Source organism: Nelumbo lutea, chromosome 8 (assembly GCF_056320005.1).
Source record: "Nelumbo lutea isolate HS-2025 chromosome 8, American lotus-T2T, whole genome shotgun sequence".
NCBI lineage: Eukaryota > Viridiplantae > Streptophyta > Magnoliopsida > Proteales > Nelumbonaceae > Nelumbo > Nelumbo lutea.
In genome coordinates, this window is record NC_142691.1 from 15,820,121 (window position 1) to 15,930,158 (window position 110,038).

Below are 110,038 nucleotides of genomic sequence, written 5' to 3' on the forward strand. Positions count from 1 at the left end.
TCAGGGAGAAAACACAGATTTTTTCCCAAGGCATTGAAGACGCTAAGAAGAAGGTCATTAAAGACTACATTGCCTCTCCGCGTTTTGACGATCCGATGGTGGATTCTTACAGAAGGGGGTTCAAACTGAGCAGGTGGATGATCCGGAACACATACCCTGACCTCGATGTTAGTGCCACATCCACTTTGCGTATAACTCAGGAGATGACCATCGGGTGTTGTTGAAGTGCCTTCTAATGGCGAAGAAGTAGCTCGGACCATGTAAAGATATATATATATATATTTATTTATTTATTTATTTATTTATTTATTTATTTAAGTCCCTTCTGATGGCCAATGTACTCTTGTTTCTTGCAACGGAATAGATAATATTTTTGCCCATGTTCCTTTTCCCCGAACTGATTCTTTGTCGAACTGAATATGCCACTTTCTGGTCCGGGTTATTATACTTCCGCGATTTGTTTTGCCGCGAAGGCTTTTTGCAGCGAACTGATTTTTTACCGAGCTGATAATATGCCCGACTTCTTTGCTTGTTTACGCCGAGGTTCTTCTTGGCTCTGCATCATGGCCCATAGGACCTGATTTCGTCCACTTCGCTTGGCGGTTTATAGGTAGTATCGCCTTAAGTTCACGATGTTCCACGCTCGAGGTACTTGTTTGCCTTCCAAGGTTTCGAGTTTGTATGCCCCGCCGAGCGCTCTCTTTACTTTATAGGGCCCTTCCCAGTTTGATCCAAGTTTGCCCACGCCGGGTTCGAGAACCATAATCTTACGAAGGACCAGGTCGCCGACTCGGAAGCTTCGTTGCTTTACTCTGGCATTGTAGTAGCGAGCTACCTGCTGCTGGTATGCCGCTGTCCGGATGTGCGCGAGGTCCCTTACCTCGTCCAATAGGTCAAGGTTGGTACGTAACTCATCTCCGTTTGTCCGATCGTCGTATGTTTCTAGTCGCAATGTTGGTACTTCGATTTCCGTCGGGATTACTGCTTCAATGCCGTAGGTGAGGTTGAAGGGGGTTTCTCCCGTGGCGGTTTTTTCTGTAGTTCGGTGAGCCCACAAGACACTTGGTAGCTCTTCGGCCCACAATCCCTTAGCTCGATCCAGACGTGCTTTCAGTCCGCGCAGGATGGCTCTGTTAATTACTTTCGTCTGACCATTTGCTTGCGGGTGCGCAATTGATGTGAAGTTTTGCCGAATCCCCATGTTCTGGCACCACTCTTGGAACTTGATATCCTCGACCTGCTTGCCGTTGTTGGAAATTAGTACCCGAGGTAACCCGAAGCGACATACTATGTTTTTCCAAAAGAAATTCTGTATGTTTCGGACCGTAACAGTTGCCAGAGGTTCAGCTTCTATCCACTTCGTAAAGTAATCTACTGCAACAACTAGGAATTTTCTTCCACCTGTTGCTGGTGGGAATGGCCCCAGGAGGTTGATGCCCCATTGTGCAAAGGGCCACGGGCTGGCAAGGTATTTGAGATCGGAGGTAGGTTGATGGTGGATATTGGCGTGCTTCTGACACTTGTCGCATTTTCTGACGAGCTCGACAGCTTCTGCCTTCATCGTTGGTCAGTAGTATCCTTGTCGAAGTGCTTTTTGGGCGAGTGCTCTGCCCCCCAAGTGTCCGCCGCACAGGCCTTCATGAGTGTCGTGGAGTACGAACTCAGCTTCGGTGGGTCGCAGGCAACGCAAGTAGGGGAGCGTGTAGGACCGTCGGTATAACCGTTCGTCTATTATGACGTATTTGGCTGCCTGGCGCTGCACCCTCTTGGCCGCATTGCGTTCTGCAGGGAGGGTTCCGTCTATCAAGAAGCTCACGAGTGGGTTGATCCAGCTTGGCTCTGCTTCCAGGACGGGAGCGACCTCCTATGCCCCCCCCCCCCCCCCGAGAATACTAGGCCGAGGTAAGTCCTCTATGTACACGGTTCTCATGTTGTTGTGACTTGTGCTAGCTAACCGGGACAGAGCGACGGCCTCAGTGTTCTCTGACCTCGGGATTTGCCTGATGAAGTGCGATTGGAAGTTGAGCAGGGCCTCTTTTACTTTCGCCAAATATGCGATCATGGAGAGCTCGCGTGCTTCATACCTTTCGCGCTAGGTCCAGCCCAGCTATCAATGCTTCGTACTCCACCTCATTGTTGGATGCCGCGAACTCAAAGCGTAGTGCGTATTCTAGTTTTGTGCCACCCGGGCCGCATAAGACTATTCCAGCCCCGCTGCCTTGATGGTTCGAGGAACCATCCACGTGAAGGATCCATGTCTCCTCATCCCAGTTCGCGTTTCGACTGACCAGGAGAAATGCCACACTGGCTGCTACTTCACGGGGTTCAGAGTCTATTGGCTCGGGAGCTCCAGGTTCGCCCGAACTGGGGACCTCGGGCTCGACCTGTAGGGCTTCGTGGTTGAAAGTGCACTCGGCAATAAAATCTGCCAAAGCTTGAGCCTTAATGGCAGTTCTTGACTTGTGCTGGAGGTCGTACTCGCTGAGTTCGATGGCCCATTTCGTCAGCCGATCGGAAACCTCGGGTTTGAGTAAAACTTGTCTCAGAGGTTTGTCAGTCAGGACGATGACAATGTGAGCCTGGAAGTATGGGCGGAGTTTCCGAGCTGCTGTTACTAGTGCATATGCTAGCTTTTCCTCATCGGATGGGTCCATCCGGATTTGGTTGTAGCCCGAGTAGGCGTCCAGGAAGCTTAGCAACTCATGTCCCAAGGTCACGTCCACTAGGCGGTCAATTATGGGGAGGGGGAAGCAATCTTTCGGGCAAGCTCGGTTCAGGTCGGTGTAGTCGACGCACATGCGCCACTTCCCGTTCGCCTTTTTTACCAGCACCGGGTTGGCCACCCAACTCGGGTAATGGACTTCCCTTATGAAGTTTGCTGCGAGGAGCTTCTCGACCTCCTCGTCGACCGCCCTCCAGCAATCTGGGGCTAAGTTGCATTTCTTCTGTATAACGGGTCTGACTACAGGGTCAGTATTAAGTTTGTGAGTTATCAGGCCGGGGCTAATGCCGGGCATGTCAGCCGCGGACTAGGCAAAAATATCTAAATTTTGAAGTAAAAAACTCACCAGTTCGGTTCGTAGGGGTTCCTCGACGGAAGCTCTGATCTGAAGTGTGCGAGCTGGGTCCGTAGCCGAAGTCGGGATTGTGACCGTTTCCTCTGTGGGCGAAGCTCGTTCCTCACCCTGCTCCGCAGGCCACTCTAGTTCGAGGTTGTCGGCCGCCTTGGTTTTTCCCTTCAGGGCGGCAACATAACACTTGCGGGACTCGAGCTGGTTGCCCCGCGCTACCCCCACACCGAAGTCCGTAGGGAACTTCATGGCTAAATAGTAGGTGGAGACCACCGCCCATAGGATATGCGTGATCAGTCGCCCTATTATGGCATTGTATGGGGAGGGGGTCGTGACCACCAGGAAATCATGGTTGAGTCTGACCGCACAAGGCCATGTGCCGACTTCCACAGGTACTGTTACTTTTCCGAGGGGCCTGACTTCCTCTCCGCTGAAACCCACTAGGGGAGTGTTCGCAGGCCTCAGCTCACTCCTCTGTAACTGTAGCTGGTCAAATGCTGATTTAAAGAGGATGTCCGCTGAGCTGCCCGAATCTACGAGTATGCGTCTGACCTCGAAGTCGCCGATCCTTAGTTTAATGACAAGCATGTCATCATGGGGGTAGTGGACCCCTCGCGCGTCGTCCTCCGTGAAGAAGATTGGTTCTTCGGTCTTTGGTCTCTTTGGGGGGTTCCGTTCCTCGAGGGCCGCTTCGCGAATTGAAGTCTGGGCCGCTGTCGAGGTACACTCTGCTACCACCGAACCTCCCACAATTACATGGATGGTTCCCCGAACTCGCCTCTCTTCCGGAGGCTGTCGCTGCAACGGTTCGGCAGGTCTGCTGTTAGACTCGGGGGCATCTTTTTCATGCTCCCCTTGCCGACCTGCCTTACTGTTATTATTGTTGTGCTGTACAAAGTTTCTCAAGTATCCGCAACGGATGAGCCCCTCTATCTCGTCCCGAAGATTATTACACTGCTCGGTACTATGACCATGGTCTCTATGGAAACTACAATACAAATTCTTATTTCTCTCGTTCGGATTTCCCTTTAGGCGAGGTGGCCACTTCACGTATGGGGCATCCTTGATCGTCATTAAGATCTCGGTCCGCCTTGTGTTTAACGGCGCGTAATCCATCCGAACTGCTAGGGGAGCTCAGAACGACTGGTTCGGCTTCGGCTCTCGGGCTGGGTTTTTCCTGTTGACTGGGTTGGAGGGCTCGCCTTCCCTCTTTCTTTTCTCGTTCCCGCCTTCGGTTTGTTGGTTGATTTCTTCCTCTGTCCTCATGAACTTGTCTGCGAGCTTGAGGAATTTGGCCACGGTTGCGGGCTGGTTAGCTACCATGTGCCATTTGAATTCTTTGTGCGTTACCCCTCTTTTGACCGCCGCGAGCTGCACCGCGGGGTCCAACCGCGGTATCTGCAAGCATGCTTCATTGAATCGCTTGATGTAGCCCCAGATGGATTCTCCTTCCCTTTGGACTACTCCGAAGATGCTTTCCTCTGTTCTGGGGCACCGTTTGCTGGTGACAAAGTGTGCAGTGAAGACCTGCACGAACTAGGCCCAGCACTTTATCGACCCGGGGGCCAGGTTCCTGTACCAAGTGCAGGCTACCCCCCTGAGGGTGGTGGTGAAGGCCACGCACATGCACGATTCGCTAGCCCTGGCGAGGTGCATTTGGGACTACAAAGCGTCAACGTGGTCGTTGGGGTCGAAGGACCCGTCGTACTTGTCCAGAGGTGGGAGCTTGAAATTTCTGGGTAAGGGGACCACCAGGAGTTCTGATGCGAGGGGGGAAGGAACCGAGAGTATCGGGGCAGCTCCTACCTCGTCCGAGCTCGTCTCTTTGCCTCTGAGCTCTGACAAGACATGGGTGGCGGTTCGGCGACTTCGTCGGCGCCTTCGTTGTTGAGTAGGCCTTGTACTGGCACTGCTAGCCTCCGTGTTGCCGAGCTCGATGGGCCCGGAATGCTGGTAGTCTGCCGCCAGGGCACCGAATCGGTTTTCCATGAGCGGGAACTCGGGCTTGGAGCGCCGAGGTGCCGATCTCGCGGGCATGGTTCCCGACCCGCCTGCGAGCTGCGAGGCGAAGATGATTTTTTTCTCTCTTCGGCCTGGGGATGAGGCCTGGCTGTTAGGGGGGTTTTGGGGCCAGGAGGCCTTTCCTTGGTGGGGGCGTCCATCCTGCGGGGAGGCCTTGACCGGCCTCGGAGGAGATGAGGAAGCTCCGGGGGGAACCCGGTGTAACGGCTCCGAAGCTAAAGTTGGAATCCTTCAAAAGCAAGATAAAACCAGATAGCGCAAAGTTTGCATACCATGTTTATTGGGGGCAGGGGGCTCTTATAATCACTTCACACACTCGCTCCGAGGCCCTTGTCAGGTCGGGTATGATTACCCTTGCGTTTGTCAATTCGGCCGTCGTCCTTTCTGCTGGCACAGAACCGTCATTACCTAACCGTCTCTCTAACTGGAGATGGCGATGCCAGTGGCGGTGGCAGGTGGCCGTTTAGAGTGCGGCCGCCCAGCGTCAGATCCCAAATCAGTCAGGTGTGGCGCCCTCGGGTACGGACTTCCTCAGTGTCAGGCATGGTACGACTTGTTTGGTTTTGGTGCCCAGAAGGTGATGCGGAGTGGTGAGCGAGGCGAAGTCTTGAGTTTGGAGGTATCTATAGGGCATGTCAGTTCGGCGAGGTGTATCCCGAACTGTTACAGGCAGGCCAGTTCGGCGAGGTGTATCCTGAACTGTTACAAGGTTGGCCAGTTCGGCGAGGTAAATCCCAAACTGTTACAAGGTTGGCCAGTTCGGCGAGATATATCCCGAACTGAAGGTAGGCCAGTTCGGATTACTTTCTGGTTTTGGGCCAAGGGTGAGTTTCGGGTCCCCAGTAGGGAGTTCGGTCCGCTGGTGTCTCCCCTTGGTGTTCACGCCTTAGGCTTGCTTTTTTGTCGAGCTGTTGTTTTTGCCACGTGTCGCATAACTGTTAAATCGGGCCAAATCTTCCTTCATCACTACCCATTTTATGTGGAAATAATACAATTCTCATTGCCATTTACCTCGGCTCTATTTCGAAGAAGCATAAATCGAAATATGTAGAGCGCAAAATTTCATATTTTATATTATTATATATATATTTTTATTATAAATATTTATATTTCTATTTTTTCCAAACTGATTTCTACAACAAATTAGAAACCACATAATGCAAAGTTTTTTTTACACTAAAAGGGCCATAAGTGCTAACTGAAATATTTTGGTCTGAAAAATTTATGACCATTTTATAGAGGGTAAGGCTGTAAATGGATTGAATCGAAATTCAGTATATATTATATATTATAATATAATTATATAATATGATATTTCGTAACTAATGTATTGGATCGGATTTATCAAATCAGACCGGGGGTATATTTGAATTTGATCCGATTTCCTGATTTGATTTGATTTGTTAGTATTAGAAAGGATATTCGAATCCAGCTTATCGGATTGAATCCGAATTGGAATAGGAACAGATCCAACTTATTTGCAGCCCTAGTGGAGAACACACTTACTGTGACCGTAGTCACAGCAATCACTTGCAACCCATAAAACATGGACAGGTCAGCAATGGAAATAAATTAGAAACATCCTGTAAACTGTTTTTCATTTACATTGCTACGTGGCCCTGTTTCATTGGGCGTTGCAAGGGAGTGTTGTTAACATGACCGCAGCCATACCTTTTTTATTATAAGGCTTAGTTTGGAAGGAGTTATATTTTGTATATATTTACACTGTATATACATATTTGTATTTATACTCTTTCCAAACTCAGCCAAGAGTCATGAGAGCATTATTTCTACTAATTCTAGGCCAACCCAATCAGATGATTGTACACGTGTAATTTGCCCACTTTTGTGGGCCTCCTGCACTGTAGCGGGACGTGCTTGCTTCGCCTGGAACCCCTTAAAAAGGAAGTTCTGCACAGCATGAGGCACAAGTTAGGCCGGGTTGTGGGTAGCACAATTTCTTTAGAAATTTTGAAAAAATAATAAAAATTTTAAATAAATTAACAAGATAAACAATAAATTAAAAAAAATTATATTTATAAAATACATTATTATATATTATTAAATATATATATAAATAATATATTAATATATATGGGCTATGTTAAACCACCATCCAAATCATGCCAGGCCGGCACGCGGGCCGCATTGGGCTAATCCGGCCCGGCCCACTGTACAGCTCTAGGTAAGTTTCACATGTTTCTAATCAGTTTAATGATTCGAGGGTTGGTTCATTGGTGTGTTAGTTGGATTGTCCGAGCATCTGACCGTGAATTGATACCAAATTGAGGAATAAGATATAGTTTATTGCGGGGGGGGGGGGGGGGGGGAGAGGGCTAATAGTAGGGAGCTGGAATTCAGAATTCGATGTATCCAAAACATTCTCTTTCTGGTAGGTTGTGTTGATCTCACGTATTTTATGACAGATGAGACGAATGATAATACCCGATGTCTTGTCAGAATCAAAAAATCATTTAATATATTCATTTCTGCTGTCCCATTCCTGTATCCGAAAAGCGGCAACTACAGACTGAGCTATCACCATTTTTTTTATTTGAGCTTTCTTTACTAGTTTAAGTTATTGGTTAAATAAAGACTAATCAGCTTTTTTTGGTAAGCAAGACTAATCAGCTTAGACAAGGCAACATGTACCGAAGCTGACTTTAGAAAATAAAATGGTCAAGGTTGATCCACCTCTTGCCAATTATTTGAATTAGTTGTTGAAATTAAGAAACAAAATGGATGTTTCTTTGTGGGTTCCAAATCCCAGAGGACCTAACTGATAAAACCATGAAAAGTGCATAATGGGTCTAGAAAAATGGATATGGGCATAGGTAATGAAAAACAATTTGAAGGCCCATAATGTAACCATAGAGGCATAGATATGGAGAGTAAATCAGCCTCTACCAGATTGTCCCCTACAACGCCCTACAACGTCCCACATTACATCTCTGCTGTGTATTGAGAATATCTTCCGATGATGATCATCATCATGGGCCGGGTGGGGGGCTGATTTGAACTCATAGATATGGCACTGAACATAAAGAAGGAAAATATGGCTTAATTTATGGGCAGAAATTCATGGGCCGGTTATAGAATGGAGCGGTTCGTATCCAAAGATCTTTAGCTTGAGCCAAATCCATTCCGCCAAGTTAACTTATTTTTTTAGCTTCATGGAACTACACAAAGGGGTAGCCCATTCCCCATCCCCTTAAACCTCCTTGGTGGCACTAGGATTTGGTCCCAGCTTTTCATTACAACAAGTCACAGATCTTACCAACTGAGCCACCATTAGTTGGTATGCCAAATTAGCATATAAAATCCTAGAATGAAAATTATAGTAATTGAGCAGGAAAAACTGGATATATTAAACATAATGTGAGTTAGAAAAGGTCATTAACCAATGTTGGCCCTAGCTCTTTAGGATTTTGGGAGGAGTGGAATGGATGTGGGCCTTATCTTTGGCATATTTTAGCACAAAGTGGCTTTTCTCAGACTTGAGCCCACTTATATGTTTTCACACTTGACTTGGGATGGTAATTTCCACCCTACCCCATAGATACTCACCCCTATCCTCACTGGAGGGGTTGTTAAAAAACTGGATTTTGGAGCAATGATGGGTTTTAGGGTTTCACGACCCATATGGGTACGAATAAGGTACAATATTAGCCTAAACTCAACCCTCCTGAACCATATATTAAATTTACTAAAATGCCCTCATTGTTTACAATTAAATTACCAATATACTAGGGGATATATGTATGTTTTAAATTGGAAACCCTAAACCTTCCTCACCCAGTAACCCTCACTCTTCACCCAATATCCCTTGTTCTAACCTCAGTAGTTGGCCATTGTTCCTCCACCATTAGACTTTCTTGTCGTATGTTGAAGTTTATTATGTTGGTTTGTGTCTCAAATTTTATGCATTATGAACTTAAGCATTACGTGTTGGACGTTGACTTTGTTGTTGTAGTTTATGTGTTTTATACATGTTTCAATTAAATAATTAAAAATTTTAATGTTTTTCATATTATTTAACTTGTTTATTGCTTATATAATAGGAAATAACTAGAAATTAGAAGTGGTTTCTGGACCTGGCCCATCCACCTTCAAATGTAGAGAGGGTACGGTCAAGGATGATTTGGATTTTGTAAATCCAACCTATTACGGGTTTTGGGGGTTCGGGGAGACAGGAAGACTCTAGAATTTATAAAACCCTCTCCGAATTCACCCCTTTTTCATCCCTACTTAACAATCCAAGATTTTAAAACACAAGGCGCAATATGTTTGTCCAACTTGATACCATATCTGGACTTGGACCAGGATAAATACATTGGATCACCACAAGATATATAAAATGGAAACATATTTCTCCAACTGGATCTTGTCCATGGATCTGTTAGAACACAAGGCCAATAATCTGGAGCCCGCAAGAAGTTTCCTTCAATTAGCAACAAAAATAATTAAAATAAAAATTTACTTGCAAAACTTACTCTTAGGCTTCGTTTGGTTTCATTGACAATAAGAGAGAAACTGAAGGAACATTGATTGTGTTTACTTCCCGAGTCCACATTAGCTAAGACCCCCTTCAGTAAAACTTGCCAATGAATAGACTGTGTAGGGTAAAAAAATGGGCCTTCTTGGCCCTCCAAGAATTCTTGTATAAAGAAGGCTCATTGCACATGACTATCATATGCAGCCAGAAAGAAAACATAGGTTGAAGTACTGATAAATGATTTTGAGGCCCATAATTTAATAATGGATATGGCACTATCAAAGCAGAATGGTGGAACAGAATTCATTTAACCCACCGGCCAATCCCATATGGTTGGTTCAAGGTTTAGTGGATTGAGTTGAATTAACATCTTATGCTTTGATCTTGAAACCCAAACAGTAGATGAACATGTTAAATAAGTTGTGAAACAATTCTCCCATATATCCTGTGGATGTTTTTTAGGTCTGAAAGACTGAAATGGATTCTTTTGTGGTATATTGAGAGGAGTTATAAGATAGAAAAGGTGCGCATACTAAAGTGATGTCTAGAATTGGCAGAGGTAGCCCTTACTTTGGATAAAGTTGTTGTGGAATGGGATGCACTGTTGATCATTGGAGCTCTTTAGGGTTATTGGATCAATGTCTTTATCCTTGCAGTGGATACCATTTTGGCTTATAAAGACTCTCTTTTGGTGGACGTTTCTTTTCACAGCATTTTTTTTTATATAATGTCGATACTTGTCTTGGCTTTAGTGTATACACACACTCTCTCTTTCATATTTCTTTTCCCACGTGTTATTTTATTTATAAAAGCTACATATTGAGATCAGCCAATTACTCATAAAAAATATTAGGATATTGGGATCAATCAAAATGCCAAATGAACCAGACTATATATGCTACAGTATTCGAACCTAGGAATGGCAATTTCTACCTTACCTGATGAATACCCACCTCATTGGAGTATGCTTTTTTGTTTGAAAAATGGATTTTGGAACAGAGATGGATTCTGGAATTTTACAACCCATGTAGGTGCAGTTATGGGTAGGGTACATTATTAGATTAAACCCACCTTCCATCATTATCATCATCCATTCCTTGTCACAACTAAAATACCCCTAGTGGGCTGCTTATAATAGACCTATGGACAATGTATTATGTGTTGAATTTAATATTTTGAGTTTATGTGAAGGACAATTGATAATTTTTGTGTTTTCTACATGTTTCACTTAAATAATTAAAAGTTTTGGTCTGTTCATATTATTTTGATTTTTTATTTATTATACATAATAGGAAATTAGATGTGGGATTTAAACCTGACCCATCCCACCCTAAAATGTGGAGAGTGTAGAACCAGAGAGTCTCTGGTTTTACATTTTCATGTGCCAAGCAGGTTTTCATTCTGAAAATACAATCTGCTATATGATTTGGAGGTTTGGAGAACAAGAGAGGATCTAAAATTTACAAAACTCTCCCCTAACCGGCCCCATTGCTACCCTTAGCACTCCCGACTCCTTGGGTGAAGAATTTTCACTCCTTGAGTTCACAAAGGTACTGATGGTGATGGCCACGTATCCAGCATTATAATATTAAAACTTGATTTCAGGCGGAGTACGTTTGAATGCTTTAATTTGAAGGATGCTTCTGTCTTAAATTTTAAGGATCCAAGATAAGCTCCGATCAGATCAAGCTTTCTACTCAGACATTTCCCCAAGCTCAATACCCACTGGATTGGCCCAACTAGTCTACCGACAGTGATGACATAAAAATCAAGCTCAGCTCATCAGCAGATAATGAACACAGAACAGAGGGAAATTTTCCCGTGAAATCAATTAATAACAACAAAAATCCAGAGTCCAAACCCATCTATTTATTTCTAGCCCTCTCCCTCCCCGTGATCAACCTTTATGAACTTCCTTAAATGACACATCCATGCACCAACGACCAACCCAACATGGCCCCATCTCTCATTAACTTCTCCTATTCTTTCTTTAACGCCTCAATCGTTCAAATATTTGCTTCAACTCAAGCAACCACACCTCTCCCAATCACTCACACAGTCTCTCCCTCTCTCTCTCTCTCTCTCTCTCAGAGTCGAAATGAGGCTCCTTCCCTCACTACCAGCAGCGGTTGTCCTAACCCTCATGTGGGTTCCTCTTGCAATGCCCTTCACGGTGATAATGTCAGATTCCGGCGTTCCATCGGCCCTCGTCGACGCCCCACAGACAGGCTTCTCCATGAACAAGAACGGATCAGCCCGGACCAATCCCCAGGAGCAGCAAGCGGTTTACGAGATCATGAAAGCCACCGGCAACGGATGGGCGACAGAGATTCCCGACGTGTGCCGTGGCAGGTGGCACGGGATCGAGTGCATGCCGGACAAGGATGAAGTGTTCCATGTAGTGTCGCTCTCTTTCGGAGCACTCTCCGACGACACCGCCTTCCCTACCTGCGACCAGACACAGTCCTTCATCTCACCCTCTATTACCAAGCTCCCATACATCAGAAGTCTCTTCTTCTACCGTTGTTTCAGTTATAATCCCCAGCCCATCCCTTCTTTCCTCGGTCAGCTGGGGCCCACCCTCCAGTCTCTGGTGCTTAGGGACAATGGCCACGTGGGGCCCATTCCGGCTGAGTTGGGTAATCTGACCCGCTTGAGGGTCCTCGATCTCCACCGAAACAATCTCAACGGTTCGATACCGGTTTCACTTGGCCGGATCGCCGGTCTAAGGTCGTTGGATTTGAGTGAGAACAGACTAACCGGCCCAATACCTAGCCTGAGCTTCCCCGTTTTGAATGTGTTGGACCTGAGCCAGAATCACCTCATGGGCCCAATCCCTTCTAGCCTTGGAAATTGTCCTTCGCTCATTAAAATGGACATGAGCCGAAACCGCCTCTCCGGCCCAATAACCATATCCATCGGTGCCCTCAAGAGCCTGATTCTCATGGATCTCAGCTACAATCGCTTGTCGGGTCCCCTCCCAATCTCAATCCGGAGCTTAAATTCCCTCCAAGCTTTGATTCTCAAGGGGAATCCAATGGACTCGACGACCATTCCCGGCGATGGGTTCGAGGGGTTGAAGGGTCTAATGATACTGGTTCTATCCGACATGGGTCTGGAGGGACCCATACCCGACGCGCTAGGCCGGTTGCCGAGCTTAAGGGTTGTTCATCTGGACCGGAACAATCTTAACGGTTCAATCCCTCTGAGCTTCCAAGACATGAAGGATCTCAGCGAGCTGAGACTAAACGATAACCGGTTGACCGGACCGGTACCATTCAGCAGAGAAACAGTATGGAGGATGGGGAGGAAGCTGAGGCTTTACAACAATTCGGGTCTCTGCATTGACCCACGAACCGGTATTGAAGTGGGTTCGGACGTTTCATTCCTTTCGGGCATCAGCCTCTGTGAGATGCCCAAATCAACACCGACAAGAACAACTCAGCATCTTACCTCCATTAGTGGAGACACACACAGACCAGTTTGGAGTTCAAATTCAACATCCTCTGCAACTAAGGAAGCCACTTTTCTTCTTCTGCACATAACGACCTTGCTTTTCTCCCTTTCTTTATTGTGAGATGTTGGCCACATGGATTGTCAGATTTTGTAATGTAAATCTTATAAAAACAAAGACTAAAAGAGATGTTCTTCACCATCCCATCAACTCTTTCTACAGTTGTATTTCCCCCAAGAACTTCATACAAACAAGCTCAAATGCCAAATTAAGAGAAGGCATATCCAAACAGCGGAATTCCAATTAAACAGATATATAATTTTATCCCATTCCCATCAACTAAGAGTGTTAATGGACCGGTTTTGGACTAGACCCTGTCCAGTCTAAAATTAATTTAGACAGATTGAATAGACCAAAAAGACAGTGGATTGGACCAATTCGGTCCAAAATATTTATTAGACTGGACTGGACCTGGTCTGTCCATAATAATTTTATATTGAATTTGGTTGGATTAAGCCAATAACCAGTCTATTAATATAATAAGAATATAGGTGTAAATGGACAGGTTTAGATTGAAACCAATCTAAATTAAAATGAATTTAAACAATTTGAATGGTCAAAACATTAAATTAAACCTGTCCAAAATGATCCAAATATTCATTAGATTGAATAGAACCTGATCCATTTATAATGGACTCACATTGGACTGGATCAGATTGGACCAAATCCAGTCCAATCGACAAATACCTGTCCAATTCCAATTCCACAATCTAAGTAAAGATGTGATCGAATTGCCTTCTGCATATACTAGGTCTAGGTGTGAATGGGCCAAAAGATAAAATTCCCACAATCCCGTCATGACTGATGTGAATAAAGAAGAAAAGTGGGCATCTGCTGCCTGCCTTTGAAGTTTTCGATGCTGAGGACTTGGTGGTCGTAATGCTTTCCATGTGTCGAGGTTTCTTGGAAGTTTCTTTGTTGTCTGAGTTCTCCAATGGCAACAAAGGTTCCTTCTCTCTTTTGGTTGAATCTCTTTTCGAAATTCTCAGAACAGGCCCACCCTAGTGGGAGACGCATTCATATTTTGTAGACCCAGAAAGGCAGAAAGTTTATTTGATGTAGCAAACTCTTTATTATCTGCTTTAATTAGTCACATCTCCCTATAGAAGATCAACATTAGCACAGTTAGTTCTAATTTGATATTTTAGTCCTGTCAGCTTCATTTGAAGCAATGGAATTAATCCACCCAAGAACAAAAAAGGAGAAGTATCAACCAGTAATGACAAAAAGGGAGGAAGAGAAGAAAGGAGCAAAAAAAATTTCAGTCCTTTGCAGCCTCGTCTGGATGAATCAGCAATGATCGAGTTGGTATCGACCATTATGGTACAGGGATGTCATATGAGTATACCAGTCAGTCAGTCCTCGTGATGAATGTTACTCTTGACTCCATGCATGTTAGCTTTGGAAAAGATACAAAGGATGAACTGAAAAGTTGGAATAATGGAGAGAGATGCTTTCTTTACCGTAGAAAGGTTTAAAATGAGTTGGGCTAAAGCCTGAAACTCTGAAGACATGATGGGGTTCTTTTATTTTCTTTTAAGAAAAAAAAAATGAATAAAGAAAAGTTTAAGTGGAATAGGTAAAGTGAACTATCAAGGGCCCGTTTGGGAGAGCTTCTATGTTGAACGAACCATTTTGGAGAAAGTACTTAAGATATAGCTTCATTGGAAAGTCGATTTTTTATTCATGTTATAATTAACCCTATTTTCAGTTTTCTTGTTTCTTTTTTACTAAACCATCACTTATCGGCTTTTTGAATTTCTCACATTGAATGAATCACTTTGGACTATTCATATCATATGGTTGAATCATTGACCCAAAGAAAAACGGCTCAACCTTTGAACCGACCAAAATTGTCAAAGAACCATATCTGAATGGCCAATTGAAATAAACTGGCCCGAATAGGTACCATATAAAGGGTGAGGGACAAAATTCTTACATGGGATTATGGGAAAGTAGATTTATTCAACCAAGAAGGCAGAATTCAAATTGCCAAAGCATAATTGATATGGATTTAGTATCATGTGTGTGTATATATGTAGTGGCCGACATGCCACTAAATGTTGGAATTGGAGGAGCCCTTTTTACCAATTAATTTATTTCTTTACACTGATCTCATATGTCAAAACAGGTATTCAGTTAATGCAAGAGAAAAGATCAAGGGGTCAAGTAGTTATTTAACAAAAAACAAAATACATTGATTACTTATTTCTTAACAAAAGAGTAATTAACTAAAACCTATCAGCACTTAATTACTTTTGAATACCTCCAAGGAACCCCTGCCAGATATATATTCCATTAACTGATAAGGAAAAAAAAAATACAAAGTTACTATTCTACCCAGCAGACACTATACGAGTCGGACATGGTTATTTTAATATATTCAAAATATCCTAAATAATAATTGTTATACAAATGAACAAAATACAATGGACCTATATATGTTTGTTAAGCATCAGAACATACCAATGCTAGGTGTTGGTGCGTTAAATGGACAGTCATGCGCGTTCAAAGGGGTGGAAGCAGGATTTTTTCTTGGGGGCCAAAAGTTAATAGATATGAATGGGACAAAAAAGTGGCATAAATGGAAATTATGATAATTTTTAAGGTACTATTAAGTGTGCATGTAATTTGTATGTGGTAATTTTTTTTTATAATGATGATAGTAAATAATATGTGTTCTAAAATTTTTTATATTATTCTTATAATTTTATTTCTATAAAAAATATTGTTGTTTGACATACTTATTTTTGTTTATTATAATAAATATATAATATTAGAGATATGTCCAAATATTTTTTATAATTTTTTTAATCTTTTTTAATGAAAGTTAATACCTTAAATATAAATACCTATTCAAAGTAATTTGAATGAGAAGGAAAATAGTTATTCAAATTATATTTTTGTTCTTACAATTAGGGAGCAACCAAATTCAAAGAGAGAGAGAGAGAGAGATAGCTCCTCTCCACCACCCACGCATGCAAATGAATGTACATCATTGCTTCCTTATTTTTATGAGATGGTTAGCATATGTTAAGGGTATTTTTGTCACATTAAAAACAGATGAAATGACATCAAGTGAGTAAGAGTCATTTTTGTCAATTGAAATTTTCTATTTATGAGACAATAAAAAACCATAACATAAAGGAAGTTATAATCTACACAAAACTTGATGTCAGGAGAAGCTTTAGACATTATGACAATAAAGTTAGGGGAGGTTTCAAATAATTTCTCAAAAAGAATTTTCATAGAGCTAAAATTGATAAATATATATATATATATATATATATATATATATTAAAACCTAAAGAAAAAAAAAATAGAGTATCAGCATTTAGTGGGCCAGGTTCCTTCTAGAAAAGCCTCCATGAGTTTGAAAAAACTCGCTTCATTAAAAAAGCATGGATAAATCATAATTGTTAGTCATAAAGTATGACAACCAATACAAAGCAATGCAAAGAAACCAAAAAGATAATAAAAAAGAAAAAGTTGTACACCAAAACCCTCCATCATTCTCTTTTTGACGAACATGTCCTACAAACTTTTGGGGAATTATTTCTCTCTCTGCTCAGACTGCTCTTACTTATGTAATAAGTAATTTGTACATCATCTCCATTCATGCTCAACCATATATGTGCTCTTCTCTCAACAACTAAACCGAGTCAATGCTTGATGACATACGACCCGATTAACCTCCGCTCCTTTTTATCAGCTTCATACGCTGCACCGACCCGATGAATGTTCTGCCACATCATCATTTCCAACTTGTTAGTGCACACGATGTAAAAGGGCAAAGAAAAACAATGCATTATGCAACCCTACAAGTGCTGTTAATGGATCGGATCGTTCGTGCAAAGCAACCCGATCCATCATTTCATGGTCCCACCTATGATACCGACCTGATCCACTCATCATTTCTTTAGGACCATCCAGAAGAATTGGTTGCTTGGATCGTTATGATCAAGCAATCAAGTCAACTTTAGAAATCAGTGCTTCCACTTCTACTGACTGTCTTGCAGAGTGGCCGGTTCAAACACAGATCGATTAGGGAATCTCTTTTGACCCGACCCGGGAAACCATCTAATTTAACAATTATCGGGTCTCAAGTCTCATAAACTGGTAAACATAGCTACTGCTTACTGGGGTTTCCAAACCCCGATTAAGAAAAAGTCGACCCGGACCCATTCCAACAGTCTGAATTCTGTCACAAAGGCATCTTAGGGGGGACTAGTCATTAAATTTCGCAACCAAAGGTGTACCAAATCAGTACTACAAATTTCTTTTTGAAATGGAAATACGTACTCCCATGGCGCATCTCCCACAAGCAGCCAGTCTCCTTCTCTGTCTTGATAAACCAGTGTGTAACTAGTAGGCTCTGGGCCACTTTTCGCTCCCTGCACACTGCTCTGGTCTGTGTAAACACAAACCCCAAAGTGAATCAAACACCCATTAGACCTTGCTCGCAGAGAAAAGAAGAGAACGTTTACAGAATAACAGATATCCCTACTTACATTTCCCGAACATGCTGATTATTGCACTGGTAAGGGTCTGATAAGAGCTGTAGAGACTGAGATCAATTTTCCTTCCTATAGCCAAACCTTCCATCTTCACCTTGACGTGCTTGGAATTGGGTCCACGGAAAGCGTTCTCGTCTCTATGAATCCGTTCGTCGGCGACTCCTCCACCTTGATGATGATGGTGAAGCTTCTTCCTCCAGGAGTTGATGGGTGGCCACCCCACAATAGAATTTGCCTCCTCTTCAACCCTGTTGATCACCAATCACCATTAACTATTCCTTTTCATCGCCCCATAACGTAAACCAAGGCAACAAGATTAGGAGTATGTATAAGAAGGCTTACTTGTTGTCCAAGAAGCAAGAAGAGCCTCTATCCTGGCCTTTATAATCGTCGTCGTCGTTTGGCTTGTCGTTCCACGACAGCAGAGGCAGTGTTCGAATTTCTGGGTTAGACTTGTCAAAGGTGTCATCGAAGCTACGTTTGTTATTCTGGTTGATTCCGGAACGACCACCGTGGCTCCATATTTCAGTACCCACAAGCTGGTTTGGTCCGTAACCGCCGTAAGAGTATTTCTTTAAGTCGAAGTCGGCGGTGGGATGGTTTGGGAGAGCGAGACCCAGCTGAAGCTCCATATCGACCATTCCACAAATAGAACAAGAGCAACAAACAAGGATTACAGAAATAGATAAAATAACAAGAAGAGAACAAAGAGGAGAGATTGGTTTAAGAAATTGGAGTCCTGGATCCTAGTCTGGGATTTTTATAAGGAGAGAGAGAGAGAGAGAGAGAGAGAAGTTTGGTAAGGAGGAGGGAGGGAAACGGGACATACCGACAAGAGGGTTAAGAGAGGCGGGACTGTGCGGTCCTGCACAGTGCGTATCCCTCGCTACCTGTCCGTATCACTGCTCGACTTTTTGCCGACCCCGCTGCGATGCTGTCTCCGTGCTCATCGCTTTCGGAGCCGACAACGTCCTTTTCTAGTTTTTAGTTCCAGCACTTAAAAAACTCACTTAGACTTTTTCTTTGGCAGTCTCTCTGGTCATACCACCCACCTAGACCAGAGGTCCAGAAGCAGGAGGAGAGCTCCATGTATTTTCACTTTTAAAAACCATGGTATTTTGTACAAGGCTTTTAACGGACCATCCGTTTTGAAGTTTGGGTCAACCATCAGTGTTTCAGCTTAGCTTAGTGGGGCCCGCGGTAGGGTCCTCTGAGTCAGAGCCCAGAGGTGGACGACTGTGGACACTGGCTGTGGCACCCAAGAATAGGATTTCTTTTGCTTCCATTTGATTAGAACTTAGAATCGAAGCGTGGCGTGGGGTTTGTTAAAATTGAAGTTTCATTTCTAAAACGTAGAAAAGTTTCCTGTTTTTTATTTTCTAGATACTATATCCAAATACCAAATTTGCTTTTCTAATTTTTAGAGCCCATGTAATCATAGTTTTGAAAACCCGATCGGATCGGACCGGACAGTAGGACCAGTTGACCTGAGTCAGGCAGCGGTTGAATTGTCAATTCAGAGAATAATTTTTGGCTTTTTTTTGTTTTAATTATTATTTTTTAATTTTTATTTCTTTTTAATTAGAATAATCCATCCCTTCGAATCAAACAGAGGCTATTTAACTTGAAAACTGGTGGGCAAAACAATTCTATGTTCAATCCGATTTTGAAAACTTTTGCATGTAATAATATTAAAATGTAAAGGTATTTCGATCATTATAAATTAATGCCAACTCTCATCAAATTAAACATATTTATCACTTTTTTTATTAAAAGTTAATGGAAAGGGGATACAAACTTTGAAAAGCAAAACATTTGGAATATCAGCCCCGTTTAAACATTATCAAACACTACTCTGGCTGATTCATCGTGATGAGCTCCACTACCAACACCATTAGCCTTGATTAACGGTGACTAATTATAGCACTTAACTATTAACGTTGAAAGGTTGTCGTACCCGATTTTTACCATTAATTTCTTTATAATGGTACAAACAGCAATCAATAACTCAAATTATAATGTTCAATTTCCCATTTGCTTATTAATTCTTTTTTTTGTTGACACGTGTGAAACGAAAACAAAAATCATTAATAATAATAATAATAATAATAATAATAATATAGGAAATATAAAATAAAAGTATTACTAAAATATAATAAAATTTTTACTAGCATAACAAAAATAAAAAAAAAGTACTTAAAATTTTTTATCATTTTTAATTATTTTCTTAATATTTTAGTATAAAATTTTTATTCATATACTATTTATTATTATAATAGTTAATTATTATTATTTCAGTAATGACAAAATTAATTAGTAAATCAATTAATATTAATTTTATATTTTATTAATATTAGAATATTGATTATCATATTGAAATATTTTATTAATTACATTAATAAAATATGGTCAATCATTGTGAAATGGATGAATGAGAGTTATTGAAAGGTGTCTTACATTAAAGAGATGAGTCACAAAGCATTAAAGCTGTATTTGATGAATTGATGAGAATGGTCAATTTCATGTGAATCTTATGTGAACATATGATATTTGCTATTTTACTACTAATAGCTCTCAACCTTTGAGTGAGGGAGAGAAATAAATAATCAATAAGAGATAAAAAGAGGGGATTCGGGTGTGAAGAGAGGGGATGGTGATTGGTGGATGGTGGTGGCTGGTGGGAGACAAGACCCAAGGAGTGTGCAAATATAACCAAACAGCGTTCACGTTTGGTAATTGCCTTGTTTGGGATTATTTGGTTGTAAGCAGTATGCCGCGTGTAGTAGTTGCTGAGTCCTCACTTTTCATTAGTATCAAAATAATGACTTGGGTTGTTTCTTTAAGGTCTTGGGAATTTATTTATTCGGTTAAATGCATTTATGTAGGTAAGTGTTTTGTGGATAATATTTATTTGGGTAAATGCATTTATCTATGTTCTTTTATTTTTTAAATTAATAAAATAATAACTGTTTGGCCATAAAAAATCATTATTAAAAGGAGAAATTTTGTCCTATCCAAGTATTAGCAACTTTCTCTTCATGTGAAAAAATAAGTGATACCTAGGGAAAATAAATTTTCCATAAACCTTACATAAATCTGAAAAAATAACATTGGTATTTTGAGAGGGGAAATAAATTTCCCATTGACCAATTTCCCCCCTCCCAAAATCAGAAAAACAAACAAGCCCTAAATGAATCACTTAACCGGTTGGCACTTTGTGAGAGGGCCAAGAATTAATGTAATGGAATTGTAGGAATTTTTAAGTCATATGGAGCCATAGCTCCCTTTGCCACCCCCTGCCTCCACCCATGCGATAGAAACAAAAAGTTGAGGGGAGTTTTCTTGGCTCAGTTTGAAAAGAGTGCAAATGCAAATGCAAATATGTACAGTGCAAATGCATACAAAATAATATAAAATATAAGGTTTTGCACTCTATATATTTGCATTTATACTCCTTCCAAATACCCATGCTGTTATACAACATAAATGCTTTTCTCTTTATTTGTGTTTAAAATCACCACATAAGAAAACAAAATTGAAACATATATATTTTTTTAACTTCCATAATTAAAATAATAAAGTCAGTAGTATATGCATAAAAAAATACAACCCAAAATACAATTTTGAACTATGACTTTTCTTGAGAAGCAAAAACAAGTTGGATTTATTTCCAAAAAAAAAAATCACGTTTTTGAAACCATCAAAACAATGGTTTCTAAAATAAAGCAAATTTTGGAGCATAGATATGATATGATTTATAAAACTTTATATCAATCAGTTAAATGAAAGTATGTTCTTTTAAATCTAAACTTCAATAACCAGCTCTTGGCTTCAGCTTTTGAAACAAAAAACACATGCAACCAAGAACATATATTTTATGTTTGGGTAATTGGTCAATAACCAGCTCTTGGCTTCAATAACCAGCTCTTGACATAGTTGCAAGTAGACCCCCTATGTGAGAATCATCTAACAAGAGGCATAAAAATGTTTAAAACACCCATGTAATTACTTTTGACCAAAATATTTATTTTCCTAATTTCCTTTTCATATTAATCACTACCTTAAATCTTTTCAATCTTATTTATTTATTTTTTAATTGATTTATTTTCCAGATTTGCTCATTATATCAATTGCTTAAAGATAAAAATGCAACTTTAAACTTTTTTTTTTTGTTATTATTCATAAAATCTGTAGTGTTTTTTTCTATAGAAATCAGCTTCAATGGTAATTACATAGATATTTTGGACAATTTTACATATCTTATTAGAGGATCTTAACCGAGGTAATCAAATTGCAACTGTGTGAAAAAGTTCAAAAAAAGTAATTATAATTACTAAACTTCAATGAAAGTTTCAGCAATTTACCCTTTATATTTTATCAGATGATTTTGATTTCAGCAATCACAACAAGAAAAGCAACCCTGGAGGCTAGAAAACCCTGTTCATCCGTTAATACTCGGAATTCCGGATTCAAATTAAACTTCAACTGCTGGATTCATTTCGGACGTGGACTTGGATCCGATAATCAATGCGTAATCGTATCAATGACCCGAATTCAATTCAAATTTAGACAAACCAAACGCGTACGTACAGATTGAATGACGCCTCTTGAGGTACTACGATTCAACACGGGATTCCAACTAAAAGCCATTCCGGGTCGTGGTCACTCAGTACGACTGGTCCCGCCCCGTTGGCCCTATCAATTCCCACTTGATCGAACCCGTCAATGGTGGGTGGATACCCACTCACCCCTACTTTTAGTTGCAGTGAGCCACTGAGCCAGGAGAAGGACCACCCCGGTGTAGAATATATAGATTGCCTCGCCGTCTCTTTCAACGGCCACTCACATCATTCACAAATACTTTCGGTCTCAGTAGAAGTTACCTCCATGATTTAACACTCCCAACCCAAATTCCATCTCCATATGTGTACATAGTTTATTTTCAAAAATATGTTAATTTTTTTAAAATAATATTAATAAAGGGCAAAAATATTGTTTATCATCTTCTTCTAGCCATTTGTTTATCATTGCCACCGTCTGCCGTCGCCCACCGCTGGTCGGAGATAGAGATGGCGGTGGCGGCGTTGATGGTCATTTCTCTGCCCAACGGCGCCACCTTCGCCTATCTCCACCTCTACCTTTGGCAAAGTTGCCAGAAGTGGGTGGAGGCAGGTGGTAGAGGCGAAGATAGATGATGGCGCTAGTGAATAAATGGCAAAAAGAAGATGATGAACAGTATTTTTGCCCTTTATTAATATTATTTTTAAAAAAGTTAATCTATTTTTAAATTTTTCTTTTAATATTATTTTTATTAATATTAATCCCCCAAAATTACCCTTATATGCTATTATCCCAAAGAATTATCAACATTCAACAGTTTCAACATCAAAGCTTAGGGACCTCCACCCACCCACATTTGTCTAGACGGAGTGGTTCCTGTCTCATTAGTGATGTATGGGAATGGACCAGTTCCAGGGTCTTATGTGCACTAGTTGGGGCATAGAGATAGGTTCCCTGGTCAAAAAAGCTATTTATGCTCTCATCACTAAAGGGGTACCTGACCCAAGAATCGTTGGCAAGCCCCATTAAAGAAGGGCCAGTTCGGTGGTGGTTGTGACTAATAATCTCTGTCGGATTAGGGTTCCCCATTTTCATTGAAGATTAAGCAACTAATGAGATTGAAATTGAGACTGAGAAACCCACGCTGCCGTTCCCAGGACACTAACCTAACATCCCACACTCCCCTATTCAATCGAATAAGACTCCTCTAAGGCCTAAGCCATGCCTATGCTCAATGTTTGGAGGCATGCGTGTGTACTGTGTTCGCGTGAATGGTACGTGGGCGAGAGGCGAGGGGGCCGGCCTTGTGCCGTGGCATCTCTCTGTAGGCTGCCTTTTTTCATTCCAGAGGAGGAAGCATCCATCAAACACCTGATCCTGGTGGAGAATCTGTCGACTGGTTAATGATTCGTACCCAGCACCAAGGTGTGGCCGTGTGCCGTGTCGTGTGGGAAACCCTTATTCATACTTCCAACCTGTCAGCCATCTCAATAAAAGAATTCCGATTCAGTTCTCACAAAACCGTGATTATACCGTTCTCACAGTCACTTGCAATTGTGTATTAAGAATATTTAGTACTTGTATGTTTTTATTCAGTAGAGATATTCTTAATATACAGCCGCAAATAGTTATAAGGATGGTGTAATCGCGGTTTTGTGAGAATTGAATCTCTTCTCCTCAATGAAATGGTACACGGATGGATGCTAGCATAACGGAAGGGTCTTATGGTGCCCACACCACTAATAAATTATGAGCTAGCTCTGATCTGTTATCCACACGCCTACCCACAAGACATTACAGCTTTACATGGGAAACATTACAGCTTTAGCAGAAGATGTTCTTGATGTGCAACTGTAGTATCCTGTGGGTAGAGTGTGATAGCAGATCCAGATTGGAATATTATACGCTGTTCGCTTAGGCATTAGACTTGGTAAGTCTCTAAAAACAAGGTTGCTGTGCAAGTGTTGAATATGTTGAAGATAAGGGATCAATTTCCTTCAGAAGTCAGATGGTTAGAGAGAACCGACTGGGGGTAGCTCAGTTAGTATATATGCTGGCAGATTTGTCCTAGCCAAGATGTGGATTCCAATCCTGCTATTATCGTGCGACTTTGGAAAGAAAGTTATGCATATAGATACAAAATAGTGTGATGCTGAGATTTTCAAAAAAAAATAATAATAATAAATAAATAAATAATGGCCTCTATAGAGGACTTAGGAAAATACCATCTTTAGAATATTATTTGTCTCCACTCAATATATTTAATACAATTCAATAATAATTGAATTTGTGTCACTTTTATTATCATTTATAGATACACTGTTACAGGTATAGAGTAGAACAAACTTTGGAAATATAAAATATAGAGATAAGATCTTAGCTTTATCATCAACTTCATTGGGTTGGTTCTGCTTTACATGGGATTAACTGCATGGGTTACATGGAACATGATCTAACACCCCTCTCAATTGGTGGGTGTACATGGGGCGACTCGCATGCAGCTTGCAACGTAAACGAGAGATTAGGATGCCAAGTGGTTTGGTGAAGACGTCAACCACCACACTTGATCATGACACACAGGATTTCCTAGTCATTCTCTACCCACCCTGAATTGGAATCATACATATAGAAAATTTAGTAGGAAATCTGGGCTCTGATCATGAGTGGAGATATACTTGATATGAACAACACCCTTTTGTTCATGTGCAAAATGATAATCAATTTCGATGTATTTTGTACGTTCATGGAGCGAGACATATGGCCCTAATGTTATCATTCCAGAACATTGGAATAAGACTCTTGTACTCGACCTTAGTACTGAATTGGGACACTGTTGCATATTTTTAGGATGACTAAGAGATTAAGCCGGAGCACATGAAAACACAATATCAACGACCAAGAAACCCAGCCCAATTAGAGTCAGAAAAGATATCCTGGTGTTATTAAGTGATACAAAGACCAAAAGAAATAGAATGTTTTAAGATTTATTTGAGAACATTAAAATATAAAACAAAACCAACCAGCTCCTACCACGTTGGAGGACATGTGTCATATTACCTCCTGATTTTTAGATCTAAACTTTAATCCCTAAATTTTTAAAATTTAATCTTAAATCTTAAACCCTAAAGCCTAAAATTTAAAATCTAAACTCTAAATCCTTAAACCCTAAACCCTTTATCTTAAAATTTAAAATCTAAACTCTAAATCCTAAAACCCTAAAAGTAATGTGCAAAATGATTATGACATGGTAGCCATAGGGCGCTTAACAAGGGCCCAAGTATTTTCAAAACATCATGTTGTAGAATACCCCTTTAGATTCAGATAGGATAGGACGCTTAACAAGGGCCAATTCTCAATGGTAGGCACTTTGCATGAATTAACAGGTTTTATTAACAAGAAAAGCTGGACCTCGCTTTCTAATCAAACCGCATTGGAGCGCACCTACTGTGCCTCTATGTAAGTGAAGATCTAGAAAATGGATCTCCAACATCTTTCGACAAAGTTAGACCAGATGGCATAGGAGATTGAATCGGTTTGGCACCATCCATAGAGGTCTTCTTCACTAAGTCATTAATGTATTTATATGCATTTAAGAAAAAGACTAGATAAGGTTCTAATTGCCTTTATTTAATAAAAAATGAAGTAGGCCTAAGTCTTTGAGTGCAAAAGTAGAGCCAAATAAATTAAAAAAAATGTGTAGCTTAGGAATAAGACCCAATAATTATGATGTCGTCCAGATATAGGAGTTCTAGCAATGGAACACCATTTTTGTGGTAAATAAATATAGAAGAATAAGAGGCACTGAACCCACATCGGAAAAAAGCAAAGCATTCAACTTGACAAACCAAGACTATGGGGCTTGTTTAAATCATATATAAATATAATTGCAGTGTTTTATTAATATATCGCGAAGGTTGAGATATTTAGCCTTCTTCCGAGAATTGCATTTTTAATGTTATTTTTAAAAGAGGTCATTTGTTGAAAATTGTGAGACTTAACAGTCAAAATACTTCCCGCCAGTTATACCCTTTGTCTACTAAACAATCTTTATAATATTGAGTGGTGCCGTCAGTTTTCATTTAGGTTATGTTTGATTTGAAAGAAAAAATAGGGAAAGGGAGGAAAAGTGGACTTGAGTTTGGCCCATTTATAGGAGCGCTAGCAACATTAGCCGTTGGATTTGGGCTATGTGTAGCTAATGTAGCTAGTGGTGTAAATAGTACAAGTGGTAGGAAGCAAAAGACGTATTAAAAGTAGACTTAAATTAAACTAAATAGGATGCATGATTCATCAAAGATGACATGAACAGAAGTATATAGATCTTGACGTCGGTAGCCCTAGTCATTGGCATTACACCCCAAAAAAACACAAGCTGTGGAATGAAACTCCGAGTCTCCAACTTACGAGTTGTTCGAAGGAAAGCAACGACACCCAAAAATTTTAAGAAAACAGTAGTCTGATTGTCAATGAAAAGCTTTACAAAAATTTTGTAGGCCTATGATTTATAAGATATACCGTCCAGTGGAGAAAACATCAGACCAATAACATTTGGGTAGAGATTATAACAAGCTAAAAGAGCAATGCCGGTCTCCACTACATAACAGGATAGGCGATGAAAATGAAGATTGAAGAATGTTTCTTTAGTAAGACAATTGAGACCCCCATTTGATTTGCGGGAACAGGGGTATGGAATCGGTTATTTCAATTTCAACTGTTTGGTTGGGTGAAATCGGAATTTTATTCTTATTTTTAGTGGAATGTCATTCTCCCATTTAAGGGAATAGTCATTCTCTCCCTTTCAATTTCTGTTCCCATTCCTATCTGAACCAAACAGACTATGGGAATAGACCATTCCGATTTCGATTACAACTGTGAACTAAACGGATCCTAAGATTTAAGAGATTGGTATTTATCCTCTCCATCAGACTAAACGGTTTCAATGTGGGCATGCGTAAGATTCCTAATTTGCTTTATGTAGGACCCATTAAATTAAAAATGCTGATTAGCTAAGATGGTTACTCAGCGCCCCTCCAAATATTGAGGTGCGGGATCAATTACTTCTAGGGATGCAAATGGATTGGATTGGATTCGAATCAGGGTATATCCGAATCTCATCCAACACTGTTCATGTTGGATCCGATCTGATTGGATCTGATAGGCCTCGATTTGAATTCGAATCTTATTGGTAACTTGGATCTTAGGATTTGATCTGATCCGACTTGTTTTTTTAATTAATAAATTATTAAAAGAAAATTAAATATACCAATTTAAATAAAGAACAAAAAAATAATTATTTTCATCATATGTATTCATATTTTTATAAAAAAATAAATAATATAACAAGTTTATGAAAATACAATATACATAATATATTTATAAATAAATAAATAACATATAGATCCGATCCATGTTGTCAATATTATAAACAGTTTAACTAGATTGAAAAAATAAATGAAGCGACATCTGTTAAATCCCAAACCATGTTCTCCCAAAACATCTTCCTATGACAAGTTACAGGGTTTCAAAATTTTAAATTTAAAAAGGAGGCAAAGAAAAAGGACCTCAGCCAAGAAGGCAAAAAAAGACCAAAGGGAGGAGAAGAGAAGACAGAAGAGCCCTTTTTATCTTCCCTGACCCACCAAGTAACCAGACTCTATACCTTTGTTGAATGAATCTCTTCACTCAAAAAACGACTAATCTGGCTAATCGTTGTCAATGTGTATATATGAGTCAAAGACAGCAAATAAATGAGCAACCGGTGCGCGTGACACCTATTCAAGCTGTGATGACGGTCTTTGAGAGAGAACAAAATTTCACTGATTAAGTTGGTTTCATCACTTAGCTGTTAATTTCTTCCATTGTCGTTGGCTTGTTGCTTTCACTCTCGTCTCGCCATCAGAGACATGTATTCCTGTCGGTTTTGATTTATTGAAGGAAAAAAGTAAGTTGAGACTCAGATTCACAAATGACAAAGAAGAAGAAGAAGATCAAGTGGCTTGAATAGGAAATTGAATGGCTGCATTGGTGAGTCTGAATCTCTTGCCCACACAAATTTTGTTCATGTCTATCCTATAATATCGCAGTTATACATGAAGAATATCTCATCCTCTTACATAATATTATGCCCAAGGAAATATTCTCAATTCACGGGAGACAATGTGTTGTGAATAGACATGGGCAGAATTCTCATGGCAGGATATTCAGAGTCGCATTTGGAAGCAGTTAGAATGAGTAAAATAAATAATTTTTTAAAAATATTATTTTAACAGGAAAATAGATAATTTATCATTTTTTTTGCTGAACTCGGAAAGTAAGGCAGAACGGTTGAAAGAAATATTGGGTGGTGCAAGATATTTGTGGAAAATTAGAAGGAATTTCATTTTTCTACAATTGATAACATGTTTTGGGGAAAATGTTTATTTTCCACAACCATCTTGAGTGCAATTAAACACCATAAAATAACAATTTTCAGAATTTTTTTTTTTCATTTTTAATGCAACTATAACCTCATTACAATAAAAAAAAATACTTTAGAAAATAAAATTCATGATACAAGACCCAATAACCTAGTGAATGGCTCGAAGAGATTAGTGGTTCAACCATCCCTCATCGACCCGTTGGCCAATACTAGACTTCTAATCCAACAGGACAGGTCCATGATGGATTGAAAACATTGGTTGGACTAGATCCCAAAATCCTAATCTCATGGATAAATAACAGACTCTTTACTCTTCCACGGGCCAGCCTGCGACAGTAATATTGTTCAATTCTTCCCCTCAAATCCAAGAAAGAAAAAGGATTTTTGGACCATAATCCATTGCATCCTCCTCTTAATCTATTACTAACCCTCCCTATAAACCACATTCATAGTGGGCCGAATTGCCAACATAAAAAGCAGAATTGATCAAGTAGGCCAAACTGTAGGGGCCCATTTCATAAATGGTCAAGATCTCTGAAGGAGGGGATGGCCCAGTAAGGATATCTAGAGGTAGAATCTGCTGAACATGAGACCTAAAAATCTCCGGTTTGGGTGGAGTGATCCCTGCCATTTGAACATTTCAATGGCAGCATCATTTAGAAGTCAGAAATTTAGAACGGGAGGGACATGTGGAGTGGACTTGGGCTGAGGAAGCCCACTTGGATTTCAATGAACCCGACAGACGGAATTCCAATTTCCAAGTCATTGGGTTTGAATTTTATAAATGTCACTTTGCGGCCCACAACTTTCTTCTCCCAATAATAGCCTGTGGCCGCCTCCTCTGACTGTCTGACACTCTCATCGGTGACAATTCGAGACCCTCTTTTTTTTTTCTTTATTCTCTTTTTTTTTTTTTTGTTTTTTTTTTCTTTATTCTGTTTCATAGTGATCGTGGTTCAAATCTTGGAAACATCTTTTCTGTAAGGCTGCGTACAATGTGAATTCATTATAAATGGATTAGCTTCAAATCAATCCAATAAATATTTTGGACCGGTCCAATTCAGTGCTTAAACCATTCAATTTGTTCAAATTTGTTTTGAATTAGATTGGTTTCAATTCAAATTTGATCTATTAATACATATTTTTATCTTATATCAATGGATTAGATATTGGCTTAATCCAACTCAATCTGATATAACTATATTATAAACGGACCAAGTCCAATCCAATCTAGTAAATATTTTGGACCGGATTAGTCTAATCCAATATGTTTTGTTGATCCATCCTGTCTGTCCAAATTGATTTTAGACTGGAGAGGGTCTTACGTAATACTGTCCCTCCCCAGACCCCACATTGACATGATGAACCTTATACATTGGACTGCCTTTTTTTCTATTTAAATCAACAATTTGAAATTTATTTTTTTTAATCCCCCTTTATGTTGAGAATTTGGCAAATTTTCAATGGGCTGAACCGGAGGGCCTGGGCCCGGGCTCAATGGTGTGTAAATTATTCAAACCAGGTATCCTATCCAACTTACACCACTGAATTTTCCACTTATACCCTTAACACTGACTAGACAAACAGAGTACAAGATTGTTTATTTTCAGGATAAATGTTTGAATTAGTTTATATTTTCTACAGGATAACTTGAAAACTAGCATCAATTTATTTTGTAGATATATCAACCTACTCTCTGTCCCACTGGGAAATTCTAAACTCAAAATCCCCTAAACAGTTTATTTGCAGAGTGAAAGCGTGAGTACAGAGCTAAAATTATTGAGATCACATTGACACTCCCACAGAGCGTGCCCAACAGCACATCCAAACCGTTCATTGGTATATGGGAGACGTTTTAAATGCACGCTCTGGGGCGCAGATGTGAATTCAAAATTATTGACCTGACTAACTTTTTTACCCGGTGACAACCTGAGTAATAACTTAAATTATTAGCCTAACCCTTACCCAAGTACTAAAACTGAAAACTTAGGATTGAGGTCCTTAGGTTGAACCGTTGAAGATTTGGATTGGATTAGGGTTAGGATTGAGGTCTCAATCCAATTGCACCCCTAAGCTCAACCACCTACCAGTACATTATAAAGGGAAGGCACCTTCACCTTGAACCTTGATCCTGGTATTGGCTTAATTGTTTGATTGGCCCTAAACATAACCCCAAGAAAAGTGTATGAAATGCTAAGTCCAACTCAAGCCCAAGCCCAACCTTAAATGGGTTGTCGCACCTTATTCTGGCTTGACTCATATGCACCAGATCAAATAGACTACTTCCAGGAAAACCAGCGAGTAGTCACAGAACATGAGTTGTGGTTTATGGGTCCTTGATTCCTTTATTCAAGACTGGGCTGGTTGGTTAAGCCCAAGCCTGGCCTAGGATTTGTCTTTGAGCTGCCCTTTTGATTCTTAATCCTCACCATTGGAGACCGGATCTGCTTCTCATATAGGGCGCCCCATACTGACTTTACAGGCACATCCCACCATGCATTGGGAATATCTCCCATACTTGTATGTTATTATTTATGGGAGATGTTCTCAATGTATGGTGAGATGTGCATGTGAGGCCAGTATGAGGCACCCTGTGTGAGGAGCAGATCCCAATTCTCACCATTGACGTCAAGATCTGTTCTAACTGTTTCCATTATCTGAACCGTAAGTCTTAAAGTAGAGGTATTGATAGGTCAGTTTGATTCGGTTGCAGGTTGTTTGGCCAATCGAGCCGACTTGATTTGATTGAGGAATTGATCATCTAAAACTGATCGACCATTAGTAAAACTGATCAATTCAGTTCTATCAATTTGAATCATTTTATCAATTTGATCAATCAGTTCAAAAGATTTAAATTTAAAATATAAAATATCAATATATTTATAACCAGAACAAATCAATTTTGATTAATTAACACACGGCCAAACAGAAACCAACTAATATAATGCCTAAACCAAAACCGACCAAAGATAGTCAGCTTGGATTGAGTCGAGTCAAATTGGTCGATTTGGAATTAATGAATTGGCAGAATCTGAGGTTCTATAGATGACATGAGGCCTGCAAATCATAATAAAGCCCAACAGAGGGTCTGCCGGTCTGACACGGTTTATAGATTTCCAGGTTCCAACCCCATGCCATGTATCAAACCTTATGATAGTTAGATAATAAACAAACTAGCAAGAATTTGCTATTGCAATTATATATAAAGTAGTTTTTTTCAGCTTTTGGCTTCCCAATTGCCAATGCTCTAACTAGAGTTCTTCTATGGATGCATGTTTAATAAAAGCCAACATAATCAGAGGAGCAGAAAGTCATTTTTTACTCATTCGAAGCAAAGGTCCAAAAAATGCTTTTCCAATCGCAACCCCTAAATGCTAAGTTTGTTTTTCTGGCCCTACACCATTATGTGATTGTGAGGATCCAATGTCCCCATTACGGAAAGAATCTTAACCCTGAAAGCAAAGGTTGGACAAAAAGTTGATCTTATCCAACATCAGACTGCATATGTATGCTTTTTTTGTTTTTAAATAAAGTTGAACGAATTTAAATAAAAATCTTGTTTCCCTTTGAGTTCAAATCAGCCCCCCCCAACGTCCCACACCACATCTCTGCCATGTATTGGGAATATCTCCCGATGATGATTGGTATGTTGTGGGGGGCAGTCTTGTGAGGGGCTGATTCAGTCGCTTTCCCTTCATGTCTAAGAATGCTTAAAGGTTGTCTGCAACTAGTAATGCTGGCCTAGTGGGATGAGACAAGAACACTAAACACCATTATTTCAAGTAGGTTTTTTGAATTACCTTGGTAAAAGTGTGTACTGACTGGGCACTAGACCTATACATGGGCCGAATAGCTTGACAAGCCGGCATGGCCCCCGGACTGGCTTGAACACACATTTGAGCCCGCAGGCTTGACCTCAGGCCTAAAAGCCCGAGCCTGACTATGTTGTGGGCCGGGCTTGGGATTTGTCAAAAAAGCCCAACCCGACCTATAGGTTAAACCAAAAACCCTAGCCCTAAATATCCTAACCCCTCTCTTCTCAGTCATTTCTTTCTCTTATTCTTAGCCACTGAACCTCAGTTCTCTCTTCTCAATTTTCACAGTCACAACCTCACACTCTCAGGTAGACAGAACCGGCGAACACTCACCAATGCAACCAATGAACTCCAATGGACCGACAGTGAGCCCTCTCTCTCTCTCTCTCTCTCTCTCTCTCTCTCTCTCTCTCTCTCTCTCTCTCTCTCTCTCTCTCTTTTTCCTCTTTTCACTTCTCCTCTCTCAGAATCTCAAATGCAAACTTAGGCACCGGCGAGGCGATGAACACAGGCACCGGTTGCAGTGAATAGTCATCGTTTTAAACTCTCAAAACCCTATCCAAGCCTGACTTTTCCCTTCCCTCTCTACTCATGTCTTCTCAAGTGTTTTCTTCTTTGACAAATGGACTAGCAGTTCTCACTTCTCATTCTCAATTCCTTGTTCCCTCTCAATCATTTTTCTTCTTCGGCGATCTCCAACGAACATAGGCTAGCAGCTGCAGCCCTTCTTTTTCTTGTTATTTTCTCTGGTGAACTTAGCATTGGTGACTATGTTTCTGTTAAGTCGGCCTTCGGGCTTGGGCTTGGGCTCAAGTCTAACAAAATCCTGTTTATAAAGAGTAAAAGCCCGGCCCATGAACAAGTCTACTGGGCACCAATCAAGAAGGAATATAATCTAATCTTTCCATTCTACCATCAAAGAATAATTTGTCATATCATATGAGTGTAGTTATAAGCAAAATGACAAGTGTGGAGAAACTGGTAGACCATTAATTGTCTATAAGTGCAAGAGGAAAAATCTGATGGACTGAATTCCAGAGCAAAACTCATCAATGGGTTTGTTTCAATTCAATATCCTTTGCATGTAAAGAAAAGATATCAATGCAAGGAAAAGAAAAGAGAAGTGGAGGTGAATTTTGATTCTATAAAATAGATTAGTATATGAAGTAAAAAGAAATGATTTAAGCATTAATAATTTAGCAGTGAATATAGTTTTAAATAGAACCTATTAATGAAATAGGATTTATGTAATCGACCCTATATAATTGGGATAAGGCATGGATGATAACGATAATAACGATCATATAATCCACAATTCCACACTCTTACTGTAAGCCATTATTCCAGACATGGAGCAATCTTTCCTTGAATAAATAAAGGAGAAAAGCAGACCCATCTTAAAAAAAAAAAAAAAGAAAAATGTGGTATGAGTTCAATAGAAATTGCCTGATATATAATTTCTTTTTTTTCCTAATAAACATCCACTCAATTGAGTACAATATAGAACCCCACATAGAGAATCTCTTGGATTAAGAAGAAAAAAGAAAAAGTATATGGTTACATAGAGAATCTCTTGGATTAATAAGAAAAAGAAAAAGTATATTATATTGGTCGAATTCTTCTAAGCATGGGAGAGGTACTCCATGTGCCCGACCACTCAAAATAATCTAAACCCTTTACAAGGCTAAGTTATCAAATCTAACTGATTTCCCCATGTAAAAGTGAAAGAATTATAAATTAGATGCCATATTAACAACTATGGTTGTCAATGGTCAAGACCTGATCCGATTATCTTAGATTCGGAGGATGTATGTATAGTTGGATCGGATTTGGATTTGATCCCATCCGATTTGATTAAAATTTGAATCCGATTATAATATAATATTTGTTAATTTTAACATATAAATTTATATAATTATATTTAAAATTATAAACATATATTCTACATATTATATTATATGTGAATTTATGTATATAATAAATTTAGTGTGTTATATTTATATTAATTTATTATATATCTAGGTTAAAAAATAAATAAAATTTTTAATATTTCTGATATTTTAGAAAATTTGTAGTGGAGTTAGATTAAATCCGAATCTGATCTGAGTCCATTAGGATTCGAATTCAAATGTATGCTATTAGTAATCAGATTGGATGCGGATTTTGCTGCATCCAGTCCCAGTCTGATCCGATTACAACCCTATTGGCAACATGGTATGATCCCTCCATCAAAAGCAATGTTTTTCAAAACCGGATGGTCAGACAAAAAAAAACCAAGAACCGGTTCCATTTCACCCTAGAACCACCCTTTGACCAAAAACCGTTGATTTGGTCAACGAACAACTAACCCAGACGGTCAAACTGTTCAAACCGTCAATATGGACATCAATTTTTTGGCCATTTTATTTTCAAAATGGGCTATTTGTTCAGTTCGAACGATTGGACAGTTCAACCTGGGAACCGGACCCTGAATAGTTCATTGTCCGGTTCGGTTTTAAAAACCTTGATCAAAAGTATGATTGCTCATTGCTTTTATTCGCTTGTTTGTTTGGCTTGAGCCTCTCCTTGAATATGACAAGTGATTCTAAGTTGAAATAGTTGAATCATAGAAAGCCTCCCTATAATCTCCTTTTCAGACCTTGTTGCAGTGGTTCCATTCAATTCAATATTCAAGGATTCAAACTTTTCCTCAAAGCCATGGCTAGCACTACAAGTGATACTATACTCGAGGAGGTATCAGAGATGGAAAACTGATCCCTATGAAAATAATTAAAATTCCATCATAAACCTTTTGATTTTATGAGACTGAGAATTCATTCAGATGAGTCTAACGATTATCTTCCACTGGCCTTAGAAGCATTAAATTCCTGCATTCAATCCATTAGATTCTCCAAGTGTTTATACTTACCCCATAGCAAAGCAGCTAGTATCTCCGGTCTTGGTCACATGGTTGGATGGAGCTACAAAAAAGTTGCAACAATTAGTGATAAGAAACCTAAGATGACTTGTTTGAGCAAGTTCCCTTACAATAAAAACCTATTAAGGGAACTCAATACCTTTAAGCTTTTAAGTTGAATAGTTTCAGATTTTTTAGATGATATCCGAGCTTGTTTGACCAAATGGTCTAGTATTGGATTTTCATTGCCACCATCGTAATAATTAAATTTCAGTGGAAGATATGGGTGAATCTGTGCTTGTCTATATTTCAAGCCTAATGAGCTTCTTATTGTGAGGTGTGTTAAAAAACAAAAACTATTCAAGGACCTGATCATCTAACTGTTTAAGCTTTTAGATTGATTCAGAGTGTGTTTATTTTTACTTATGACAATTAAACACCATTAGGTTTTACATAAGTCAAATAGTAAAAAAACACCTTACCGTTGGAGTTCACATAAGGCAAATAGTAAAAAATGTTTTACCAATGGATAACTCTCACACAGCCCAAGAAAAACATTTTCTTGATAAACAACTTAACCAAAATAGTCAAAGAAACCAAACACTATCTTAATTGTAAACAAAAATAGTCCAATATCCTCTCTTAAAATCATGACATTCCACTTGGGGTTTTTTTTTTCGAAAGGCTTTTGAGCATTAGAAATTGGGATTTTTCAAAAGGCTTTTGAGCACTAGACAGATATCAGCAATTACCACAGGTACAAGATTTTGTCTTTGGCTCTAGACCAGAATTACAGTAGTATCCAAGAATAAAGCTCACTTATCATCCATCCTCCCTACCCTTGCGTGGCACATGGGGGTTTTGATAGATACAAGAACGAAAAAGAGAGGGAAGATTCATAGAAGCTGTAGAAAGTGGAATATTATTTTGAAATGAGTGTTGGGAAAGTTAAGGAATCATAACCCAAAGCCTAAGCCCATGCTAGCTTAAAAGCCATAGCTTTTCCAAATACACACTTAAAATACTTTGAGTTTATAAGTATGTAACATCACATCCCAAACAAAACTTTTTTCTCACTCTGCTTTTCTTTTGCAGCTTTGGTCATTGTTAGAGCTTCAAAGTTGAAACAAGGTAGGTAGGAAAACTAAAGCAAGAAAATCTTTTTTTTTTTGTTTTTTCCAATTATAATGCATGTGTGCTTTGGGTTATAATCATTCTTCTCCACCTAATCAAGCTTTTAAGCAGCCAAACAGACTACCCAAAAATAAATAAATAAATAATCAAGACTAATCGTTGGAGGACAAAATACAGGTCTCAGTTAGTCTTGATTGATTCCAAGAAAAAAGAAAATCTTCTTCCCAAATCCCAACGCTACAAAATATTGAGAAAATTCCTTATCAGTACCCTGTATTTTGGCTAGAGTGAAAATTTGGCCCCCAAACTTTAAAATGCAACAATTTAGTATCCAAACTTTTAAAATGTGACAATCCAATACATGTCATTAATCGGTCTATTAATCAGCCATTAAGTGGCATTTGAAAAGTCAAAAATGTCCTAAGAATGTCATTTAATTCTCTTTATCAACCATCCAAACATTGACAATAAAATGAACAGTCCCAAATTCTAGATTCTTCTAAACAAACAGTCATCAACTTTTTTGAATAGAAGAGGCTAGGATGGTTGATAAAGAGAATTAGATGACATTTGAATGACATTTTTTACTTTTCAAATGCCACTTAATGGCTGATTAACGGACCGGTTAACGACAGGTACTAGATTGTCACATTTTGAAAGTTCAAGAACTGGAATGTCACATTTTGAAAATTCGAGTATTGGAATTTCACATTTTAAAAGTTTGGGTACTGGATTGTCGCATATTAAAGTTCGGAGACCAATTTATCATTCGAGCCAAAGTACAGGATACTGATCGGGAATTTTTCCTAAAATGTTTGCTTTTTATACTAAATACATGAAAGAGGGACATCCAAATGTTGGAGAACTTTAAAGGAAACAATAAGAAGAAGAACAAGGCTCTAGGGGTCTATCACTTAACTCCTCAAACTATTTTAATTTGTGTTTGATTCTTTCCTGGTCTTTCACCCTTTATTACATAATTCACTCCATTGACATTCCATAAAAGAAAAATGGACAAAATATGTCTATATGCATGCATTGTCACTAACCTCAGTTTTGAAGGAGTACAAATACAAATATATAGAGCATAAATCCATGTATTTTGTATTATTTTTATACATTTGCATTGTACATATTTGTATTGTACTCCTTTCAAACTGAGTATAAATGCAAATATATACAATTTAAATACATACAAATTAATACAAAATACAAGATTTTGCATTCTACATACCTATATTTGTACTCCTTCCCAACTAAGCATATGGTCAAAAATATCACAACATATTTATCATACAATATGTATCAATTTATGAACCCACCAAAACACCAAATATTACGATTTAGGAGGGAGGGCCATTTTTAATCGTTAATACATGTTCACGAGATGGCCTGAATCAAATCTTGAAACCTGAAACAATTTGTAACCATGAGTATCACCCCTTTGAATCGCATGCATGTTAATACTATGAACCATGCTTGTCAGATATTTTAAAAACCATAAAAATGCCATTTTTCTTCATTTGTATGATGATTTTATTTTTTTATTAAAAAATATTTTCAATCATGATTTTCTAAGCAAAGATATAAACCATTTAAGTGGAGCCTCAAAGCCAGCAAATCTTACAGATCCAAATGATGTGCAAATATTTCAACTAATGTAAGCCATGGAAATGGAACTAAATATATGGTCTTTATGTTGTCTTAATATTGGTCAAATAATATTTTCCTTAAATTGATGTACCAAATTCAGGTCACATAACTAATGTACCAAATCACCGAATGATCCATGCAAGTGATGTAGGATTTGGATCAATTTGGGGTCGGCTTATCCAAATTGACTAGGATATACTAAGATTTCTGATGATGGAAGATTTGGCCCAACCTCACAGCTATGCGACACATGGCAAAGGCAACAGCTCGGCACAAAAGCAAGCCTAAGGCGCGAGCACCAAGGGGAGAAACCAGCGGTCAGAACTCCCTACTAGGGGCCCAAACTCACCCTTGGCCCCAAACCAGAAAGTAATCCGAACTGGCATGCATGCAACAGTTCGGGATATACTTCGCCGAATTGGCCTGCCTTGTAACAGTTCGGGACATACTTCGCCGAACTGGCCTGCCTTATAACAGTTCGGGATACACCTCACCGAACTGGCCTGCCTTGTAACAGCTCGGGATACACCTCGCCGAACTGGCCTGTCGTGCAATAGTTTGGGATACACCTCACCGAACTGACCTGCCCTATACATACCTCCGAACTCAAGACTTCGCCTCGCTCACCACTCCACATTGCCCTCAGGGCACCAAAACCAAATAAACCGCACTATGCCTAACACCAAGGAAGTTCGTACCCAAGGGCGGCGTGCCTGACTGACTTAGGATCTGACGCTTGACGGCCGCACTCCAAACGGTCACCTACCACCGCCTCCTGACAGCACCATCTCCAGTTAGAGAGACGGTTCTGACAAAAGGCAGTGACGATTCTATCCCAGTAGAAAGGACGACGCCCGAATTGACAGATGCAAGGGTAATCATACCCGACCTGACAAGGGCCTCAGAGCGAGTGCGCGAAGTGATTATAAAAGGCCCCCTACCCCCAACAAACAAGGTATGTGAACTTTGCGCCATCTGGTCTATACTTTGCCTTTGAGAGATTACTAACTTGAACTTTGGAGTTATCTCACCGGATTCCCCCCGGAGTTCCCTCATCTTTCCTGTTTCAGACTCCCCGTCGCTCCAGCTCAGAGGCAAAATCGTTGATAGCTAAGACTGACCGGATTGCACTCCATCAATTTCAATTGACTCAACTATTCAATTTATGCATGAACTTTTCTAAAAAAAATAAGTTACTATAAATGGTATATCCAAACAAAAAAAAAAAAAAAAACATAAAATCTATCATTAGAACATCCAAATGATGCATCAACTTAATTTTGAAATACGTTAAGGAGACTAGGTTGATTTGGCGCATTATTTGTGTTGTACATTTAGAAGAGTCATCACATGCATTAAAACTTAAGCCATTATATTGTGGGTCAACCTGTGTATATAAATCTCTTATACCTTTCATTATTTCTTTCCAATGTGGGATATTCATTCCATACATTACTCATACGTGAATCCAACAATTTGAGTGATAGAGATTAATTAATTCAATAAATTATAATCATTTGTACTTTCTATGAATTTAAATTTTACTTTAACTCACTCTATTATCTAGCTTGGGCTCTTAAAGTTAATGAGACAACCTCACAATGCATTATTTTGTCTATTAAACATAGTTTCTTTGATGGTCTGGAACAAAATAATGATATTAAAGGGTTGAGCTATGTGTCTTTTATCATTTCATAAAATATTATTCTATGTTTCACAATGTCAATAATTTTTACAATATTTTTATATAATATCCTGGACATATTTTCTATATTTGATGATTGATATCTCCACCGGCACTGACGTTTTATTTAAACTTTGATGAAGATTACTTATTGACATTTCACATTACAACAGGAGCCGAAGAGAAAAGATAACGTTTGGGTATTAAGTATGTTTGTCGGGGAGTGGAAGTGATCAGCTTTTTGTGGTAAACCCAAGAGAGGCCCACATGTATGCCATATCAAACAGAGCATTTTGGACTTAAACCAGTTTTGCTAGGAGATGGGAGGTTCTCAGCTTTTCTGTTAGTCTAAAAGATAGCTATGTGTTTGCCCTACAATTCTCTATGCATGTGGCAAGTTTCTGTACAGGAGCCCCCAACTACATGACAAAAAAGAGAAGCGTGTAAATTAAAACTTTGAAACTGGAGCAGCTATATATTCCACGATGGTGGCTGAAATTAGAGCTTAAGACCTTAAGTAATTGAACAAAGGACACATGGCCAATTTACATTTCTAAGAGAGATGTTGGGCTTGGAGAGTATTTATCTGAATAACTTTATATTGAAAGAAGATATGGAATCATCGTCTCTGAATACAAGGAATAGAGGAAGAAGAAATGAAGAATTAGCAAGAGGAAACCTCTCCTTTGAATCCGAAGGCCTAGTTCAAGTGATGGTTTATACCAACCCAGGAATAAGAATTACTTGAGAGGATAAGGATAGATTAGGGGTTGCTTAGGCTTAGGCTTAGCTATGCATGAAAGCACTACTCTTTGTCACTTGTCCCTTTGTACCCACAATTCCACTAAGGACACCATTATTGAGGAAAAATAAGGAAAGAGGAGTTAGATGATGATACAGGAGACATTACCCAGAAATTTCGGCCACAACCTTGGTCTATGTGACGTATCTGGAGCCAGATTGCAACCCCAGACCCAGAGACCACACAAAACTGAGAATCTGGTGAGAAAGCAGCATCTGATGAACTCAGTACTCTGCAATGCATACAGTTGTGTAGCAGCTACAATCATAAACTCCTGTAGGGATACTATTTTTAACTGTGAACCATAGAAGTGCTCCTTCAATTTACTTGTTTAAATCGTCTGTCTCAAAATCATACTACCATAGACCATAGTCAGTCACCATGAAGTACTACTGTAAAAGCTTTCCTACCCCACATTTGGATCCAACAGTGGATTTGCTTTCTAAGGGAGAGAGAAAAGCTAAAGCGAAAGCAATGTAGGACCCTCACTCCAATCATTTAACATCTCTTTCTCTAATAGGCCATTCCATGCACGAGTGATGAAGACTCGTCTCAGGAAAAACTACCTTCATATATTCACTCCTTTACAAACACAAATAGAGAGAGAGAGAGAGAGAGAGAGAGAGAGAGAGAGAGAGAGAGAGATGGAACGAGAAGGAACTAAGCAAGTGCTTAAGAAAGGTCCATGGAATCCAGAAGAAGATTTGCTCCTTACGAGATACATAGAGACCCATGGAGAGGGGAAGTGGGCGATTGTTTCCAAGAGATCAGGTCATTCTCTTTCTGTTTTACAGTTGATTAATTAATATGCATGTGTAGGCCTGTTTGCAAGTGAACTCAATACAAATTAGCTATCTTCTTTCTGCTTCTACTTTCTCTTGCGCAGGCTTGATGAGGGAAGGGAAGAGCTGCAGACTGAGATGGAAAAACTACCTCAGACCGAATCTCAAACGCGGAGGGATGTCAGAGGAGGAAGAGGACCTTATCATCCGAATGCATAAGCTTCTGGGCAATCGGTCAGTGCTTCTTTCTTATGTCGTTTCTCTTGGGGGAGTGAAGTTCCAGCCAGTTGGGCTGGAATTTCCAAACAGGAATATAATTCATTCATGAAGCAGTCTATCTCTCATGACTTAAACAATAATCTGTCTTTTTGGGGGGTGAAGGTGGTCACTGATTGCAGGTAGGCTCCCTGGTCGAACTGACAATGAAATAAAGAATTACTGGAACACCCATCTCATCAAGAGGTATCCGCAATGCAAAAGAGTGGATCAATCCAACTCAGAGAGGAGACTGCTCTCTCATTCAACCAATGATCGACCCATTTGCAGCGGAACTACTCACAGTACTACAAAGAAATCTGACGACGAAGGTGGTAAAAATCCAACAACTGTCCCCAATGACACCAAGAGTGGCAATCACGACGTAGAATCTCATCATCTCTCAGCGGACCAAGGTACATTCTTCGAGGACGCTTTCCTGCCGCCACTGGACTCTGTTGTTTTGTTCGATTCATTTGGATGTAGCTCTGAGTCATCTTGGACCGAATTTCATTTCTACTTTACGGAGGAAATGTACCCAGTCCTACCATAGTCAGCTTGTTCAGTGATGTAGCTCTCGTAATAATCTACTTCTATTGCAACTGTTATCATCCACTCCACTCTTTTCAGGCTAATTGTAATCATCTATGAACATAGTTATTATGTTAAATGTACCTTCGTGGCTTCACTTTCAATGGAAGTGTTGTTTTTGTTTCTATAATGGAAGCAACTAGGATCCATCATCTGTGTAAACAAGATCAATGACTCTGGATTCTGTCAAAGTATACATTCAAACTTTAGACGACAGATACTGTGTACGTGCAACCATGAAGCAGACATGCCAGGGCACTAATTTATGGCGACCACACACTTAATGATACCGACCCTGTTGTCCGCACATAACCTGATCATGTACGTATGACGAGTGACGACCGGCCAATGTCCCATGATTCCCACCCTGTTCTTCTCAAAACCATCACTAACTTTTGTTATATCTGAAAACAATGAAGCTCAAGCGTTGATGAAAAAGTTTATTACAGGAAGTAGGAAGAAAGATCGATTCTAACCATGTTTTACGCCTGTCCAAGTTCAAGAGCTATTATCATATGGGCAGCATCTACTACTGCACTTTTCTCTCGAGGAGGACCTGAAGACTATGCACAACATATCATGGCCTAGGGCGGATATGATGGCTACAGGGAAAGATTTCTGAACCCATGAGAAGATTTCTGAATCCTTATCATAAGTCATCTAACAAAGGCTCCAAGAATCAGATAGTCGGCAGTAGATAGAGGAATTACAGAATAAATGCTGAACCATAAAAAAGATTCCTTTAGAAATTATCAATTATCCTGTGTTTTGTACATTTGTTCTTTTGGTAATTTCTATATAACAAACTGTGAACCTCCAGAGGATAGGATTCTCTTCATTCATCTTGTTGATGATACAGTGAACCAGTATGGGCAATGATGGTGGCGGATTCCCAGGTAGAAGAATTCCAACTGAACCTTTCTCGTCTGAACACATGCACAGGAATTCTGCATCCTTGAGAGTTGAATCACGAACAATCTGGCCACTTAGCACCTTGATGAACTTCAAGAGTCTCAGAGACCATTCAATCACGCATGATCTTTATGCAGTATTTCTTTAGGATCAGAGAATGCCAGGATTAAGGGGGTAAAGGTTGTAGGGTTATGTTACTGACCTATCACACATACAGAAAAAACATAGTGAAACCAAAATGGATATCAAGTAGATTAAAATTTAAGAAACACAATAACTAGCAAAACTATAAAATACTTTAAAATCACACAAAGTGACAATCAGTTTAACAAACCAATTAGCGAACTTGTAAAATTATCCCCTTTTCCATAATCTTGTGAAGACCAAGCTTAAGTAGAAAACCGGGTGGTATAAATGTAACAATGATCTTTTACACATCCAACTCCAACCTGCAAGAATAGGATGCTTGCAAGAGCAGGATACACTCTCCCTGACAATAAGCCAAATTCCTTAAAAGACCTCATATAGAACCACCTGCCTTCATTCTAAATATTCAAACTAGATAGAGGCTCTTGGAAAATGCCCACAATAACAGACTTGAATTCTATAACCTTTCTTAACAGATAAACTCTGCAGATTTCCTCTAATTGCAATGTCAGAATGATATTGAGCTCTTTTCCCTCTTTACCATATAAAACTATAGCAATAGTAAAACCAACAGAAAAATACTAGAGCAATATTAAAAAGTTGTCCACTTGAAAGGAAAGTAAAAACCTTACATAACAACCGACTATATAAAAACATCTGAGAATAATAAAGGCCTAATAATGACTTTGTCCCAATGAATATGAAACAGCTCATAGCCCAACTGCCAATGAAAATAACCCACCAGAAATTCTAAATTGATGTATATAACCTTACTTGCCTTTTCAATTGTAAGAATCCAATGAAAACAAAAGCAATTCAAGAAATCATTGTTTCGAATAAATGTACAATGGGATATATAGCTACTCCACCAGCTGCAACAATCATAGAACACAATCTCATTAAGAATAAAAGGATACATGGAGCCTAACAATAACATGTTCTTCCCAAGAGACAAACTTGTGTATAGCTAATTATACCAAAAATGTCCCATGAAATATAGTAAAGCTTAGGCTACAAGAACCAAGAGATTAAGTAAATGAAACCAAATCATTGTCAATCCGCTGTAGTGGGCACCCAAACTCAAATTCTCTATATTTCTTTTTTTCTTTCTCTTTTTTATAAATGGGACCTGTATACAATACTGTACTGTGAATAGGTATCAATTGATTCATCAATTGTTTTTTTCTTTTTCTTTCTTTTGTGTGTGGTCTTTTTTCCCTATGAAAGATTCCTACAGCAAAGAATGAAAGAAAAAGAAGGCAACTCTGAGTGCCTAACCACCCAAACTCATCTCTGTAACCGTTTCCAGATTCTTCAAGCTCTTGCCTCTCACACTACAGCTCATCATGTACATTATCATCATTATCTCTTCCCTTGTCTGCTTCCATGACTTTTGGCATCATCTACATCATCATCATCATAATCAAATGGGTCATCCATTGTTTCTTCCTCCTCTCTTTTTCTAAAGAAGATCATTTCCAAATGTTGTTACCAGCTATCCAGAGTCTTGGAAGGGGTGGACTCGATACAGATCAAACCTTTGGAATTTTTTGCACAAAGTGGCCATTCTCAGACTCAAACCCATGTTCTCATGCTTCAGCCTGTAGGGCTGCAACTTGGGTGGGCTTGGGTTGAGCATTTCCCTAAATTTTAGTGGGCCCAGCCTTGTAAATTCTTCAAGTTGGGTACTCGACTTGCAATCCTATCAGCCTGAGATTTTACTATTATACCAAGCAATGACACCTCCTTTTCTCTCTTTTTCTCCAGCTCCTAAATACTTCCTTCTCAGCATCCTTGTTTTTGCCCTGTTTCCCTAGCCAGTATCTTTGCAGTATGTGCATCTAAATACTGGTCCTATTTTTTATTTATTTATATACTTGAAATTCTAGATCCAAGGTGATTTGTCTAAGATTCCGTCTTAAGAATACTCTAATCAATAAGCAATTCTTATTTCCCTTGAACAAAGGAATTTGAAGCAATAATCTCTAATGAAAAAATGGAATACAGTATACCAAGGAAAACACGAATGTTTCTACTTACAGAAACTGACAACAAACTGAATGATGAATTCCAGGTTAGAACATAAATGCAATTGACAATAACATATTAAGGCTACAGTTTAGCTCCATATGCTAAACTTTTGAGTTGGAATCAGGATCCACATAGGCTCAAGATGAACCTAAAGTATAAGCATCAACTGCACTCATGTCAGCCTTACTCAAGTCAACTTGTAACATTGGGTCGCATTCAGACCCAAAGGACCTAAGAACTCTAAGCCCATAAAACTCAACATCCAAGGCCCACATCATTAAAAGAAGAAAATAGAAAAGGAAAATGAGAGAAATAACCTTTAAACTTAGTATCTTATTTTTTCGACCTGGAAGTGGGGGTGGATAGAGTGAGGACAGGTTTCAATCCCAAGCCAGTAGAAACTACACCTACCAACTTTACCAAATGCACCAGCTGGCACCTTCTATGGTACATATATTAATTGTACAAAATACTATAGAATAACACCCAGTAAGCTTGATCCAAACAGATTTAGCCCACCCTGGTTCAGTTTAGACTCTTTTATGCAAAATTGACCTAAGGCCAACCTTAGCTCTCAAACTACAAAATTGAGCTCGACCTAGCCAGAAAAACTACCATCACTGAAAGCTTTAGTTTAAATGATATCTATAAAGAAATTATAGCATATGTCCAAGTAAACAAGAAACCATATAAGGAAGCATAGTGTCACCTAAATAAAATATAAGCATAAAAATAGTTGTTTACAGAAAGATTATTCGTCCACAATTATTACAGACCTTTAACAACGCAAAAAGTTAGGAATGCGTGCCATCTTGGACACAATTAAAATTGGGACCAAAATGTTCCACCAGTGCAACAAATCACTAAAACGATTCTGATTCATCCTTCATTATATAATAATATCTGAGACAAGAGGCCACTCATACTCTACAAAACAGGTGAGAGAACAGAATAGTTTATCCTCAACTAAGTAAATAGAAGAGAATGGTCAGAATATATATAGAATAACTGAAACTTTTATTGCATTTGATAAAATCAGCATAGTTTTCCAAACTATGCAATCTTCAAGAGTGGACAATAGAAGAAGGTTCAGAATACAGAATCCTAGGAAATAATATAAGCCTTCATGAACTTCCTTTAACATTCAAGAACAAGACATACTTATAACAGAAATATGTAGCAATGTTTTCAACCTATAGTTGGACCAATCAGCAAATCATCCCCAGTTCATTTGGGGGGCGGGGGAGGTGAAATGTATAAGTCCAGAACATATCACCATGAGTAAGTGATGTAGGACCAGCTCAATTCTAGTCCTTACAGAGTATTGAATGATCTTCTTTAATCAGAAATTTATAATTGTTGATGGCTGTAATGGCTTCTTGAAGGAACAAGAAAGAAAATAGGGAGAGAAAGAAGAGAGAAAATACCCAGAATCACTCACGGGGTGCCTAGAATCACTCTAGAGTATGGGAATCACTCACCATAATTAGCATAAGCTGAAGAAAACTCAACAAACTTAATTGCTCTTTGTGTAAAACGTCCATACATATTTATAGACTCTAAACTGATAATAATCGTAGAAGTCAAACTGTTAGACTCATAATAGTCCTAGGATTCAAACTGTTAAGATTCAATAATCCTAGTAGGACTCAAACTAAGTTGTCATAACCTATTTCAATTCAAAAGAAGACTCAATAACTCTAATCCTACTTATGCAACGACTCTGAAATTTTAAACATAAACAAACTATAAATAGACAATCAAACCCTATTATTGGACCCTACAGAGAAACTGTAAAATGACAAAGATATCCCCAGTGTCCAAAAATACAGAAATACATAAAAATTCACAAAATTCCAATTTTGACTCTTCATCTCCTGCATCAATCAGCAAGACTGGGGATGTCAATAGGTTGAGTAGTGACCTGACCCTATCAGGTGAGAGTCAGATCAACCTTAACCAGGTTTCAGGTTGTGGACCTTGTGGTAGACAGTGGACCAACAGTAAGCCCAAGTGTTTGGCATTGGATCATACAAAATATTTGTACATATAGGCCGGGTTGAGTATAAGTGTACTATATATGCGATAGGCTGGGTTGGGTTCAATGCCCCCTCTTCAATTAGTCAGAACAGATTGGGTTCGTTTTTGGGCTACTTCAGGTTGAGTTCACGTTGAGCAAAACTCATGTCATACCTGACCTGTTGACATTCCCATTCTCATACGTACACCACATAATTTTCAATCAAGGTTGGCTATAATAAGCATAGTCAAATAGTTGATAAGTGCAACATTACTTACAGCAAAAGAGGAGAATTTAGAAGCACCAACAAGGTCTACCATGTAAGCTTAAAAAGCCAACAAGATATTCTGACAAGTAAATACCACTATGACTAAGTAGTTGGCTGACAATAACCAATATTGAAGTTGAAAAATGAGCATGGTAGAAGTATATCGTGTAAAAGTGCCACATTTGTATTATCATCTCCATCATAGAAGGACATAGACCTATCCGTTCTTACCTTGAAACAAAAGAAAACAAAACGTAATGAATTATTTAAAACTTAATACTGGGTTTTTTGGGATTCTTACAAAACATACCAAAAGTTTAAAAAGGGGGGAAAAGAAAGAGGTTAAGGTATTGAAAGGTACCACATCTTTCTCAATTTCCTCTCCCTGAACTTTGTAAACCTTTTTGCATGTGCTAGAGAAATAATCTGAAGAAAGAAAAACCAGCACTATGCCAATTCTAATCTGGAAAACAAAATCCCAGATTTTACAACAACAGATTTTCAGACATAATGAATAATCAAGTCTGACAAAGGTCAAGGTGGACCTCTTACTTTGATGATATAAAGCAGACGAATTTAGGTATATGATTATCCAAACCGACTAGAAATTTCTCAACTTAGAAAGATCAAAGGAAATAACTAAAATACAAAAGATGCAATAGGTGTCAATTCAGCAGTAGATCTGAAAACAGAGACATGGTATCCAAATGATATACTTATACTATTAGGGAGAAAAAAACATGGCAACAACCTATACAAAGCAAAATTTCTTATACATCAACGACAAATAGAAAGATTCAAATATGACCAGAACATTAGACTAGATATCAAATGGTCCAATGTATATTACACAAGGTCAGAGTTACAGAATCCATGAGTTGTTAAAAAGTCACTTTCAAAACTTCTAACACATTAATGCAGTAAGAGGACACATCTGAATCTTTACCTTAATTTAACTACCTTATATCATCAAAATAAGAGTCATAATGACAGAATTATCCTATATGGAGAAAAACATGGTAACAACCTTTACAAATCAAAACTTTTTTTATACAATGATGCTGTAGCAGGAGAAAAATACCTCAAATATAGCCAGAACCTTAAACTAGGTATCAATAGTCCCATGTATATGCCAAGATGTTCACAATTACAGAACCCATGAGTAGTTAACAAATCACTTCCATGAAATTGCAAAATTTCTTATTGCAGTATGCCCAAAAAAATTCTTATTGCATTACTCCCTTGAACTTCAAGAGCAACAGAATACAAATCTCAGGATTTCCACCCAATATGCTTATGAGTTGTACAGAACAAGAAAACAACTATTTTACCAGTGCATGCTGGAGAGCATAGCCACAAGGCGTCCAGCCCTTGTCCCAAAAATTGGTGCCTAAATATAGCACTATTCTAGCACAGTAGCAGTGTAGCACCTACACGTGAACCTCAAATTCGGAATTGGATGGACCTGCTATTTGCTTCTCTAGGCTACTGCGGGACGATTGGTTCTAGGAGCTGTAATGCACTAATACCCTTGTCCGAAAACACCGCCAAAGCTCTACAAAAGTAACGATGGAAAAAGATGGAGCCTGCCACAGTTCGACTACTGCAGGTAGACACGAGTTCAAGGCGAGAGGCCGGTTCCTGCCAATGAAGTCTCGAATGGCGAATCTGCAATTTGGTTGTGGAAAAAGCAGGAGGTTTTGGCATGATTCTTGCCAATGGAATTCCCCAATGGCGAAGACCTCATCGGCGATTTTCATCCTCTCCCTGCTTGTGTTGTGCTGTTGTCCGAGCAAATGAAGGAGACACAGTGAAGTCCTACGCGTCGTTTGGGAGTGATTGGTGAAAAGGCGCTTATTTCAAATGGGCCAAAGACGGGCTAGAATCGCCATAAGCATTTTTTTCAAAAAAGCACTTAAGTTATCAAAGCATAAAAGAAGTGTTTGTTGGCGTAGTCCCAGCGTCAGTTAAGTGCTTTTCATCAATAAATTCATTTAATTAACGGATCAATTTTGGATATACCCCGATCTGATCCACCAAAATCCGATCCAGTAGTTATGAAATATTATATATAACATTATTTATATTATACCATCATCAATTTTTTTTATTATATTAAAATCAAATATCCAATAAAATATTTGAATTCAAATTAGAATTATACTCTTTGAAAACCTGACGAATTTTTATCGGATTTGGATCAATTAAATTTCTTATCGGATCAGATTGGATATACTCTTTTAGGCCTTTACTAAATCCTGATTCATTTACAGCCCTAATCATTTTGCATTTTAAAATAATTCATTTAATTCTGTTGCAAATTCGATCCAGTCTGAAGTATATCGCAATCTGAAGCATGACACAGCTAAAGTTCTATTGATTTTGTACATCATCACAAATAATTCATGATAAATCTTTCCCACTCCCCACATAAAGCTAGAAAATTACAAACACTTGATTGAAAAAAGAAAACTACAAACACTAGCTGTGATACACCATCAGTGGGAGACATGTCGGCAATGTAAAAAACCAATTTGGTTGATTTCTTGGTTTGTTCCTTTTGCTGAGACTTTGCCTTTGTTTTCTTTCTCACAAAATATCTTTGCAGCGGATTTAGGGGTGTCAATGATCAGTTTGGATTAGTCCCTGTTCAAATCAAAATTAATTTGGACGGATTAGACAGACCAATAAGACATATTGAATTGGACCTGTTCAAATTTAATGGTCCAAAGTTGGATTGGATTGGACCTGATCCATTCATAATAAATTTATATTGCATTGAGTTGGATTGAGCCAATATCCGGTCCATTGATAGAAGATAAAAATATAGGTGTCAATAGACTAGGTTTGGATTAGAATTAATCTAAATTAAAACAAATTTGAATGGTCCAAATATTAAATTGGACCAGTCTAAAATAGTTCAAAATATTCATTGGATTGGATTTGACCTAGTCCATTTATAATGGACTCACATTGGACTGGATCAGATTGGACCAAATCCAATCAAGGCACCCTTAAGCGGACTGAACACATTAGACGTGGCCCATGGGACCTTATATCCGAAAGCCCAGTCTGGTCCAATTAATTTGGGCCTCTCCAGCCGACCCACGATGACAAGTGTCCAACTTCTTGTGAGTTTTACTTTGTTGATCGCATTTGACAATCTGTTTGGTTTGTCAGAAAATAAGAAAGAAGCAGAAAGTTCCCAAGAAATTTCACTGATTTATTGATTGGAGTATGAGAATTAAGAGCATATTAAACTAAGTGTTTCCATAGTTTATCTATCTATTTTTGTGATATTTTATTTATCTAATTTTGTATTCATTTGTGATATTTTAGAGCTGTTCACACCCATGTGGTATGCATATAAAGACTAATTGGATTTTATTGGTATTAGTGTAAGAGGATGTGCTATATACACGTGTATAAATATTAACCATATATATGATAAACGATAACTTGATTTAACTTTTATGATCAATGGATACTATTTACACTAGTTCTGTTGAAACAGTTAGATAGTAAATAGTTATTTCATTTAAATTTATGATTGCATAAAGAGACTCTTCAGTATCTAGGTATAAGTAGAGATAGTTTCACAGATGAAAATTGTTTTGCCGACCTTGTATCTCTCCAACCAAATTACTGATGTCTCATCTTATGGTTATTGATCGATACTCTATTATATATTGAAAACGAATTTATTTAAAAATCTTTTTTTTTATTCTATTCTATTGAATGAATTAAATAACATTCTAAAGATAATATCTTCAAATCTTTCATATAGGTAAAACTTCACAAATTGCATTCTATTGTATACAATTTATGAGAGATCATTGGGTGGGTCCACCTCATTTTATCCAAGCCGAGCTTTTCCAAGGGTTGGGCCTGAGTTTTGGGGCTTTACACTGGAATTGGGCCAAAAAGAAAAAACTCAGGTCTCACTTGAACTTGGGTTGGGCTTGGCTAAGGCATCAAATAGCCTAAGTCCAACTTGAGCTTTGTCCAGCCCGAACCTATCCTAGCAAATACATACATGATACATATATACATTTCATTAATATAAAAAAAAAAAGTCTAATATACATACACACAATCATGGATGTATATGTGTACTTCTATCAATGAAATTAATACATATATTCAATCCATTCTACTCCTAGATTGAGTCATAAAACCCTATAAAAGGTGAAGATGGATGTACAAAATATATTCATGAATTATTTCAAATCCAACCACTTACCAAGACTTGACCTAATCCCAACCCAAACTCTATTGGATTAAGCCTGAATTGGCCTTGGACTAAAACTTGGATTTAAAATCAGATTGGGCCAGGCCTGAACCCAAGTTTTATATTTTTTGGTTGAACCTGAATTGACTTTTAACTTGACCCAATCCGGCCAAGTTGCACCCAATTAAAGCGGAATGCATTTAAATTAAGAGTTGATTAAATCGAGTAATTAATTACAGAATGTAAATGTAGGACTGCTCCCGTTTGGTAGTTAAACATAGAATCAAGTGCCTCGATTGACAATTGACACCAAGGGGGCATTCTTGTTTTGGATTTTGAGAGGGGAAAGTTGATCGATGGGATTTTTATTCTCATTGACTAAGAATCCCATGTTTTTTTTCATATTAATGTGGGGATTAGGAAAAAGTTTATTTTCTTGGGGTAAGTGATACCTGATGATGGAGAATTTGGCCTGACCTAGTAAGCAGTAGACACGTGGACTCAACCTAGTGACTAGACGCATGACTTGGCATTCTTGGCCACCTCGGCATGTCAAATCACTCCGAGTACCTTGGCCACCCCTAGAGCTCGGGCATCTTGGGATGATTCGGCTCGCCAAAGTGATGATGTGTGGCGCACATCTAGAAGCCTGCCAGTCGTCCCCGAATACTTTGGGATCACGTTGTCATCCCGCCCAAACCAGATGGACACGATAAGCCTTATCGACTACCTTGTTATCCACATTCTGGAGTGGAACAGACTCTTAGGATTTAGGCCGAAGATCTCGAGAGTGTTTTGTAAAAGTCACGGTAGCTCAACTATAAAAGGGCATTAACCCCCATAGCACAAGGTACATGCGATTACTTGCTCACTAGCTACTTGCATTCAATCTTTTAGTTCGCTATCAAAATACAGTACTAACTTAAGCATCGAAGTGACTTTGCTGAGTTAGCCATCCTGGGTTCTCTGATCCGCTTTCTTATGGTTTGAACCAACTCACTAAGTGACCAACATCCAGGTAACCTTCTAGCTAGGAGCTTTCAGATCGCGCTCCATCAATGCCCATCTCCTAGGTGGGTAAATAACTTTCCCACCTGAGGAAAAAATTGTCAACACATGAATGGGACAAAAATGCCCTTCCAATAATAGATTTTCTCACCTGAGGGAAAGGTTGCTAACACTTGAGTGGGACAAAAATGACCCTTTCAATAATAGATTTTATAGCTAAAATGGTCATTGCCTTTTTTACTTGGGGAATAAAAGAGCATTGGTAAATACACTTACTTGGGTAAGTGTACCCAATGCATTTACCTAGGTAAATAAGTTACGAAAAAGAGAACAGGGCACAAGTGGTGATTCACAGCTAGCTTATTCTAGTAGAGACTTGGGATGGACTCTTGTGGCCACCAAGGTTGGGGTGGGAGAGAGAGAGAGAGAGAGAGAGAGTTCCAAATTCAAGCCATGGTCTTTCCAACCCTAGTTCAATAATTCATAACAAGAAAGATTGAGAAGGATGTCAGTCGAAGAATTAAAATAGGAAGGAAAAAATTGATGAGTGCATCTGGATGTTTATGTGATAGGTGAATATTGGTTAGATTAAAAGGAAAATTATATAAAACAGAGTGTTGGGCAATAAATAAAAATGACCAGAAAATAAATGTGATAGAATGCAAATACTAAGATGGACGAGTGAAAATTTTAGAAAGAATAGGATTAATAATGAAATTATCTACAACAACCTATGAATAACTCCAATAGGTGATAAAATGAAAAAGACAATAGACTAAAATAGTTCAAACAAGTACATAACTGACTACCAATTACATCGGTTAAAATAAGTGATTAGTTACACATAAAAAGGGACTACAAGAACTCGATATATACAAAAGGAGAGAACATTGGTAGAATTGATAAGAACTTATTTATACATTAAGAATTTAATAATATATATGGTTTTAGATATAATGAATTAATAAAATAGAATTAGGGAAGCATATAATTGGGATAAAGCATGGGTGATGATGATATTATGGCTTTCCAACCTGTCTTCCGGGAACCTACCACAAAGAGACACAGTATACGAGAGCAAGCAAGCATATATAATCTTGTAGACTATGTGAATCGTGAGTTTTTGAGGACCACTTGCGTCTGTCTTTTTGGGTGTTTCTCAATTCTCAGGTTCCATTTCAACCACCCCACAGTCTCCACACAGTAGATTCCGGACCACACAAACTCTCTCCACATTTATTCACATAACATCAGAGCCACAAAAGGAGCACCAACTGTGCTCCTTTTGTTCGGTTGTAACCGTCAGTACCCAAACATGCCTCAACGACAAAACAATCAACATCTTTTTTTTCTCTCTCTATTCTTTTTGTCTTCTTCCTCCTTTCCTATCCATTTAGGAGAAAGGGACGAACCTCCATATGTTACAGTTGATAATCCAATCATATATACTGGTCATACCTCACATCACCTTGTGATTCGGGCCGGTCTAACCCTATTATTCCTTGATACCACTAGGTTTTGTTAATATGGGACAACCCGGGTTTTTCCCTAGGTGGACACCAATACCCAGCGAGACAGCTGTCATGGGTCGGGTCGGGTTCGTCATGAGTGGACCAATCCTAAACCAATTATTGATCGGTTTTATAAAATACCCAAAACTAAATCAACTATTTAGTCAGGATATTCGGGTCTCATCCGACTAGACCCGGTTACATACTTTGTTAAATAAATAGTGAACTGTTCACACAATAGCTTCCCGCGTTGTAATGTCAGCCCCACACAGAAGGCCATAAAGTCATGTTTAATGAAAAGGGAAAAATCTATGATACGAGGTACCGAAGAGTTTTGACTTATTAAATTTTGATAAATAATAATGGATTGGCTACTATATTTATGCTTCTAGGTCATTGGTCACAAGTTTTTCACATATTTTATATTTTTTTTATTTCACACTCTAACCCAAAAAGTACGCTTACATGCGCTCATAAATCAACTTTTGGGTGAAGCTATTCCTAAAGTCCGTTTAGGAGGACTTTCAGGTCATAACTTCTTTAATTCAAAGCTGGGTTAAACCTTTGAAGCTATGATTAAAGCTAATATGAAACAGAATTGTGACTGTAACCTGAGTATCTTATTTTTTGATAGATTTCTCCGGGTGCTCAACTAAACTAGCTTATCTGAACTGAATTGAGATTTGCTCATCACAGGCCGTGACTCACATCAACTTCACAGCCACATCTCACCTTGTATTGAGAATATATCTTCATTAATGATAAACACTAGTACAGAAAGACATACCGTGAAATCAGTGTGAGGTGCACTAGTCCACAGAGGTAGCGGTGTCAATGGGCTGATTTTGGATTCAAGATCAATTTGAGTAAACTGGACAGACCAATAAGACATATTAAATTGGACCTACCCGGACTTAATAGTCCAAAGTATTTATTGGATCGGATCAACCTGGTCCATCCATAATAGATTTACATTGGACTGGATTGTATTGAACCAATATCCAATGATTCTGGTCCATTAATAGAAAATAAGAATACATGTGTCAATGGATCATGCTTGTATTAACCAGTTAAGTTAAAACTAATTTGAACAAATTGGACAGTCCAGACGTAGAATTGGACGGTCCAAAATGATCTAGAGTATTCATGGGATTGAATTAGACCTGATCCATCTGTAATGGATTCATATTGGACCAGATCAATTAGATCAAATCCGATCCAATTAACACCCCTGGCCTCAACAACCGGGTCTCACATGCACATAGCTGATTCGCCATGTATCAGGAGGCTGTGGGACAATGATAATGCCCCACACTAATTAATGATTGTGGGCCCCCACGGAGGCGCTGCCTATCAAGTATCAACCGGTCTATAAAAACCCCAACCTGCGTCAATCAAAATTTCAAATTGACACGCTTAATTAATGAAAAGTGAAAACTACCGTTGAACTCCCACCAATACCATCAACGGAATTCTTTTTTATTTTTATTTTCTTACAAAAATATTCCACTTTATCCGAAACGACATAAATTATTATAAAATCCATCCCTTCTAATATCCATATTTATGAAAATATAAAATGATTATTTCACAAAATGGTCCCCCACCTCCACCTCCCAAACAGCACTTTCCCCCCTTTTCAAATTGAAAAAGGCGACACAACACAACACAACACAGAGGGTTGGTTGGTCTGTTGATTTGTTCCTCACGCTTCATTCCATTTCGCGACTACTGAGCTGTCTCTGGCTGCTACTGTTTCAATGTCTTCTCCCCATTCTTCCAAAACCCCGAATGTTTGCGCCGGATTAAGCGTTACGATTCTTGACTGAAGAGTGAAGAATCTTCTTCTGCTTAGCTTCAGACCTGTTGAACTCAGCTCTTACTCTGTGTTTTGCGCAGTAAGGACATGGCTTTTTGCACCAGGTTTTGCTGCGGAAAGACTTGGGATCGGTACGTTTATCGCAACATAAAGTTGTTGACTTCTTGATCTGCTTTTTGTTTTCTTTTTTCATGATTTTTTTTAATTTTTATTTTCTGGTTCGACATGAATGATTGATGTCTTCGAGCTTTGTTCATCTGGTACTTCCTCCGTGTCTTAGTCATCTAATCTAAAGAAGCATAAATGATTGAATAAGGGTGCTTTTTGCTAACTTGCGCTTGGTGTTTAACTGATTTCCTGTGATACATGGATTTCTGATCGTTCGATGCAAAATCATTCTTTTTTGAAGAGAAAAAATGATAAATCGGGGTTCTTTGTCTTGGTTTGCGGAGTCAGCGATGTTTGTAAGTTAGAGAACATACCTGGTTTGTTATGTTTATGTATGGTTGCGTGATGCAGGAAAGAACAGTCGAAGAAACGGCCCGCCTGGAGGGTTTTCTCCTTGAAGGAATTGCATGCTGCTACGAACAATTTTAATTATGATAACAAGCTCGGAGAAGGGGGATTTGGTAGCGTTTATTGGGGACAGCTATGGGATGGTTCTCAAGTAAGGATTTTTCTGTCGATTTTATTTGCATAGGTTACGTTTGATTTCGTATACAATAAAGGAAAGCAAACGATTTCATTGTAAAATTATATTCAAAATGAAAGGAAATTATTTTCCTAATTTTCCAGGTGTTTGCCACTTGGAAAACGAACCTAAATGGTTGAGAAATATATGGATGTCACAAACTAACAAGATTCCGAAATCTTTTTTTCTAATTAAAAAAAAAAAAGATACAAATTTGGAAGGAATATCGTTTTCCTCCAACTACTACTCACTTTTTGGGGATCATTTTTTTTTCCATGGCCATTTTACATGCAAACACATACCAGAAAGTATCATGTTTTGGGAAATCATTCATTTTTCCGTCGTTACACATTTAACCAATTGAAGCCATACTTTAATTACTATATGTCTAGCGGAAATTGAATGATTAAACAAAATCATCTCTTATTACTGAAGGATTGATGATTAAATTGCATTTGGTCAAATTATGACAAAATGTATAGAAGTGTTTGTTTAGTTTTATATTTCTTAACTGGGTTCTATAATAGGAATATCCAGATTTAAAAGTGACTGAAAATGTATTTCTGACAATTCAGAGGAAATCTCCTATGTATGTGCAATGAATTCACTAATAAGAACAAAAAGGGGGGAAATCTGTAGTAAAATCAAAAGTTCCCCTTAGAATGTCTAGGGGCAACACCAAATATAGCCTTGCAACACAGAAACTATATAGGTACAAGCACACATGCTACACCATATAGACTTACAAAAGAGTTCACATGAAACCTATTCCAAGATGGAGGATCCCCCTGGCACTGATCTTTGAGCTCAGTGCTCCTATTGAATATCCATAATTATTCAGTGTTTTATAGCTCAAGTCAAATATAACTGGAAAATGAACCCTTATGATTCATGTGAATTGAGACTCCCAATTCAATGATCCATGTACTAATTGGCTTTAGGAGAATATTGAGGACATAAATGTTCTGTGGTATAGATGATTTACTGAACTTGGGAGAAATATGGAGTATTGTTCTTTCGTCTTTTTCCATAAGACTCCGAATTCAATGATCCATCTTCTCTTTCGTCTTTTTCACTTTCTCTAAGATATGAATCATTTTTTTCATAATTCAAATCCTTAACTTTTCTTCTTTAGGATATATATTAAAGTAGTAAGAAATGATTTAAGAGCCCATCCCATAGTTTAAGAATGGATATGGTACTGAATAGAACAGAATGCCCGAACAGGATTCATGTTGCCTATGAGGACCCATATAGTTGGGATGCAGCTTAGATGATGAGATGATGATACATAATTTTCCTTGGTTTAGTTAAATGAACCACATGAAACCAGCGTACAATTGCCAAATGAAGAACCTGAATTGTGAATTTAGGAGACTTTATCTCTTTCTTTCTTTTGTTGGAAAGGAAGTCAAAGACTCGCTTTGAATTGCTGTGAAAAAGAAGTTCACAAAATCCATAAGCAATCTCCACTATTTACCTTTTTCAAGGATGATATGTCATTTTCTTCTAAGAGCCTTCTGATTCTATTTGGTCTTTGTTGTACGATGTAATTGTTATATTCGTCGATAAAATGTGGGCATCATTCATTATCAATTGAAGTTTAATGAATTTCCAGAAGAAATATGGAGTATTGCTCTTGCTTCCACACTTATATGCAAGTAGTTCCAGTGTCAATTTCTGACATGATGTCTAAAATGGCAAACCCACCAGACATGTACTACAATTTACAAGATTGTATAGGAGCTATCTATTTAATACCAATTTACAATATTAAAGGAATTTGTCTGCTTTTGCATGCATTCCTCCTTTAGCTGAGTCATCTGGATCTCTCTGTTAATTGAGTTCTTTTTAGCCATTGGAACAGAAAGAATTTGGGGGGGAATTGAGTGATATTTGGATATGTGTGTTAATTTCATGTTCACATCATTGTATGGATCATCATACATTTGACTCCTCAGTGTATTACAAAATTTGCCACATAGAGGACAAATTGAGTAACATGAGGAACAGGTTTAGCCTTTCTGGGCTTCCAGCTAGCTAGTGGCTATATCATTGATTTTTTTTTTTCATCAGTGACCTCATTGAAGAATGTGAGTGACCTAAATCCGTTTGATATATATATATATATATACTTAATTCAGTGCTAAGCAACTTGCTATGACAAGTAAATGAAAACAACCGTCAAAATATTAAAAAAAAACATTATGTACTATTAAAGTTAAACAAAATCATGGAACTATTCCTGGTTAAATATAATTTAGAAGATTTTGAAATATCTCCAAAGTCCAAACCAAATGATATTCCAGGTGAGTAGCATTAGCTGCATGGTATATCAGGGTACAGCTGGACCTATAGGTCCCACTTCCCAGAAGTATTCCAAAATTACCTATTTATCCCTTGCATGAGTTCCTTCTGGATTTCATGACCTGCATTAATGGATTTTTGTTTCCACCCATATACCAATGGAAAGGAGCTCAACTAAAGCTGCTCACAAGCTTAAGCGTACCCTTCAAGAAGGGAATCACGAGTTATCATTGTTATTACAAGTGATATCTGATGCTGCACAATCTGGCTGCTCCTAGCTGGTGGTGGCTTAGCTTCCAGTAGACGACAGACGTGGAGAATCTGCATAGAAAGAATCAGAGAACCTGGGGGTGCTTACCCGGTGAGGTCGCTCCGATGCTTAAGTCAGTATGTGCGAGCTGAGAATAATTAGAGAGCAAGAGAGCTAGTAAGCAGTAAAATGCGCGTAGCACCAAGTGGCGCCATCTTTGGGAAGCACTTCAAAAAGCTAGGAGCAGCCAGATTGCGCAGCATCAATATCCATATGATATGCATTTTGACTTTTGAGCCATTGATCCAATGGGTTTAATGTAGCTATTGTTGTCTCAACTAGGACTCCTCAGTCTTCACTAAGCTGTGTAATTACCTAGAAATAATCTAAATGTGCCTTTTGCGTGATAATTGTTGCAGATTGCTGTTAAAAGGTTGAAGGTGTGGAGTGAGAAAGCTGATATGGAATTTTCCGTTGAGGTGGAGATACTGGGAAGAGTCAGGCACAAAAATCTGCTAAGTTTACGTGGTTACTGTGCTGAAGGGCAAGAACATCTTATAGTTTATGATTACATGCCTAACTTGAGTTTATTCTCCCATCTTCATGGACATCACTCGGCAGAATGCCTGCTTGATTGGGAACGAAGGATGAAAATTGCAATAGGATCTGCAGAGGGAATTGCGTAAGTTGAAGTGTTTTCCTTAGTTTCTTTTTGTACTTTCTTTCCTCTCATCCCATAACCTTATCTTTTACTGTATTCAGCTACCTTCATCATCATGCAACACCACATATAATCCATAGTGACATCAAAGCTAGCAATGTGTTGCTAGATTCAGATTTTGAGGCCCAAGTTGCTGATTTTGGTCTTGTGAAGCTCATACCTGATGGAATAACTCATGTCACCACCAAGGTAAAGGGCACCCTTGGCTACCTTGCCCCTGAATATGCCACACTTGAGAAGGCATCAGAAAGCTGTGATGTCTATAGCTTTGGCATACTCTTGCTAGAGCTAGCTAGTGGCAAGAAACCCATAGAGAAACCCAGTGCAATAACAATGCAGATAATCACTGATTGGGCACTGCCATTGGTTTGTGAGAAAAAAATTAGTGAAGTTGCAGATCCCAAGCTGAATGGGAAGTACGTGGAAGAAGAGCTAAAGAGGGTTATTCTTATTGCACTCATCTGTTGTCAGAACAAACCTGAAAAGAGACCCACCATGCTTGAGATAGTGGACCTGCTAAAAGGAGAATCAAAAGAAAAGTTGGCTGATTTAGAGAATGATGAAATGTTCAAGTCAACAAACTCTGGAAGTCATCAAGAGGGATTATCAGCTGCAGAGGGAAGCATAGATTTTATCTTGGAGGAGAAAGATGCCAAAGAAGTGAAAGAAGTTGCAGGCTCTGGGAGTTACCAGGTGCAGGGCAGCTGAATCTCTTATTCCCAGATTTCAGAAATATAGATATAAAAAACAGAAGGGACTGTCAAGTTAAGCGTGAACTGGTATATACAGAAACATCTTTTACTAGGGGGAGGTAGGGGTAGTAGTGGTTGCTTTTCTTAAAGTGCCAGTCTTAGAGCTGCCTGACCATTAGAAACTTGGAAGGTTGGTTTTTGCCTTTTGGGATGAATTTCAAACGTGTGCAGGTTTGCTTGTAATTTGTTTTCTATTTTGTTGCCTAGTAGTGGCTGTGAGACTTGTTGTTGTATTTTGGTTTCTTGGGTGGTTTTCAGATTTTTTCCTACTTGGAGCAGCAAAGGTTGCTCAAGCCACCATTCATCTAAGGTGGTCATAGTGTTTATAGTCAATTATTTTGCAACTTTTTATGTAATTGGAAATTTGGAAGGGGGGATTGAAATTTTGAAGTGGGTTTTGCTATATATTTAATGGATCAAGAAGATTATTGATTGCCAAGTGTTGATGCCCTGAAATGTTTATTACGGATCTAAAAGCATTACAATCTCAACCAATTACCCAATTGTTTTCCACTGGGGCACTACTCTCTACAGTATTCCAGTTTACCTAACAGATGAACTAGGCCAGAGGGAAAAAGAGGTAATGAAGCGGAGGACCAGGAGGTCCGACAAGCCCTTGGCAAGCGTGGCCAAAAGAGTGTCCATGCCCAGTATAAATGCGTTGATTTGACAAACTGACGTATCACAATTTACAAATACTTGTTCGCGTCCCTCGTTTACAACTTCACACACATTCCATATTTTCCATATTAGTGGCTGGTGACCGGTAAGTTGGTGACTACTGGTTTAGTAAACTGCATCGTGTTTTTTCTCCTAGTGCCTTTTGGTAGCAATGGGGACAGTAGCTCCAGACTCGATAGAAATCACCATTTGAACATCATTCCTATACCCCCCCCACCCCCCAAAGATATTACGTGAATAGTGATTGAATGCTAAGGGCCTCTTCCACAGTAATGGCCTTTTGCTGTTACTAGGATGAATTAGAGGCCTTCAAGCAAAAAAGCAACTCATTAACTGGGATGAGATTCACTAGAAACGGCAAAGAGAGCATCGCGATCAAAACTTGTAAATTTGAATCATATAAAGATGGCTTTTAGAATATAATAATATATAGTCAAAGAATACAAAAAAAAAAGGTTGTTAACAAACAAAAACACCGTGCCACTTCATTCCAATTTCCGATGGAGGTTATTTACATCACCATCATCTCTAGTTCTCTACTCACTAATCTAGTCCTAACTGAATGTATCTTCCCGATCTCCTTCAGCTGTCTCGCCCTCCTCTAAGTTACTGAACTCCAGAAAATGTGTAGGCCTGTGATCTTCATGGTAATATTCCCTAGGTGTCCCAAGCTTAACACCATACTTCATGCTCACTGTGTGCTTCACCCCCATGAAGTTGTAATTCCACGGGCCATTATCAGGAATCTGAGAGAGAGCCACCATATGATCAAATCAGTTTTAGCTCCCCCTCAAAAGGCAGAGTAAAAAGGGGGGAAATAATGAACACCACCAAAAGCATAATTTACACAATTGCAGAAAAATAAGCAGACGTTCTTTTTAGTTTTAATTTGTGAAGATTTCGAACAGGACAAATATTTACTATTGATTATTGTAAAGCATAGTTCCAGACTTACCATGTAGAATCCAAGGAAACGATCACTAAGAAGCATCTGGACCTTCTCATAGTGAGTTGGCAGATAGCCATGCGGATTGCTTCCAGTATCCTTGTTGACCCGCCCCCATTCATAACCTGTTGGTGTAAGCTTGTGTGCAGTTAATGAGCAAGAGCCTGGGGTGAAACTGCAAGTGAGGATGAAGCACTTGTCTCCATCCCACTGTTTACTGTTCTCCAGAATCCGAGCATGAGTTGTGAGATCCTGTAAAAGTAGAATGGAGACTCAATCAAGGCCTGATTTTGTAATACAGAACTGGAACAACTACAGCCTGCAGTCTGCACAGCCAGGTAAGAAAGCATGCTTAGTTAAAAACAAATACCTGAGGGGACAACTGTGGAAGCTCGTTTGGTTGTGTATGCATCCATCCCAATGGCTCCAGATCATTTAAGAAATCATGCTCAGGAAGAGAAGATGGAAGATGGACCTGCTGATGAGTCCCCCACTGTGGTGGCATGGCAATACAGCGGATTTCTTTAACCTGAGGATTGTCTGGTGGACTTATACCATATAGGTACCCTGCAATTTGAGTACGCAGATCTGCTATACAGATAAACTTCTTCAAGATGTTTTTTGGCATGATGTATGTGTATCCCGTTTCCTGTTATAAAGTTTCATCCAAGGCCAGTAAGCTCTCCATGTTCAAGCTAAAGAGAAACAATAAAACCAGTAAATAAAATACCTTGATGTCCTCCGAATTCACATAAATATGATTGACTCGGAGATAAAGATTTGTGGCTGAGATTGCTCTCACACGCCAATCAGTTTTGGACCCAAAAGCCTGCTGCTCATATGGACTTGTGGTGGTGACAATAAGTTCATTACCATGCACATTTGTTGTCCTTGTTGTGACAGCTGTAAGCTGGCTTGCTTCTTTTGCCTGCAATTGAAATTCCAGAAGCAACAAATCAGCAAAGCGACCAGCATAGACAATTCTATTCAAGCATAGGAGCTAAATATTACCTGCTTCTCAATCTTTGCTATCTGTTGCCTCTGTTGTGAAGGTGGAGTAATCTCAGCTCCTAGTATTATGTCACGAATTTCAGACTGGGTAAGAGCTGAAGTATTCACATTATTCTTCTTGGCATAATCTGATAGTATAAGATCTCTCAATGCAACCTCAACCTGCATGAAAGAAGATCTTAGCAACAAATAAGTAAGCATGAACAGAGGCACATTTTTACAATACTAGGATACAGGCAGGTATAAATTTGATTACATCTCTCAAATATTTTGAAGTTACCTTCATCCATTGATCATCTGTGAGAGAAGGCCAGATATGGTGTGGTTCAGTGATAATAGATTTGTCGGGCTTCAGTAACATTTTTGCCTTCTCATTGTTTACATGTAGTGCACGCAGAATTAAGATGAGACAAGAGAATGCGGTATACGATGAGATGCTTTTAAGCCAATCATCATAAATGTTGAACAAAACCATTTGCGGCTCTGTGGCCTTCAGAATCAAATCACCAAACTTCTCAATCTTTAAGCATGCTTGGAATGGCAACTGTAGTTCACGAGTCATAATGATTTGTTTTGGCTGCTCTTCAACTGGCAAGGACCGAACCAGAGCAGCTACTTCTTCCGCAGTTTTCCACTTTGCTAGCTGACCAAGACACTTTTGTCCAGCCCACACGCTTGTGTGTATAACCTGTAGAAATCCATGTCAAATATATGGTAAAAGCAAATCTAAATAAAGAACAGATATTCTAAAATAAGCTTTTGTGGAAAAATAAACAGTTTTTTTTTTCTTATAAATATTTTGTGGAAAAATAAACAGTTAAGAGGGAATGGGAGTACCTTTAGAAATAGTTGCCCCATTCTTGGATTGAATATAAAGATGGCACCATTGATAGGTTTTGTTGTGAGATTTCCTTCAAATGTCTTATGAATTGTAACACGATAAACATTTGTGTCATCAACAAACCATATAATTTGGTTGCTGAATATCTCCCCATAGTTTTGAGATGACAGATATGGTTCTGTAGGCTCAGAAGAATACAACTGCAAACCTTTCCTTATTCGCTCCCTCAGAACATACAAAGCTGGATTTGACTGCAAATGCACATTTGACGATTATTATGATTCACAAGACATGTCAACATTCAGCAAATAAATAGATAATTGTTTGAATTTATTCATACAATGATCAAATTTTGACCACTATTCACTACTACCACCATTTTTTTTTTCACTACAATATAATGATTACTTAATTATATAAAGAATATCTTATAGGGTACATGTATCCTATATCTCCACAAACAAGAGGTAAAAAAAAAAACATAATAATGTTAAGCTTGTACGGTAAGTCTAAAGTAACTGGCATCCCACCCTGCTTATTCTAAATAATTTCTTCTTCAACTGATAAGAGAGGTTTTCTATTGAGAAAATGAAAGGAAAAAATTGTACAAGGATGACTGGCCAACCCAAAGTTTGCATCTGATACCTTCAGATAGGTGATAGTCTCTACTTACTGTGTGCAATGTGCTCCACCCCTGTTGATGTTAGCTGTATGCCCCTAATGTGTCCTAGTCAACAAACCCAGCAGCCTTAATTCAACTCAACTAAGCCTGGTCCTAACTATATTGGGTCCACTATATGAATCCTGTTCAACCCAGTTACCTTGATTAAATTTCCAAAATAAACAAAAATGCCTCGAAAAGGAGGTGTTTCTTATCAATGAGATGAGGAGCTATCATGGCTGAAACTTGCAAACGAGAGAGCAATTGAGCAAACATGACCATCTACAGGTTATCTAGATCTTCCTAACAAACTAGTCTAGCAAACCCATCCTGGTTGTAGGTACAATTTAATCTGTACTTCTAATACATACACCCCATCCTCACCCCTCAAGAGAGAGAGAGAGAGAGAGAGAAACGTAACCACAGAAAAAGAAAAACACAGGAAAGAGGAAGATGATGAGAGATGAGAACTGTTCCACTCTTTATTCAGCCAAATGTGGACCAGCAGGGGTCTGTCAGCACAAAATACATGGTAATGGAGGTACTTCAGAATCTACGCAGTCCACACCATTAGTTTGGCTTTGGCATTCTTGTTATATCTCACTTTTCTCATAATCAACTAATTATATCATCAAACAAATAATACTGGAAATCAAGTTACCTTCATGATTTTATTCATTGCTTGAGCAAGAAGTGGTTTGGATCCAGGAAACCAATTACCAAAGGCAGAGTGCAAGTTGTAAGCCAGATCAATCCCAATCATGACACCTGCAAAAAACAAAATGAAACAAATAAATTTAGAACAACCAAGTAAACAATAGTCATCCCAGAACCAGAAAAAATAAAAGCAAGTATGACAATGATATTAAAAAGGAAATACCAGTAGGAGATGGATAGATTGACATATTGTCAGTTGTATAATCCATAAATTTAGCAGGAGTATAACGCTCTATGTCATGTGAGTCATAGTCTCCCCAACGTAGTTGCACATCTATCCAATACTTGTTGCTTGCTTTCTGATCAAATACATCCTTTGACTCTGCTACTAAACTTGGCTTTGACATAGGCCATCTATGGGCAGCAAAGAGTAGAACATCGGCACAAGAACTATTCATCTTGTAACTCTTCCTTGGATGGATAGTCTCTTTCTGAACAGTCTCAATTTCCAAGGCATCTAACTCTTGATCCAAAACTTGACATAGATCCATGACAACACTCTCATGTATCTTTTGCCACAAATGAGCACGGAATATTTGAATCAGAGATATCTTCAGTGTTGGGATCTTTCCATGCATGAAAATTCCTGTCAAATCTAGTTGGACTTGAAAACCCACATATACATTTGCACGGTTTATTGTAGGTGACCACCAAAGTGTAAACCTACGGTTTAGAATTTGGTTCAGCCCAGACCTCTGTGCATTTGTCAATTTCTTATACTTCATCGATTCTTCAAAACCGGATGCCTTCTCCCAAAAGAGACCTACCCAAGTTGGAAAGCTGAAACATCAAGAATGTCACATCAACTTTAGTGCTAAATCAGTAACTTTATGTTAAGACACCAACAACTAAGATAAGTGGTTCCAAAATTCTACTCCAGTATATACCAGTTCCATATTCCAAATGATTCATTCAAATTCAACCATGGAGGAGGTACATTTGATACAAGCTACAAAGCCAAACTATTGTAAATGCAAGGATTTGCAATAACTCCCAATAGTTAAATTGGTCAAAGAATGGGAAATTCCATGTGAAAACTTAAGAAGCATGCCAAAAAGAACTTAAGCTACTCCAAAATAAATTATAACAGTAACACTGAGAATGGTTTGAAGGTAACTGAAATGAATATTGTTCCCGAGATTGATATCCCTTCTCTAAGAGAATTGCCATGTATTACAAAGGTGATGCTTGGCACCACAGTGTTGTGTAGCCATGTCTGTTAGGTCAAAATGGTTACATGACATCATGAAAGCAAATTGTTTTGGTGCAAAACACTATGTTTAATATTTTATTATAGTTTTAAACAGAGGAACCGCATAGGACAAAAGAAGTGGGAATGCCCCCAGATTCAATAGATGTCTTTGTGGCATTTACTGACATTTACCCAAAACCACCATGCACAAAATCAATGCAAAGTGTGGTGTTTCCTTTTCAACTTAAATCTTCCCAACTGGTGCCAAAATGAAGTCAAAACAGGGACATAACACCATAGTACCAATTACCACATACATCATAAGTCCAAACAAAATAATAAAAAGAGATCACAAAAGAAAAAACAAACTTACTATGTTCCTTTGAATAATGTATGCTCAAGGATACCCTCAACACCTCCAAGGGCTTGGATGACATCAGTTCGATAGTTATTCAAGTTCCACAACTTGCCATCATGGCGTTGGTGTGTCCACCAAAATGGGTTCTGCTTTAAAACTTGATACTGCTTAAAATCAGTACGAACCCTCCATCATTTATCATATGCCAAGGTATGACGGTCCTTCTGAAACAAAGTGTTGATCCGTGGTATACCCCGATCCCAAGAATCCTGTGGAAATAATTCAGGAAATCTATGATTAGTCAAAGCACTTTGACTCTTTGAGATAAACAACAGAAGTAGAGACCAAAATAGCTGTTGAGACAACAATTAGTATAAATGCAATTAAGTGTATAACAATTGCAATGGACAATCAGAAACCTTCCTAAAGATGTAAGCCCCACCTGTACCATCTAAAATGCACTTCATAGAGAAGTCTTACTGTCAAAATCTTACAATTCATGATTTCAAGTCATAAATCCCAAGGGTTACAGTTCAAGTTTTACACTTTTACCATAGAATCCTTTTATGAAAACATATATTGAATATTTTTTTATACTAATAATTGAACTTCTGAATTACACAAAAAAAAACAGCTATCTAGGGTCTTGGGAGGGGTGGACTGGGTATGGACCTAACTTCTGGCTTTTTCGCACAAAGTGGCCACTGTCAGACTCAGCGGCATTCTAACACTTGTCAGCCCTATATTTTAACCATTACATATGGCCCTTTTTATTCAAAAGAAGCAAAAGGACAAATTCTACACAGCAGCACACATTATATTCAAATAACACCAGAAAATCATCCATCAAGGGTCCAAAAACTTGAAGAAGGGGTCTGAAAAGTCTTCTTAATGGCTCCTTCAAATCAAATAGACTAGGACCAGTCCATATTTTGTGATTTCCTTTTATTTCATATCTTTTTTCAAGAAATTTTTGTTTTCAAAGCCTATGTAGACTAAAAAATGTCTTGGAAATATTTAGGTTAAAAAACCATCATGTGCAGGTTGATTGACTTTAAAACTGAATTTGGTTATATCATATATCTCGTATACAAGAAGCAAACCTGACAATAAAAGTTATTTATATGACAAATGTGGTTTGAAAATATATTTCTGTGATATATATATATATATATACAGAAATCATCTCACGAGTTATGATTTAGGGAGACATTCATGATTGAATTCAAATTCATCTTCTACAGTTTGGGATACAAATTGTGATGTTCACAATCCTCTGCATAATATCCTTTTGGTTGTGGAGCTTTATGCATACCCATTTGCTGATCTATAGACCCAATTTCTTTAGTCATTGTTATTGATCAAAAACATAACAACTAAACAGGACCGCTGCCCAAACTATTCAGAATTACCAAGAGCAGGAAGAATAGATTTTTAGTCCACAGTTAAGAAAATCAGGTTAGAAAATTCACCTCCAAATCTTCAAGTGTTAAACGCCTATTTTGTGACTGAGCTTCTTGCCTCTTCAAAGCATATTCAGCCCAAACACGTTATGAATCTATGAATTCACTCTCCCAAGGCTGTTCAGGAAACAATAAGAAGATTAGAGAAACAATACTACACACAATGGAAATAGAATAAACACAAGAAAAAGTTCATTGGAGTTAAACCTGTATATAGCGATAAAGATTAGGAATGAGCTGGTCCTCTTCATGACTCATACCACTCCGAAAATGGGTCACTCCAACATCTGTTTGTTGGCTGTACCGCAGATCACTTTGTGGAATTAATATGTGACCCATTGAGAGCATACCAAGCCCTCCAATTTCCTTAGGTGTGTAGAATATGACAGGAGGGAATCTGTTGTACCAAAAAAAAAAAAAAGGATTCAGAACCATAATAGATGGCCAATAGATTATTTCACTTACTAGTTTAGGTTTAACCAAAATATTACCTGCTGGGCATTTTTGAATTTAGTCCAATCTTGATACGAGTTTGAATTTTATTTTCACATTTAACGAGCAAATCTAATAACTCTTGGGTATGTACTGTTGCCTCGCGGAAATATGTCATGAGACCTGTTGAAGAAAACCAAAAATATTCAATATGTGCTGCCAAAATCATGATTAAAACATCAGTTCTCTTTTTCTTTTGTTTTTTCTTAAGGTTAGGGAGGATGGGAGGGAAGTGAGGAGTACCTATAAGAGCTGTATTCCATTTATTGACAATTTTTGTAAATGTTGTGGACCCAGATGACATAAGAATTTGCCTCACATGGTTCTCAAACACCTTCATATGCTCATCATCAACACGCAAAAAGGCTACTGCAGTTCGCTCTTTAGTTTGTTCATTCTGCAAGTTCCACACTCCATATCTCGTGTTGCTGAATGCCTCTTGACTCATTCTTATCTTAGGCAAAATGCGAACTTCAAATACACACCTAAATGACAGAAGCATATTTTTTAATCATAAAAAAAAAAAAGCCTGAGGCAAAGAAAAGTGCAGTCTTGAAATTCACAAATGGGTAAATAGGAAGGGGAAAAAAAAGAGAAACTAGAAAAATAAAAAAGGGAACTAAAGGGTTAGAAGTTACCCACGAACTTCACTTCAATACTTTAATTTCTGTAGGTTGTCAAGACTGCTATTCAATCTTGATCACTAAGAGATTTCAGGTTCGATGAGAAGAGAATGTGAAGAAGATGTAGAGGAAAGAGTGGTGGAAGAGCAATAGAACACAGAATTTTAGGAGAACAGAATGTCAATATTCTGCCGCCGCCACTTTAAGTTAATATATATAAGTTATGCTAGTTACATGAAAGGACATATCTGCCCTTGGTGTTTACATCATAACTGCTAACAAATAACAAACAATATAAAACTGAAACTAAAAATAACAGAACAGAAAAATAACCACAGCTGCTGTGACTAGCTACATTCTACCCTACAAACAGAGTGGGACCACAGCTGTGGGGCCCACATCAATGTTCTCTACACTCCCCCTCAAGTTGGGAGTATATGTTCATCATTCCCAACTTGGATAGATCCGCCTCTAGCTTCTTTCTTGATACGGCTTTAGTAAGAATGTCTGCTAGTTGCATATTGGATGTGATGCAAGGGAGGTATACTTCTTGAGATGAGACCCTCTCTCGCACAAAACGACGGTCAACTTCAATGTGTTTGGTTCTGTCATGCTGTACTGGATTATGTGCTATACTAATGGCGGCTTGATTATCACAGTACAGCATCAGGGGCTTCTCATACTCAATACCCAACTCCTCAAGTAGAGATCTTAGCCATAGGATTTCAGCCACTCCATTGGCCATGGACCTGTATTCTGCTTCAGCACTTGACCGGGAGACAACACTTTGTTTCTTACTTCTCTAGGGGACAAGGTTTCCTCCCACAAGGGCACAATATCCCGAGGTAGAACTTCTGTCATCAATACTCCCAGCCCAATCTGCATCAGTATAAACCTCTACCTTCATGTGATTGTTGTTCTTGAAAAGTATGCCCCTACCTGGGCATCTCTTCAAGTAAACTAAGATTCTTTCTACCGCAAGAAGATGTGTGGTTCTAGGAGAATGCATGTACTGGCTGACAACACTAATAGCATAGGTAATATCTGGCCGAGTGAGGCAGAGATATAGGAGCTTTCCTACCAGTTGCTGGAACATAACTTTGTCTTCTAGAAGCTCCCCAATCTCGGCACTAATCCTGTGATTCTGTTCAATTGGTGTATCTGCAGGCTTGACACCTAACTTTCCAGTTTCTGCCAACAGGTCTAGGACATATTTCCTCTGAGATATAAAGATCCCCTGTTTGGATCTAGCAACCTCAATACCAAAAAAATACCGAAGTACACCAAGGTCCTTCACCTAAAATTCTTGGTGAAGAAGCTGTTTAAGAGACTCAATCTCATGGCTATCATTCCCTGTGACCACAATATCATCAACATATACTGCCAACAGTGTCAAAGAGGACTCCACCCTCTTGATGAATAGGGTATGATCTGACTGGGCCTGTACATATCCAAACTTCACAAGTGCTAGTCTAAATCTATCGAACCAAGCCCTAGGTGACTGTTTCAAACCATACAAAGCCTTGTTGAGCCGGTAGACCTTCTTACCTACTTCTGCATCATAGAATCCAGGAGGCAAACGCATGTAAACTTCTTCCTGTAGATCTCCATTCAGAAAGGCATTTTTCACGTCCATTTGGTATAAAGGCCAGGTGTGACTTGCTGCAAGAGACAAGAGAACTCGAATAGTAGTCATCTTGGCTACCGGTGCAAATGTCTCCAAGTAATCTATGCCATAAGTTTGTGTAAACTCTCTTGCAACTAACCGAGCTTTGTACCTCTCAATAGATCCATCTGCATTATGCTTCACCGTAAATACCCATCTACATCCAACTGGTTTCTTTCCTTTGGCAAATCAACTACCTCCCAGGTGTTGTTCTTCAACAGAGCATCCATCTCAACTTGCATTGCATCTTTCCATTCAGGGACGGATAGGGCTTCTTGCACTGTTCTTGGAATAGGGACATTGGAAATGGAGCTAAGGTAGGACCTGTAGGTAGGAGATAGACGATCATAGGATAAAAAGTGGGAAATACAGTGGGCTGTGGATGTGGTACAATGTCATTTCCCTTTACGGACTGCAATTGGAAGGTCAAGATCATCTGTAGGGGAAGTCTCTGTGGGCTCTGGGATTGAAGTATCTGGACCTGGAGTTGCAGATGAGATTGGAGCTGGTCTGGACTACTGATGATCAGGATCAACCTGCCTGCACCGCCTGTGATAAACCCTCAACTCCTGATCCCACTGACCACCCTCACCATTGCAGCTTTCCCTCAACTCCTGATCCCTCTGACCACCCTCACCATTGCGGTTCTCATCACCCAATGGAATAGGTAAAGGAACTGCACCACTCTCACTGCTCTCCCCATGAAGACAAGAACTCAAACCCCCACTCTCACTACTCTCCCCCTGAGGGGCAACCCGAGGATAATAGGGTGTCCCCTCAAAGAAAGTGACATCCATGGAGACAAACTTCCTCCCGGAGACAGGATCATAACAGCAATAACCCTTTTGAGTTTGTGCATAACCAAGGAAGATGCATTTGGAGGCTTTGGGTTCAAACTTGGAGGGATGGGGTCCGAGAAGCTGAACAAAGCAAGTGCAACCAAATGTCTTAAGTGGAATAGAAAACAAGTCCTTACATGGGTGTAGAAGCGAAAAAGGAGATCGCATATCAAGGACCCTGGAAGGGACCCGATTAATAAGGTATACCACCATGAGGATAGCATCCCCCCAGAAGCGAATAGGGACATTGGAAGTAAACATGAGGCTTCTAGCCACTTACAAAATGTGCCTATTCTTCCTCTCGGCAACTCCATTCTGCTGAGGTGTATGAAGGCAAGAGCTCCGGTGGATAACCCCATGATGAAGAAGATAAGATGTCAATGATTTGGCGAAGTATTCCTTTGCGTTATCAGATCGAAGAACTTTGATCTTGGCATCAAACTGGGTTAGAATCATTTGGTGAAAATTTTGGGTCAGGGAAGGTACCTCATCTCGTGAACGCATGAGATAAATCCAAGAAAAACAGGTATGATCATCAACAAATAACAAAAAATATCTATACCCACCCATGGAAGGGATATGATAAGGCCCCCAAACGTCAGTATGCACAATAATCAAAAGAATTATCACTCTTTTTATTACTCAATAAATAAGGCTTTCTACAATGCTTAGTGATGTAACCGTTTTCGGCCACGTACCAATGTTTTGTGATGTAAAATTTTTTGGCTAAGTACCTCGTTATTTGACCTGGTGGTGGCGTGCCTTAGTGATGAGCTACTTGGTGGTGAACTGCCTACTGGCGAACTGCTCGGTGGAGAACTGCCTGGGGGCGAACTGCCCGATGGCGAACTGCCTGGTGGCGAGCTCCCTGGTGGTGAACTGCCTGGTGGCGAACTGCTTGGTGGCGAACTGCCTGGTGGCGAACTGCCTGGTGGCGAACTGCATGGTGGCGAACTGCCTGGTGGCGAGCTGCTCGGTGGCGAACTGCCTGGTGGCGAACTGCCTGGTAGCGAACTGCCAACTAGGCGGCCGGTGACTTAGAGAATGCTGGAGCTCCCTGGTGCGGCGCAATCCGACTGCCCTCAGCATGAGGTGGTCTTCTTTCCTTTGTAAGCAGCGGGAGCTGAGGGACCTGCGAGAACTTCATCTTTTCCTCCTCTTTGTTGGTGGCGGGAGCTGAGGGACCTGCGAGAACTCCATCTTTTCCTCCTCTTTGTAGGCAGCAGGAGCTGAAGGACCTGCGAGAACTGAATCAGAGGTCCCGGGGGTATTTTCCCGGTGGGGGCTCTCCGACGCTTAAGTTAGCACTCTTATTGTAGAGAGCTTTGAAGATAATATGAGAGAGCTAGAAAGCAGGGTTACCTCCCTTTTTTTCCTCCTCTTCCCCTTTGGGGGGTGAGGTCTTTATATACCGGAGTCCTCGCGGGTTAGGTGGGTGAAAAGCCTCCAAACGGTAAGACTCGTCGCATCCTGTCAGAACCGGGGTACGGTGGTGAACTCCTCGAGGTCGTCAGGCTGGCACTTGTGTCAGGCGGCCAGGTCGGTGCCTGGGCCGGGTTGTCAGAGGGGTGCCTGCGTCAGTCGGAGGGTCAGTGTCTAGGCCAGGTCGTCAGGTCGGCGCCTGTGTCAGTCGGCGGGTCAGTGTCTAGGCCAGGTTTGTTGGTGGGCGCCTTGGCCGGATCATGCGCTAGACTGGTCCAGGTCGGCCAGGTCGCACGCCGCACGCAGCTCGTGCAGTTCGCGCAGGAGGCGCGCTAGGCCGCGCGCGTCGCGCAGGTAGCGCGTGCCGTGCGCAGTTCGCGCAGGTCGCGTGTCGCGTGCAGGTGCGCCAGACCGGCCAGACTAGTGCCCGCGTGGGTCACCAACTTCGTAACTTTGTTGGCTGGGTATTTTCCTAGTTGTCACAAGGTGCCACGTGTCACAATTTCATTGGAGGGCCAAATCTGCCCTCATCAATAGCCCCCCACTCCCGAGCTAATAGTAACTCAACGAAGGGAGTAGATTTCTTTTGGCCCGTAAGTCGATGAGCTAGTAAGTGCTGATCCAATTACTAGTGTGGCCCGTAGGCTTTGGGAGCGACTCGTAGTCTACTCTTCTTTGACTTTTGCCCGTGCCGGAGAGGCGACCGGGTCTTTAGTGGTAATGTGGCCCGTAGGCTTTGGGAGTGACCAATGGTCTACTATTTTCTAACTTTGCCCGTGCCGGAGAGGTGACCGGGTCTTAAGTAGTAATGTGGCCCGTAGGCTTGGCCTGCATCAGCTTCGTAATGCCGGTCACCTACTCCTACAAGAAGCTACTAGGGGCTCGACCTTCGGGGGCAGCACTACTAACTTTAGGTTGCCAGCTCACACGGGAGCCTTGGAAGGCTCGACCAGTAAGGGCGCCTATGTAGTCAGTTGGCCGCCAACTCCCGCGGAAGCCACAAAGAGCTCATCTTTGTAGGGGGGACCTTGCGGAGAGGACTGATGTGGCATTATCTGAATCGAAAGTAAGGTTGGAAGAGCTACTTAGTCCGTTAGCTCCCTGCATAGTCTCTGAGTTCATAAAAAATGTAAACTATAAAGCGATAGCTTCAATTTATAAAAAGTGAGGACTTAGTTTTGGCAAGATGAGAACTTAGCTTTTTGTAGCGTGTTCCCACAGACGGCGCCAATTGATGTAGCCGTTTTTGGCCATGTACCAATGTTTTGTGATGTAAAATTTTTTGGCTAAGTACCTCGTTATTTGACCCAGTGGTGGCGTGCCTTAGTGATGAGCTACTTGGTGGTGAACTGCCTACTGGCGAACTGCTCGGTGGAGAACTGCCTGGGGGTGAACTGCCTGGCGGCGAACTGCCCGGTGGCGAACTGTCAGGTGGCGAACTGCCTGGTGGCGAACTGCCTGGTGGCGAACTGCTTGGTGGCGAACTGCCTGGTGGCGAACTGCCTGGTGGCGAACTGCCTGGTGGTGAACTGCCTGGTGGCGAACTGCCTGGTGGCAAGCTGCCTGGTGGCGAGCTGCTCGGTGGCGAACTGCTTGGTGGTGAACTGCTTGGTGGCGAACTGCGTGGTGGCGAACTGCACAGTGGCGAACTGCCTAGTGGCGAATTGCCTAGTGGCAAACTGCCTGGTGGCGAACTGCCTGGTGGCGAATTGCCTAGTGGCAAACTACCTGGTGGCGAACTGCCTGGTAGCGAACTGCCTACTAGGCGGCCGGTGACTTAGAGAATGTTGGAGCTCCCTGGTGTGGCGCAATCCGACTGCGCTCAGCATGAGGTGGTCTTCTTTCCTTTGTAGGCAACGGGAGCTGAGGGACCTGCGAGAACTTCATCTTTTCCTCCTCTTTGTAGGTGGCGGGAGCTGAGGGACCTCGAGAACTCCATCTTTTCCTCCTCTTTGTAGGCGGCAGGAGCTGAAGGACCTACGAGAACTGAATCAGAGGTCCCGGGGGTATTTTCCCGGTGGGGGCTCTTCGACGCTTAAGTTAGCACTCTTATTGTAGAGAACTTTGAAGATAATATGAGAGAGCTAGAGAGCAGGTTTACCTCCCTTTTTTTCCTCCTCTTCCCCTTTGGGGGGTGAGGTCTTTATATACCGGAGTCCTCATGGGTTGGTTAGGTGGGTGAAAAGCCTCCAAACGGTAAGACTCGTCGCATCTTGTTAGAACCGGGGTACAGTGGTGAACTCCTCGAGGTCGTCAGGCTAGCGCTTGTGTCAGGCAGCCAGGTCGGCGCCTGGGCCGGGTTGTCAGAGGGGTGCCTGCGTTAGTCGGCGGGTCAGTGTCTAGGCCAGGTCGTCAGGTTGGCGCCTGTGTCAGTTGGCGGGTCAATGTCTAGACCAGGTCGTCAAGCTGGCGCCTGTGTCAGTCGGCGGGTCAGTGTCTAGGCCAGGTTTGTCGGTGGGCACCTTGGCCGGATCATGCGCTAGGCTGGTCCAGGTCGGCCAGGTCGCGCAGGCCGCATGCCGCACGCAGCTCGCACAGGCCGAGCGCAGTTCGCGCAGGAGGCGCGCTAGGCCGCGCGCAGGTCGCGCGTGCCGTGCGCAGTTCACGCAAGCGCGCGTCAGGCCGCGCGTAGGTCGCACCAGGCCGGCCAGACTGGTGCCCGGGTGGGTCACCAACTTCGTAACTTTGTTGGCTGGGTGTTTTCCTAGTTGTCACGAGGTGCCACGTGTCACAATTTCATTGGAGGGCCAAATCTGCCCTCATCACTTAGCAAACTCACAACTTTCACATTGTAGTTGAGACAACTCAATAGATTCAAATAAAGTAGGAAACAAACTCTGTAAAGATCGAAAAAACAAATGACCTAATCAGTTATGCCAAAGCATAACTAGACTCACACTCTGAGAAACAAAAAGATAACTTCTCTACTGACTCTCCCTGACGGAACCGCTCCCCGAGCAGATAGATCCCATTCATCTCACAGCCAGTCCCAATCACCTTCTGCGTCTCCAAGTCCTGAAAAACATATCGGTCAGGGAAGAAGGTTACTGAGCAGTTCATATGCTTGGTAATACTACTGACTGAAAGAAGGTTAGTATCAAGCTTAGGCACATGCAAAACAGATGATAGGGACATAGTATCTGAAAGCTTGATGTCACCCTTCCCAGAAATAGGAACTAGGGAGCCATCAGCAATAGATACCTTATCTCTACCAGAAGACAAATGATAAGTAGTAAACAGTAAAGGCAAGCTAGTCATGTGATCAGATGCACCTGAGTCTATTACCCAACAAGGCTCAGTAGTACCTGGAGCTGAGGCATGATAGGCTGAAGCTCGAGTACCTGAATGGGCGAAGGCAGATGTGACAGGGGCTGACGGAGGCTGTGGTGGCTGAGCTGAATTTCCAACCTCTTTTTTTAGCTGTATTAGGGCAGCCTGAATTGCAGCTAAGGTCTCCAAAGATGTTCCTTTTGTGCCAGATGAGGATGCTGAATCAGTGTTCATGACTACATGAGCAGTGCCCTTCTTGTTTCTTAACTTCGTAGGAACCAAGTGAGGATACAGTTTCCAACATGTCTCTTTTGTATGTTTGGGTTTCTTACAATGTTCACATACTACATCCTTCTTGTCTTCCTTCCTCCTGTCCTTCTCTGAATCACCCCCTGATTTGGGTGTAGCCGCTACAAAGGCTGATACGGGTTGCATCATAACCTTCCTTCTGGTTTCTTCACTGTGTACAAATGAGTAGGCCTGAGAGAGAGAGTCACACTGTCTCTAGTCAAAATCTGCTGCCTCACAATATCATATTCTGGGTTCAGTCCCGCCAAGAACTCAAACACTCTATTTGTCTCAATGTGCTTTCTATGGGTCTGAGCATCTTTGAGACTCTCCCACTCAAGAGTCTCTAAGTGATCAATCTCATGCCACAGGGACTTCAAGGTAGAGAAGTAGACTGATACTGGTTTCTCTCCTTGTTTAAGGGTGTTCACTTCACATTTCAATTCATATGCTCTGGCAACATTAAGGGGTTGGGAGTAAGTTTCCTTCATAACATCCCATATCTCCTTGGTTGTCTTTGCCCACAAATAGTTCTTGCTAATATGGGGCTGCATAGAATTACACAGCCATGTCATAACCAAGTAGTTTTCTTGCATCCACTTGGTATATGTCGGGTCTCCCTTGGAAAGTTCTTTCATATCTCCCAGGAGGTACCCTAATTTACCTCTTCCACCAATAGCCATCATGGCTGATTGGGCCCATTCCAAATAGTTTGATCCATCAAACTTTACGGTCATAATCTGACCACCCATCTCAGAAACATCACCATAACTGATGTTCCCAAGACTGCCTTTTGCCTGAATCTTAGACTCCATTTCTGTCAAGTCTCAAAAGCAGTACTTGAGTCACCAATCACAATCAAAACAGTATAGGCCTGATCTGTATTGTCAGCGTATGTGCACAAAACTGAAGTAATTCTGATCTGAAACCAACTAGCCAACACAACAGTAGTTGTCCGTAGATCTCTAACCCCCTTAGAACTCTGAGAACAGCTTTAAAACAAAACTGATATGCTAGGGAAAGTTAGGGTTTTAATCAGTCCTGAAAGGAAGCAATTCAATCACACAGTCCAAACTGTACAGATGAGCTTGCAGTAATAAGAAACCCTAGAATCTGATCAGACCTACCAATCAACTTAAGAGTAGCTCTAGGTAGATCACAGGGTTCAATCAACCACTAGGGCTTGCCGCAGATCACTTTTTCAAACCAAGGAAAAATAGTTCGCTGCCTTCTAGGGTTACCTGAACCCTAGTCTTCTCTGATCCTTCCTGACCACCAACACTGCAACCCTAGCAAGTTTCCAACAGCTACTAGTACCTCTGGCGATCTCCAAGAATCAGTCTGCGAACTCCTCCTCTTCAGCTTTCAGACCTAGGAGATTCTCATGTGGTCGGCTGGTATTAGACTCACATGAAAAACCTAACTTGGCTCTGATACCATGTAGGTTGTCAAGACTGTCATTCAGTCTTGATCACTAAGAGATTTCAGGTTCGATGAGAAGAGAATGTGAAGAAGATGAAGAGCAATAGAACACAGAATTTTAGGAGAAGAACAGAATGTCAATATTCTACCGCCGCCACTTTAAGTTAATATATATAGGTTATGCTAGTTACATGAAAGGACATATCTGCCCTTGGTGTTTACATCATAACTGCTAACAAATAACAAACAATATAAAACTGAAACTAGAAATAAAATAACAGAAAAATAACCACAGCTGCTGTGACTAGCTACATTCTACCCTACGAACAGAGTGGGACCACAGCTGTGGGGCCCACATCACTGTTCTCTACAATTTCCTCTAAGAGACCAAAAGCCTAGGTGAGACAAATTATAGAGGGTTACAAGAAGATCTTGAGCTAAAGTACTTCATTCTTGACCTGGATTAAACTAGGGCACCAACATGAAACAACCAGATAAGTGACAGTCACAGTTCTGACCATCAGATGTAACTTGATTGCCAGTCCACAACTAAAATTCTAATGAACAATTTTATAGTAACCTCCAGAATAAGAATTATAGGTTGAATCATTAGCAGTGTGCAAACGTATACTCACATGCTGAAAAGTAAGTTTGGATTATCCTTGCTATAAACTGAAACAAAACTGTTATCCCACTCCAGTGTCGTGATACTCCGAGGTAGTCGGTTCTTCATATCCCAAAAAACACTTCTGCCAAGGTTGACTGTAGAAGAACATAGCCAAATAAGTCCACATTAACCATTGAAAAACACTTGACAAAATTTCTGAAAGAATATTTCTATCTTCTCATGAATAACATTAAAACCACTCGATCAAATATTGTACAAAGCCCCTAATGGAGCCTCACAAAACAATGCAGAAAAGAAAGGATTACCATCATGCTTCATAAGCCTCATCCTGGCATCCCTTGGCCAACATTTGTTGCTGTTATACCCAACCATGTTCTCGTTGTTGGGATCAGGATGCTCCGTAAGGTACCGCTGAATAAGATCACGTGCCTCTTCATGAGTGAAGCGGAATAATATGTGTACCTTGTCTATGTACCGAGAATACAACCGAATAGGATGCCTTGTTTCAACCTCGGTATCCCAATAAGTAATGAACTCATTAGGCATCTGAGGAGGTCCCGCAATTTCACTAGCTCGAGTCAAACCAAGAAGCAAGAGATCCAGCACAAGGCCATAATACTGCACAACAAATGACACAAATTGGAGACCTCGTATTAGACCATATGAGTTTGTGTGGCTCATATCCTTGTAAGACAACACAACATTGTTCTTCGCAGTCACATAATCAGCAATGTTGTGATCAAGAACCAAGCGGAGAAGCCTGTAAAAGTATAACCAATAATCAAAATCAACATTAACAAAAATGAATCTTGTATGGTAAGTATCCAACAAAATGGCTCATTTACCTGTTTAGCATTGTTAGATCAATCTTTTCAAAGAACTTCTCAAACTTTGTTTGAAGCATCACAACACACTGTCCATCGCTTGTATCCCATACACCTTGCAAGTTGTTAATACCTTGACACCATTTATACACTAAAAGTGGTGGTGGCTCTGAATAGGCAGGTTTAATCCAACTGGGGAAAAGATGGCGCTTGTCCCCTTCATACCAGAGGTACTGGTCAAGGTATGCATCTGTGATCTTCTCAAGAGGTTCGATCTCATAGACAGGAATCAGATAACTATATAAGTCCATGAACTCAATACCAACCTGCAATAGAATTTATAGTCAGGTCAAGGTCATTCAACCAAACAAATAGGAAGCTTAAACCTTCTGTATCATTCTAACTATCAAACTTACTTCTTTGAAGGCCCGCTGTGTAAGAAGGTGACGTTTTATTCGTGACAATGCTTCGTGTGGATTGTCATATGCCTGCTCAATAAGACCTAATTCTTCCCTTTGAAGTTGGTTTAATCTCACAGCCACACTGTAAGATTCCTTAAGCCTCTCAAGTGCAAGGATAAGAAGCTTTGTATCATGCTTGTATGACAGCGGAGGGAATGGAATAGGGGAGAACTTTCGTGACTCCAACCAATGTACAGTGGTTGTATATATAGCTACTGCCTCTTCCGGTGTGACATATGGACCATCTTTCAAATAATTGTGTTGTCGTTCCTAAGAGGAGAAGAAATCATATTCAAAAGGCAAGTCAATAGAAAGAAAAAGAAGCACCTTGATGACTTCTTTGAAGACGAGAGAAGAAACCATATTCAAAAGGCAAGTCAATAGAAAGAAAAAGAAGCACCTTGATGACTTCTTTGGCAATAACATTTCTAGTGCAGCAGAATGACAATCAAAATATTAATACGGAAATTGAAAATGATGGTGGAAAAAATAGATACCTGTTCTGCCTTCAACCACAAGCGAGTCAATCTTCCTAGATTCTTTCGACAAACTGTCTTATCAACTGTGGCTCCCCTTCTTATACGTTCACGATTATAATGAGCAACATTTGTCCACCAATCAGCTTTTGACTTGACATAACGAAGTATCATGTTCTCAATGGGAACTGGCAGACCAGGAACCTGAAATTTCTCAACATAAGATAACCAAAATACAAGATAGAGTAGAATTTGATCCTCCTTTACAGGTACACAACATACCTTCCAAGGGATGTTTGCTTTCCAACAACGCCATGCTTCACTAAGATGCTGCAAGATGGTCCTAGCCTTGTTCTGCTTAATGCCCTCTGCAATGGAAATACTAATAGTTATAAAGTAGGTATAGAAAAGCAAATGGTGATGGCCATAGGATGCACAATAACCATGGAATGACGTTAGGTTTTACTGAAGGTTCTCACCTGGCATTGCATCAAGTACATCATGCATAACAGCAGCCCGAAGTTCCAAGTCAAAATGACTCTCAACACGTTGCTTAGTAACAGTCTTGGCAACTCGTTTTGAATGGCGTCCTTCAAATTGCCGTGCAAGTAAATTTCCTAACCACCTCTCCAATAAAGGCACAATACCACAAAGGAAGAACAACCAAACCCTCCACATTGGAGCCCAGAAACCACAGCCAGGTCCCTTCCCCACTGGCCCAGTATTGAAGCGGTAATATATCAAGTGTTTCAGGTCCTTGCACATTCTGATCTGTCGCATGAGTCTGTATTTGTATCTGTACATAGCAGTCAACTGGCCAACATGTGAAAATGTATACTGCAAGCCATCTGCTAATTGGAATGCATCCACATTTCCCAAGCGGAACTGGATGTTGGCATCTACTACAAGCTTTGTCAAACGCAGGATTTCACGACACAGATGAAAAGCATTACCGAAACGTGACTTCTTGCGCTCCTTTGTAGTTAGAGTCTTCACAGGCTTCAGATTAAAGTTGTAATCAAGGTGGAGATAATTCAGATTCTTTCTATGTATCAACAGATTCAACATGTTATACCCCTGCTTACAAACTTGGAGACCAGCTTCAGCCCAGTCCAGTTCGGTAGTTTGGAAAAACTTAGTAGCTTGGAGGGACCTGAACAAGTGCTTCTTTTTCTGAGCCTTGGGTGGTCTATGATGCAACTCATTCAACACAAAACATTTCAATAATTTCTGGTAGCTGACACGGACTTTAATCGGATATGATGGAGGGCTGCAAGTAAACAAAAGCATGAAAAGAAATTAGAAAACCTGTAGTAAACCAATATCAAGAACATGAGTAAGAAGTTGAAGGGAAGAATACCAGTGTTCCTTGTACCACTCTAACACAAGAGGTGTGTCTTCAGCCCTTCGCATGTGACCAGATCTCATGTTGAAGGGCCGGGGAGCAAACAACAATGAAATACCAGCAGCTGTAGTGTCAGTGTAAAGTTGAGTGCTCTGTAACAAAGGTTCCACCCCTTCTGGCAGGAAAAAGTCATCATTGTCCTCTTCTTCATAAATTTTCTTATCACGACGGTCCTTGTTGGTGGTAGATATCGGATGTATTAAGGGATCATAGTAAAATGCAGGTAAATCAGGATCCTCAGTTTTTATATACATTACCATGGGAGTATGATATACACAAAGCTTTACTTTCCTAGGCCTATTGTTATAAAGATGAGGAAATGCAACTCTATACTCAGTTCTAAGAGGTGAACGAATGATGAGTTTGTTAATGTCATTGAATTCATTCCGGTCCTCATCCCCTTTCTCCATGTCACGATATAAGGGCTCAAACTTGGGACCACCTGTGACAAACAATGAAGTAAGGAAAGGCTTAATTTTCATGCAAGACAGGTGAGCACATTTTAGAGCATAAATATCAAATATAAACAGTCAGAATAACACCATTCAACAGTCCCACAATGGAGACATACCGGCTACAAACAAATCTGGCTAGGTATATCTAGTCCAAAATGACTTTTTGGACTATTAAAAATACAGCTTATGCCAAGGAAACAATAAGCATGATGGATAATCGTGCGATTATCCAGATCTAATAAACTTGAAAGAGGGTTGATTTGGGCACATCCCCAGTGAGAAGACAAAAGATACCCTTCTATAATGATTAAAACTGATACGAATATTTCTGTCCTGTTTAAGCACTTTTTGACTATCTGCTAGGAGAAAAGATTTCTTTTTTTCTTTTTTGATATCTTTTGAAGGACTACACAACAGGGGTAGCCCATCTCCCAACCGAGGTGCAGGTAGGATTCGATCCCAAGTCTCCGCTACGACCAGAAGGAGACCTTTTCAACCAGATGGTTGGCACCTTGCTCAGCTAGGAGAAAAGATTATCAAAAGTGCGATGTGCTCAACTAATCATCCACTTGGATTTGGTGAATTCCAAGGTGGTAATAATAGATTTGTGGGCTTATATAACTTAACATTTGGCATAGTATCTTTTAACTAATTTCATCGTCCATGTAAATCACCTTCTTCTGTTCTGAATACATTTTTTAGGAGGTTCTAAGCTCCTTAATGGCTGAAGCTGAAGTTGGGTTGTTTACTATAGCTTTGAATATTTTATTATTTAATTACTTTATGCAATAAGGGGCCACTACTTGATGTAATGGTAAATTCTCAAGCTGGCAAGCATGAAACAAAGGTTTGAGTCCAAGAGTGGCCGCCACTTTCTGCAAAAAACAAGCCAAAGCATATCCAGTCTACCCCACCCAAAACCCCAGACAGCTGGGACCAACATTAGGTAATGGGGTTTATTTATTTATTTGTGAAAAGTAATAATAAAATTATTTACTATAAACAGCAAGAATGTGCAAGATTTACAAGCACCCTTAGGGGAGTAAAGGCAAAGCCCCTACACTTTAGTTTCACTTTACGTTGGGGTAATGGCTTTTTTTATTATTTTATGTAATAAATTATTTGGTTCAACCACTTCATCCATTAACAAACGGCCCCTTAGAAAATAATAAATTAAGAGGCAAATTTATGAGCATGATTCGTTATCTCAAAGATTTAAATCAAAACTACTATCTGGTTAAGAAGAGCTAGATTACTAAGGAAAGAAAAGAGACCAAAACTGAAAAAAGAAACTTACCAGGTATGCACATGTTCAAAGCTTTAGCTGTGAAGAATGATTCCATATCAAATAAGTAAAAATAGTTTCGGTCAATCAAGTCAGAAAGTAACTGCCCAGAAAGCCGATGAAGAGTTGCCATGATTGGAAGAGAAAGATGACATCTCCTATAACTAGGGCCATTGATAAGCTTTGTTTTTACTAGAGGCTTATGGTCATAGAACCAAGTGTATACGGCAGAATCTTCTTCTTCATCCAACTCAAGTTGTATTGGCTCCAAAGGATCCACATCTAATAGATTGTCTGCATAATCCAGTGGAGGTTCCTCATCATCAAATGGTGGAAATCCCATTCTCTTAAAGTGCCGACGATCCCTTTTCTCTCTTCGCATCATGATCCACATTGTTCCCCACTGTAAAGATTTAAGCTAATTGTAAATTACACAGCTAATTAATAATAATAACATCATGAAAGAAAAAGAAAGAAAGTAAGTTCAAGTATAAATTGGCAAACAAAGTGCATTCTTGCAAAGGATGTCCTGCTTTACCTCTAACTTCTTCCATCTACCAACTTCCAAAGAAAAAAACAGATTGTGCAGTTGAATCTGTAGTATGTGAAAAATATAAAGAGAGATGAGAATACCTGAGCCAAATATATAGGTTCAACAACCCATGGTATTTCATTGACAAATGTAATTGCTCCTGTAATGTGATATAAAACCTTCACATCACGAACCTACATCCATTGAAGTGTTGTCATGTAAGCTAAAACTTCAAAAAGCAACACAGTCCATCTAAACAAAGAAACACACCATTCAGAAATAAATACCTGCTCCCAGGGCATTGGCATGTTTTCAAGAAGCTTGTATACTGCATGTGGAACAAATTTAAGAGCTCCAAGGTAGACACGTTTGTCATGACAATATTTCTTTGAGGACATGTCTCCATGGTCTCTGCAAAATAAATACCATAATAAACAACTAATGGCATCAAAAGCAACTAACAGCAATAGTTCCAGTAGACTATGTATTCATTGCATGCATCAGTAACTACCACCAGAGCCATTGAAACATAATTAATTACTCATAAAATAATGAAAAGCAACACAACTGGGAAAAGTATATATCCCGACCATGTAAACAGAACCAGAACACCATCATGAAAATGAATATAAGGTGTCTGACATGATCACAGATGAAATTTTGAACTATAACTGTAGAACATGTAGTGGGGTATCAGAACTTGCCCAATTCATTGGCATTACATAGTATCCAGAACAGAGAAAGTTCAGAAATGGAGAGTCCTAGCTACATATTGAGTCATATGCAAGGTAGACATCATCTTTTTAGCAATGTTATCTTTTTTTTTTATCAATTCTTTTTAGCAATGTTATCATCTATTCCATTCTTTGGCATATGGTGTTCTACTGTTCTTTTCATTATATTTTCCTCTTGTAATATAAAAATAAGAAGCAAATACAATTTCAATCCATATATACCATATCACATGATACATATCGCATCACCAATGTGCTAAATACAAAGGATTTATGACAAATGGCCATATTCAACAGTCAATACCCTTCCCAGAGATGGCATGGTTCAAAGTTTTAAAGCGGAAACAATTTCAATCCATGAGTATCCCCCCCTGAAACTGTAAGGTAAAGTATTTCATTAATATTCTTTAAAATCATACATCTATGCAGACCCCTGTACAAAGAGAATCTGTACAAGAGGGAAAAAAACAGTATAGCCAACAATCAGCCCCACCAAAATTATGAACTCCTAACAAAAAGGAAATCTTGATCAAAAAAGAACATGATTGTCTATTTTTGAAAAATAAGTGGTTTGCCAGCCATGAATGTATCATTCCTGAAATCCTTTTAAAGACCTCTTCTTTTGAGCTTTGTGTATCTTCAAAAATTCTGCTGTTTCTTTCACTCCACACTCCCAAAAAACTGCTGAAGGGAGGATGTTCCAAGCTAATTTCCCAGCCCTGTTTATACCACTTACGTACCAAGCTCCAATGAATCCCTTCACATCATCCAGGAAGCACATATGAATCCCAAACAAACTCATCAATCTTGTCCAAATCCAATGAGTGAATTCACAATGAATTGACAAATGACTAGAAGATTCTACACACCCATTGCACAGAGTGCATGCCATATCTGTCACCCCCATTCCTCTCCTAACTAAATTGTCCTTATTTAGGATCTTATCTAGCACCGCAGACCAAACAAACAAACAAAAAAATGCCAGTTTGGAAGGAATAGACCTTACCCAAATCCTGTCACTTCGAAAGGATGGTGTTTCCTCCTCTAACAAGTTGTTGTAAAATGATTTTACCGAGAAAGTCCCTGATTTGTCAAGTAACCATTTTCTTTTGTTTTCCCCTACTCCAGCTGTACCTGAGTCATAAAGAACCTGGAGCAAACTGACCAAGGAATTCACCTCCCTATCATTTAAGTTCCGCCTGAACTGGGGATTCCAAATACAAAGCCCATTTTGCCTCTCAAGGTAATTTGCCACTGATGCATCCTTATTAGTAGCAACTGTGTGATAAGCAATTTGCCACTTATGAGTATCACCCCTTTGAATCGCGTGATATGCAATTTCTGTGTGTCATGCATATCAATAATTTAAACCATGGATCCCAGGGGGAACTGATTGCCACAGTAGAAGATCAAGACTGTAATCAGTCTTGAATCCTAAAAGGTTTTAGGTTTGCAAAACAGAAGAGAAAGTGAGAGAAAGGAGAGAGAATAGAAGAGAAACAAGAGAACACAAGTTGTTGAAAGGAGGGACAGATTCTTACTGATCTGCCGCCGCCACTCTCTTAATATTTATAGGTTATGTTTAGTACATAATGGAAAGGACACATCTGCCCTTGGTACTTACATAATAAAAAAAAAAAGTAAATAAAAACTGAAATAAATAACAACTGAATTAACAAACCGACTCAAACTGACACTACTATAACTGAAACAAATAACTACACTGCTGTCCTACGAACACAGTTGGGAACACTGCAGTGGGGCCCACATCAGTGTTCTCTACACTCCCCCTCAAGTTGGGAGTAGATATCTATCATGCCCAACTTGGATAGGTCTGTCTCTAACTTCTTCCTTGGTACAGCCTTGGCGAGGATATCCGCGAGCTGCATATTAGATGTGATGTACGGAAGACACACTTCTTGTGATGTGACCCTTTCTCGCACAAAATGCCGATCAACTTCGATATGTTTAGTTCTGTCATGCTGCATTGTGTTGTGGGCTATATTAAAAGCTGCCTGATTATCACAATACAACATTAAGGGCTTTTCATAGTCAATACCCAACTCTTCAAATAGTGACCTCAGCCATAAGATTTCAGCCACTCCATTAGCCATTGACCTGTATTCCACTTCAGCACTGGAGCGGGAAACAACACTCTGCTTCTTACTCCTCCAAGAGACAAAGTTACCTCCCACCAGGGCACAATATCCAGAGGTAGACCTTCTGTCATCAATACTTCCAGCCCAATCGGCATCTGTATAGACTTCCACCCTCATGTGATTATTGTTCTTGAGCAACAGACCTCTACCCAGGCATCTCTTCAAGTATGCCAATATTCTCTCTGCCGCAAGAAGATGAGAAGTTCTAGGGGAGTGCATGTACTGGCTAACAACACTAACTGCATAACTGATATCCAACCGAGTGAGGCAGAGATATAGAAGCTTTCCAACCAACCGTTGGAACATAACTTTGTCTTCAAGAGGCTCCCCACCCTCTGCACTAATCTTGTGATTTTGTTCGATGGGTGTATCGGCCGGCTTAACACCCAACTTTCCAGTTTCCGCCAACAGATCTAGAACATATTTTCTTTGAGAGATAAAAATCCCCTGCTTGGATCTAGCAACCTCAATACCTAAAAAATACCGTAGTGCACCAAGATCTTTCACCTCAAACTCTTGATGAAGGAGCTGTTTGAGGGACTCAATCTCATGACTGTCATTTTCTGTCACCACAATATCATTAACATATAATGCTAGTAGTGTTAGAGAGGACTCCACCCTCTTGATGAATAGTGTATGATCTGACTGGGCCTGTACATAACCAAACCTTCCAAAGGCTAATCTGAACCTATCAAACCAGGCTTTAGGTGACTGCTTCAAACCATACAATGCCTTGTTCAGTCGGCAAACCTTCTTACCCGTCTCTATATCATAGAATCCAGGAGGCAACTGCAAGTAAACCTCTTCTTGTAAATCTCCATTCAGAAATGCATTTTTAACATCCATCTGAAACAGGGGCCAAGAATGATTTGCTGCAAGGGATAACAAAACTCGAATGGTGGTCATCTTGGCTACTGGGGCAAAGGTCTCCAAGTAGTCTATGCCATAAGTCTGAGTGAACTCCTTTGCAACCAGCCGGGCTTTGTACCTTTCAATAGAGCCATCAGCATTATGCTTCACAGTGAACACCCATCTGCATCCAACTGATTTCTTTCCTTTTGGTGGGTCAATCAGTGCCCAAGTATTATTCTTCAACAGGGCATCCATTTCGACTTGCATTGCAACTTTCCATTCTGGAACTGATAAGGCTTCTTGCATTGTTCTTGGAATAGGGACATCGGCAATGGAAGTGAGATAGGACCGATAAGATGGTGATAGACGATCATAGGATAAGAACTGTGAGATGTTGTGAGCTATAGAAGTGGTGCAATGTCGTTTCCCTTTGCGAATGGCAATAGGGAGATCAAGGTCATCCACAGGAGGGGAAGTGGCAACAGTGAGAGGTATCTCAATAGGCTCTGGATCTGGAAGCGCAGAAGGAACTGGAGCTGGCCGGGACTACCGAAGACTAGGATCAACCTGCATGCATCGCCTGTGATAGACTCTCAACTCCGGCTCCCTCTGACCACCCTCACCACTACAACCTTCATTACCCAGTGGAATAGGTAAAGGAACAGCCCCACTTCCACTCTCACTGCTCTCCCCCTGAGGAAAGAAACTCAAAACAGCCCCACTCTCACTGCTCTCCCCCCGAGGAGAAACCCTAGGATAATAGGGTGTCTCCTCAAAGAAGGTGACATCCATGGAGACAAACCGTTTCCCTGAAACCGGATCATAGCAGCAATAACCCTTTTGAGTTTGTGCATAACCAAGGAAAATGCATTTGGAGGCCTTAGGTTCAAAATTGGAATGATGAGGCCCGAGAAGATGAACGAAACAGGTACAACCAAAGGTTTTAAGGGGAACAATGAACAACTCCTCGTCTGGGTATAGAAGGGAAAAGGGGGTTCTCATATCAAGGACCCGGGAAGGAACTCGATTAATGAGATAAACTGCCGTGAGGATAGCATCACCCCATAAGCGAATAGGTACATTGGAGGTAAACAACGCCACTCTACTATGGTGTATAAGGGCAAGTGCTCTGGTGAATAACTCCATGGCTAAGAAGGTAGGAGGTCAATGGCTGAGCAAACTATTCCTTTGCATTATCAGATCTAAGGACTTTGATTTTGGTCCCAAACTGAGTGAGAACCATCTGATGGAAGTTTTGGGTCAGAGCAGGAACCTCATCCCAAGAACGCATAAGATAGACCCAAGAAAATCGGGTATGGTCATCAACAAACAGTAGAAAATATCTGTACCCACCCATAGAAGAGATATGATATGGCCCCCAAACATCAGTATGCACAATATCAAAAGAGGAATTACTCCTTTTATTACTTAAAGAATAAGAGGTTCTACAATGTTTGGCAAACTCACAACTCTCACACCTCAACTTTGATAACTCAACAGACTCAAATAAAGCGGGAAACAGACTCTTCAAAGACTTAAAAGACAAATGACCTAATCGGTTATGCCAAAGCATAACCGAACTCACAAACTAGGAAACAAAAGATTTCTTATCCACTGACTCCTCCCGACGAGAACTCTCTCCAAGCAGATAGATCCCGTTCGTCTCACGGCCAATCCCAATCACCTTCCTCGTCTCCAAATCCCGAAAAACACATCGGTCAGGGAAAAAGGTTACTGAACAGTTCATGTGTTTGGTAATACTACTAACTGAAAGCAGGTTAGTATCAAGCTTAGGAACATGCAAGACAGAAGATAAAGAGATAGTATCCGATAGCTTGATGTCCCCCTTGCCCGAAATGGGAACAAGAGAGCCATTAGCAATGGATACTCTATCTCGGCCAGAGGACAAGTGATAAGAAGTGAATAAAGATGGCAAGCTAGTCATATGGTCAGATGCACCTGAATCTATTACCCAGCAGTGATCAGTATTACCTAGAGCTGAAGCATGGTAAGTTGAGGCTCGAGTACCTGAATGTGCAAATGCAGATGTGGCAGGAGCTGATGGTGACTGAGATGGCTGAGCTGAACTCCCAACTTCCTTTTCCAACTGTATGAGGGCAGCCCGAACAGCAGCTAAAGTCTCCAGGGATGTGCCTGATGAGGATGTTGAATCAGTGTTCACAGCCATATGAGCATTACCCTTCTTATTTATTAGTTTTGCTGGGACCAAGTGAGGATGTAGCTTCCAACAAGTATCTTTTGTGTGTTTGGATTTCTTGTAATGTTCACATACCAGATCCCGTTTATCTTCCTTCTTCCGGTCCCTTTCTGAGTCACCCCCTGGCTTGGGTTTAATAGCTGTCAAGGCTGGGAAAGAGGGCTGAGGCTGCATCATGACTTTCCTCCTGGTCTCTTCACTATGCACCAAGGAGTATGCTTGAGAAAGGGTCACACTATCTCTTGTCAATATCTGTTGTCGCACAATGTCATTCTGAATTCAAACCAGCCAAAAACTCAAATATTCTATTCGTCTCGACTTGCTTTTTGTGAGTTTGTGCATCTTTGGGACTCTCCCACTCAAGGGTCTCTAGATGGTCAATCTCATGCCACAAGGATTTCAAGGTAGAGAAGTAGACAGAAACTGGCTTCTCTCCTTGTTTAAGGCTATTCACCTCACACTTTAGTTCATAGGCTCTGGCAACATTAAGGGGTTGGGAATAGGTTTCTTTAACAACATCCCATATCTCTTTGGTTGTCTTTGCCCACAAGTAATTTCGGCTGATATGTGGCTGCATAGAATTACACAGCCATGCCATAACTAAATAGTTCTCTTGAACCCACTTGGTGTATGTTGGGTCCTCCTTAGAAGGTTCTTTCACATCTCCCAAGAGGTAACCCAGTTTTCCCCTTCCTCCAATAGCCATCATGGCTGATTGCGCCCACTCCAAATAATTTGACCCACCAAATCTCATAGTTGTAGTCTGAAACCCGGTTTCAGATACACTACCATAATTGTGGTTTCCAAAACTACTTTCTCCCTGACCCTTAAACTCCATCTTTGATCAAGATTCAGTGGCTACAAACTGTTAGAGCAATTATACCAGAAAACAGAGTCAAACAAGTAAGTCTGAAATCTGATCCGAAACCAACACAAATCTGATTTGATCTGAAATCTGATCTGATCCGATCTGAAACCAACCCAAATCTGATCTGAAATCAATCGCCTATCACAGTATATGCAAGAAATCAACTCAAATCTGATCTGAAATCAATCGGCATGCACAGTACCAGGCAGCCTATCAATCTGAGATGCTATTTTCTGAAATCACTACTGTGGGGCCCACTGCAATGAGAGCAAAAATAGGGTTTCAACTGTAGGTCTGAAGTAAGTGCTCAGCTGCACTCTCCAAGCAGTTCGCACAAGTGGAACTTGTCGTAGGGCAATATGAAACCCTAAAAACTAATCACCTTTGAAGAGGGGGGTTCGGCCCAACAGTCAAACCCTAGAAACAAACTTAAACACAGTTCGGCAAGCCAAACCCTAGAACAAACTTGAACACAGTTCGGCCCCTCTTTCTAGATAGGTCCAACCTATCTCGACTGATTGCAGTCTCTGAAACTCAGTAAAAAAAAAAACTTACTTATGTACTTCGGTTTACTGTCTTCTAGGGTTACCTGAACCCTAACCTTCGCTGCCTCTTCCTGATTACCAACTCCCTGCAAGCCGCAGCAAGTCTTCAACTGCTGCGAACCTCTCCTAGTAATCTCCAAGATTCAGCCACCGAAAAACTTCTTCAAAGCTTCCAGCCCTAGCTAGTCCTCATGTGGTCGGCTGGACTAGACACACATGAGAAGCCCTAGATAGGCTCTGATACCAAGTAGAAGATCAAGACTGTAATCAGTCTTGAATCCTAAAAGGTTTTAGGTTTGCAAAACAGAAGAGAAAGTGAGAGAAAGGAGAGAGAATAGAAGAGAAACAACAGAACACAAGTTGTTGAAAGGAGGAACAGATTCTTACTGATCTGCCGCCTCCACTCTCTTGATATTTATAGGTTATGTTTAGTACATAATGGAAAGGACACATCTGCCCTTGGTACTTACATAATAAAAAAAAAGTAAATAAAAACTGAATTAACAAACTGACTCAAACTGACACTACTATAACTGAAACAAATAACTACACTGCTGTCCTACGAACACAGTGGGGACCACTGCAGTGGGGCCCACATCAGTGTTCTCTACAGCCACATTTTCAGAAACAGTTGGAAAGAGGAGAGCTACAAGTACAGAGGTTTGGGGCTATTTACAAGCCCAGGTACAAAGCTTAAATGTTAGCTATTGCCTATGAATAAAATACTAGAAGTTGAAGGAGATCAATGGTAGTAATTGAATGGATGAGACTACAGTCTGATCAGTCTGATAAAACATTGAATCCTATATGCAAGAAGCAAGAACTATTACATCCAAGATAAGCAGCTCAGTCAAATGGGGCTTAAAATGTCAGTCAAAAGTTTAGCTAGAGGAATAAAGAGGGAAGCAGTCTCTATGGAGTATGGAGTGGAGGAGACTTTTAATCACTTACTACTTCACTATGAGATATGGTCCTACATTATGAGGCTTTTTACCAAGTCTTGGGGTGCTTACGGAAAATATAGTAATCTTGATTTCCTCTTGGCAGGTAATGGTTTTTAGCACTACATGAAAATTTTTCTTGTAGTGGAATTTACTTACATTTTCCATTTGCTGGTCCTGGTCGAAGACTGGAAGGAGAGTAGTAGAAGAGTCCAACTGACTTGAATGCTTAGTGGATATCATTAGCAAGATAAGGTTCATAAATCGTAAGTTAATATGCTGCTAGGTGACAATTCTTAAAGTTTTTTATTTTTTTATTTTTGATAATTGGCAATGGATTTATTAAAATCAAAAGAAGAGGGTTCATAAAACTAAATTTCGATGGCAGCAGCTTAGGCAATCCAGGACCTTCAGGAATTGGGGGAGTGTTCAGGAATGCAGAAGGCCATCTTCTTGCTTTGTTCTCACGTCCGACAGAAGTGGGGGATTCAGTCCATGCTGAGTTTCAAGCAGTTTTGCAGGGTATACAGATTGCTAGAGAGCTGACTTATGACAGGCTACTAATTGAGTGGACTCTAAACTGATAGTTTGTTGGCTGGAGGTATGGCATGTGATAAAGAACTTGGAAGTGGATAAATCCCCAGCCCAGATGGGCTCACAAATATCTTTATAAAAAAATGTTGGGAGGGGATTAAGGTGGATCTGATGAAGGTGTTTCAAGATTTCCACTCTAATGCTGCTCTTGAAAGAAGTCTTAATGCGGTCTTCATCTCTCTAATTCCAAAGGTTGAGGGAGCAACAAATATAAGAGACTTCAGACCAATAAGTCTGTTGAACAGCTTCTACAAGATCCTAGCTAAGGTTTTAACAGAGAGAATGAAGAAGGTCCTGAGTTCAGTGATTGCAAAAAATCAGTTTGCTTTTGTGCCAGGTAGACAAATGCTGGATAGTGTCTTGGTGGCTAATGAACCGATTGATTCAAGGCAAAGGGAAGGAAAACCTGGGCTGATATGTAAATTGGACTTGGAAAAGGCCTATGACCACATTAACTGGAGGTGCTTGGATTTCGTCTTGAATAAAATGAACTTTGGTCAAAGATGGAGGAACTGGATGAAGGTATGTACTTCTTCCCCTAAGTTTTCAGTCCTAGTAAATGGACAATCGGTTGGCTTCTTCAAGAGCTCTAGAGGTCTCCGGCAAGGTGACCCCCTCTCTCCTCTCCTATTCATCTGTGTGACAATTATTAACAGCTTTTGTGAATAAGGTGGGAAGTGCAGGCATGTGGCATTGTGGCATGGCTTTGAGACCACTTTGGGGGGTGAAAAAGTCCAGTTGTTACAATTTTCTAATGACACCCTTTGTTTCATTGGTGCTGATAAAAATCAGTTGGAAGTGTTGTTTGGGGTCCTTTGTTGGTTTGAGATAGTTACAGGGCTAAAAGTGAATTGGGCGAAAAGCATATTAATTCCTGTGGGGCACCCTCTGGGGGCTAGATGTACTTCTCCAGTGTGTGGAATCCGGTTCTGGAAAGGTTAGAAAAGATGTTGGCCTCTTGGAAGTCAAAATATCTCTCTTTAAGAGGTAGGATAACACTGTTAAAAAGCTCCTTATCAAGTCTGCCCTCCTACTTCCTATCCCTTTTCCCAGTGCCAAGAAAGGTAGCCCAAAAAGTGGAAAAGCTGCAGAGACACTTCTTGTAGAGAGAGTAGGAAGAAGAAAAGAAAATTCATTTGGTTAGCTAGGACCAGGTTTGTGCCCCTAATCAAAAAGGTGGGCTAGGGGTCAGGAAATTGAGAACCTTTAAAGAAGCTTTACTGGGTAAGTGGATCTGGAGATTTGGCAAAGAGAGAGATAGCTGGTGGAGAAGCTTGATTGCAACCAAATACAACACTGATAGAGATGACTGGGTGACAGTCACTTCTGTTACCTCATTACGTTGCTCTATTGGAAGAAAATCATGGAGATATTCCCTCTGATGAGTAGAGGTCTCTCAGTGAAAGTGGGAAATGGGCAAAGGGTTAGTTTTTGGAAGGATAGTTGGTGCAGCAACCAGCCTTTAGCACAGTTATTCCCTCAGATGTTTCAGATTGCAGAGAATCAAGATGTCCTTGTGGCTAACTGGTGTGAGGTTCGAGACAATTTACAGATATGGAACCCTTCTTTCAAGAGACACTTTCAAGACTGGGAAATAGAATGGGTCTAAAATATATTGGAGTTGTTGTCTAACCACAAGTTGGATCTACTGGGAGGAGGACACATGGAACTGGAGCTGGAGTAGTGATGGAGTTTTCTTTGTTAGTTCCTTTGCTAGAAAATTAGCAACTGGCCCTCAAGCTGAGTTTCCTGCTGGGAAAGTTTGGAACAAGGTTGTCCCTTCAAAGATAAATGCTCTACTCTGGGCAGTGGCTTTAAACAAAAGCCACACCAAAAGGAATCTGGTAAGGAGAGGTATTCAGCTCCAAAACCTGGACTTTGTGCTGTGCAATCAAGTGGAAGAGGAGAATAACCACCTTTTCCTGCACTGCCCTGTGTCTTATATAATCCGGAGCCATTTCTTGTCTCTTTGGAAGCTCCACTGAGTCATGCCAGAGACGGTGTGTGATCTACTGTGGTGTTGGGAGTTTAAAGGTCAGTCCAAGATCACAAAGAGCGTCTGGTCTTCCATCCCATTTGCAGTATTAAGTACTATTTGGGCTGAAAGGAACAACAGAATTTTCCAAAACAGAAGTAGTGAAGTGGATCAACTTATTTCATACACATTTGGAAAGCTAATATCCTGGAATGCTGCTATGAATGGACTTCATCCTAGGACTTTAGGAGCCCAGCTTCTGGCTGGGGAGATCTAATCTCATCTGTACTCTTGGTTCTTGGGCCTTAATGATAAGGCACTTTGTATTCTGTTTGCTGTTTCTTCTTCAATAAAGTTACCTTACCTTTTTTCAAAAAATTAAAAAAAAAAAAGTTGGTTGGCTGGAGTAACCAGACTCAGAAATTTGGATTTATAAGGAAGCAGTGAAAAAGTTTAAATGGCTAAGATCAAATATAACTGTTAGAATTCAATGGGAAAGGAGTTAAGTAAATGGGATGGCATACTTGTTAGCTAAGCAAGGGGTGCATAGAAATCAGTTATGGTGGGCTAAATTGTAATTCAAACTGGGTAACTGAGGCCACACCTTGTGCCTCTGCTTGAGAAGCCTTCATTGTGTAACTCTCTTCTGAGGATTTTTAAAGAATTTGATAGCATAAAATATGACAACCTTCAAAGACAATGTGATTGTATTATTTTTCACCTTTTCTTTATGTATATGGGATCCTCGTTTATGTGAGATCATGGTGTTCCCTTGGATGATATGATATGCTAGTCATATATTTAATTATTTATGCTTTGGGGGAATATCGCCCTCTCTTCATTAATACAAATATTGTTCATTAAGAAAAGCATTGTACTGATTCTTGGGAATGCTAGGATGATCTTGTTACTTGTAGGTCCCCTTTTCATAATAGTTGGCACTAGATGTCAGTTCCTGTCCAGGCTCAATTGGAAGAGAGTTTAGTACTCTTGTACTTCTATTTTCTTAATAATGAAGCCTTCTGATCTTGTTGTTGATTAAAGAAAATGTTGAGCCTTACTGGAATAAGTAAACAAATGACACCTTGTGAAAATGCTCAATGTGTCAACAAGTTATTACTTCCAGACACTATTGTGAAGCCTAGAGCCTGTTTACATTCTTAGCCTCCTTGAGATTTAAGGTTGATAAGACCATGAGGATTTTCAGGATAGAATCCACTTGAGGGCCGAGGATGACACCATAACATCAAATGTTCATTACTTGTATCAAGAAGTTTAGCTGCTAAATGTCAATGCTATGTATCATGTAAGAATGGTTCTTCCCCAAAATTAATCAGATTACTAACTGGACTTAGATGTTATATCACCAAATCCCAATCCATGCATAGCTATACTGTGAGCCTATATGGGATCATTATATATAAAATTCAAAAGTTCTCATATAACCCCTTCTTTTGCGTCCTTTATTTAAATATGCACCAATCAGATTTTTCTTCATACATTCTTCTGGAGCATAACAATTACTCAAACCATAACTACAAATTTTACCCAACAGGGACCAACTACTAATCATCATCATCATCATCCAAGCCTTACCCCAAATATATGGGGTCAGCTACACAAATCCTGTTTTGCCACTCCATTCTGTTTAACGCCATATTCATTGTTAAATTATTGGGGTTTTAAGTCATTTTTTACTACTTCTATCCTACCCATGTCCTTTTCGGTCTACCCCTGGCAAAAAAAAAATCACTTCTTTCTTGCTGCTGCTGATGGCCTTACATGATCAAATCATCTTTAGTCTATTTTCTCTCATTTTATCACCTATCAGGTGGAGCTAGTCCTAATTTTCTCTGAATGACATAGTTTATCCTATCTTTTCTAGTTTTTCCACTCCTCCATTTACGCATTCCAACCACATTTATTCTCTGAATATGTTATTTCTTGACTGCCCAAGACTCTGCTCCATCCAGCATTTATAGAATTTATCTTTTAATCCAATCAATAAAGCTTACTAGAAAAAAAAAATGAATAACCAGTAAAATGAATAATAGTGGGGCAATTCCCAATATGGCGATCCCAAAAGATACAGCGCATTCTCTAATTGAACACAAAGATAACTCACCTTATGATCTTCCTGACATGCTCGGGGGGCATGTCCTCCTTTTGCGTCTCGACAAATCCAAACTTCCTCTTATCACCATAACGCTTCGAGTTCAACTGCATCCACTTCCGCGCCTTCTCTTCAAGACGTGCCTCTGCCTCCGTGGCAGAGAGTGGAATGCTGTAAGACGGTTGCATAGGCGGTGGAGGAGGAAGTGAAGAGCCTCCGGGTGTGAAGATGAGCTGCTCCCCCCTCCGTTGTTCCACATCTCCTCTTATGCACTACGGAAACCCTAAATACACCTAGAATCAGTCCTTCACTACTTCTCTTCGCGACCTTCCAGCAACTCAGTGCGACACTTCTTAAGACCTTGCAACTCCTTGTCCTTACGTTTCTTCTTCTTCTTTAGTAGATGCTCTGATGACTGATGAGCTAGAATGGCGGTTGGGGTTTTCTTCATTCCGGTTAGTGACGAGCTCCTGATAGTCTGTACAGAAGCGAGGGTTTTTTGTTTCCCGGGCGCGGAACCGGGGAAGAGAAAAATGGCAATGAAAAATGATCAAGGCTGTGTCCTTATGCGCCCGCTAGTAACGGACCTAACGGTGGATATGTATATCGGTATCGGTCAGGTGGTCGCACGTGCATGTGGCTCTCGAAAGTTGAATAAACCGCCGGTTAAGACCTGCGCTCGTGGGTCGGATAGCCCGACGCGTTTAACCACGGGTTCGGTCTTAAGCATAAATTTTAGGGCCGGAGGTTCGGACTTTTGTAAATAAGTCTAACCTGATAAGATAATATTATATATAATAAGAATATTATTATTATATTAATAATATAATATAATTTATAGAGAAATACGGATTTGTATAATGCAGATTTCTGATTTTTACTGCAAAATTATAAACATTCAAAAGATCAACAATCCACATTCTATCCATCAATGCTTGCCCGTAAATTGACATCAATTCCAAACTAACACTTACCCAATAGTACTTTGAACCTATAAATTTTAACCTTGGGGCTTGGGCTGATCGATCATTCTCTCTAAAATTTATTTATTATTATCTACATCGAGATTCGAGATTCGGGTTTTATGTTAGAACTGGTCTAGAGATAAAATCTAGACAAAGCCCGACCTATGAACACATCTTAGAGTTGGACGTGACCATTTGAGTGTAGAACGCTCCAGACTGCAAAATTTGCGCCTATGAATTTTGTGGGCAGATCTGAACCCAATACTAAGCCCAGCACAAGCTCTGTACGAATTAAAGTTTTTGATAGGACCGTGCCTGAGCTTGTTATTTTGAGTCCCAATGTGCTTTACTCTTTGACGTAGGTGTTAAACTCAACCGATGATCACCCTTGGTGGGTTTATATTGAGCTTTTGTACGGGTTGGACTTAGAGTTTTACGGTCCTGTCTAGGCCTAGCCTTTAAAATTCTCAGGATTTTACCAACTCAGGTAGTCAGGCCTAGCCTTTAAACATAGGTAGATTGGTGCTCTTGGGCTGTGCGAGCGGTTGACAACAGTATGGTTGAAAAAGAGGAGAAAGGAAATAGAAATTGAAATATTGAAACCCGATCAGATTGAAATCCATTCGTTTGAGTAGTAACAATGAATCCGATTGACTCTGGGGAGGAGATGAAGGCTTTTCTCGGAAATGAAGTGAAAAGAGATGGGGATGCAAACGGATTGGAGTAGATTCGAATCAGGGTGTATTCGAATCCGACTCGACACTGTTTATGTGGTATTCGATCGAATTTGATAGAATTCGATCTGAATTTGAATCTTATCGGATTTTCGGATCTGATTTGATCCGATTTGTTTTCTTTATAAAATAATAAATTATTAAAAAAAATAAAATATATCAATTAAATAAAGAAAAAAACAAAAAATACAAGTATTTTTTAATTATTTATATATATATTATAAAAAATAAATAATATAACAAATTTATAAAAATATAATATAATATTTATAAATAGATAATATATACATGTATTATATATATATATATATATATATATATATATATATATATATTAAAAATATATAATACATAGAATCTATAGTGGTAATCCGAGATCAGATAAGGGGTGAATCGAATTCGACCGAATAGGATCATGATCCTATCCATTTGCACCCCTAAAAAGAGAGGAGTTTAGAGAGTAGGACACGGCGAGTGGCAGATGCCAGCATAACGTGTTTGAGAGAGTCTTGGGGGATAAAAAGCTCAACTCAAAAAGAACATTGGAGCGAGCCCTGAATAAGATGACCATCGATAATGGATACAAAGTCAAGCTTCTAAATGGGGGTTTCCCGTGGTTTTGATTCAAGACTGAAGATGGTAAAAATATATTTTCTCAACCGTGAACCTTGGACAATCAAAGATTACCCTCTTTTGCTCAAAGAATGGAAACCAGATCCAAAGCTCAAGGCCATCCTCAACAACAAAATCAAGGTGTGGGTTAAAATTCTTAACCTACCAGTGGAGTGTATGACAAAGACCATTGGCCCATTCCTGAGAGTGAGGGTTCTCATTGATGTTCTTAAACCTTTGGCATGTGTAGTTAAACTAATTAAAACGGGTGGAGAGGACGAATGGTTTCCTCCTGTGTAGTATGAGCGGCTTCCCGTCCTCTATTACAAGTACGGTCAACTGGGTCATCAACAATCTAATTGTGAAACTTATTGGGTTCCAATCTCATCAACCAAGTTATAGCTATGCTGGATACTCAAAAGTTGGCGGTGGGGATAACTACGAGAGGCTACAGTCCTTGGCTTAAAGCAGATGGGAATGGAAACGAAATGAAATTCATTAATAATGAAACTACAGCAGAATCATATAGGGAAGAATGGATCAAAGGCCTGGGTTTGGAGAACAACGGAGAAGGTGCTTTAGTAGCTTACAAAGAGATAAAGGTGTCGACTTCTAAATTCAACAGGGCGAACTTATAGGGCGAGAATGAAGGGATGGAGGAGTAGAACAGAGGAGAATCCAGTAGAGCTCGACGGAAACTTTTTCCCGGTAATGTCGAAAGTCTGGCAGTGCTCATTGGCGGAGAACACTGGGCTAGCCTGACACAACAATAACATAGTATTGAACCCTTTGGATTCAGAGAGGGGAGAAGGGGTTTTGGCTATTGACCAAACACAACCATTGAATCTATTGGGTAATGAGGGATAGATTGGTACTATAGCTGTAGATGCTGGCATTATTAACCCTGATTTGGTAGAAAAAGTAGGAGCTGAAGGTGCTGACAAGATCTTTGGAAATTTACTATGTTAAAAGTTGGCAAAAAAAGCTAGGGGTGGCAATGTTGACCCTCACTCTTTTGATCCACCCAACCCACCCGTTTCAAAATCCACTCATTTCAACAGTGGGTTATATGGGTCAAGTGACCCATTAGGGTCAAGGAAAAGAGGGTTAGGGTGGGTTGGGTCGAGGGTACCCATTGGGTCCAAAGGGGTTAGGGTCACTTGGGTAAGGAGAGGGTCAAGAGAGGGTAAGACCGTAAGAGGAGAGGGTCGAGAGAGAGTTGCCGCAAGAGTTGAACTATCGAAGAAAGATCTCTAGGTTTTTCTCAGTTCTCAATCGAACAAACTTCCACCATTGAAGATTAATCCATTATTTAAGTTTCAGATCTTTGTTCTTTGTTCCACTAGTCATTAGATCAAGTGCAAGATCGAAAGGTGTTAGGGTTTCAATCCATTTGCAGTTATTTGTTCCGCCATTGAAGCAAGTTCTCCACCATTGAAGCAAGATTGTCCTCTCTACCATTGAAACAAGTTTGTCCTCTTAGCTTCAATGCCATTGTTTCTCAGAGTTCTCAAATCTCAAGTCGCATGTACATTGGAGTTTTGGATAGGTAAATCTTTTGACATTGTTCAGCCTTCATTGATTATCTGCCTCCCATAGTCATATTGTTCAATCAAAAAGTTGAACATGAAACATATCTGAAACTTGTCCCTGTTGCATATATTTTGCACCAAAAGTGCCCAAAACATATATTTACTCTCCAGTGGACACAAAAAGATCCCCATTGGTTATTGATGGGGCGCAATCTTGCTGGTCTTAGCTGTCAACGATTTTGCCTCTGACTGGAGCAACGGGGAGCCTGAAATAGAGAAGATGAGGGAACTCCGAGGGGAACCTGGTGAGATAACTTCGAAGCTCAAGTTAGTATTCTCTCAAAGGAAAAGTAAAGACCGGATGGCACAAAGTTCACATACCTTGTTGTTGGGGGTAGGGGGCCTTTTATAACCACTTCGCGCAATCACTCCGAGGCCTCTATCAAGGTCGGGTATGATTATCTCTGTTTCTGCCAGTTCGGGTGTCACCCTTTCTACTGGGACAGAACCGCCACTGCTCCTTGTCGGAGCCATCTCTGTAACTGGAGATGGCGGTGTCAGGTGGTGGTGGCAGGTGGCCGTTTGAAGTGCGGCTGTCAAGCATCAGATCCCAAGTCAGTCAGGTGCGCCGCCTCTGGGTACGAACTTCCTCGGTGTCAGGCATGGTACGGTTTGTTCAGTTTGGCGTCCTAGAGGCGAAGTGCTGGAGTGGTGAGCGAGGTGAAGTCTCAAGTTTGGAGGTATGTTCTAAACTGCCATAGGGCAGGCCAATTCGGTGAGGTGTGTCCCGAACTGTTTTAAGGCAGGCCAGTTCGGTGAGGCGTGTCCCGAACTGCTATAAGGTAGGCCAGTTCGGTGAGGTGTGTCCCGAACTGCTATAAGGCGGGCCAATTCGGTGAGGTGTCTCAAACTGCTATAAGGTAGGCCAGTTCGGTGAGGCATGTCCCGAACTGCTATAAGGCAGGCCAGTTCGGTGAGGCGTGTCCCAAACTGCTATAAGGCAGGCCAGTTCGGTGATGTGTGTCCCGAACTGCTATAAGGCGGGCCAATTCGGTGAGGTGTCTCGAACTGCTATAAGGCAGGCCAGTTCGGTGAGGCATGTCCCGAACTGCTATAAGGCAGGCCAGTTCGGTGAGGTGTGTCCCGAACTGCTATAAGGCGGGCCAATTCGGTGAGGTGTCCCGAACTGCTATAAGGCATGCCAGTTCGGTGAGGTGTGCTCTGAACTACCATAGGGCAGGCCAATTCAGGTTTTGCTTGGGGCCTAAGGGAGAATTCGGGTTCCCAGTAGTGAGTTTGGGCTCCTAATAGAGAGTTCAGACCACTGGTTCCTTTAGTGCTCTTGCCTTAGGCACGTTGTTTGTGCCAAGTTGTTGCCTTTGCCACATGTTGCGTAATTACGAGGTCGGGCCAAATCTTCCTTCATCAATTGCCCCCCACTCCTCGTGCCAAGGGTCCTGTCCTAGTGTGGGGAGTTTCGAAAGGTGGGAGGTGGATTTGTCCCGTACTTTGGATCTTGATAGCGCGAGGTGCGTTTTCAGGGTTCTTCCGCACGCCTACCTGCTTATAAATGCTGACAGACGTGGCGGTGCGCACTTATTTCAAATTTCAAAAAAGCGCGCCGCTGGGAGACGTGACAGCAGGTCTTTTGATTTTGAAAAAAGCGCATCGCTGTCGTTTGAAAGGCGAGGAGACGTGCGCTGGCAGTTGTCAGTTACAGAAAGACGTGTGCGGCGCATCGTCAGTTTTAGAAAGACATGCACCGAATTTCGTCAATTTCAGAAAGACGTACGCCAATCACGTTTCGGTCTCAGGGGACGTGCGGTTAGTGCAAATGCGGGCCGTCTGATTGGCTCTGATCTGCATTGTTGATTCTCGGTTACTATGGGTATAAATAGTAGGGGGCGTATTACCTGTCTCCTTGCCCGGGTTTTAAGCTCCTACACGAACTTCCCAACAAGGTCCCAGCGTGGAAGCGGGACTACTTCGGGGTGCGAAGTGCACAAGGGTGGCCTTTTCAAACCGGGTGGGGGAAGGCCACCCCTGATTCTGGTGTCACTCTCGATAAAGAGACGGTGAAGGGCCTCTGGCAATGGGCACGGATAGGGATAAAATGCCATCAGTACCTAACGGAGGCCAAGCTTATTGCGACTGGCCTGAGTTCGAGTAGGTTCCTTGCTCAGAGGTTCCTTGTTCGCTTTGTTCTTTCGTTTTCTCTAATGCCGAACTCTTTTTTGCAAGTGTGATGGACTCAGAGAGGACTCGCGGCGGGCGCCTGTTCCAAGGCATGAAGAGGAGGAAGTGGGTCGCCAAGCGAACTCGTACCAAGCTGCCCCAAGACGCGGAGCCTCAAGTTCCAGACTACACGTCAGAGGATCCGCCTAGGGAGCCCGAGGTGGCTCCTTCAATACAGGAGGGTGCAGGGGCCCCTTATGCCGAGACAACTCACACGGGTGCTCCTGCCTACTCTAGCGCTCCTGCTTACTCTGGGTCCGCTCATACGCGAGCTGGGCCCTCGGGCTTAGGAGCTCAAGTGGAGTTCAGGAGCGTGTTGTCGCTGAACTATGCTCTTCAGAAGAGTAGGGAGGCCACTTTCCCCGAGGAGATCACGGCGTGGACCGATCTTCCCTTGAACCAGATCGCCTGTCGTACCGCAACTCATGTTATGGTGGTGAGTCAAAATTTCCTGTCGGTCCTCTTAGTTTTTATCCTTATTGTTGTCATTCTCTTGATCACTTGTTCCTTTTGGTAGGTGAACTCTTCTATTCACGCCTTAACGGCCCAGGTGGAGAGGGGTTCGAGGCAGGCGTGAGCTGCCGAAGAGGCTTTTCGTGCCGCCGAGGCAACTACCCAAGCTGCTGAGGCGGCTGCTCATGCTGCCGAGGAGGCTGCTCACATTGCTATGGCCAGGCAGGTGAGGTCTCAGAAGGATGCTGAGGCCATGGGGGTGGTTGTGAAGCATATGGCGGACCTGAGGCTGGACTTGCAACATCAGGTCGAATATCTTCAGGAGGACATAAGGGAGAAAACGAGAAAACACAGATCTTTTCCCAAGGTACCGAAGATGCCAAGAAGAAGGCCGTTGATGACTATATCGCCTCGCCGCACTTTGACGACCTGATGGTGGATTCTTACAGAAAGGGATTCAAGTTGAGCCGGTGGATGATCCGGAACACGTACCCCGAGCTCGATATTAGTGCCATATCCACTTCGTGTATAACTCAGGAGATGGCCAACGCTGCTGATGGCAAGCCGGATTCCGAGGGCGAGGCAGGACCTTCGGGTGTCGTTGAAGTGCCTTCTGATGAGGAAGAAGTAGCTCTCACCTTGTAATTTTTTTTTTTAAATGTACTCTTCCTTTTCTTGCAATGGAATAGACAATCTTTTTGGTTAAGTGTTGTTCTTTTTCCCGAACTGATATTTTGCCGAACTGATAATATGCCCGATCTGTTTCTTGCCTGGGTTATTTCCCTCGCGTAACCTGTTTCGGTGTTTAATACTTAGTCTCTGCATTTGTTTGTGAAATTTCTGCAATTCTGTTGTTTCCTGATATTTTCTGTAATTTCTGCTATTTTCTATAATTTTCTGCATTTTCTGCTATTTTCTTCAAACTTCTACTGTTTTTCTGCAATTTTCTCATATTTTTTGCAAATTTTGCAATTTTCTGGTATTTTTCTACAATTTCTTGTATTTGCTTTGCAATTTTCTACATTTGTTTGTGAAAATTCTGCAATTTTTCTAATTAATTTCTGCATTTTCTGTTATTTCGGCTATACGGGTCAACCCAACCTGTTTATACCACGTGGCAATCTCAGGAGAGTTGTTTCTCTCAAAAAGTTGTTATTTTTTGGGTATTACGGGCGAACACGACCCGTTTCTACCATGTGGCGTCATTTAGAGGTGCTTCATCAAAAATGTTATTTTTGGGTACATGGGTCGATCCGACCCGTTTATACCACTTGACAATCTCGGGAGAGTTTATTATCTCAAAAAGTGTTGTTTAAGATATACCGGTCGACCCGACCCGTTTTATGTATTCATACGCGATGGTAGGTGGGCAAGGGTCATATGAATGGGTCAAGTGGGTTAATATGGGTGGGTTATGACCCTTTAACAAGCATTGATGATGGGTCATGGTGGATTGGTATTGAACCCTTATCCAACCCAACCCAATCCACTCATTTGCCACCCGTAAAAGAAGCCTCTGGTATGGACTCGGATCCGATTGTGGGGCATACGAGATCTAGAACTAGCAATGTGGATCATAGCCAATCTAAACAAATTACGTATCTGAACAAAAGGAAACGCATAACTTTGGTGATTAGTGACAGTGAGGAGATCCTAAGTTGTGCCAGACTCCCAATTACAGGATCGTAACCAAGAAATGAAGGCAACTGAATGGGATGCTATGCATATGGACAATACGGCGCAAGGGAAGGAGACATCTAGTGGGGATACTAGCATTGACGACATAGGAGTATGTAGTTCTTACAAAGATGTTTTAGATTGTGGTATTTGTCTGTAGTTTATACCCCCCCCCCCCCCTTGATTTTTCCTATCTTGTTTCCAAGAGAGAATTAATATCAAGAACAGACTGCAAGATCTGTAAACGAACTCAGAATAGGGTCTCTCTGGAGGTCTCTCTCTTTTATGGGACACTAATGAGAGGCTAATTTGGGCTTCGATAGTGGAAGAGAATAAGGATCCCTGGGATTGTTATTTTATGTATGGGGAACCAGCTAAAAAGAAAAGGAGGGCATTTATCAATCCCTAGAAAAATTTAGGAAGCTCTATCATGTGTCCTTGGGTGTGCATAGGAGATTTAAACCTAGTGTTTAGTAAGGAGGATAAAATGGGAGAAAGTAAGCACAGTACAACTCAAATCACAAAAAACAAGCGGGTGTTGAAGAAGCTAGAGTAATTCATTTACCATCTGATGGCTCAGACCACATTCCCATACTCTTAAATACGAACCCCCAAAATTATAAATTTGAATAAAAAACTTTTGGGGGAATCCAGAACAGAATCAAGGTCCTCCAACACGAACTCTCTGTTGAAAAAATTAAGGAGGGGAGTCCTTTCAATCAATCAAGGGTAAAAGATATCAAAGATGTGCTAGATTAGGAGCTCAAGAGAGAAGAAATCCATTGGGCCCATAAATCAAGACAAAATTGGTTACTACTGGGGAATGCAAAATTCTTCCATTTATCCACAATCAGGAGGAGAGCTAGGAACATAATTGTGACTCTAAAGGATCCAAATGATAATTGGGTCACAGGTCACGACCAGGTGATCAAAATCCTATTAGAACATTTTAGGGAGATTTTCAAATCCTCATAACTGGAAGTTAACAATGAGATCCTAAATGCTATTAACTTCAAAATTAATGAAGAGGAGAATCAAACCCTTCAATTAGAGATAAGTGATGAAGAAATCCAAGCAGCTCCCTTCCAAATGCATCCCAAAAATCCCCAAGCCCAAATGAATTCCCAAATTCCTTTTTTCATAAGTAGTGGAACATATTGGGCAATGAGGTTTCTCTGGCTGTAAGAGACTTCTTCAAATCTGATAAACTGAACCTTGAATTAGACAAAACTTACATTACTCTAATCCCAAAATGCAAAAATCCTGAAAAATGCTTCATAGTTTAGACCCATTAGTTTGTGCAACACAACTTATAAAATTATAACAAAAATTCTTGTCAATAGGCTTAAACCCATATTGGCAAAATATATTGGCCTGTATCAAAATGCTTTCTTCCAAGGAAGGCAAATTTTTAATAATATCTTAATTTCTCCTGAGATCCTTCATTATATGAAACAAACCAAACAAAAACAAGGTCTCATGGCAATTAAGTTGGACATGAATAAGGCCTATGATAGAATTGAATGGTATTTTCTTTAGAAAGCCAAGGACAAAATGAGTTTTAACTCAAAGTTCGTATGTTGGATTATATAGTGTATCTCGACTCTCTCTAACTACGTTCTAGTTAATGGAAGCCCAAGTAGAATCTTTGCTCCTTCCAGAGGAATTAGGCAAGGTGATCCGTTATCATCATACCTTTTTCCTGATTTGCTCAGAAGTTCTCTCCTTGCTTTACAAAGATTACACAGTCCAGGTATCACTTCAGGTATTTAAATGAATCAGTCATGCCCTGTCATCACACACCTCTTTTTTGCATATGATTCGTATATCTTCTCCAAAGTAAATGTCACAGAAGGAGTAAAGATAATGGAGGTAATAAAAATGTATGAAGCAGCTGGCCAGAAGGTGAATCTCCAAAAATCTGAGGTTTTCTTTAGTCAAAATTTTCACCATAGATATCAGAAAATTATGACAAAAATCCTAGGGATTAAGAAAGTGAACAAGCCATCCTTTTATCTAGGACTCCCAAGAGAGGTGGGTAGATCTAAGAGACAGTGAGAGATCAGAAAACAAGGCTAGCAGTTGGAAAGAAAAGGTTTTGTCTTCTACTAGTAAGGAAATATTGATAAAAGTTGTTCTTATTGCCACCCCAGCATACACCATATATTGTTTTATACTACCTAAAAACATTTGCAACCAACTGATCAAAACTCAGAGGAATTTCATGTGGGGGAAAATAAAGATAAGAGGAAAATGAATTGTGTCAACTAGGATAAAATGTGTTGTAGTAAGTTCAGTGGAGCGTTGGGTTTTAAAGACCTTCAAGCCTTCAATCTAGCTCTTCTAACTAAACTAGCATGAAGATTTTTCACAAACAGGGAAAACCTGTGGGCCTAAATTATATCGACTAAGTACCTAAAAGGAAAGAGTTTTTAGTCAATTAAATCCCCTCCAAATGCTTCTTGGGACTTTAAGAGCCTTCTGACTGGAAGGGACTTAGTGAAACAAGGAGCTTGCTGGAAAATATCTGATGGGGAAAAAATTGAAATTTGGGAGGATCCTTGGCTTCAAGGAATGGATGAACTCAAACATATGGATCCTAGATCCAACCCCAGCTCATTATCAAGAGTGAATGATCTTATCAATTCCCAAAATAATACTTGGGATGAGATCAAACTTTACCAACATTTTGATGATGAGGTCACAATTAATAGAATTAAAGCCATTGATTTCCCAAGATTAAGTGGGTGTGATAGATTAATTTGGACTCCGGACCCTATAGGTAACTTTACAGTCAAATCTGCATATCCTTCAGCTTTGCATCATACCAAAAAGTTTGAAGTTCCAGAAGAAGCCAATGGGTTGGATACAAACCACTGGAAGAAAACATGGTCTTTGAAAACTCTGCCTAAAATTAAATCTTTTCTTTGGAAATTTTATTTGAATAGTATTGCAATTAATGAAGAGTTGTCCCATAGAGGAATGGATTTAGATCCTTTGTGCACTTTATGTGGAAAAGAACTACAATCTGTGTCCCATGCCTTGTTGTATTGTGATCATGCAAGAGCCTCATGGTTCGGGTGTTCATGTTCATTATCTTTCTCAAAACCAGCTTCGAGAAGATTCTTTGAGTGTTGGTCTTGGTCCTCTTGGTGGATAGACAACTATGTTGGAAACCAATCTGAGTCGAATAAAGAGGAAAGCTTGCTAGTTTTTTCCACTTTTATGTTATGGTGCATTTGGAAAGCTCGAAATGACTTCATTTTCAATTGTGTAGTTCCTAATCCTTTTGTTACCGTTATATTTGCAAACAGGACGATGATGGAAGTCAAGAAAGCTTTCCCACAAGGCTCAACAGGATCTTCTCTTCATATCTCTGTGGGTCCTTTTTGGTTGGGAAATGAGGCCCTTGTAAAGCTACTTCTCCTTTATATGCTGAACTGTATTGCTATTCATGAATACTGCTCTCTTTTTGCTACTTTGGGGCTGTCTAATATGGTTATTGAAAGTGATTCCAATACAACAATCACTAACATTTCTGCTGGTTCTTTTGACTGCCCCTAGATGTTTGGCATATTTTGGATGATATATATATATATATATATATATATATATATATACAGTTTGTGTGGTAACTCCATCTTGTTTAAGTGTATTAATAGGGAGGTCAACAAGCCAGCCCATTTGTTATCCAGATTGGGTTTGACAGGTCAAGATAACTTGCATTGGGCTCCACATTTAGAAATCCAGGAACCCCTGTCTGTAGATTTAGATGCTTGCTCGTTTAGTATTCTTTAAGGTTTTTTTCTTTCTTTCTTTTTTCTTTTCCTGTGTTTATTTTTTGGTTATCTCTTGTGTTTTTGTTGTTCCGTTTTGTTTTTTTTCTTTCTTTGTTGAATGAAACTTATTATTTACCAAGAAAAACATGGTAGTCAAGTTGGATGGTCCATGCCTTAAACTTTGTGGACCAGATATGGACTCAATACTAAGCGTTAG

General features: G+C 40.1%; 5 protein-coding genes and 2 long non-coding RNA genes across 7 annotated transcripts; 3 read left to right on the forward strand and 4 right to left on the reverse strand.

The window, feature by feature from the left end:
• Positions 1-11,484: 11,484 nt before the first annotated feature.
• Positions 11,485-13,243, forward strand: TMM (Leucine-rich repeat (LRR) family protein). Its single transcript, XM_088959293.1, has one exon. The coding sequence runs from the start codon at positions 11,687-11,689 to the stop codon at positions 13,163-13,165; it is 1,479 nt and encodes a 492-aa protein (XP_088815419.1). The 5' UTR covers positions 11,485-11,686; the 3' UTR covers positions 13,166-13,243.
• Positions 13,244-16,453: 3,210 nt separating this feature from the next.
• LOC148842981 (auxin-responsive protein IAA28-like) lies at positions 16,454-18,935 on the reverse strand. Its single transcript, XM_088956857.1, has 4 exons — positions 17,962-18,935; positions 17,614-17,867; positions 17,405-17,513; positions 16,454-16,845 (listed from the first exon to the last, which is right to left on the reverse strand). Exons 1-4 carry the CDS (start codon positions 18,258-18,260, stop codon positions 16,791-16,793), a joined length of 717 nt encoding a protein of 238 aa, XP_088812983.1. The 5' UTR covers positions 18,261-18,935; the 3' UTR covers positions 16,454-16,790.
• A 21,882-nt stretch (positions 18,936-40,817) lies between these two features.
• On the forward strand, positions 40,818-42,334 carry LOC148842982 (transcription factor MYB1-like). The gene is made up of 3 exons (XM_088956529.1): positions 40,818-41,352; positions 41,468-41,597; positions 41,745-42,334. The coding sequence occupies exons 1-3, from the start codon at positions 41,121-41,123 to the stop codon at positions 42,169-42,171; spliced, it is 789 nt and encodes a 262-aa protein (XP_088812655.1). The 5' UTR covers positions 40,818-41,120; the 3' UTR covers positions 42,172-42,334.
• Positions 42,335-42,919: 585 nt separating this feature from the next.
• LOC148842983 (uncharacterized) lies at positions 42,920-49,409 on the reverse strand. Its single transcript, XR_016102808.1, has 2 exons — positions 48,919-49,409; positions 42,920-43,323 (listed from the first exon to the last, which is right to left on the reverse strand). It is a non-coding gene; the product is annotated as an uncharacterized LOC148842983 (long non-coding RNA).
• Positions 49,410-55,795: 6,386 nt separating this feature from the next.
• On the reverse strand, positions 55,796-56,776 carry LOC148842984 (uncharacterized). Its single transcript, XR_016103839.1, has 2 exons — positions 56,639-56,776; positions 55,796-56,445 (listed from the first exon to the last, which is right to left on the reverse strand). It is a non-coding gene; the product is annotated as an uncharacterized LOC148842984 (long non-coding RNA).
• Positions 55,930-61,316, forward strand: LOC148842985 (PTI1-like tyrosine-protein kinase At3g15890). The gene is made up of 4 exons (XM_088959989.1): positions 55,930-56,287; positions 56,676-56,823; positions 59,824-60,086; positions 60,167-61,316. Exons 1-4 carry the CDS (start codon positions 56,244-56,246, stop codon positions 60,831-60,833), a joined length of 1,122 nt encoding a protein of 373 aa, XP_088816115.1. The 5' UTR covers positions 55,930-56,243; the 3' UTR covers positions 60,834-61,316.
• A 624-nt stretch (positions 61,317-61,940) lies between these two features.
• Positions 61,941-98,108, reverse strand: LOC148842986 (pre-mRNA-processing-splicing factor 8A-like). The gene is given in 27 exon segments (XM_088956692.1): positions 61,941-62,304; positions 62,514-62,756; positions 62,875-63,153; positions 63,235-63,432; positions 63,516-63,677; positions 63,796-64,203; positions 64,353-64,607; positions 65,679-65,785; positions 65,898-66,514; positions 67,300-67,553; positions 68,757-68,864; positions 68,955-69,144; positions 69,239-69,362; positions 69,483-69,724; positions 79,405-79,531; positions 79,703-80,157; positions 80,243-80,547; positions 80,638-80,952; positions 81,180-81,362; positions 81,441-81,526; positions 81,638-82,428; positions 82,519-83,005; positions 84,316-84,706; positions 84,937-85,029; positions 85,123-85,246; positions 97,847-98,067; positions 98,070-98,108. Coding segments are annotated over 27 exon segments (6,981 nt in total). The 5' UTR covers positions 98,094-98,108; the 3' UTR covers positions 61,941-62,112.
• Between the last annotated feature and the right edge of the window lie 11,930 nt (positions 98,109-110,038).

What these genes read in the sequence shown, in the direction of transcription:
- TMM (XM_088959293.1), top strand. Translation starts at nt 11,687, where the DNA reads ATGAGGCTCCTTCCCTCACTACCAGCAGCGGTTGTCCTAACCCTCATG.
- LOC148842981 (XM_088956857.1), bottom strand. Translation starts at nt 18,260, where the DNA reads ATGGTCGATATGGAGCTTCAGCTGGGTCTCGCTCTCCCAAACCATCCC. An exon ending in TCTTGCTTCTTGGACAACAA is followed by an intron (nt 17,868 to 17,961) that starts GTAAGCCTTCTT and finishes GGTGATCAACAG; the next exon opens with GGTTGAAGAGGAGGCAAATT. An exon ending in AATCAGCATGTTCGGGAAAT is followed by an intron (nt 17,514 to 17,613) that starts GTAAGTAGGGAT and finishes GTGTTTACACAG; the next exon opens with ACCAGAGCAGTGTGCAGGGA.
- LOC148842982 (XM_088956529.1), top strand. Translation starts at nt 41,121, where the DNA reads ATGAAGACTCGTCTCAGGAAAAACTACCTTCATATATTCACTCCTTTA. An exon ending in GATTGTTTCCAAGAGATCAG is followed by an intron (nt 41,353 to 41,467) that starts GTCATTCTCTTT and finishes TCTCTTGCGCAG; the next exon opens with GCTTGATGAGGGAAGGGAAG. An exon ending in CATAAGCTTCTGGGCAATCG is followed by an intron (nt 41,598 to 41,744) that starts GTCAGTGCTTCT and finishes TGGGGGGTGAAG; the next exon opens with GTGGTCACTGATTGCAGGTA.
- LOC148842985 (XM_088959989.1), top strand. Translation starts at nt 56,244, where the DNA reads ATGGCTTTTTGCACCAGGTTTTGCTGCGGAAAGACTTGGGATCG. An exon ending in AGCTATGGGATGGTTCTCAA is followed by an intron (nt 56,824 to 59,823) that starts GTAAGGATTTTT and finishes TAATTGTTGCAG; the next exon opens with ATTGCTGTTAAAAGGTTGAA. An exon ending in GGATCTGCAGAGGGAATTGC is followed by an intron (nt 60,087 to 60,166) that starts GTAAGTTGAAGT and finishes TACTGTATTCAG; the next exon opens with CTACCTTCATCATCATGCAA.